The following is a 144,179-nucleotide window of genomic DNA, read 5'->3' as shown; positions in this document are numbered from 1 at the left end:
AACGCCAGGTCCCCCAAAGTAGGTAATTTAGCACCAATTTAGGAATTGAGCTTCAAATATTTAGATTTATGTGTTTCTGCATTAAGCTCTTTATCAAGCCAACTGGGACCCATTTGATGTAACAAACATTGAGTATCATGGAATGATTTTTCTTTGCAATTTGGCTCAGCAGATCTACTTCAGGGTGAAAAATGGAGAACCAGCTGTTTTAACACTTTTTTGAAAGTCCTTTAATTTTTCTGATTTTGTTTTTGCAGAGTTTACAGTACTCTGGAGCACTGCCTGGATTCACTTCTTTGCCTGCTGACTGGAGTGTCAAAACATGGGTTCTGTTCATGTCCCCTCATCCTTTTACTTGGACAGGTCAGCTAAAAGCATCAGAAGAAGCCAAAGGATTAATTCAACACTGTCGTTCCTCAGTGGTCGATTTCCCTTTGCACATAGAGGTATTTGATTAGTTTAAACTATATCTTACATTTTTATAGTGACATTGGAACATTTATTAAATATGATGATAAAATTTGGCATTCAGTTTGAAGCGAATCATGTTTCTTCTCCTTGATGTAGAGGGTGGGAAGAACAACCTAGTCAGATTTTACGATTGAGAGATGAAATTGATTATTGTGATAATTTGTGTAACGTCATGACAATTTGCCAACATTCTTTGTAGGCAATAATCACCATATAAAATGTAATGGGGCAAATGTTGACCTGAACTTTACACATTTTTTAAAAATGGATTAAAGGATTAGAGTGGGGAATCCATGGAATAACATATCAATGCACTGGGCTAATTTAAAAAGAAACATTTGAATGACAGGGTTTTCATAGATTCTTAAAGTTAAGATGTTGAGCATGATCTAATTCCTCAATGTCAATACAAAACTTTTATTTTACGTAGGATCCAAAATCGTGTACAGATTTACGCTGTGCCTTCCAGCAGAATCTTGTATATTGGCTTCATCCTTCGCTACCATGGCTATCACTTTTCCCTCGTATAGGTGCTGAACGGAAAATGGCTGGCAAAAGTAATCCATGGGCACATGATGAAGAGCTCCAACAAGTGCTCATGGGTGAATGGTATATTGCTTGCTTTTTGTTTTCACCTTTTTACAAAAAACTTAGTTGACCAAATGTAAATGATAGATATTTTCCCATCGATTTGGTAAAATATGAATTGCTTTTATTGCATTTCACATGCTAGAAAAGACTCATTATTTGGGCTGAAAGATTAACATTGCCCAGTTTTCCACTTTTAAAAGGCACAATCTCTTAGAAACTACATTTCAAAGCCGGATGGATATTATCTTCAGTACTGAAGAGGTACACTATTTTTGTGAGCTTTAAAACATGATTGTGTCTGCGTGTTTGTGGAAACCATGACTGAAGATAAAAATTCTATCTTGGTCAGCATCATTCTTTCCACATAAACAAAAGATCAAGATAACATTTTCTTTTGTTAATTTGCTACCTGTAAGATTTGTCCAAATTAACAGCACTTTTGTGGTAATGCCATTGTAAGCTTGTGCTTGATTGTCTTTTGAAGTAATGAAATATAAATCCAACTCCTAGAAAATTTGAACTCTACTTTAGTGTTTTCAGCAAGCGCAAAGATGTTCACGCAATGTAACAATGCAGCTCGCTTCAAGTGATTTTTTTTGTTGATTCTTTTCCAGGTCACTCAGTTTTAGTTCACTGTATAATTTATTGCGAGCCAAACTTTGCCCTTATTTCTACTTCTCCACGTATCAATTCACTGTGCTGTTCCGGGCAGCTGGAATAGCAGGAAGTGATGTCCCTACAGCTGTTATTTCCCCAACTACAAGGGGTTTTCGAGAAGCCATGAAAGATGAAGGTAAAATATTTCATACATTTTTAAACTTAATATTGCCATCATGTGGAAGCAGGGAATTTGGTAATACAGATTTGACCTACCACTTGCAAAAAGAGAATCAAAAATCCTTTGCATCTGGATATATCAGGTGATTTTTTTTTTAACGGGCCCAATATTACTTTGTAATGTTGCTTCTGTCTGCCAGCCCTCGTACAACTTGATCCTAAATCTATTTTCTTATTGATGTGGTTATCCTATCATAATGCAGAATGTGATAGCCTGTCTGAATAAAAATGGTGGCATCGTTATTAGATTCCTGTTTTTGGTGGTATCTTTTTTGATGATTTTTATCTTTGCACAGGGATTACATTTTCCATGCCCTTACTGGAAGATGGTGGAAATGGAAAGGCAAAAAAAAGCGAGACTACAGATTTGGGTGCACACATTCCAAGCGTAGAAGCACAGGAGAAAAACTCAGATATTCAGAAGTAGGTCTGCTTTATGGGAAGAATACTATGTGGATATTTTGGGGGAAATGGGTTTTGTGAAACCAGGAGAACTTAATGCTTCCTTTCAAATAAAGCCCTGGGTTTTTTTTTAATTACTAGAGCAGCCGTGGCATGGGTGCTCCTGACATTAACATTGAATCAAAATGGCATTAATTAGGTGCAAAAGCAAAAGAAGAGGGCATTTTTGAGGCAAAAATTCTGAACTGTTATTACTCAATCCCTTCGTTTATTTTTGTATGCAAATTATTAGAACTTTAATATGCCTTTATAATTACTTCAGTCGGTACATTGACTTTAACCTAACAAAACGACTAGAACTGTGAAAATGGATCTGCATAGGCTCAAATAAAATGGAGCAATTGCAAACGGAGACCAGCCATATGAATGCAGATGATTAAAAATCTTCTTACCAATATTTGTATTTGTTTATTTTAATCGTAAATGAAAACTAAAAAAGTTTAATTCTACGAAAATAAACTTATTTATAATTCCATATATTTTACCATCATGAATGGTTAACAGAAAACAAACTTTTTTAACATAGAGAACATGCCGGCAATAGTGAAGAGGATGACAATGATGATGATGGGGCCTCCTGGCTGAAATATATGGGTGTACAGGACAACGTTCGAAAACTTAACTCGATGTCCATTAAACTGTATCCTTAAACGCAATTTCATGGTGAATGAAGAAGTAACAGATTCAGGTTAAGCGATTGAATGATGGCACAGCAGTTTAATTTTCATTTTCTTTGGTTCCTTCTGAATTGTTAGCTAAATGTCCATCGTGTTATTGTAGCAATGACATCGTCTTTCCTAAATGTACACTTTGGTTTCTAAAGAGGTAGCAGAGAATGGTTTGTGTTAATTTTCCATGTAATATATTTATAGGGGAAAAGAGCATTGCTGCTTTAGATAAATGCTTCCACCCACTTTAACTGCATTGCTATTTTCACATCATTGATTTTTATTAGGCAGTTTTGGCTAGTGACCTTCTGAGTGTATAAATGAGATCTATTCTAGAGGAGAAAAAAGGTTAACTTTGTGTTAGCAGATACATCAAAGACTCTACTGAAAAGGCTGAGTGTTTATTTCAGACATAGTAATTTATTTCAGTGCAGATTAGTTTCTGCACTAGTCATGGCCTGCAGAATTTCATTTATATAAATATACAAATAGTTGGATCCCTGATAAATACATAAACAGCAATGTTGCAAGGGAATGTTGAGTTGTGATATCTAAGAGTTGGGTACATAACATTTAAGGTGGGATTGTCATGCAGTATGTTATAGTATTGGAGCACAAAAATTCACTTAATTTCCAGTGTTTTGAATAGACAACAAATGGCTGTAGAAGAGTGGCATAAGTAAATAATTGGAAATGGACCATCCTCTTCCATCTCATATAACCTCAAAGTAGTTGAGGCAGGGACTATCCGAACAGTTAGAAACAGACAGGTACATGGATAGAACAGGTTTGGAGGGATATGGACCAAACATGGGCAGGTGAGACTAGTGTACTGGGACATGTTGGCCGGTGTGAGCAAGTTGGGCCGAAGGGCCTGTTTCCATACTGTATCACTCTGACTTCTAACAAATGCAATGGAGAAGGGTTAACGCCCAAAGGAAGGATGGAAAACTGATTTATATCTGTAGGGTGAAAACTGAAGAGACTGTCGGGGATGACTAGATCAAAGAAGAATTGAGGAAGTGGACCAGAGAAGGGAAAGGTGGCAGGGGTAGAGGGATAGGATAGTGATAGTCCTTCTGTATAAAGTTGCATTGTGCCAATGTACTCTGTCTTTACTGTATGAATATCTCAATATTGAAAGGAATGTTAATGTAACACAGATTGGACGTTTGCCAATAAAAAAAATGCATAATGTACAGTATCAAATGAAATACAATATGGAAAGGTTTAAAGTGCTAAAAAATATTAGTTATAAATTTAATTGTAACTATTTGTAGATTTGTCGAGAGATACTACACAGATAATTTGAAATGGGTTTTCCTTCATGCTAAAATCCAGGCGTAAGGAGCACAACCTTGTGCAAATGGACCACAAGCCTGAATCAGCTGTGCTAGTGAAAGGCCTGCACACATTTACTTTGCTGAACTTCCTTATAAACAATAAGAGCATAGTAGCTGTAGCTGGACCCCAAGCAGGACTCCCACCTACACTTTTGGCACCTGTTGCATTCCGAGGAGCCACGATGCAGACGTTAAAGGTGAGGTTTAATATACTAAAATGTATTTTTCTAAAAGCACAGGAAACATGTATGTTGTGAAGTAAGTTGTAAAGCTTGCTTTCTATTTGGCCAATTTAGATTTGCTATTTATCTTGTGTATTTATCACTATAATCGGTTTGCCTGGAGTTGTCCAAGAAAACATTTTTTGTTTATCTTCAGAACTTTATCTGTCTTGAATCAAATTATTAATCAAAATGGACTCTTTTGGCATTCTTAAATCTGCTACCTGTCTTCGCTTCGAGTGTAAAATAAATTGACCCATTACAGACCTCCCAACCCTTCTGAATTTGGTGGAAAGTTGCCGCTTTATTTCATTTTCGCCATTCCGATTTTGCCTCATATTTTTCCGCAAAACACATACCCCGCCCTTGCCGCGTAGCATGAGGCCGGTTGATGTTAAGAGGGGATGGGGTGGGTGAATGTAGGGGGGGTGGGAGGAGTGGTGGGGGGGACATGGGCTGTTGTAATTTGCTGTTGAAGACCACTGAAACAAGTATGTCTTCAATGAAATTAGGTATGTGCAGTTTTAAATGAAACTTTCTTCATAACTTAGTCATACATTTTATGACCATTGTTTTATTCAATATCAAGAGAATTGGGATGTGTAAGGAAAAAGCAAAATAGAAAAAACAAAACAATTTTTTCTTTTCTTTGTGTTGTAAAAAGTATTTCTGTGCAATAACCTTTATATAAATAGCAGAATATACTCATGATAGGCCTGACATTGTACATATCCAAGAGCTAGACTGTTTGAAATAATAGTCGTTTTTCACACATGAATGTGGCGCAACACATATGTGCATTTGGCGTGCATACGTTTTTGCTGAAAAGTTGCATTACACGCCATATTATGAATTTTGATGTAAAATTCTGAATTTTGTACATCAAAATGAGGAATTTGTAAAATCAAATGTTGGGAGGTCTGCCATTATCATTCTTTTGGCCTCTATTTGTGTGGGGCCTACATGTAAAAATGACTGAAATGTGGTATTTTATTATGATTTCTTTAATTTCAATTAAATTAACCTTGCAGGACCTGCTAGTTGAATGATATTTTGCTTAATCTAGTTTGTCTTAATAGAAGCCTTGTGAAAATGTAATAACTAGGCTACGAAACAGGTAATTTAGTGAAAACAAATATAAGCAATGATGAGAATAGTTTTTATAACAATGTTAAAATAAAAAGACTAGCAAATGTGCAGAGTCTATATTGCCAGTTGCAGGAGAAATGATTATAGAAAATGTTATTTCAAAGAAAGATAACTTGTTAAACCATGTAGCGTTTCCATTTAATGACTTTTCTGAAGGGTCAGCAATGTGAAATATTAAGTTTTTCTCTCCAGTTACTGCTGGACCTACCAAGCATGTACAGTTTTTCTTTCATCAGATTACCAGTAAATGTAGTATTTTGTCTTCATGGAGTTTTTGCACAAGTAATCATTTGCATCATTTATACAGGCAAGAAGTATTAACATAAGGGCACAGCATCCCTCTGGGATGAAGGAATCTCACAGCCTTGAGATCACTGGTCCTATCATGCCTCACACCATTCACAGTCTGACATTGATGCTGAAATCGGCTCAGAGAGGAAACTTCACCGCAAACTTTCGCACGCATGAACCAACATCAGTGTTTAACGTACCCCTCAAACTGGAACATCAGGAAGATAAGGTAAAGTAGGACAAATTTATACCATCAAAATTAAAGTTTTTTTTTGGATGGGTTTCTGATATCTGAATGCAAACAATATTTGGGGGAAAGATGTACGTTTGTAATATTGCACAGGATATGAGAGAGAACAGTTAATGAGCAAAGCTGCTGCTATTCTGGCTTGTCATTAAATTCCAGGTTGAAGTCCCACCCCGTGACTTGAAACAAAATCTATGAATATCTATGATAAAATACAATCTATGAAATTTATCACTGGAATAATTGAAATATTATTATCTTGGAGATCCCAATTCTTTAAACGAGATGCTAAGCTAATATTTTTTTCACTCAGCTGCAGATGAAAGATCCAACATTTGGTAGCACACAATAGTTCTCGGCAGTGCGAGGCTCAATGTGTGTGTTTTATTTCAATACATTTCAACTCAAACAATATAATTGAAACAGTTTTTTTGGGGGATGGGGGTGGGTCATGAAATCTTCCCTATACTACAATGGTCAAAAGTTCCAAATGTATTGGAAAGCATGATGTCCTGAAGTCAAGAGTATAATTAATTTATCCAATACTTTTGTAAGAAGAGAAAATGGAATATTGAGGAAAGCTAAGGGAGGAACTCCATTGCCAGAGTGAAGCCATGTGCAAACTAGTGGAACAGTGGAGAGGATGTTTCCACTAGTGGGAGAGTCTAGGACTAGAGGTCATAGCCTCAGAATTAAAGGACGTTCTTTTGGGAAGGAGATGAGGAATTTCTTTAGTTCTGTTTGGATAGATTACAACCTAGTGGTATGAACATCGAATTCTCTAATTTTTGGTAACTAACCTAGGGGTGGTAGGGTGTAGGCTGCAGATACCTACAGAATGAACCAGCACATCAGGAGCAGCATCGATTAACAAGCCTCGCATCTATCCTTCTCTCGCACCCGTTGTCTTTGGCCTTTGTCCAATCATCTGTCCATCAAAACCTCCCCTCACCTGCATTGACATCACCAGGCTTAGTCCTCCCCTCTCTTCCAGCTTTTCTTGCCCCCCCACCCCATCATCACAATCAGTCTGAAGAAAGGTCCTGACCCAAAACATCATATGTCCATATTCTCTAGAGCCTGACCTGCTGAGCAACATTGGCTGCTCGCCAATCTTCAAGGACCTCGTCTGCAGAGCATCCTGTGGCGGCTCCCGAGGGTCGGGCCATACCACTCACGACCCCTCTGCACGGGAATGGGTCGATCCAAGGAGGCGGACTTCGGCCGGGAGTATAAAGGTCAAGGACCGCATGACTCTCATCCCCTTTGGAGTTCCGGCTAGATACAGTAAACACACTTTCGTTAACCCTGACTACTTGTCGTTATTTCGGCCTACTTGGCACACTACATTGGTGACCCCGACGTGATTTGAACACGCAGCCTTCTGATTTTTGAGGACTGATTAATCTCCCCTCTTGCGCTTCTATAATCTGGGATAGACCCTGTGGGGTCCTATGGATTTATTTCCCTTCAAGAGACCCAACACCACTACCACTTGATTCAAAATGCCCTATGTTGGTATACCCCAGATTGCACTATCTTCCATGTATTTGTGACTACCCATGCAAAGGACTAGTTTAGTGCCTCACCTGCATTTGACTCCAAGCATGGATTTCCACCTTTATCTTTGAATAGTCCCGCCTATCCCTAGTTACCCTCGTTTTTAATTTGTGTATAAAAAGCATTAGAAATGTATTTAATCCAATTAGCCAGTGACCTGTTATGACCCTCCTAATTCCCTGCTTGAGTTCTTTCCTGCTTACTTTGTTTCCAATGGCCCTGTCTGGCTTCATCTTGGTGATAGTAATGCTGTTGAATGTCAGGGTAGGTGTTTACTCTTATTGAACAAGGTCATTGGCTGGCACAAATGTTCCTTGCCACAAATAAGCCCATGCCTAAATGTTATCTTTCTTACTGCGTGGGCTACTCTTTGGAAAGCTGAGGAAATGTGAATGAAATTGAACAGGGTACAATCATCAACCTACTGTGTATATCCCAGGATACAAGAGGGATAGAGCATCAACAGTTTGCATTTATAAAACATCCTTGTATAACGTTGCCATAGGCATTTCACAGAACTTGTGGGAGTTTTGTAGTTATAATTAACAGAACCACGTACAGTGTCCCAGCTGTAAAATGTTCCCTCGACTGAAAGGACAATCGGGTACTATGGCATGGAGAAACAAACCTAACTAAGCAGGTGGAGGAAGAGACTACATCTAATGTTTTCATTTTGTTGTTATTTACATGCTGAACATTCAAATTCCTTTTTGTTTAAAACAGGATCACTCTTCAGGCGAGCTGTCTAATTATGGTCTACACCCAGAAACACTGACTCAACTAGTGCAACAGCCAACCATTGGAAAATCCTCCATAAAGCATATAGAAATGAACAACTATAAATATACATGGAAATTGTGAATGCTGAAATTCCAGTAGAGGCTGTGATTTACTTTTAAAAAGTTTTAATTATTCACATTTTGTAGATGTTGAATGACGTGCAACTGAATTCTAGAGAAAACTAGATCGTTTTTTTAACAATGAACATTAACTGAAGCAATTAGAGGCCAAAAAACATTGGACGTCAAATGACTAAATACTCATGTTTTTCAGTTAATATTCGACATTAGTATTACCTATGTTATTTGAAATTGGGTTTATTTTAAATGCATATGATAAATGCATTTTATATCTTAATCGTGTGAAGCTGACTCGGTAGGAGCTACTTGAAAAATCCATTTATTTTGCCTAAAGGACTTTTTACCCATTATTAGTCAGATTCTACTATAGTAAACATGCAATTCTATTTTATCTCAAAATGAGGTGCTATTAATAGGTACATCCACGACAATGAATCTGGTGGATGGGGTCTTATTGACTTAATTAGGGTCAAACTATTACCAGTAGTGCATAATGTATCCAGATTGTTTCCTGTACAGATTGTCTATTGTAGAATGAACCTATTTAGTTGAGTGAAGACCAGCAATACAGTTTACACATTACCTTTGTTCATCAATGAGATTGTAAACAGCTGGAAGTGAAATGGGTGTTAAATGTTCAATCCATTTATTTGAGTTGGATATAATAAACTATAATTTAGTTCTGTACCCACATCTAACTGCCTACTGTGCATTCTGCCATATATTTGCATGGGGTCCTTCAGAGGGCTGTCATGCTAGTCAAAAAAAATAACTTCTTACTATTAGATGTGTAGAAACCAGCGTTATCATATAATGAAACTGATGCAATACAATTTCTAGGTAGACACAAAATGATGGAGTAACTCAGCAGGTCAGGCAGCATCTAGGGAGAGCAGGAATGGGTGACATTTCAGGTTGAGACCCTTCTTCAGACTGATGTCAGGGGAGGGACAACGATAGGATGTAGTAGGAGACAGGAAGACTAGTGGGAGAACTGGGAAGGGAGGGACAGAGGAACTATCTGAAGTTGGAGAAGTCAATGTTCATACCACTGGGGTGTAAACTGCCCAAGTGAAATATGAGATGCTGTTCCTCCAATTTGCGCTGGGCCTCACTATGACAATGGAGGAGGCCAATGACAGAAAGGTCAGACTGGGAATGGGAGGGGGAGTTGAAGTACTGAGCCACTGGTGAAAATGAAAATAAACTGTCGAGCAACAGTTAAGGTGGTTTTAGGTTTGTGTTAATCTTATTGGAACATTAATTTTAGCTGTGATAAATATGACGTCCCAGAGACGAATGAGAATGAACTAGATGCGACCTGTAAACTGATAAAGCATAAGACATGGGCACGTTTTAGTTTGTAGTTATCTGCTTTTTGGTTTAACCATAAAACCATTTATTTACAGAAGAAAAAATGTAAAGCCATTCTAAATCTCAAAGTAGTAAAAAATGGATTTTATCAGATTTTATTTTGCCAGTCTACATTCAACATTGGGCAGATATGTTGTTCAGAAGCTCTAAGATTTATAGGCAAAGTATTAGCTTCAGAATTGATAATTTTGTTATTGCACTTTCTGTATGCACTGCCATTTCAGTGGCATTTTAATGTGTCTATTTATTAAAAATACCAATTGAGCCTTGTTCGAGACTTTTCTTCAACTTGCACATGTTTAGGCAATTTCTCACCTTGTTTCTACTTATCATCCATATGTACATATCTATTGTATCCGCTGCTCGAGATGTCAACTTCTTTACATCGGCGAAACCAAACGCAGGCTTGGCAATCGTTTCGCTCAACACCTTCGCTCACTCCGCCTTAACCAACCTGATCTCATGGTGGCTGAGCACTTCAATTCCCCCTCCCAGTCTGACCTTTCTGTCGTGGGTCTCCTCCAGTGCCATAGTGAGGCCCACCGGAAATTGGAGGAACAGCACCTCATATTTCGCTTGGGCAGCTTGCAGCCCAGCGGAATGAACATTGACTTCTCTAACTTTAGATAGTTCCTCTGTCCCTCTCTTCCCTTCCCCCTCTATCTTCCTGTCTCCACCTATATCCTTCCTTTGTCCCGCCCCCCCTGACATCAGTCTGAAGAAGGGTCTCGACCCGAAACGTCACCCATTCCTTCTCTCCTGAGATGCTACCTGACCCGCTGAGTTGCTCCAGCATTTTGTGAAATCCATATGTACAAACTACTTATTTCCATTTTAATTGAACAAATACTTTGAATTTCATTTTTCTCATTACTTTCATTGGCAAAGTGCCAAATGTGCACTGTTGTGAGCTGAAGTGGATGGTTTGAGGTTTCCTTATGGCCACAGCTGAGAGATAACAATGAGTTGACAGTAGCAGTAAGAATCTGTGAGATTTAAGAATGCCACCCTTAAATGTCAAGCCATATCCTGTATCTTACTGAATGCACACCTGTTTACCATTCACAGGAAAAGATGGAATGCCAGCCTAGCTTTCAACAATTCGGTTTCTGATTTTTTTTTTTCATTTATATATAACCATATAACTACAGCACGGAAACAGGCCTGTTCGGCCCTTCCAGTCCACGCCGACCACTCTCCCTGACCTAGTCTCATCTACCTGCACTCAGACCATAACCCTCTAATCCCCTCTTATCCATATACCTATCCAATTTACTCTTAAATAATAAAATCGAGCCAGCCTCCACCACTTCCACCGGAAGCCCATTCCATACAGCCACCACCCTCTGAGTAAAGAAGTTACCCCTCATGTTACCCCTAAACTTTTGTCCCTCAATTCTGAAGCTATGTCCCCTTGTTGGAATCTTCCCCACTCTCAAAGGGAAAAGCCTACCCACGTCAACTCTGTCCGTCCCTCTCAAAATTTTTAAAACCTCTATCAAGTCCCCCCTCGACCTTCTACGCTCCAAAGAATAAAGACCCAACCTGTTCAACCTCTCTGTAGCTTAAGTGCTGAAACCCAGGCAACATTCTAGTAAATCTCCTGTAACCTCTCCATTTTGTCGACATCTTTCCTATAATTTGGCGAACAGAACTGCACACCATACTCCACATTCGGCCTCACCAATGCCCTGTACAATTTTAACATTACATCCCAACTTCTATACTCGATGCTCTGATTTATAAAGGCAAGCATACCAAACGCCTTCTTCACTACCCTATCCACATGAGATTCCACCTTCAGGGAACAATGCACAGTTATTCCCAGATCCCTCTGTTCCACTGCATTCCTCAATTCCCTACCATTTACCCTGTACGTCCTATTTTGATTTGTCCTACCAAAATGCAGCACCTCACACTTATCAGCATTAAACTCCATCTGCCATCTTTCAGCCCACCCTTCCAAAAGGCCCAAGTCTCTGTAGACTTTGAAACTCTACTTCATTACTAACTACACCACCTATCTTAGTATCATCTGCATATTTACTAATCCAATTTGCCACACCATCATCCAGATCATTAATGTAAATGACAAACAACAGTGGACCCAACACAGATCCCTGGGGCACTCCACTAGACACTGGCCTCCAACCTGACATACAATTGTCAACCATTACCCTCTGGTATCTCCCATTCAGCCATTGTTGAATCCATCTTGCAACCTCACTATTAATACCCAACGATTTAACCTTCTTAATCAACCTTCCATGTGGAACCTTGTCAAATGCCTTACTGAAGTCCATATAGACAACATCCACAGCCTTGCCCTTATCAATTTCCCTGGTAACCTCTTCAAAAAATTCAAGAAGATTAGTCAACCATGACCTTCCAGGCACAAATCTATGTTGACTATTTCTAATCAGGCCTTGTTTGTCCAAATAATTATATATATTGTCCCTAAGTATCTTTTCCATTAATTTTCCCACCACAGACGTCAAACTAATAGGTCTATAATTGCTAGGTTTACTTTTAGAACCTTTTTTAAACAAAGGCACAACATGCGCAATGCGCCAATCTTCCGGCACCATCCCCGTTTCTAATGACGTTTGAAATATTTCCGTCATAGCCCCTGCTATTTCTGCACTAACTTCCCTCAATGTCCTAGGGAATATCCTATCAGGACCTGGAGACTTATCCACTTTTATATTTTTCAAAAGTGTCCGTACCTCCTCTTCTTTAATCCTCATAATTTCCATCACTACTCTACTTGTTTCGCTTACCTCACATAATTCAATATCCTTCTCCTCGGTGAATACCGAAGAAAATTAATTGTTTAATATCTCCCCCATTTCTTCCGGCTCAGCACATAGCTGTCCACTCTGACTCTCTAATGGACCAATTTTATCCCTCACTATCCTTTTGCTATAGACATATCTGTAGAACCCCTTGGGGTTTACTTTTACATTACTTGCCAAAGCAGCCTCATATCTTTTTTTCGCTTTTCTAATTTCCTTCTTAAGATTCCTTTTACATTCTTTATATTCCTCAGGAACCTTATTTACTCCCTGCCGCTTATATTTATTGTATATCTCCCTCTTTTTCCGAACCAAGTGTCCAATTTCCCTGGAAAACCACGGCTCTTTCAAATTATTATTCTTTCCTTTCCACCGAACAGGGACATAAAGACTCTGTACTCTCAAAATTTCACCTTTAAATATCCTCCATTTCTCTATTATATCCTTTTCATAAAACAAAAAGTTCCATTTCACTCCTTTTAAATCCTTTCTCATCTCCTCAAAATTAGCCTTTCTCCAATCCAAAATCTCAACCCTTGGTCCAGATTTGACCTTCTCCATAATGATATTGAAACTAATGGCATTGTGATCACTAGACCCAAAGTGCTCCTCAACACATACCTCCGTCACCTGACCCGTCTCATTTCCCAACAGGAGGTCCAACACTGCCCCTTCTCTGGTAGGCACCTCTACGTATTGCTGCAAAAAACTATCCTGCACACATTTTACAAACTCCAAACCATCCAGCCCTTTAACAGAATGTGATTCCCAGTTTATATACGGAAAATTGAAATCACCCACAATCACTACTCTGTGCTTACTACTAATATCTGCTATCTCCTTACATATTTGTTCTTCCAATTCTCATTCCCTATTTGGCGGTCTATAATACACCCCTATAAGTGTTGCTAAACCTTTCTCATTTCTGAGTTCCACCCAAACAGCCTCCCTAATCGAGCCTTCCAGTCTGTCCTGCCAAAGCACCGCTGTGACATCCTCCCTGACAAGCAATGCCACACCCCCACCTCTTGCCCCTCCGATTCTATCACATCTGAAACAATGAAATCCTGGAATATTTAATTGCCAATCGCAACCCTCCTGCAACCATGTTTCACTGATCGCCACAACATCATACTTCCAGATGTCAATCCAGGCTCTAAGCTCATCCACCTTTCTTACAATGCTCCTAGCATTAAAATATACACATTTAAGGGACCCATCATTTCTTATTCTCAGTTTATTTCTTTTCCCTTCTTTCTCTCCTACATATTGGGTCTGAGTGTTTCCCTTTTCTGCCTCCTGCTTCACACACTGCCTATTAGCTATCTGTGTTTGAGTCCCTCCCCCCAACCGTACTAGTTTAAAGTCTCCGCAATTACCTTAGCAAATCTCCCCGCCAGGATATTGGTTCCCCTCAGGTTCAGATGCAACCCGTCCTTTTTGTACAGGTCATACTTCCCCCAGAAGAGGTCCCAATGATCCAGAAACTTGAATCCCTGCTCCTTGCACCAGTTCCTCAGCCACGTATTTATCCTCCACCTCACTCCATTCCTATTCTCACTATCGCGTGGCACAGGCAGTAAGCCTGAGATTATTGCTTTGGAAGTCCTTTTTTTTTAACTCTCTTCCTAGCCCCCTAAATTCTCCTTTCAGGACCTCTTCCCTTATCCTACCTATATTGTTGGTACCTATATGTACCACGACCTCTGGCTCATCTCCCTCCCCTTTCAGGATATCCTGGACACGCTCAGACACATCCCGGACACCGGCACCAGGGAGGCAAACCACCATCCGGGTCTCCCGACTGCGTCCACAGAATCGCCTATCTGACCCCCTCACTATAGAGTCCCCTATTACTATCGCTCTCCTCTTCCTTTCCCTACCCTTCTGAGCAACAGGGCCGGACTCCTTGCCAGAGGCCCGGGCACCGTCGCTGCCCCCAGGTAGGCTGTTCCCCCCAACAGTACTTAAACAGGAGTACTTATTTCCAAGGGGTACAGCCACCGGGGTACTCCCTAGTCCCTGCTCCTTGCCCCCCCTAACCGTGACCCACTTGTCTACCTCCCGTGGTCTTGGAGTGACCACATCTCTGTAACTCCTATCTATAACCTCCTCACTCTCCCTGACCAAACGGAGGTCATCAATCTGCCGCTCCAGGTTCCTAATACGGTCCCTTAGGAGCCCCATCTCGTCGCACCTGGCGCAGATGTGGATGTCTGGAAGACTATCAGACTCCCAGATTCCCCACATCCGACACCCAGAACAATAAACTGCCCTGGCACTCATACTCCCCAAAGCCCCGTGCTCGGTTACTAAACCTACCGCCCGGCCGCTGCTCCAACCGCTCCAACCGCCCACCCAAAAGAACTGAGTGATCTCCTGGGAGAGGCGAAAAACCGGATTAAAAACCCAGGCCAATTTGGGAAAAAAAATCCGGGAAATTCCTCTCCGACCCCAAGCTAGGCGATCGAAACTTGTCCGGGAGATCACACAGGTCTTACTCCTTACTATCCCCACACAATACTTCCCAAGCAACACAGCTTAGTGCTGCTGCTGCTGCTACTGCTGATTGCTGCTGGCTGCTGCTGCTGCTACTTGCTATATTCAATGAATGGAGGTCATGTGCAATGAATCCTGTCATTTTTTCACTGCCACTGCATAAATAGATGGGTGTAATATTTCTCATAACAGCCTCGGCTGCTGATACAGCAAATACCATCCCTTCTAGCCATTTGTTTGAGAAAACATTTTCTATGTACACCTTAATATCTGAGACTGTCTTGGATTTTGGTGCCTGTGACTAGACAATCAACTACGCTAAAACTTCTCTTTAGTGGAGTGAACAAAACCAGAGAGTAAGTGTGCAGAAAAGAACTGCAGAAGCTGGTTTATATCGAAGGTAGACACAAAATGCTGGAGTAACTCAGCAGGACAGGCAGCATCTCTGGAAAGAAGGAGTGGGTGACATTTCAGGTTGAGACCTGAATCAGCCCGAAACGTCACCCATTCCTTCTCTCCAGAAATGCTGCCTGTCAATAATTCAGGGATCATCTTCAAAAGAATTTGCAAGGAAATGCTAATATAATACATCTTTATTTACAGAATCACGAAACAATTTTACAGTAGTGGGAGGTCATTTATGTGGTGGCATCGGAGGCATTCTGAAAATTTGTGGTTGAAATAACAGTATCCTTTGGAACAAGTCCCAGGGCCTGCAGAGCAGTAGTAGCTGCTGAGGCCTTAGCATGCTTCTTGTTGGGGCTGGCGAGGTTAGGCTTGTACTCTGTACCATTGATCAGCACCTGTCACAGAAATGTATATCTAAGTGAGATGGTCAGAACTTTTAACATTTTTCAATTTACTTTAATGTAATATTTGAGTATTAAACATCACTATACAAAATTACTAAACCTGTCAATGCGTAACACTTGCACATTTGTCTGCAACAATCAAGTTGTTGACACTTGTTAAAAATTAAATACCATTATGAACTTGAACGAAGCAAGGTAGTATTCATTCTACAAGTGAGAAGCCACTGTCGTTGTAGGCAGCTGATCTATAATTAAGGAAGACATCAACGTGTTTTTGTCTATAAAATTGTTGATGGAATTGTCTATTTTTTCCAGGAGGCTAGTTTTGAATTCCAATTTCACTGTACCTGGATTTTTTAAATATAAATTTCTAGAAAGTGAGTCCAGCCAATTGTGTCCAGTTTGATGTTGCTTCATTCTTGCTAACTACCCATCTCTATAGTCAATAGCTATTTGGGGTAAAATGCCAAATGTTAATTCCATTATGTGCACATCATGAAATTAAGGAGCTCATTACTTTTCATTTACAAAGTCACCTTTTAATTTGCTGGGCTGGAATTTATTTCTATATATATTAAAGGAAAACACAATTTACGGAGAAAATTACAGATGTACATTAAGGCATTTAATTACCTTTGCTAATCCGAACTTTTGCCACTTACATATTTAAGTTACCATGTTTAATTGTGTTTATTCATTCCTGAACATAGCTGCGTAAAGTTTTTGACTTTATAATTTCCATTTAATTTTGGCTGAACTTAAACATGCTCCTATAGTACACAAGGATCAAACCAGTTTAAAGGCATCCTAATTCCAAAATTCTCCCATTTGGTAATTGGTTTAATTGCTGGCAATCTATTGTTCTCTAGACATGTATTTGTATCTCGCACTAATTTGATTGTATAAACAAGAAATATTAACAGACTTAAGAAAATATTGCTAACCATGACGTTGAGTTAAATAATGACTGCATTAATATTCTCACCTTAAATAGAAAATGTTTACAATGATCTGGGCCACTGTCACGAATCATCAAAAAATCAGGTGGGGCCCATTTTCTCTTGTTACAAATTTCCATTAAAGCAGAGACTGGGTGTTTTCCTAAGGATTACACAAACAGAAAAGAATAGCATTTAATCATCAAATCATTATGTAATGATTTGTAATTAAAGTATTACCTCCTTTAAAATCCAGAACAAGGGGCCACAGTTTAAGAATAAGGGGTAGGCCATTTAGAATGGAGATGAGGAAGAACTTTTTCAGTCAGAGAGTGGTGAAGGTGTGGAATTCTCTGCCTCAGAAGGCAGTGGAGGCCAGTTCGTTGGATGCTTTCAAGAGAGAGCTGGATAGAGCTCTTAAGGATAGCGGAGTGAGGGGGTATGGGGAGAAGGCAGGAACGAGGTACTGATTGAGAGTGATCAGCCATGATTGCATTGAATGGCGGTGCTGGCTCGAAGGGCTGAATGGCCTACTCCTGCACCTATTGTCTATTGTCCTTTAGATTCAAAAGATTGTTTATAACCATGCTATGTATGGGGTGGGCGTAAAATTCAGAATGTCAATACTTGCAATATGTGATTTTTATAAAATGCATTGACTTCTAAGGAAATTGCATTTGTATTTTGCAGTATTCCTGTTTGAGTAACTACTACTTAAATTCAGCAGCAGAATATAAAGATGAGTGTATTTATACCTGATAAATCCTTCAGTGCGGGGAAATTTCCAGATTTCTTCTGTGCTTTCTCTCCTTCTGCTACCAGACCTAAATGGCAATAATGTTTGCTGTAAATTTGTGAAAGGAATAAACAACTTACTTTAATATAAACCAGAAGATACCATTACTTTTTTTTCTGAACATGCCCGAGTATTTGTGATGTTAAAATGGAGACACAAGGAACTGCAGGTGTTGTAATATTAAGTATAGGAGCAAAGAGGTCCTTCTGCAGTTGTACAGGGCCCTAGTGAGACCGCACCTGGAGTACTGTGTGCAGTTTTGGTCTCCAAATTTGAGGAAGGATATTCTTGCGATTGAGGGCGTGCAGCGTAGGTTTACTAGGTTAATTCCCGGAATGGCGGGACTATCATATGTTGAAAGACTGGAGCGACTAGGCTTGTATACACTGGAATTTAGAAGGATGAGAGGAGATCTTATCGAAACGTATAAGATTATTAAGATTATTAAGGGGTTGGACACGTTAGAGGCAGGAAACATGTTCCCAATGTTGGGGGAGTCCAGAACAAGGGGCCAGTCAGAGAGTTGTGAATCTGGAAGTCTCTGCCTCAGAAGGCAGTGGAGGCCAATTCTCTGAATGCATTCAAGAGAGAGCTAGATAGAGCTCGTAAGGATAGCGGAGTCAGGGGGTATGGGGAGAAGGCAGGAACGGGGTACTGATTGAGAATGATCAGCCATGACCACATTGAATGGCGGTGCTGGCTCGAAGGGCCGAATGGCCTCCTCCTGCACCTATTGTCTATTAAGATGAGTTCTAATAAGCTTCAACTAGATGATGGGGAACACATTAAAACAGCAACACCGTGGTCACGCTAATGGTAATGTGGAGATCTGTCCTTTTTCTTTGCTTCAGCCACTGGACTCCGAATGGGCTTTGCTCCTTGTCCCCTCACATGGTCCTCGGTGAAAAGTCACATCTGTATAGCCAGGTGGAGGGGGGCGATCAGCGGTAGGGTATATGGCTGCGGGATAGGGGGTGCACTGGGGCTCTGAGCCAGGTCCTGAGTTCCTGATTGGAAGCCTCTACTCAGGCTGGGATCGGGAAGCCCGCCACCGGTTGGGTGTCTCAAAACCGGAGGGGGTGTTTGGCTACTAAGGGTGAGATACAATAGACCCTCGTCCCATATGGGGTCGTCACCCCCACCCCAAACCTATGCCAGCCATTGAATTGCGCAATTCTTTTGATTGTACATCTTTAGTTGGTAGCCCTAAGTGCAGCCCGAAGTGAATAAGGAGATCTATCTCTGAGTAATAGAATTTAAGAAAGGTTGCAGCATACAAGAATAAAACAACCAGTCACAGTCTACCATCTTCTGAGTTTAGAATTTTCTTCTCACCCAAGTCTCTTGCCCTGCAATCCAAAACCAAGATTTCTCATTCTAAACAGCAGTCACATCCAGTCTGCCTAGACCAAGATTTCTCATTCTAAACAGCATACACATCCAGTCTGCCTAGACATTCTACTTGGCACTGATGAATACAAACTTAGTTAAATTAATCTCTCACATTGGTGAGGCCAAGCGTAGATCAGGCATCCATTTTGCTGAACACTTGCGTTTGGTCCACCAAGGCCTGCTGGATCCTATGGTTACTAACCACTTTCACTCCTATTCCCATACTGACCTTTCTGTCCTGTGTCTCCTCCATTGCCAGAGTGAGACCACGTGCAATCTGGGGGAACAGCACCTCGTATTCCACTTGGGCAGCTTACAACCTAACAGCATGAACATTGAATTCTCCAATTTCAGGTAACTAACCTACAAACGCATCCTACCTTCCTTCCCTGTGCCCCATTAGGATTTTACATCCATTTCTCTCTTCCCTTGTCACCTTCTGCCTATACAGATAGACAATAGACAATAGGTGCAGGAGTAGGCCATTCAGCCCTTCGAGCCAGCACCGCCATTCAATGCGATCATGGCTGATCACTCTCAATCAGTACCCCGTTCCTGCCTTCTCCCCATACCCCCTCACTCCGCTATCCTTAAGAGCTCTATCCAGCTCTCTCTTGAAAGCATCCAACGAACTGGCCTCCACTGCCTTCTGAGGCAGAGAATTCCACACCTTCACCACCCTCTGACTGAAAAAGTTCTTCCTCATCTCCGTTCTAAATGGCCTACCCCTTATTCTTAAACTGTGGCCCCTTGTTCTGGACTCCCCCAACATTGGGAACATGTTATTTGCCTCTAATGTGTCCAATCCCCTAATTATCTTATATGTTTCAATAAGATCCCCCCTCATCCTTCTAAATTCCAGTGTATACAAGCCCAATCGCTCCAGCCTTTCAACATACGACAGTCCCGCCATTCCGGGAATTAACCTAGTGAACCTACGCTGCACGCCCTCCATAGCAAGAATATCCTTCCCAAATTTGGAGACCAAAACTGCACACAGTACTCCAGGTGCGGTCTCACCAGGGCCCGGTACAACTGTAGAAGGACCTCTTTGCTCCTATACTCAACTCCTCTTGTTACGAAGGCCAACATTCCATTGGCTCCTCGACTTGCGATATTTTGACTTTAAGTCAAAAGCGATACACATTCAGTAAAAACCATACTTCGAATTTTGAATTGTGATCTTTTCCCGGGCTAGTGATATGCGGTACGATACTGATGTTCGGTAGTTTAGGTGGCTATGATGTTTGGTAGGTTAGGTGTATTAAATGCATTAAATGCAGATGGGTTTATCGGAACGTAACCCCATTGTAAGTCGAGGAACATCTGTATTTACAACTCTTCTATCCTTATTTCACTTTTTTTGTCTTGTCATCTCTGGGCCTTCTCCAGCCATCCTCCAATCAACCCCCCTCACCTATATCCACTTATTACTTGCCTGGCTTTGTCCTACCCCCACCTCTCTTCCAACGTTATCCCCATAGAACTGGATTAGCCTGAGGAAGGGGCTTGACCCGAAATGTCACCCATCCATGTACTCTAGAGATACAGTGTGACCTGCTGAGTTACTCCAGCACTTTGTGTCTTTTTTTTCAACCCGGGTGAATCTTTGTTGTACTCCTTTGCAAGTCTATCCTTTCCAAGTAAAGAGATCAAAATTGCACATAATTCTCCAAGCATGGCCTCACCAAGGCCCTGTTTAATTGTAGCAGGACATTTTGCTCCTGTACGCTAACCCTCTTACTAAGAATTGCCTTAATTGTTTTCTGGGCCTTTATATTTGTTTTCAGTAACTGATATGCAACTATATCCAAGTCCCTTTGTAAATCAACACATCTAAATCTACCATTGTTTAATTAAAACACAGCTTTTCTGTTTTTCCTACTGAAGTGGATAACTTCACATTATACTGCATCTGCCATGCTTTTTCCCACTCATTCAATCTAAATCACCCTGAAACCTCATTCCATCCTCCTCACAATTCATAATCCTACCCAGTTTAGTGTCATCTGCCGACTTTAGACAATAGGTGCAGGAGTAGGCCATTCGCCCCTTCGAGCCAGCACCGCCATTCACTGTGATCATGGCTGATCATCCACAATCAGTACCCCCCCTTATCCCTTGACTCCACTATCTTTAAGTGTCCTATGTAATTCTCTCTTGAAAGCATTCAGAATCAGCCTCCACTGCCTTCTAAGGCAGAGAATTCCACAGATTCACAACTCTCCGGGTGAAAAAGTTTTTCCTCATCTCCGTTCTAAATGGCCTACCCCTTATTCTTAAACTGGCCCCTGGTTCTGGACTCCCCAAATATCGGGAACATGTTTCCTGCCTCTAGTGTGTCCAATCCCTTAATAATCATGTTTCAATAAGATCCCCCCTCATCCTTCTAAGAAAAAAGAAGGATGAGAGGGGATCTTATTGAAACATATTCCCATTGCAACGCTCTTTCTGTAGCAGGCGCACACATTGGAGAACAAATTATATATAAACTGACCACACATTTCTACCTATTTTTCGTGATAGGTGAAAAATTGTGGACAACTGATTTATTTATCAATCTTTTGGCTTCAATCTTCATGATTAAAATAGAAAACTAACATTAACTTTCTCAGAGAGATTATCACTTTTTAAATTTTGCTGTGAAACATATTCTACTCCCTGCTGTATTAATGAGCAAAAGCCAAAAGGTAATGAGCATCTTCACCTTTACGGTCAGTCTTGAAGTCAACAGTTATAGGCTCTACTGTTCCATTTTTGTTTTTTCCCAGTCCTTCTCCTTCTCTCCATCCCATTTTTTGCATCAATTGTGCTCCCATTCCTCCAGTTAAAGGGGCAGCTTTCAGGAACTGATCCTGTTCGTAAGTAGACAGGTTTAATGAAAACAAATCTTCCAAGATGACAATGTCATCTTTACAACTATACAAATCAAAGCAAATTGGAATTTTCAGGAATGCATCATTACACAACACATTGTAAATATGAGTCAAATAATCCAAATTAAAAATGTAAATAATTGTTTCAAGAGCTTTCAGGAAACATGCTTCGAAAAGACTGTGTAGTTGTGATCATAAATGGAATTGAGCAGAAGGGCCTTGAGCAAGATGAGAATTTAGTCATAGTGGGAATAAGTAGTAGATAAGTTGGTTTGAAAATTACATTAACTTAATATTTAGTATTTAACTTGAAATATGATTAAAGTAAAAGATAATGCAAACTGGGCAACAATTAACCAAATGGCCTGGCAGAATAGTTGCAACTAAAGGTCAACATGGTGGCTGAAAAGGAACAAATTAAAATAAGTAGGAAGCTAGATTAATACTTGTAACTTGGATGCATATAAAGAGTGTAAAAGCAAACAGTTTCTGCTGACAGACTGGTCATAGAGTGCATCGTAAAGGGTGAAAGTTGAACATTTGGTGAGATTGTGAATCAAATGCAATTTGAAAGCTGCAGAAAGTGAAGCTGGCATAAGTAATCTAAGCTTAGGTCATCCGGTGATTTAGTGTTTAATCCATGTTCTGTAACAAAATATAGAAATAATATTATCTAAGATATGCAAAGTAGGCTGTGTCGATTGCAGTAGGTAGGACTTTGTGGACAAAGAAACTATTTGGTGTAGATATTTATGTTTCAAATCTCCCTGCCTCAGCATCATTCTCAAATACAAGTTTGTGATATTCCAACACAGGAGGATTGGAGAGTAGTATCTGGACTGTTTGCTCCAGACTTCATTCTCACCTTGTACCGAGATGCACAATCATAACAGGCTTGGTATAGAGTATGGGAAGACATTACTTACCACCTGTGACAGTTTGAATTGTATTCTACAAATAACAATTGACCTTCGGTCAAATGTTAATTATAAATATGAGGGAAAGGCCGATTTATGGAGTTTGATTACATATCAAACGGTAGAAGAGGGCTCGCGTACAAATTGCTGTGCCTGCTGTTTAGATGTTTGGAGTGCAGATAAAAGCTATGCATTTGAAAACCAAGGAAAAAGTGCACACAGCTAGACCTCCATTGGGACTGCACATGGCAGCAAGGCAGCTAAAAGGATTTAACTGGTGTACAGAGAAGGGGAAGTTTTCAGCTCAGTTATGAACCATCACTTCCCTTTGTCCTTCCTCACTTTCTCTCCCAGCTCAACACCAGCCATTGTTGAATACCATAACTCAAAAAAATGTCAAACTTTGTAGAGATAAGTGACTTTTAATACCTTATGGGAAACCCAATCCAGCAGTCAAATGCTAATAGTTACACGATTTCCATGGTCAATTTAATGGTTAATGGTTATTACAGTGTGATAATGAGGCAAACCTTGTAATATTACAGGCAATATAAGTTTCATTATATTGCATTAACTTAAAAAAAATAAAGGGGATGTAATTGTACCATTGACCTGTATATCGAGGTGCTACTCTGGATTATTATTAAAAAGTATTATGCTCAAGAAGATATTAAATATCTGTCGTTAGTTATCCACCCAGAATTAAATAAATCATAATAGCTAAAGTGGCAAAAAAAGCTATTTTAACTTTTAATCAGCAGCCATGTTCATTTATAAAGAAGCCCCCAAAGTTTTGAGGTTACCCACTAACAAAATGTGTTTTACCAAAGTAAACACATTTACTGTTAGGCATTATTTCAGGAAAAAGTAAAACTATAAAATCTAATTAAAACGTTGAACCATGCAAATACGCTATTTTAGTACAGTCATTGTTTTTAAATTTAAAATAACTCATGCAAGAGTGCCAAATGTACGTTGAATCGTGATTATAAAGCATCAGATTCATAAAGGCCTGCGATTAAGAAAATTGTAGATAAAATATAGAATTCAATTAGTTTAGTAGATTATTTAATTAAGCCTTTAACCGTTTTCATGCTGCTGTCTTCAATTATTGTTTTAAGCAAACCATAGAATTCAAAGTTCATTACAACTAATCAGAAACATCTTTGAAACTTAAACGTTTTCTTTCTTTAATGACATACTGGAACACATGCAGAAACTGTCTAAACAGCTTATAGAGTAACGCTTCAAATAAACCAATGATGTGGAATACCAGGAGACTCATCCCAAAAACCTGGATGGTTTTTACTTACTTCCGTTTCCTTCTTGCCCTGTTTTTCGAGGAACCTCAGAAAAGAAAGAGGCAACCATGCAGAGAATGATACAAACCCCAGCCAATGTCGCCCAGGGTTCCGTCCTGCTTTTGCACCTGCTTTGCAATGATAGAATTTTTTTATCATCAACATCTGTTTCAGTATCTCCAATATGTATTCAGTTCACAAATCCAATTTCACTATGTTATTAATTGCACACAATTTACATAGAAAAGAGACATAAAACAAATAATTTATTACAAAGTATTTTCTTTCCATATGTTCTACTATAAAGGTCTGGAATGCATTAACTCAGAATATAATTACTAATATACTAAGTGACACAAAATCTTGTTCATGCTTCTTTCTCAATCAAATTTGGGTATTGAAAACAAGAAGGTTTTGTAGTAAAATGAAAGACCCTGTTCAAAACTAATGTCTTTGGGGAAAGAACACTTAACAATAATATCCTCTGAGAAAGTCGTACTTAGTCTTAACTTGCGATTTAAAAAATATATACAAATAATATTCATCATATTGCATTCTGGAGATTTAGGCAGACACAAAAGGCCATTAATTTAAAATTTAAAAATCAAAGAACAAGGGGAGCTGGGCAATTGTAATTTATGCTTTAAAATTTATGTTTGATAGATCAAGAAAGGCATACGAGAAATTTCTGAGGATAGCAGATATGCTTGTTGAGTTTGCTTTATCAGCTTGGTTTGTGGAGCTAGATAGGGCAAAAAGTATCCCAGTTCATTCTACTGGGCTAGAGCGAAAGGAGAATGCGCTTTTAAAGAAGAACCCTAAATTTCAAGGAGACTGTCTGATTATTTGAATCAGTAAAGTAAGTCTTACCATTTTACCAAACCCTTACCACTGCTGTTGATAGAACTTGGAAAGAATGCAAAATCTAGATTTTAAAAGAACAGGAAAATGACGCTTGGGATAAGTAGAGCAGCAGGCAAGACACAAATTGCCACATTATTGTAGGAGTTATGCCATGATGAAATAGGACTGTAGTTGTAGAATACTACCTCAGCAATAGAACAAGATGAACCACTTATTGCACTAGTATGGACTTGTTTTCTAATAGCAATTTGCACTAATCTGTTTTATGCATACTTGATGTCTTTTTACTGTCTTGCAGAATTATGCACAATTTATCTTGTGTGTTGGCTGTGATGCTGCTGCAAGCAGGATTTTCATTACATCTGTATCTCACCATACTTGTGCATATGACAATAAACTCGACTTGAAATTCAGAGCAGAGTTTGTTAAGAGCAGAAGGGAAATAAAATACTTAATTTCCAATGAACATCAAATGTATGAAAGATTTATGTCAAATTGTATGACTTTGAAAGACAAAAGCTTTTGATGGCATACATAATATAAAAGATATATGAAACAATTGTTTTTGTACTAATTTTAATTTGGGCTCCAGTTAAATTCTCTTTGCAAAACTGCATCTTTTATTTGTGAACTGGATACACCACTGAACATGAACTGAAACAGACATTAGTTTTTTTTTGTTCCTCAAATAGATTGACTATAGAAATGAAGCACCAACCATGTAACATTCAACAGTTTGTAAAAAGAAATATAAAAACACAAAGCATTACTTTCCCTTTTATTATTTCTTTCTTGTTTAAACTGAAAGCAGCTTGCATTGCCAGTTGAAAATATTGTAACAACTGCTACATTTTATGTAAATATATAGCACGTGGTTAGGCTAAAGAGCTTTAAAATGACAATTTTATGATAATATAACATTAAATATGATTTTAAAAAGTTTTTCCAATGTCCATGCACAGTTACTCTGAATATCTATATGGTTCTTATTAATATCAGTTTGAAGCACCGAGTGATATAAAAAATAAGGAATATGCTGTTTCATACTTTTCCCTTCTGAGGATTCTTATGCAAACCCTTGGAGGCCTTGACTATTGAAATGAAACATTTTGTCCAGGATTCATTTATTATGCATGCTTTCCATTTTTTTTTTACCCATTTCTGTCCAATCTTGAATCAAAGCATGTGACTTACATTATATCCTAGAATATATGTAAGAATTAAATGCAGTGGCACCAAGTGCTCTAGCCCAGTCCAAGAGCTCTTACATTGATTAGACTATGAGTATAGATAGATGCTTTCCACTCCTAGCAGCATTCTAGAAATCATCTATTTTCTCTTCTACCCTTACCGTAACTTTATGTAAGAACAAATGAAATCAATAAACACGCCTGCAGAGAGTATCACCAGCTCTGTCTGATGGTCACACTCAATGTAGGATGTACATATATGATGGCACGACATAATGCAGAAAGTCAATCAACATAAAACAAGCAGGAAAATCTCTTCTTTTTCAAGTACTTAAGATTTGATTGAGATTATCAGTCAATTAGAAAAGAACAATCAAGTCAGAGAAATATGCTTGTTTTTGCAGAGAAAGATGAAACGGACTTTGTTGATAAGACATCCTTGTGGACTTCATCCTTACTGACCCATAACACATTCTTAACTTGTCTCATGCTTTTAAAGATGGTAACAGAAATTAGTCCACAAATATGTCCATTACCTTCCTGATCCAGGCTTGAGGACCACTATGTGTTAATTCCTCATAGGTCAAGACGTGAGCTCCAGTACTACCTGTGAACTGACCGGGCAGAGAGTTTGCCTGAGCCCACACATCAATCTGATGGAAAGAGAATATATTGGAATCATATTAGCTGTTATCAGGCAACTGAACCATCCAACCAACAACTAGAGAGCAGTCCTGAGCTACTATCTACCTCATTGGAGACCCTCAGACTGTCTTTAATCAGACTTTACTGAACCTTATCTTGCACTAAACATTATTCACTTTATTCTCTATTCTTTAAAGATCTACCAGTCATCAAATAATAAGCAGAGGTTCCACTATAGAAGCAATCAATTTGATTGGACATGTCTATGCTGCATTTCTCTTCCACCTCTCCTAAATCTCTTAAGTGGTTTTTTTCTCTCCCCCCCCCCCCCCCCCCCCCCCCAACAGAGGTGCGAAGGGACTTGGGAGTGCTGGTGCAGGACTCTCAAAAGGTCAATTTGCAATTTGCATCGGTAGAAAGGAAGGCAAATGCAATGTTAGCATTTATTTCGAGGACGTAAAAACAGATATGTAATGCTGAGGCTTTATAAGGCACTGGTCAGATCATATTTGGAGTATTGTGAGCAGTTTTGGGCCCCATATCTGAGGAAGGTATGTGCTGGCTTTGGAGAGGGTCCAGAGGAGGTTTACGAGAATGATCCCGGGGATGACTGGGTTAACATATGATGAATGTTTGACGGCACAGGGCCTGTACTTGCTAGAGTTCAGCAGGATGAGGGGGAATCTTATTGAAATTTACCAAATAGTGAAAGGCCTGAGTAGAGTGGATGTGGAGATGCTTCCATTAGTAGGAAAATGTAGAATCAGAGGGCATAGCCTCAGAATAAAAGGATGTACCTTTAGAAAGGAGATAAGGAGGAATTTCTTTAGTCAGAGGGTGGTAAATCTGTGAAATTCATTGCCACAGATGGCTGTGGAGGCCATGTCATTAGGTATTTTTAAGGTAGAGATGGAGTGATACTCGATTGGTAATGTTGTCAAGGGTTATGGGGAGAAGGCAGGAGAATGGGGTTGTGAGGGAAAGATAAATCAGCTATGAATGAATAGCAGAGTAGACTTGATGGGCCATGGGCCAATGGCCTACTTCTGCTCCTATGACTCATGAACTTATGAACCCCCTACTCCTTCTGATCCTCCCAGCGTGCTCCCATTTTTTATTCCCTTTTCAAATGCCCACCGACTGCACTCCATTGCCCACTTTTGCCCCCTCCTCTTTCTGTCTCCATCCACCGACTTCACATACATTTCAGAGGTTCTCCCCCTCAATCTGGTTCTAACTCCAGTTCCATCGGCCACTCACCTCTTCCCAAATGACTCCCATTTTCAGCTTCCTAACTTAGATTCCAGCATTGGCAGTCTTGATGTTCCTGCTTATTACCTTTCAACAGCTGTCCCCACCTGCACACACCACTCGCCCTACCTGGCTCCATCTGCTTATTTTCTTCAATTTTTCCTTATTTCTTCCATTTTTCTCCTGTATGCCTCCATCCATCATTTTCCTGCCTCTACTTCCCAGTTCAACCCATCCCCCTCTCTTACTTGGCTCCATATGTCCATCATCCTTTATCTCCTTCATCCTCCATCAATCACCTCTTGTTTCTGTCCCAAGACCGCCCCTACCCCCCACCTCCTCGTTATACTGCCTATCTCCCCTCTCCGCCTTGATGCAGGGTCTTGACCCAAAACATCAACCATTCATTTCCATCCATAGATGCCGTACGACCCGCTGAGATCCTCCAACAGATTGTTCGCTGCTCCACATTCCAGCATCTGCATTCTTTTATGTCATATCATATCATATCATATATATACAGCCGGAAACAGGCCTTTTCGGCCCTCCAAGTCCGTGCCGCCCAGTGATCCCCGTACATTAACACTATCCTACACCCACTAGGGACAATTTTTACATTTACCCAGCCAATTAACCTGCATACCTGTACGTCTTTGGAGTGTGGGAGGAAACCGAAGATCTCGGAGAAAACCCACGCAGGTCACGGGGAGAACGTACAAACTCCTTACAGTGCAGCACCCGTAGTCAGGATCGAACCTGAGTCTCCGGCGCTGCATTCGCTGTAAAGCAGCAACTCTACCGCTGCGCTACCGTGCCGCCCCCTATTTAATAACGAATAACTAAATAGTTTAAAGGTTAAATAAATCCTAAAATGCAAAAATGATAAATTCCATGTAAAAAGGTTCTTGTTAATAATTAATTTCCATCTCTTTGATGGGGCATCTTGGTCGGCATGAACGAGCTGGGCCAAATGGCCTGTTTTCGTGCTAATAGCTCTATGATACTGTGGTGATACAATCATCCATTTTAACACATGACTATTTATTTGTGCCCTTATTACTTTCTGATGTGTACATAAAGTTGTGCTGCAATCTCACCTATACTGATTGATGAAAGCTACCTTACAATTACCAGATATTGCACAATGAATCAAGTCAGGAGATCATAAGAAATAGTAGAATTAGGCCATTTGGACCATCAAGTCCACTCTGCCATTCAATCATGGCTGATCTATCTCTCCCTCCTAACCCCATTCTCCTGCCTTCTCCCCATAACCTCTGATACCTGTACTAATCAAGAATCTATATCTGCCTTAAAAATATCCACTGACTTGACCTCCGCAGCCTTCTGTGGCAAAGAATTCTTCAGATTCACCACCCTCTGATTAAAGAAATTCCGCACCTCCATCCTTAATTCTGAGGTTATGACCTCTAGTCCTAGACTCTCCCACTAGTGGAAACATCCTCTCCACATCTACTCTACCCAAGCCTTTCACTATTCTGTATGTTTCAATTAGGTCCCCCTCAATCTTCTAAACTCCAGCGAGGACAGGCCCAGTGCCGACAAATGCTCATCATAGGTTAACCTACTCATTCCTGATGAGAGTATCCTCTAGTTCACAAAAAAATACAAATGCAACTGATGCCCATTTCGATGGTCGTTCTGTCCCAGCGAAGCTGCACTGGAATATATTGCACAGACTTGGGATGAACCCCCAGCCTCCTGGACATTCCCAATCTTTCATTTCTGAAAGAGGACAGTCATGAATCTATTTTTCCATTGACCCAGCCCTGGCCAATGACCATATCCCACATACCTGTTCCTGTGTCCTGAGTATAATTGACATTGCCTCCACATCGTACGGATTCTTAACGAGGCGTTTCTGAGCTGTTGCTCTCTCAGTCATCGTTGCAGAGATATCCACGGCCTAAAACACAAGATGCTAACATTGCCATATGGAGAGATGCAACTGCAGACTTTTTTCTTCTCACTGCAATTTTAGGCTGGGTTTCCTGAACCCTTGGCTCCTATTGACAACTCACGTTCTATGATTTGATGATGGCACTGCAGTGTATGTTACAAGAATGGTAATCTAGAGAAATGGACTAATAATCCAGAGTTGGACACAAAGTGCTGGATGGTATAACTCAGCGGGTCAAGCAGTATCGCTGGAGAAAAAGGATGGATGGCTTTACGGGTCAGGACCCTTCTTTAGTGTGTTCAGAATGTACCATGTGTGGGGGACTTGAACTTCTATCACTCAGAGTGGCTTGGTAGCATTGCCGTGGACTGAGCTAGCTGCGTTCTGAAGAACATGGCTGCCTGACTGGGTCTGCAGCATGTAATAAATAAACCACCAGGTGGGATAAACCTACTTGACTTCACCCTCACCCAATCCATCTGTGGCAGCTGCATCTGTCTATAACAGCATTATCATGATGGCCATCTCACGAGCTCTTTTGATGACAAATGCTCGTCTTCATATGGTGGACGCCCTACACAGTGTTCAGTGGTCCTACTAAGCACTAATTGGGACTCAGGACCTATGACAGTTGAAAAAGTATATTAGTGAGGCTCTCTGGCCTATTAATAGCAGCAGAAATACATATCAACATAATCTTTAGCTTGTGTAGGAAAGAACTGCAGATGTTGGTTTAAATCGTAGACAATACCTCTGTATGGCTGGTGGTGGACGAGTAAACAGGAGGAGCAGACGCCAAGAACATCCCCATCCTCAACGACGGCGGGGCCCAGCACGTGAAAGCTAAATAAAAGGTTGAAGCATTCACCACTAGGTTCAGCCTGAAGTGCCAAACAGATGACCTACTCTGTCTCCCTCCTGAGATTCCCACCATCACAGAAGCCAGTCTCCAGCCAATTTGATTTCATCTTCGTGACAGCAAGAAAACGGTTAACATCACTGCACACAGAAAAGGCTATGTTCAGTCAAAATCCCAGCGGTAGTAATCTGCAGTAATCTCTTTAAATAAAATAAATTTTCTACTGGCTCATTGGGCTGAGTCTGTTGGATAACATTTTACAGTGACTTGAGAACTATAAAAAACAAATGAAGAATGCAAACTGGGCAATGCACTGTAAATATTCAATGGCACAATTCTCACCTGAGTACAGACATCTGGAAAGACATCATCAGTGGTTTCTTCACTACTTTTTTCCACAGGAACCCATTGTCCATAAACATTCAGCACCTCCTTCTTCCTGTGCTGTGAACCAGAGGAAACTGGAAACTCCTTAGTCAAAGCCACCTGGGTTTTTGCAGCTGGTTTCACTGTGGCATTCTGGTAATAAAGGGACAGTCAGCACTCACTTAAACATTACTGCTAACAATCTTCTTCTAAGCAGAGGTACTTTGTTGTGGATCGTGACGGTAACTCCATTTTAGCAGGATTGAACAGCTAAATTTAACCCTATCTTGCAGGATAACTATCAGGGAATTAAATTGTGATGCCAAATTGTGATATTCTCAGATTACTATCCTCCAAGGGTTAAGAAATACTGCAGTGGATATATAGATGTTAATGCGAAAGTGTGTTATAGTTTTTAGTTTAATGTGTTTAGTTTATTATGTATATCGTTTATTGTGTTTAGTTTAATATAAAACAAAACAATTTTTAAAATATTTAGATCAGGCACCACCTGCTGAGAGACAGATATATTTTAGAGAGATAGAGAGGAATAGGAGACAGAGATACAGTCAGAGCGACTTAATATTTTACCTTCTACCATAAATGGAAAATAATAATTTGTTTTCTCCCTATCTAACAATTAACAGTATGTTCTGCTTCCATTTCAGTTTTCAGCATCTGCAGTATTTTTCTTTAATTTAGTATAATTTTAGAGTATTGCAGGTGCTTAATAGTTTCTTTCAGTAGAATAACCAAGAGTTAACTTTCAAATACAGATCAAAGCCTAACTTATCAAATTCTGTTTATGTAACCACAAAAATAGATGCGCCCTTTTGCTAAAATTGATTAATATTAAAGTAATGGAGTCACTGAGTTGTACAGCACAGAAACAGACCCTTCAGCCCACTGTATTTATGCCGATCACCATGCCTATCCATACCGATCCCACTTGCCTGCATTAATCCCATTTCCATCTACGCCCTGCTCTTTCAGGTAACTGTCCAGATGCCTCTTAAATGTTATTCATCCTGTTTGTCCAGCAGCTCATTACAGATACCAACGACTCTTTGTGTGGCATATTTATCCCTCAGAACCCCTTTAAAACTCCTCCCTCTCACCTTAAACATATGCCCACTAGTTTCCCTACCGTGGAAAATAAATTCTGGCCAGCTATCCTCTATACCCTATTTATATTTTACAGCTTAGCAATAAAAAATGTCAGTGAATAAATCCTCATCTGTTCGTCAGAATTAGAAAAAATAGTTGTCATACTAAGCATAAAATATTAGCTTTTTAGAATTATCTAGTTTACAATTTGGAACTTAATTCCAGTATGCATAGAGCAGGGACATATAAACCTCTGGCCTTAGTTGCAAAAAAATCAGATTTTCACCTATCATAGATAAAAAAATTATAAAGGACCAAATGCAAAAAGATAAAACTTCATTTAGCCAAGCTAAATGAGATCTATTCTGTGACCAAAACACATCAGAGCTCTTTCCTTCTCAGCCAAAGACAAACTATTGAGAAATTTTGCATCTGCTTTGCTTCACAGATGCCAGGTTCCTTTTCAAATGCAGCGAGTGGCATGAAGTTTCTCTTCTTGCATTGTAATTACAGGCTAAACTCATGGCCAGAAGCTGTCAAGAAATTTCAAGTCCTTTTAATGGCATGCTATTTTAATTACTGTCTGTCAATCCTAGTAAACTAGCAGTGAACCATAATTACAAATTTTAATACAATTTTCTTTTAAATTTTAAGGTTTGTAGTAGTAATTTTTATAACATATTTTTCTTACTGTTGTTTGCTCACTCTTAATCCAGTCTATTGGTCCCTTATTTTTGTTTGCTTTCTGTACATGCTTTGAAATTGAATCAACTAAACTATCTTGCTTTTTCTTTCTTCAGGCTCTTGTCGTTCATTAGCATTTCTTCTCTTTTCTTGGTAGTGGAGACTCCACAGCATAGAGTGCCAGTAAAAGAACATGGCTTTGGAATTGCATAGAAATGCAGCCTGATGTCGGTGGGGATAAATGAATGGGGGGGATGCGAAAGAGATAGGGAAAGAAGGTGGAAATGTTTAGGTCGGGTAGTAAGTAAGCAATCAGAATTTGAGGCCTGGGTAGATTGTTTGGAATGGGACTACGTCTAATTGGTGGGAGGAGGTGGTACCATAGGGAGATGGGGGAAATCAAAGATAAAACGTAGATACAGGGCATAGTTGGAGCTGCACAGTGAAAACAACATTAACATGAAATACATGCCCCATGAAGGACATTCCAGGGAAAAAGTGGACATATTTTTCCCACAGCAGGCTAAAAGGGGTATCGCATAGCAATATATGAACATAACATTCAATGTTAATCTGATGCTGAAATTGTATCTAATTTGCAGGCACCACTCATTGCTCAATCAAATTGCAGTGCAAAAAGGGATCTTCTCATATTTACTCTGGGGTATGAACATTTTCACTTTGATAGCGTTTAAATAAATGGAGCCACATTCACATTTCTAGGGTGTTAGCACCTGACCCCCTCTGCAGTTCTTGGTTGGCCTGTAGAGGAAGCTGCATAGCGTCCATCTTCTACTAACTATAATCTGCTGTACATTAACTCATGGAAATAAAGCAGCCAAGGACGTGTCCAACAGAGGGCATCTGCAATCAATGCTGGTCCATTGTTAAAACACTTTTGATGAAGATTTCATAGAAGCAGGAGGAGAAGGCAGGAGAATGGGGTTAGGAGGGAGAGATAGTTCAGCCATGATTGAATGGCGGAGTAGATTTGATGGGCCAAATGGCCTAATTCTACTCCTATCACTTATGACCTTAAATAAGAATTGAGGATGTATGCGAAGTTGCCTCTCAAGCTTTTCCACTGTTCAATAAGATTATGACTAATCTTTTACGTTACAATCCCAAATTAAATGTAATCAATTTTTGCTAGGTCCATTGTGTAGTTTCCTAATTTGTATGGATAATGAGATTGCTGATCAATTGCTGATAACATACCGTTCCATCCCCATTCCTCTCCCTACATTCTTTTTAAGAGTGACCATTAAGATTTACAATGGCACCATGGAATATTGTCATAAAAACACCCTCAATGCCCTTTAAACCATGTTAACCAATGATTGGGGACAAATATTCAGAACCAGAGGGCGGTTGATTACAGGGTTTATTCTTTGCCTTCAAATAGACAACTGATCAATACTGCAGATTAAAAATCGTATTTGTTCTCAATTCCCAACTGTTCCCGGTACTATCACGTCACTATCTTTTGAAAAAGAGAAACTTCTCTTTCTATAGACTATTCAATGTGGCAGAGTGTCTCAAGGCATTTCATATGAGTGTTAGGAGATAATGCACCAAAGGCTAAGTCAAAAGTGGGAGATAAACACAAAACACTACAGTAACTCAGTAGGTCAGGCAGCACCCCTGGAGAACATGGATGGGCGAAGTTTCGGGTTGGAACCCTTCTAAAGACTTGAGTGACTTGCATTTTGTGTCTACAAACCAGCATCTGCAGTTCCTTGTTATCTCCAAAGTGTGAAGTATTGAGAAGAAAGCAAGTTAGTTGACTAAGAATTAGGGAGCAAATTCCAGAAGTAGGGACCTTCTCAGCTAAAGGTAGTCTTAAAAAAAACTGACCAATTTCAAGGATGAAAAAGTTAGAATATTTGGTGTGCAAATGTACAGGGCAGTTGTAGATCTGGAGATTACAGAGATAGGGAGGACTCAGAACACAGAGGGATTTGAAAGAACTTTTGATAGACTTAAAATCAAGCCATGGCTTAATCATGAGACAATGTGAGTTTTACCAGGTTGGGTGAGCAGGATGTGCAAAATGAAGAAAATAATTTTGGATGAAATGCATGGTGGGTAGAATAAGGGAGACCAAGCAGAAATGCAGTTGTCCAAAGGTAACAATGTGTTTCAGCAGCAGATAAACAAAGGTATTGAACATGGAACTAGGACATGCCTTAGTAATGCTGCAGATTGTGCTCTGAAGTCCATTCAGAGGTCAAATATGGCAAGTGGCTATAGTTTGGTCCAGTTACACTGTTGCCAAGGAGGTTGACTGAGCTAGGAGTTAATTAATTGTGTAGGTGGCAGGATCCAAAGCAATTTTTTTAAAGGTATGGAATAAATTGGGAGAGAACGGAGAAAGGGAAAAAGCAAGGAGACTAAAACCATGAAACACAAACACCCATGGCTAAACATCAAATATATAGATTATGAATTTCATTATTTTTTATTAGTTGTAATTTAATTTTGAGATAAGAAGTTTGTGAATATTAGAATTTTTTTATAAGGCAACAGCATCCTATTTTTCCCAAATGGAAAACAAAAAAAATTCCTGTGTACTGAACCACATATTTCAAGTCCTGGTCATATGCCAGAGCTCAGATTAAAACAGAAACATTGCAGATTCAGAGGAAATTACAGAAATAGCAATGGGCAAGATATCTGATAACGATATGGATGTCATGGATGAGTTAAGGCAAGGAAGGAATTAAATAATGATATTGAATTAAAAGGAAGCACTCTTTGAGATGCAGTTAATTGAGATTAACAAAGAGAGAACTTGCATTTAAACAGTGCCTTTAATGATCATTTTACATCTCATAAATTTTCATATTGAAGTGTAATGACTGGTAGCTTACGTAAATCAAGCAGCTAATTACTACATGTGTTTAACAGCATCGAACGAACAGCAAATTACAAAAATGAACTGGTTAATCTCTTTGATTGCGATGGATGAAGGATGAATTTTAACCAGGAACCAGGGGATATTCCCCACTTTTCTTCATTGTACCATGAAATAATTTTCCTCCATCAGAACACATTGACTCATTGTTTCATATTTTATTCAAAAGATTCACCTCCAATAACACAGCAAACTCAGCTGTGCTGCAATACCACCTTAGATTACTGGCACAAATTCAGGAACAAGGCTTGAATCCAAAGTTTTCTAAGAAATTCACATCACCATAAATGGATATATAGGATAGTGGAATCAGTGCAGACATGACAGGGTGGATTTGAGGATGAAAACTAAAATGATATTGCAGACAATGACCCGGTGTGGACAAAGTAGTAAATTTAATCTGTATCCGAGAGATTCTGATTGCATCATGTTCTGATGCCATTTTGCTGGGTTTCAACTTGTTATAATAATCAAGGTGTGGCTGACTTGTTAACTGCAGTTTAAACACCACCTCCATTAATTCCTATTCTACGATTGTACCAATGCAAGTAAACCTTGTATTGATTGCTGAAGCTGAGCAATCATGGTATTCATTGCTGACACAAGTTGGAAAATATGCTGAATCTACTCCAGCTCCTTTATCCTTTTTATATTAAACAATTAGTCCATAACCATTCCAATAATTTGAATCTCTAAACTATTCATAGATACATTTATACCCATTTACAATAACATCTGTCCTTTCACTTTTTTTAAAAGCCATTTCAGTCTGTACTGATTCCTTCCATCATCTCTCCCTGTTAGCTAACATTTGCAAAATTGCTGATTTTTGAATCAAATTCATTGATACAAATTAGAAAAAGTATCCATACATCTTTCCTCCAAACCCAAAGAAAAGATCTAATTTTCACCTGCCCACCAATTTTACTTGCTTACTGTTAATACGGATAACATAAATAATTCCAGTTAGTTCTTTGTAGCCAGAAGACAGTTGTTGTATATATCTCGGACAATATAATTAACAAGAGATTAGTGGAAACAGAAAAAGTTAGGAAATGCTATTTAACCTGCCCGATACAAGAGCAGGGAGAAAAAAAAGTTAATGTTTCAGCTCTTATGGAAGGTAACTTGAAACCAGTTTGCTTTTCTTTGCATGGGCTATTTCACCTGCCGAACATTTGCAGTAATTTGTTTATACTTCAGATTTCCGCATTATTCAACATGTATATTAAGTAACCGATTTGCTAATGTGTTTGATTTTATTGCAATATCCATTACATGAAGTGAATTTATTTTGCAGATAATTATCAATATTGAAATATACCAAAAATAATACAAAAAAATATATTTTCAATGAAAGACTAGATCAAACGTGAAATACAATAAATTGGCACATTTATAATAACTGAAAATTTGTGCAGGGTCTATGTAACATTTAGGCAAATGTGCAATCAACTAATTTTTTCAATATACTGTTAAATTATTGTTTAAAAGTATATTTGATAGGTTAGTGCATTAAATATATTTGTAGTACTTTTAAACCTTTTAATTCAGGTCATGCTTCATTCATAGTTTGCAATAACTCACTAGACATCAACAAGACCAAGGAACTATTTATGACTTCAAAACGGGGAAGTTGGGAGACCATGCTCCAGTTTTCATCAGCGGGTTGCTGGTAGAGTTAGCTGCTTCAGATGCCTGGGTGTTAATATCTCCAAAGACATGTCCTGGGCCCAGCACATGTATGATCATGAAGGAGATGCACCAGCGCTTCTACTTTCTTAGAAGTTTAAAGAGATTTGGTGTGTCTCCAAATGCTCTAACAAACCTCCGCAGATGCACTGGAGAAATATCCTGACAAGTTGCATCATGGCTTCAAATGGCAATGTCAATGCACAGAAACTCCAAAGGCTGCAGAGACTGGTATACTGAGCCTGGCACAACCCTCCCCTCCATCAAAAGCACCTCAAGATAGCATCTATCATCAAGGACTCAACATCTGGGCCATGTTCTCTTCACAGTGATACCAACAGGCAAAAAATCCCAAAGTTGTACACCAGGTTCAGGAACAGCTACTTTCCTGCAGCTATCGGATTGTTGAATCAACTCGCACAACCCCACAACAACCTCAACAACAGAATATCTCATGCACTACAATGGACTTGGTTTTTTTCTGATTGTGTTGTGCACTCTTCCCCCCCCCCCCCCCACCCTGTTTTGCTTGTGTTTGCCAATGTGCCTTTGATGATGCTGCAAGCATGCTTTTCAATGTACCTACCTCACCGTACTTATGCATATGACAATAAACTCTACTTGGCCTGAATTGTATTGAAATTATCTCAGACATGCAAGAAGGGAAAGGCCATATATAATTTTATTCTTTCCAAACCAGAATTTTATAAAAAACAAAAAAGGATCTGAGTAGGAAAATAAAAAATACAGATGCCAGAAATCTGAGATAAACACAAAGTTCAGTCAGCATCTGTGGAAAAAGAAAATGCATTAATGATTCAAGTCAATAATCATTTATCAGAATTTCATCAGTTTTGATGAAAAATCATCAATCTGAAACTTTAAATTTATTTCCTTATGGATGATGAAGGAATTGCACAGAAGCATTTTATTCAGTTCCCTGCTCGGTCAAATTTGTTGAAAAGGACAGTCAAAAACACTGTGGGAATAGAATCAAACTTGCCATACATGTGTTTCATGCTCAAATGGACTGTTGCATTTAGCATTCAGACATGGAATGCCACAAAATTCAGGCAAAATAGTCTGGTCTCAGACACATTTGAATGAAAGAGCAACAACATGCTGGAACTGCTCTGGTCAGGCAACATCTATGCACAGGGCACAGTATACATCTCACGTTGAAGGCAATTCATAGATCTGAAACATTAACTTGTTTTGCTCTCCACAGATGCCACATAACCCATTGTGAATTGCCAGCATTTTCTTTTTATAATTCTAGATTGCCAGCATTTTGTTTTTCAAACATGTTTAAGTGCGTTGGTACATTTAGAATAAGTTTTTATACGTATCAGGTAGATGGACATCAACGTCACCAAAAATTGTAATTCTTTCAAAGTGAATTAATACTTTGATAACCACTCGTCACATTTATCTCTTCTCTACCCCAAACAGAATGATGCCAACTGAAGTTGATGTTCCACGAACATATTGATAAGATGACCCAAATTAGAAAACGTTTACTGATTTATAAAGCTTAAAATTGTAAGCCCAAGAAAACCTGAATCATTCACACAAGACAAGATGTAAAGGACTTCTCAGGTGGGAAATTGATTGACACAAAGAATGGAATGAGTAGGGAAGAGTTTAATATATGCTTGGATTTCAAGCACATAATCATACCTAAATGACCAGATGAGATTTTTCTAGCAATTGGTTGTTAAATATTGGGGGGGGAAAAGGTTCATCAGTTTGAAATTGTGGCAGATATTCTGTGACTGATGTGGAATACAAAATATGACCACATTCTTCAACTTGTGAAATTGAATCAGTCCAAGCTCTGGCGATTTATTTATGAAGAACATTTGTTGATATGGCATTCAGCAGGATGTTGATGTGGTACACAGCAGGATGTTCTGCAAACACACCCTAGATTTTAGTTAATCTCACAATAAAATGACAAAAATGGCATAACAATTGGCAATTTCCTCAGCAAAGCCGTGGTCCACTACTGACTATTGTCCATGCACTTGCTTTAAATCATGCTGTGTGTGAAGCATTGGACTTACAAGCAGAGGCAGCAATACGGTGAAGATCATGCCTAGGTTTAGAATGTGGAGCTATGGCACAACTCCATTTTAAAAACAAAAGCCTTACTCCTGTTAAGGGGAATTTTGTAATGGGACAAAGAGTGTTATTTTATTGAATAAAATACTTTATAGAATTATTAATTGCTTTATGAAGATTTCTACTGTGTAAAGCAAAAATACTTCAAAGGAACTCAATCATACTCCTTGAAGGTGCACAATGAAAGCATGATACTACTAAAGCCACTTTTCAAAAAGATCAAAGGAAATATAAATGTTTGCGAAGCGCAGCAGTTTAAAAATAATATCTTAAAAAAGGAATACAGTCTACAATTTAAAATTCTTTATTACTAAATAACTTGTCGTATTTATCTGAAACAGGTTGAAGTGGGTAACATTGTTTAAATACAACTTCAGACTCTCTCATGGTTGAGTAAATGATATGGTGTATTTTATTGAAGGCAGATTAACTGCAAAAGTGGCTGGGTCAAAAAAGGGAATCTCAACAAAATGTTGATGTTTTAGTCTTAACAAAATAAAAAGTGGGCAAGCATGGACATTGGTCAAACAAACAAGAAACCCCTCTGTAGATTTGATCTTCATGTGTGTTCTGCACTGAATTGACAAATGTTAGCAGGAACAAAAGAGGGTCTAGCATTTCTAGACTCCTCACAGATAATTCTAGACTCTATACAGATTGGGATTGGGCTGTGGAACAACAATGGCCTTTTCTAGTTTCAAACATATATACACCCATGACTGCTGACTTGTGGACCATATACCAACCTGGAATAGCACTTTTGAGGAGGTGGGGTAGGAGTGATGAGAAAATTAAAACTATATTCACAAGATATTAGTGTAATAATTTTATTACAGAGATGACAGCAAATGATGTTCTGGAATGAAAGACACACAAAACTAAAAACTAGCAGTATCAAACAATTGCTAAAATGTATTACATATTGAAGAATATGCAAAAATTAATTTTTTCCTCCAGCAGCAGGAATAAAGCACAAACACACACCTGGAAACTATAGATCATATCATGTAATGTTTCTAGCTGAAGCAGTATGTCTTTATCAGAAACATGAAATTAATTCTTCTGAAGCTGAAGTGCAATGCCACGTTTTCTGCATCAACATTGGTGAGCAATACAGTGTCTTACAAACAGGGAGGAATCTACACCAATCCTTCCTGGGAAACGGGGCAACTTCAACTGTTGTGCTTGGAATAAGCTACTTCTACTTATTCCATTCTAAATGGGAAGTAATGAATAAACATCTGAAGAAGGGTTCAGTTTTGGACGAGTTTTCCGACCTTGAGGGAAACAAGCCTGAAGTAGTCGATCCATTGCTCCGTCATATTAGAAGGAGTACTTTCAGAAATGTAAATAACGAGTATCAGGTGCTTCAGGTGGACTTCTCTGAAACTACACACCCCAGTATCAAAATGAATTTCAATGTGCTCACTGGAACCAAGCTTGGACCACAATCTTCATTGCTGCAGACATAGCACCTGCAAAAGGTTTCTACTGTGGGTAGCTGGACAATGGTTTAAATACTGGAGTCTGGGGGATGGCAGAAAAACATATTAAGAAACAATTTTGATTCAAGATTACAAGTTTTATTCCTCCCACCAATATTATCCCAGAGCTAACATAATTTTCAGTCCTAGTATTTTCATCTAAATGACAAATCTGTACAGGTATCCAGGAGGAATCTCGTTGATAACCTGCCTCAAAACAACATTCACACTTTCCAGTTGTCCCAGGCTAGTAAAGTGTGATGAACAGGTTTCCTTCCTTATCCCAGAAATTATGAGCTGTTACATATATTACACTGCTATTCAAACTCAAAACAGCTAATTTACCAGGGACTGGAGATCAGCCATGATCTTCCTGGTCCATATGGATCTTTAACCAATAACTGATTATAAACCCTAACAAACACATTGTTAAAATCTTCAGTTACTGTTTAACTCCTCCCTCCCCTCGAACCTCACTGGAAACCAGTCCATGAGAAAATAGAAATGCAGCACAAGTGTTTGTGTGAATTGATAGACTGCATGTAATTCAGTTTATCTGAGCAGCTGTAATTCAGGAGAATCAGAGCTTGCTCAACAGGATTTGGACCAGCTCAAGAACATATAGATGGGAATCAACACTAAGAAAGCAAAGGAAAAGTCTTGATAACTAACTGGTAATTATTAGTGTTGACGCACATCCAGCTCACAAGCCTTCGCAGCCGTGAGATTGTGCTAGGTAGACTCGAGTTGAAATCCCAATCCTGCAAGCTCGTGGAATGGAGCGCTGAAGAAAATGGATCGGAGAGCAAAGGTGCAGAATGGGAGAAGGTCATTAAAGAGGAATCATCTTAACAACACATCACAATATTTCCGACTTTAAATCTGTTATCAGCTATTTAATTACTGAATACTAATTAAAACCTGGGGAGAAAAGTAGCATTTGAACTAAAGGTTGGGAAGAACCCTCCCACCAATGACAACATTAAGCAGGCTGATCTAATTTAAAATATGACTGTAGGGTTTTGTAATGGAAGTGACAAGTGTGACAAAACCATAACAGGATGTCAAGAGTATCTCAAGAAGTGAATGCAGACATAAAATTTACAGATAACCAATCTTAAAGACTTGTTCTGTTTTCCTTGGAAAGGATTCAACACCAACGGATCTATGTTTTTTTTTTAAATTTGGGAAATTTCTTGCATAGCTAAATGAACTTTACATATTGAATCCTATTTGTGTACCATCTGCCACAACCCTAATAATTGTCACAGTTCAGTGTGCATTGGCCTCCAACAGCAGTTGTGGAATAGGTAGAATGCACAATGCAGAAAATGTACACGTTGCAAAAGCAGGGTGCTCAGAGGGTGAAGAGGGGTCAGGAGAAGAAAAAAATAGGTCAAATTTCCTAGACTGGAATAAGGACGCTCGTTCATGTTTGTAAAAGGAAATTTCTTCTGCTTATTTACTGAGTTTCTGAAGCAATAACCCAAATCAACCTTCAGACGAGCCATATCATAAATACACCCTCATACTACTCCTTTACACTTATCTTTGTTAGCCAAGTAGCTTCTAATGCCCTGGAGCCATTATTGCCACAGCAAAGTGCAATGAGGTGCAATAAGCAGCAACAAGGTTTAAGGTTGTGGAATGTCCTGATAATCTTTGATAGCTTATGCTGTCACGTCTTTCCCATCTCTAAATATCTTTGACGAACAGGGACGTTCAGAAAACAGTTGAAATACATTTAATTGAAAAATTAAGTCCACATTTAATTAAAATCAATATTAATTAAAACAACAGAACATAAACAAACCACTTTGCCTCACTTACCATTTTAATGCAAATCTATGTTTCTAGTTAAATAAACACCCGTTTTGTAAAAATTAGGGGCCAGATAGAAAGTGCATCTCGTTCCTTAGCTCAGTTTAATTAAAACTACTCCTGGACACAGTCCAGGGAAGGAGCACAAATTTGGATATGAGCATATCTGACTTCCAGCACATGCCATACATACTTCAGTGATGCAGTGTGCAAGAGCAGGTCAGAATTTGTTGACTGTGTGCAATAGGTCCCTATAGAACTGTCAGTCACTATCAGTGCAGTCTAGCCCATTATTCTTAGAACTAACAAGGAAATAGGACACATTGTCATATTCAGTAATGAGCCACGGTTAGTTTGCAGTATATTGCTAACATTTCCCCAATTCCAATCTTAATACAAGCAGAGTCTGAATGGAAACACACAGCAACAGCTAAGATTTTAGAATTGGTTGAGGCCGACAATGTGATGAGACAAAGATTATGGCAATCTGGAGGAATTTGTGCAAGGATTAAAGCCACAGCAGAGCAGTTGGGGGTATTAAAAAAATAACATAATACACAACCAGCTTATACCCTAAAAAGGAAGTGTTCTATTTCCAAATGAAGCAATCGACAAAGAGGAGCAAAAGACAAATAAATTAAAATTAAAGAATTAAAAAGACAGTAACTAGCACAGATTTAAGATAGGGATTTGCATATTGAACACCAAAGGTTGACAAAGCAGATAATAAGAACTACCAAAAATGTATTAAAAGAAACAGGCAAGGTAAATCAACTACAAATGTAGATGGTTAAGAGGCGATTCGATTAACATTTTCAAGGTATTAAGGTGGGAACTGATAGAATGGATAGTGAAAAGTTTTGCTCGTTGGGAAATAAAGGAAAATACTTGACAGCTAGGTCCAAGCCTTTCAGAAGTGAAAAGTAATCTCTAAGTAGAGAGGAGTAACAGAAATTTGGAACTCTTTCATAAAAGCAAATTAATACTCAATCAAATGTTAACCTTAAGATTGAGAGATGTTTGATAAATATGAAGGGAATTGGGGAAAATAAAGGTACATTGTTAGGCCGCAGTTCAGTCGTAACCAACCAAACAGCAAGGAGGCTTAAGGGGATATATGGCACCTCCCTTAATTCAATGTCATCAAGGTCACCATCAGGATAAAATGTCAAATTGGAATATTTATGTATCGTATGCAAAGATTCTCATAAATACGCAATTTAGGCAAAAGTCTACACCAAGAGTTCAAAAACTGGGAACCTTACACTTGCGGGTTGCATCATTCTATTCCTGGACCTACTCAATTCGTACTTATAGCCACCCCAAGTTTTCTAAACTTACTGGAGTTATCAAAGCTTTACTTTGCTTTTGAAAATCAATTTGCTAGGGCTGACTTAAAGTACCATTAATGAAACTCTTCATTTCATTCAAGTCCATGAAAACAGCAGCAGACCAGTTAACCATGGATGGCAGTAGACCTAGGCCAAGGGCAATTTTCTTACTTATCATTCTGCATCCACTTTTCAATGGAAACATAAAACAATGATTAGGATCAAGACCATTTTTTTGATTATAATACCACAGGTATCTTGAAACCACTCTTTAAAATTCCAATTGTTATTTTGCCTGAGAATACCCTTTAACATTGAATCAGAATTGATCCCAAGATGCAATTGTGCACGGATTTGTGCTAATCTGATGTTACATTTAAGTTATTGGGCATCCATTTAAACTTAATACACCCGGTAAATAATAAAGAAAACAAATTAAATCACCCATGACTGGGTCCTATTAATGTATTTAATGTACTTACATTCAAGCTGAAAGAAATGGGTTTCAGTTCATTAACTTTAATTGGTTGATTACTGAATGGTTCGTCCTTTCCAGGGGCACGAGGTTTGCTACCCAATTCATTATCATCGTTGCTTTCCACTATTTTCTTGCATTTCTGAGAAGGAAGTAGCCAAATGATTTATAAAAAGCCAAATAGACACATTGAATGAAAACACAATGTAGATGCTACCATTCAATCAATGCTACCAGTATAAACTTCAAGATGAGTAAAGGTATTTGAAGTTTATCCTGCAAACAAATCTTCTAATTGTTTAATTGCTACATTTCTTATTTTTGTCTCAGGTCTTCACCAAACAAGACTCCAGGTCTTGCCAGCTTCTCTTCCTGGATTGATAAGGAATCGATGGAAATAGCCAATGTTCCTTCTAATAGCTGTCTAGTATTTACGTAGTCATATTAAATGCAAATCAGAATAAGGGAAACATAGGCCCAGAAGTCGATGTGCAGCTTAACTTACTTTAAATAGTATTCAAAAAGGAATGTGTCTGGATGAAAGCCTCCTGCACTGTGTTGTTCCTCCAGTTTGTATGAGGCCTCACCCTGGCAACAGAGACGACCCAGGACAGAAAGGTCGGTATGGGTATGGGAATCTTCACCAAACAAATTTGGACATGGCTCCATGCTGAAGCATCAAATATAAAATTACCCACATGGTTTTCTGGACTTGGAATTTATTACTAAACCTTCTTTCCCCTCTCCCATTTCCATGTATTGTAATGCAGACAGTGGCTGCCTTCCTGTACCCTGGTCACACCACACACTTAAATCTAGGTGATGAGAGTAGAGTTCCAAATCTCAAATGGCTATGTAGAATAAAGGTCAAACTTCGAATGGTACTGTCTTAAATATTCTATCGAGCTCAAACAAAAGGAAACCCTGACTAAAATCTAGCCAATCTCTTATATCTTACAACCTCTGGTCTTTAAAAATTAGAAACCCTGTACCAAAATAAGACACCACTAAACATTACACGGAAATCAATATATTATTTACCTCTGTGAATTCTTGTATTGATGAACAACCCATTTTTTTGGTGATCACTTTTTTAATAAGAGGCACGACAGGTTTCAAGTTTGCTGGCAAAGGCATTCCAGCTTTGGCACACATGGCTGCAGCATTAGCTTTTGCTATTTCTAGCAACTGTGCTTTATCTGTAAAAATCAAACCATAAATCTTCAGTGAATTATTTTGATTCTGCAGTGGGACAACGGACAATTATTTTTTACTCTGTTCCCTCTAGAAACGACCTTCTGCTATGGAAGTGGCCCTTTAGCAAAAAGGGAGACCATAGCACAAAATGGTTCTTTAGCAAAATGGGAGACAATATTGATTCAATTTTCAGATATCAAATCATCACTATTATCAGCACATCTTTTCTCAATAATTGCAGGTGTCGTTATACGTCCCTTTTTCTACACCTGGCTTATCTGATGAATCCAGATATGAAGGGAATGTCCCTTTTTACTGAAGTGATTCTGGACAACATCAATTAAATTACCTTTAAACTATAGTTAATCAAATCAAATGTCCTCAAAAAAGGATATAAAAACCCCAAAATCACATATTTGCAGAAAGGGAAGTAGCTTAAGCATCTGTCCACAATGAAGAATTATAGACAAATGAAGCGAGAAAGGGAATTAAACAGTTAATTGACTTCTTCTATCCGTCCCAGCGTTTTTCTCTTTGATCAAGGTCTATCATGTTTACTGATTTTTCATAAATTCATAAGTTATAGGAGGAGAATTAGGCCATTCATCCCATTAAGTCAACTCCGCCATTCAATCATGGCAGATCTATCTTTCACTCTCAACCGCATTCTCCTGCCTTTTCCCCATAACCTCGGACATCCGTACTAATCGAGAATCTATCAATCTACGCCTTAAAAATATCCATTGACTTGGCCTACACAGCCTTCTGTGCCAATGAATTCCAGAGATTCATTACCCTCTGACTAAAGAACTTCCTCATCTCATAAGACCATGTGATAGTAGAACTAGGCCATTCAGTCCATCAAGTATACTCTGCCATTCAATCATGGCTGATCTATCTCTCCCTCCTAACCCCATTCTCCTGCCTTCTCCCCACAATCTCCGACACCTGTACTAATCAAGAATCTATCTCCGTCTTAAATATAGCCACTGATATTGCCTCCACATCCTTCTGTGAGAAAGAATTCCACAGATTCACCACCTTCTGACTAAACAGATTCCTCCTCATCTCCTTCATAAAAGAACCTCCTCAGCATTACATTCCTGATTTTGTATATAAGCCCTCTCAAAATAAATGCTTGCATTGCGTTTGCTTTCTATACCACCTTTGTAAACATATGCCCTTTTATTCTGAGGCTACGGCCTCGTGTCCTAGAATCTCCCACTAGTCCGCTACAACAATCTTAAGTGATTTTGACTGTAGATTGGCCAAACAACTACTGGGAATGAATCTGGATTCTTAGATTTTCCTCACAACATAAAAAAGTGGCATTTTAGCCTATGCCAGTTCTTAGCGCATTCCCATTCCCCACAACCACAGACAATACAGCACCCCGGATCAGGGTTGAATCCAGAAGTTCCCTGAAGTTATGTGGCAGTACCACTATCTGAACTTAAAACTGATTCTGCAGCCGATAATCTTGGATAATAAAAAAGGCAGCTTTGATGAAATCCACTAAACATGCTGAAAATAAAGCTGTCTCTTACCCAAATCTGTGAGACGTTCAGGCGTTCTGCTGTTACTTTTTCTCCTCAAAGGAGATCTGGACCTCCTTCGCCAATCAGGTGACCTCCGAGTCCTCACAAGTCTACTAAGGTATCCTCTCGCAGCTGCTGGACGACCTACCCGCTCAATGGACCTTGACCTGGGTCTTGGCGAACGTGATCGTTTTACTCCAGATTTTGATGGCCGGGGAGAACCTGATCTAGTCCTACTCCTGCGTTTTGAACGTGAACAAGATCTAGAATAGCGTCGTGATTTTGACTGGCCTTTGGACCTTGCTATAGAGTTTGATCTTGATTTATGGCGTATCCGTAAAGGTGAACGAGATTTCGATTTTGACCGTTGTTCTTTTTTTGCTATAGAACGAGATCTAGATGATTTCCTTTTGGACTTTGGGGATGATTCTGTGTGTTTTTTCCTTTCCCTTGAAGTTGATTTTGATCTGTGCCGAGTTGGCGATGGCCTTTTCCTGGAAGATGAACTCTGTGATGTATGTCGTCTAGTAATAGAGCTGGCACATGATTTCTTTACAGGAGAATGTTGAGATTGGGAATGCGACTGGGATTTGTAATGTTTTATTGATTTTGAAGGAGATCTTGACCGACTTCGTTTCGCTCTCTTTCCTTCAGATTGTTCATGTTTATTTTTTTCTTCAATCGTCTGAGATTTTAACTGTACATTGTCTGAACTTCCATCAGGGATCAATCTATTTGCCTCGTCCTGATCGCAAGCTGATACTGCAGCCAATAATTCAGGAACATTTCCAATAGTAGCACATTCAATACCATTATTTGTGTCATCAGCAATGTTCTCTTTTGCATTTTCATCTATGTTACCTTTGTCCTGTGGCAATGGCTTAATTTCAGCCACTGAGCACTCTTTCTCAACTCCTATTGGTTCAACCGTATTCACATCAATTGTTTCTAATATATTTTTATTTGATTCAGTGCCTCCCGATTCCATTAAAAGGGAGCAATTTTTACTCTCTTCGTTACCACATTCAGTGCGCAACGGCGATTTGGAGTGGGATTTTGATTGCGATTGAGATTCTAATTTTAAGTCAGGCTCTGACTTCAGACTTATCTGAGATTTTGACCGAGATCTTTCGCGGTCTCTTTTCTTGTCATCTTTTTTCTTCTTCTTTTTCTTTTTCTTCTTACTCTTGTGCTTGTGGTGATGTTTATGTTTTTTGCTTTTTTGTGATGGAGTTGAACTATCTTCTTTGTTATCCAACGCTGGACAATTAACTGGTTCTGTTGTTATGCTGTCTACAGTCATATTCTCTTTATTATCTGAATAAAAAGAATAATGATAGGCAACTGCCAAGGTACACTCAAATCATAACAAATCAATTCTCTTTTGAATCAAAAATTAATGTGAATGTCATTTTCAATAATAATCAAAAAAATTCATAGATGGAAAACCAGAGAAATAAAACTATTAAAAACCAAATGCATTGAACGTCCTGAATTGTCCTTGTACCAGCTGACATGATGACAAATAACATTATTAGTTTTACTTTAGATAGTTACAATTCTTCTCTTAGAGATAAGTAGTATTTTCCTTTATATCCATATAATCTCAATCAGAAAGTTAAAAAGTGTCAGATGTTACAGCAAATCGATGGCATCACAAGGATCTAATACAGAAAGATGTAGTTTGTTGTGATGCAATGGGCTTAGTGCACTTGGGAAGAGGGAAAGGTGGAGGATAATGGCTAACCTCCAAGATTTACTTAATAAATTGTTCCAGAACATTCAACTAATGCAATTGAAAATGCAAGAATTTTCTGATCAGTTTTCATTTCAATGCCACCAGTCAATTCCATTAAACTTCAGAATTCAGTCTGTTTAATGCGCAGACATAAATAAATTATGTTTATCTGTGCAAAAGTTAAAAACATTGTCATTTATGAGATATTTGCATGCATATCTATTAGGGAATTCGAAAGGACATACTTACTACATTAAAGCACTACATAAATCGAAACTGCTGTCATGTCCACAGGCAGCATTAGCCCATTAGGAATACATTTGAGAATTGTGTTCTTGTCTAGGCACAACACTGGAAAAACAGTGAAAGCCTTAGATAGCATGGAACAGATTTATTGAGGAATGATAAACTTTAGTTATACAGATTCACTGCAAAATCTGGAGTTGTTCTCTGTGGGATAGAGGAAATTCAAAGGCAAAGCAGAATTCTATTGGTTCCTGAACCGGAAGACAGGGAATAAAGGCAATGGCAAAGGAATTAAAAACTGTTCTTTCTAACATCACTTTTAGGCAAGTGGCTAGGATCTGCAATGCACTACCAAAGAAGATAGTGTCAGGGATTGGGATTAGTTGGATTACCCTTCCATGGCCTCGTTCCATGCTGTCACAGCAATTCAATTAAGACTCAGAAAATCATGAATATTGATAATGTTTGATATATCCAATTCAAACTTTAAATAATGTTATTTTACAATCGAGAATAGGAAAGACCAACAATACTCACCAGGATTATCACTTTGCTTTTCATCCAAGCTAGATAACGCATTGTCATTATTGTTTACAATCTGTTCTTCCTGTGTGTCCTGAGTGGTAGCAACCACAACTTCAGACTCCTTCGACTCCACCTCCGTTTTAATTTCACCATTTGCTTCATTGCTCACCTTTCCACTGTAAAAGTAAAGAAAACGTAATGTACAACTTAAATCTATAAACATTCCCATAGTTGAAATCTTACATCACAATTGGGACCAAATGTTATCAATTAATTTATTGAAACGTTTTAACCTTTTTACATACATAATGTAACATATATTGTGAATACTAAAGTGAGATCGGCTGAACTCTACTGTCCACAAAAGTGGCAAGATCCATTACTCATTTACAAGCCTTAGATGCGATTGCTAGCAAATAATAAACTACAGGGAACAATTCTGTCCTCACTTGAACCTATATATTCTCATATTTCAGATAATGCTACTAAAGTATAGAATAGCATAGTTATTCAATCAATTGGAAGAACTCAAAATAATGCAGTTACTTCCAAATGTTACAGAAATTTCAAATCCTTCCAGGACGGTGATATTAAATGTCTTTACTCATGAAAGATTGCTCTGAACAGCATTCACCGTCTTGCCATATGGTCCAATAGTAAGCACAATTGTATGCAACTGTTCCATTACGATAAAGACACCAAAAAGGAAATACGTTAGCAATATGGCAAGATCATGAAAAGCACTGTATGGATTCCCAATGCAAAAAACCTTGGTCAACAAATAGTGAAAGTACCACCAACATGCAATTGGCAAGTGAAATGGAAATGCAAGGTCATGAGCAGCAGGTACCCTCATGTATGTTGACCCAGTGTACACTGATGAATAAATTGTGCTGATGCAACTACCAGTTTCATGCAAACTGGAATAAAAAACAAAGTGCTGGAAATACTCAGCAGCTCAGTCAGTAGAGAGAAAAATGGAGTCGACATTCTAAATAGTAAGTTTGTTTTTATTTCTGATTTCCAACATCTGCAGTTATTATATTCAATTAATGTAAACTGGCCCTGATTTAATGCCATACTCGAAAATAATCCATAAAATAATCCATGAGCCTGAGATTTTTAAAATATTTTTTATAATGATTTTGGATTAAATCATAATTAACAACCAACCACCTGTTCTCTAATTCAGGAGCTCCTGGAAATCAGTACCAAGGATTGGTGCATTTTAATCTCAGTGTTACTCTCAGAAAAAAAAAACCAAGTGAAGAAATTGTAATTTCAGCAAAAATATAAAGTACAGATATTCCTCCACCAGCAAACATTTGATTCACTATTTTGCGCTGCACCATCGTTTCTTGAGTGCACACTTCCCCAATTTACAAATCCATTTTCCACTCTACAAATAATGCATTGCAATCCACCAATGCAAGTCATCCAAATATTTCAATTCACAACATTTTGCTTAACGAAACATTTTCTGGGGATAAAACAACCCCTTTGTAAATCAAAGAATACTCACGTACATTTATTTAAAAAATGGGGTTTGGAATTGATTAACTATTTGGATTATCATGGAAATGCTGGATTAAACCCGACATATCTTTCCAAGGATCAGAACGGGGACTACAGGATGAACTTTTCTTGGCAATGTAAAGTTACATTGATTTTATGTAAAGATTACCAATAAATTTAACCGCAGCCTACATCGGCTTGAATTAACAGATTTTGGGAGCTGTCTAAAACCCTCTCCATCCAGTCTGCCACCCCTAATCCACCTACAAATATCTCTCTATTGCCTTCTGATTTGATTTAATATGGAACAGTTTAAAACCAAGTCAACTATAATTATTATACACAATCAAATAAAACTGGATGTCCCTTTTGCCGGCCATTGTAACTAGAAATAAACAATGATTTCTCTAATTTCAGATAACCCCACCTGGCCCTTTTCTCTTTCCTCCCACTTTGTACTCCACTTACCACCTCCCAGCCTCTGTTGCTATCTCCCCCACCTGGTTGTTTTCTGCCAATCAACCGTTTATCTGTATCCACCTGTCGCTTGCTAGCTCTTGCCCTCTCTCTCTCTCCCCTCTCTCTTCCCCCCCCCCCCTTTTTATACTGACTACATCCCCTCTATTTTTTCCAATCTAGATAAAACGGCCTCGACCCAAAACACTGACTGTCCATTTCCCTCTACAGGTACTGCCTGGCTCAATGAGTTTCTCCAGCTACTCTCCTTTTTTAGCTGCAGATTCTGGAACCTGCAATCTCTTCCACTTCAGCTATTGTTGGATAAACACTGGCAAGACTGAACATGCTTGCATGTTATTTTGAAACATTATACTACTTCTTTCATAAAGCTATCCTGTTATAGTTGAAATTGTAATTTCAGTATCCCTCCTTTCCTTTAAGTCTTTCCTGAAACCTACCTCACTGATCAAGCATTTAGTCACATCCCAATAGGTCCTCCATTTGCTCACTGCCAACATTTGTCTGATTATGTTCCGGTGAAGAGCCTTGGAAGGTTTTCCTATGTTGAAGGCACAACATGAATGTCGCTAATTATATGACTGATGTGTAACACCAAAAATGCATTCTTTCAACAAGAAGTGAAAGAACAGCTTTGCTGGATAAAATACATGACAATTAATTCCACCGCCAAAAATAAATGCTTACTAGGATCAGGTACTGTGAACCAAAAACCTATTACTTTACTGCATGCTATCATGAAAAAAGAACAGATTGCTTCATTAAATGTCCTTACACTATGGGATGATACTTACACTATTAAATGAGCAACTCAAACATGATCAGCAAGTAAACCTCAAGTACTCATTACATTTTCATGAAATCGCATGAACTAAATGTGCTGTCCTAATATTTCACGTCCTCTACTGAACTCGTGACAACACTGCATCATCCTGTCACCCAATGTATCAAGTTGCTACAATCATGATCTGTAAGCTATCTATTAATTCAGCTAGCTGTAACTTACAACGCGTATTACAATCACATTCATGTTGAAATTCTAGGCAAATTCCAACAATGACGAAAGCTTTAATTATAGGCAAAGGTTTTCTCAAATTATTTTCCATTTGTATTCTCTTCACAATGTACACTTTGTCCAACACGTTGAGTTGCTTCCAATTTATTGGTATAGAAGAGCAAAAATATTAAAACAACTTTAACTACTGGGGACTATTAATAGTTTGGGATCATCCAAAACAGTTCAAAGTGTCATTGCCAACAGCAGCAAACTTGGAATCACCCACATCAAGTGTAATATAACTTGAATTAAATTAGCCTGGATTTTATGCTAAAACTAACAATTAAACTTTTAGTATTTACTGTATTATGGATTACTAGTTTGCAGTAATTTGTTTTTATTTCTTGGAAAGTCTGTCTTAAAAAAAATTGGTGTAATTTGTATTTTGTGTTTGAGTTATGTGTTTGTGTATATGACCTGGCGTTCAACAACTTTTGTTACAAGAAACACTTCATTACTTGATACAGCTTCAAAATGTATGACAGGTGTATTCATATCAAATGACTTTGCAAACACTACCTAGAATTCTTTCATTTCATTCTGTACTTCCTAACACAACCCATATTCCTTAAACTAATGGAATATATGCTGTATCCATATTAATGAATACTACAAAACATTTAATCAATATTTTTATTAAAACTTATGGAAGAATAAATAGGTAAAGTTGATATTCCATAAATCAGGTCTTCAGTCCCCATGGAGCACCTGTACTGAAAAAAACCTATAAATGTATATAGCCTAATTTCCTCACTTTTATTTTTAATCATTTAATTTAAAACATTAACATTACTCTTAATCCCATCTTTCCTGCCTTTTAATTTTTATAGATAAGATTTTACATTGACTTAATAACTTGCACTTTAATGTTTGCATGCCCCTCAGTGAAGACTTTTCAATTTGACTCACTGAAGAGACACATTTTCCTCAACATATACCATGCAGATTCACAGCAGGAAACATTATGAAAATAACCTAGAAATACAGTTTTGCAATTTGCCACCAAAAAGCTTCTATAGAGTCTGTGGGAACTGTAAGCATTGGAACGGCAAGAGCAGTTTCTTGGCAACTCAGCATAAAATGTCAGCAAAATATTTCATTCATTCCCAAGCACAAATGCAAATAGATCAGATCAAATTTAAATACCCAGCAGTATGTTATATACAGTAGAAGTTAAACTAAATGTACAATGTTCAGGTTATATTACCACAAAATCTACCAAGCAACAGCAGACTAATATCTTACAAGCAACTGCTTTTTTCCATATCCCTTGATTCCATTACCCTTAAGAGCTAAATCTAACTCTCTCTTGAAAACATCCAGTGAATTGGCCTTCGTTGCCTTCTGTGGCAGAGAATTCCACAGATTCACAACTCTCTGGGTGAAAAGTTTTTCCTCATCTCAGTCCTAAATGGCCTGCCCCTTATTCTTATACTGTACTGTGACCCCTAGTTCTGGACTCTCCCAACATCGGGAACATTTTTCCTGCATCTAGCCTGTCCAATCCCTTAAGAATTTTATATGTTTCTATAAAATCCCCCTCTCATCCTTCTAAATTCCAGTCAACCCATTCTTTCATCATAGGTCAGTCCCGCCATCCTGGGAATTAACCCGGTGAACCTACGCTTAATTAGAAGAGACATGAATAAAGTTACAGGGAGAAATATTAACATCAAACTATATATTTTTTCATACAGTTCTTTCCTGAACCAAACTATATACAGTGAAATCCTCTATAGGGATTACCCAAACCCATATGATTCAAATGATCTAGTGGTTGTTATCTGCAGATATTGACAAGACAAATATAGCTTCAACACCACTCGTGCTAAATAATTATTCACAACACTTTAGCGGCATACTAGTTGTATTGATACCATACATCTTCCATAAAAACGAACCTAACTAAAAACTTTCTTGTTGCAGCATTGAATCTCAACAATTTTCAATTCTTATCATGCGAGGCAATATACTGCTACAGTCCCAATTCTAGTGCTAAAAAACAAGGATAATGGTACCAATAAATGTTAAGATCATAAGTGATTGGAGCAGAATTAGGCCATTCGGCCCATCATGTCTACGCTGCCATTCAATCATGGCTGATCTATGTCTCCCTCCTAACCCCATTCTCCTGCCTCCCCCCCATAACCTGACACCCTTAACAACCTGTTAAAGCCAGATGTTGAGGGATTGGAAAGCTAGTTTTCAAAAATTTGGAGAAATAAAGATCTTCACATGGTAAATGTCAGATAACATTAAACCTGCAGTGTCGGCTGACTTTATCCCCCTTTCTCCACTTTTCCCCCCACCCCCCTCCCCCACACCCCCTCCCCCACTTTCCCCCACTCTCCCTTTTCCCCCTCCCCCTCTTTTCCCCCCAAACCCTCCCCCTCTTTTCCCCCACCCCTCCTCCCCTTTCCCCCCCACCCCTCCCCCCTTCCCCCTTTCCTCCCCACCCATCCCCCCCTTTCCTCCCCCCCACCCCTCCGTTTCCCCACCCAGTTTCCCCTCCACCCTTTTTCCCCCTCACGTCCCCTTTCTCCCCACCCCCCCTTTTCTCCCTCCACCCCCCTCTCCCTACTTCCCTCTCCCCCTCCTCCTCCTCCACTTGTTTTTTCCCGCCCTCCCCCCCTTGCCCCCCACCGGGCTCCACCCCTGTCCCCTCCAGCTCCACGCTCATGGACCACCCGTCGGGCTGGACGACCGGACGTCAATAACAATCTCCGTCAATTTTTCTGCCGCCATGAGACAGACAGCACGGGGTGCGGGTCAATCCCTAGGCTGTGAGCGAGGCGCGGGCTTGTATCTGGGCCCACGGCCGCGGGAGGGACGGGGCTGAGGCTGAGGTCGGGCCGCTGGGGCTGAGGTCGGGCCGCTGAGGCTGGGGCTGAGGTCGGGCCGCTGGGGCTGGGGCGGAGGTCGGGCCGCTGGGGCTGAGGTCGGGCCGCTGGGGCTGGGGCTGGGGCTGAGGTCGGGCCGCTGGGGCTGAGGTCGGGCCGCTGGGGCTGGGGCGGAGGTCGGGCCGCTGGGGCTGGGGCTGAGGTCGGGCCGCTGAGGTCGCTGGGGCTGAGGTGGGGCCGCTGGGGCTGAGGTCGGGCCGCTGGGGCTGAGGTCGGGCCGCTGGGGCTGGGGCTGAGGTCGGGCCGCTGGGGCTGGGGCTGAGGTCGGGCCGCTGGGGCTGGGGCTGAGGTCGGGCCGCTGGGGCTGGGGCTGAGGTCGGGCCGCTGGGGCTGGGGCGGAGGTCGGGCCGCTGGGGCTGAGGTCGGGCCGCTGGGGCTGAGGTCGGGCCGCTGAGGCTGGGGCTGAGGTCGGGCCGCTGGGGCTGGGGCTGAGGTCGGGCCGCTGGGGCTGGGGCTGAGGTCGGGCCGCTGGGGCTGGGGCTGAGGTCGGGCCGCTGGGGCTGGGGCGGAGGTCGGGCCGCTGGGGCTGAGGTCGGGCCGCTGAGGCTGGGGCTGAGGTCGGGCCGCTGGGGCTGGGGCGGAGGTCGGGCCGCTGGGGCCGATCCAGCCGAGGCCGCGCCGATGCGCCTCAAGCGACGGGAATCCGCGCCATCGCCGCCGTCCTTGCTCGCCCCCGCCTCCGGGTCTGTCGCTCACTCGCTCCGTCGACCTGTCGTGCCGTTACCTCTGGTGCTTCTCGTCCTCGATCTCCTTGATCTTCTTCACCACGAACGAGCGGAAGATCTCCTCGATGTTGGTCGCCATGGTAGTTGTCGGGCCTGCGGCCTAGGGCTTCCCACAATGCAGCTGATCCCGCTGCTGTCGTCGCCGTCGCCGCCACCGCCGCCACCAGGGGGAGCAGCGAGGCCCCAGCGCGGCGCAGTCAGGCGGCAGAGTATAGGCCAGGTACCTGGGATATACAGGATGTAGGCGTAGGGCAAGGCTGCACAACACAGGCCAGCTACCTGGGATATATGTAGGCAAAGGGCAAGGCTGCACAACACAGGCCAGGTACCTGGGATATACAGGATGTAGGCAAAGGGCAAGGCTGCACAACAGGCCAAGTACCTGGGATATACAGGATGTAGGCGTAGGGCAAGGCTGCACAACACAGGCCAGCTACAAACACAGGCCAGCTACCTGGGGTATATGTAGGCAAAGAGCAAGGCTGCACAACACAGGCCAGCTACCTGGGGTATATGTAGGCAAAGGGCAAGGCTGCACAACACAGGCCAGCTACCTGGGATATACAGGATGTAGGCAAAGGGCAAGGCTGCACAACACAGGCCAGCTACCTGGGATATATGTCGGCGTAGGGCAAGGCTGCACAACACAGGCCAGCTACCTGGGGTATATGTAGGCAAAGGGCAAGGCTGCACAACACAGGCCAGCTACCTGGGATATACAGTATGTAAGCATAGGACAAGGCTGCACAACACAGGCCAGCTACCTGGGATATACAGGATGTAGGCAAGGGCAAGGCGACACAACACGATACCATACGATAGAACTTTATGGATCCCAATAGGGAGATTGGTCTGCCAACAGTCATAAAACACAACAAGATACATGAAACAATGAAATTAAAGTGACCAGTGGAAAGTCCAGGATTTGGGGTGTGCAAAGATTGGGGAGGGGAGTTGGACTATCCCACGACAGAAGGGGGAGGAGTTGTACAGTTTGATAGCCTTAGGGAAAAAGGGATCTCCTGTGGCGTTCTGTGCTGCATCTTGGTGGAACCAGTTTGTTGCTGAAGGTGCTCTTCAGGTTGACCAGTATGTTGTGGAGGGTGTGTGTTGTATTGTCCAAGATGCTCTGCAGTTTGAGGAGCATCCTCCCCTCCAAGACCATCTCCAGTGAATCCAACTCCATCCCAGGACAGTGCCAGCCAGATCAGTAGGCATGGGATACTGCTGCACAGCGCTGGTACATGGGATATATCGAGGCATGGGGCGCGCTCGCTCGTGTGTCAGACGACGTTCTGCCATCGCTTTGCTACAGCCAGTGCCACATCTGTGCCTCTGCGGAGATCGTCCGCTGTGCATGCCACTCCGCCGCAAGTCAGTAGGTGGGCCATTGTCTGTACCTCTCCACAGTTGCATTTGTCAGAGTCCGAGAAGCCCCACTTCTTCAGGTTGAATTCGCAACGTCCCACTCCAGTGCGGAGGAGGTTTAGGGCTTTCCAGGTAGTATAGGGCAGGCGGTGTCCTGGTGCCATCTGTTGTTTGGTTTTGGTACCTGGCACGGTTGGCTCTAGTTCCATGAAGCTGTTCCAATGCTTCAAGCGTTTCTTGGCATGTTGGTGATTGTGCAAGGGGTGATGGGGGTCTGTGTCCGCATTGAAGCGTTCTACTGCAGCTGCCCGATTGCGTTTTCGAGATGGTTCGTCAATGCCAGCCAGCTCGTACAGATGTTCAACCTTTGTCGGCTTCAGGCATCGTGTGATTTTCCTGCAGGCTGTGTTCAATGCAGAATCCACCTTGTGTGCATGTTTAGAGCGGGTCCAGACAGGCTTGCATATTCTGCCACTGAGAAACAGAGCTCCAGGGCTGCCGTTCGGATCGTTGTTGGGTCACTTCCAAATGAGCTGTTTGCCAGTTTTTCGATGACATTGTTCTGGTTGTTGACCTTTGCCTTGGTTTCCTCCTGTTGAAGCATGGGGCAAGACTGCACAACACTGGCCAGGTACCTGGGCTGTATGTAGGCATGGAGTACTGAACTTTATTTTTCTCGTTTATTATATTGTTTACAGTGTATTATGTTTACATATTCTGTTGTGCTGCTGCAAGTAAGAATTTCATTGTTCTATCTGCGACATATGACAACGTTTAAGAAACAGTTAGACAGGTACATAGATAGGACAGGTTTGGAGGGATATGGGACAAACATGGGCAGGTGGGACTAGTGTAGTTGGGACATGTTGGCCGGTGTTGGAAAGTTGGGCCGAAAGGCCTGTTTCCACGCTGTGACAGTAGACAATAGGTGCAGGAGTAGGCCATTCGGGCCTTCGCGCCAGCATCGCCATTCACTGTGATCATGGCTGATCATCCACAATCAGTACCCCATTCCTGCCTTCTCCCCATATCCTTTGACTCTGCTATCTTTAAGAGCTCTATCTAACTCTCTCTTGAAAGCATCCAGAGAATTGGCCTCCACTGCCTTCTGAGGCAGAGAATTCAAGGATTCACAACTCTCTGGGTAAGTTGTACCTGTAGGAGCCATTTTGCCTTTATTAGTTATTTTTGCATATTATTATTACCTTGTATCCTGCTGTAGTTTGGACAATATAGAGTTAATGCGATGCTTACGTATGGGCTGGGTGGGGCTAGAGTTACGGTAGTTTTGGACGTGTGGGCAGTAGGGGTCGAGAAGGTGCTGACAGAGGTTCAGCCAAAGGTTCTGCCAAAAGATTCATTAGCCAAGATGTAATCGGTTGTCGATCTTATTGACAAGAAGATTAATACAGATTTCCGCGGAAGATAATCTGGCAGTTCGTATCAATCGCATAGACTGTGATAAGATATGGGATTTTACCTAGTGAATCAATAACCAGTCAATGACAAGAGATATGCCAATATGTTATATTGCGACTTCAAATAAAAAACGTCTAACTAACTCAAATGTCGAGAAGGTCTCTGTTATTGCTTGAGTCAAAAGCTTATCGTTTCACCCGATCTATGCAAGTGGCAGCTTGGGAGCTAATTGATAAGACGAGAAGCTGGCCGCTACAGTACCAACTCTCTGAAATCGCTGTGTGACTCTATGACTCTAATAAAGCACTCATGTCTCTCTTAACTCTTGCTGCACAGCACAGGACAGGTATCTGGGATATTTGTAGGCATGGGACACTGAACTTTTTCTCGTTTATTATATTGTTATTATATTGTTTACATATTCTGTTGTGTTGCTGCAAGTAAGAAGGTAATTGTTCTATCTTGGACATATGACAATAAAACACTTTGCTCTTGCTGCTCATCATTGACCAGGTATCTGGGATATGTGTAGGCTTGGGACAAGGCTGCACAGTCTGGGCATGTTGCACATAAATATGTGCATGCAATACAAAAATAAAGTACTGAATACGCTTTAGAGTGTTTTATTGTCACATGTCCCGATTTTTTGTTTAAAGTCGCATTGGGCTAGTCTCCCTGTTCTTACATAAAGCATGTGCAATTAACATGCATGAAATGAAATGCCACCCTTGCTCTGCAAAGTAATTCTTTTGGTTGAATCACGTCATTTTTAAGTAATCGGTTGGAAATAATTTAATTAAATCAAATGTGAAACAGCCACTGTACATTTGAGATTGATAGACTCGGACATCCCTTCAAGCTTAAGGTTAGTGGAGCACGTCATGATAAATTGGAAACCCTTTCCCTAATTGCCAATGCAGGGGCATTGAGAAGAAAATGTTGTTCAGATTTGTAAGACAAGTAAAAAGTATAGTTATGAGGAAAAAATATTGGGAATGAAATATATACCTATCAGTCACTTCCTACACTATTGAGCATGTCTAAGCAACTGCTTTGATCTTCTCATTCTGCACCTTGTCACAGTATCGCCCCCAAACTACCATTAACGATCAGGCCCATTTTTAATCTAACTTTTTTGTTATTCAGCGTTAGAGGCAAAGCATGGGGAGCTGGCATCACACCCTGTGTCAAATTGCTATATCCAATTAAAAAAATTCAAGATTCAATGCAGGTTTTGAAAAAAACATTACTGAATTATTCATCATTGCTAACTGCAGAATGGATAAAATGAATTGGATAAAGCAGAATTTATAATTAGATTATTTTGGTTTTTGAAGACATTGAGGTCACCTGATTGTTTGTAAAGTTAATGAAAGATTTTTATTAATTAATAAAATAGTTACTCCAGCATTTTGTGAATAAAATAGTTGCTCCAGCATTTTGTGAATAAAATAGTTACTCCAGCATTTTGTGAATAAAATAGTTACTCCAGCATTTTGTGAATAAAATAAGATGCAACACCTGTCCCTTTACCTCCCTCCTCAATTCCATCCAAGGACCCAAACAGTCTTTCCAGGTGAGACAGAGGTTCACCTGCACCTCCTCCAACCTCATCTATTGCATCCGCTGCTCTAGATGTCAACTTCTTTACATCGGCGAAACCAAACGCAGGCTCGGCGATCGTTTCGCTCAACACCTTCGCTCAGTCCGCCTTAACCAACCTGATCTCCTGGTGGCTGAGCACTTCAACTCCCCCACCCACTCCCAGTCTGACCTTTCTGTCATGGGCCTCCTCCAGTGCCATAGTGAGGGCCACCAGAAATTGTAGGAACAGCACCTCATATTTCGCTTGGGCAGCTTGCAGCCCAGCGGTATGAACATTGACTTCTCCAACTTTAGATAGTTCCTCTGTCCCTCTCTTCCCCTCCCCCTTCCCAGTTCTCTATCTTCCTATATCCACCTATATCCTTCCTTTGTCCCACCCCCCTGATATCAGTCTGAAGAAGGGTCTCGACCCGAAACGTCACCCATTCCTTCTCTCCTGAGATGCTGCCTGACCTGCTGAGTTACTCCAGCATTTTGTGAATAAATACCATCGATTTGTACCAGCATCTGCAGTTATTTTATTAATTTGTATTTTGGGGATCTAAGCATCTCCGACATAAGTCCATAAGTTCTAGGAACAGAAATAGGGGCTCAGCGGTAGAGTTGCTGCCTTGCAGCGCCGGAGACCCAGGTTCGATCCCGACTACAGGTGCTGTCTGTACGGACTTTGTACGTTCTCCCCATGACCGTGTGGGTTTTCACCAAAATCTTTGGTTTCCTCCCACACTCCAGACATTCAGGTATGTAGGTAAAATTGGCTTGGTAAATGTAAAAATTGTCTCTAGTGTGCGTAGTGTTAATATGCGGAGATCGCTGGTCAGCGCAGACCCGGCGGGCCGAAGGGCCTGTTTCTGCGCTGTATCTCCAAACTAAACTAAAACTATATAAGGCCATTTGGCCCATTAAGCCTGCTCCACGATTCAATAATGGCCGATCTATCTTTCCCTCTCAACCCCATTCTCCTGCCTTTGCCCCATAACCCCTGATACCCTTACTAATCAGAAATATGTCAATCTCCACCTTAAAAATATCCATTGACAGCCTCCACAGCTGTCAGTGGCAATGAATTCCACAGATTCACCACCCCCAGATGAAAGAAATTCCTTCTCATCTCCTTTCTAAAGGTACGTCCTTTTATTCTGATGCTCTGGCCTCTGGTCTGAGACTCTCCCACTAGTGGAAACATCCTCTCCACATTCACTCTCTCCAGTGCTCCATTGACCTATTGCAAGTTCTCACAGCTGCTGCCATTTTGTCTTGGAAACTGACTAAGAGGAATTCTCCCAATTACAAGCAATAGTCTTCTAGCTACTGGGTAGCATCACTACTTAATCGGGATGCATCACAGCATTGTTTGGGAACTGCTCAAACCAAGACCGCAAGAAATTGCAGAGAATTGTGGACACAGCCCAGACCATTACACAAACCAACCTCTTGTTGAGTCTCATTGTCTGTAACTCGTTCTCACCTAACACACAGCTAACAATGGCCTGTTTCCTTTATCGTTGTTACCTTTTTGCATATCTTTCATTCATTTATTCTATATCTCTCTACATCACTGTCTATATCTCTCATTTCCCTTTCCCCTGACTCAGTCTGAATTAGGGTCTCGACCTGAAACGTCAGCTATTCCTTTTCCCCGGAGATGCTGTTTGACCCGCTGAGTTACTCCAGCTTTTTGTGACTATCTACCTTCCATCGACTCCATTTACACCTCACGCTGCCTCTGCAAGGCCACCAGCATAATCAAGGACAAGTCGCACCCAGCCATTTCCTTCTTCTCCCCTCTCCCATCAGGCAAAAGGTACAGAAGTGGGAAAACGCACACCTCCAGATTCAGGGACAGTTGTTTCCCAGCTGTTATCAGGCAACTGAACCATCCTATCAACAACCATCGAGCAGTCCTGAGCTACTATCTACCTCTTTGGAAACCCTCGGGCTATCTCTGATAGGACTTTTATCTTGCACTAAATGTTATTCATGTTATTCCCTTTATCATATATCTGTACGCTGTGGATGGCTCGATTATAATCATGCATTGTTTTTTTGCTGACTGGTTAGCACGCGATAGAAGCTTTTCACTGTACCTTGGTACACGTGACACTAAACTAAACTAAATAGATGCTATGATGGGAGATGGAGAGAGCCAAACAGGTGAGTGAAGATCTGATAAGTGCAAGGAGCATGTTCTTTGTGCATGGTGCTGTATGTAACCCTCCCCTCCAGGATTATAACTTGATCCCCATGATAGAAAGCTGCCAGGGACGTCTTAGCAACACACTGAATCAGTGCAGCCTGTGAATAGCTGCATTCTGCGTAATCTAATCCAGGCAAATCCCTATGCGCACTGCCAGCTCCTGTGACAGGAATATACTTGCAAATCCATGTCTAATTAGTCTTAATTCACCAGTGCACTTCAGAAATGAGTAGGTCACCAGGAACAGCCTCAAATGATACTGAGATAACCAACTACAACCTAATGTCCATAGGCAAAACAGCTCACAAGCATGTACCGGTTTGTTTAATGGTGCAGAGAATAGTACTTGCTGAAGATTGCAGTTCGAGTATTGGCACCAAATTGCATGGTTTCAGGGAAAATAGTTACGAAGAAAGAGGAAAGCAAAACCATAATTTTTCTAACCAAATTGACTATCGTGCTGGAGGTGAAGTTAGGGCATCGCACTTCTAACATTTGGACAGAGAGAAAGAGCACCAAAAAATCTCACTGGGAAATTAGTGGTAAGATTTCCTGATGGATGTTAAAATACCCAGAAATGTGCACAATATTGTTTTATTCCAGGTAAAGTGGAATTTGGCCAGTTCCACTCCGTTCTTGTGGGGGAAGGGAGATTGGGCAAATGAAACTCAAGTCAGTCAAAGGTTGGAACAGAAAATTTTGGAATTGCCCATTTACTAAAGGTTTTCTTCTTCACGAACGCTGCTTGACAACTTAAGTATTTTGTTTTAGTTATAGCTATACAGCATGGAAAACGGGTCCTTCGGCCCACCGAGTCCACACTGACCAACAATCACCTGTACATTAGTTCTATCCTACACCCTAGGGACAATTTACAGAAGCCAATTAACGTACAAACCTGCATGTCTTTGGAATATGGGAAGAAACCAGAAAACCCAGTTGTTTTTGATACACCATGGGGGGAAAAGATTCTTTCTACCCTCACTAAGCCCCTCATGGGGAAAACAAATCCAACCTCACAGTGGCACAGCGGTAGAGTTGCTGCCTTACAGCGCTTGTGGCGCCTGAGACCCAGGTTCGATCCAGACTACGGGTGCTGTCTATACGGAGTTTGTAGGTTCTCCCCGTGACCACGTGGGTTTTCTCCAAGATCTTCAGTTTCCTCCCACTCCAAAGACCTACAGTTAATTGGCTTGGTACAAGTGAAAATTGTCCCTAGTGTGTGTGAGGTAGCGTTAGTGTGCAGGGATCGCTGGTCGGCATGGACTCAGTGGGCCGAAGGGCCTGTTTCCGTGCTGTATCTCTAAACTTACCACTCATTCAATCCAGGCCACAGCCTGATGAATCTTCTCTGCCCTCTCTCCGTCTCAATGACATCCTTTCCCAGGTGTGGTGACCAGAACTTTATTGATTTAGAAGGATACGAGTCAAATGGGACGAGCTTAGAAGGGCATCCTTGGTGTCGTTAACGAGTTAGGTCTAAGGGCACATTTCCATGCAGTGCGAGTATTTAAGAACATAATAAACCTGAAATAATCCAGCATTTTCATGAATTTTGTGCCAGATTTGTACAGATTTCCTAGATTATTGGACGCTGCTTCTATTAATACCCCAATAGACTTTTAAGTCACATTGTGTTTGGATGCTACATAAAGTATAAGCTTTTCACTGAACCTAGTAACATTAAAGAGAATAAGGAAATCGGGGCCCTGTTGAGTGTAATGGGAGAATAGGATTCTAGTCCTAATGAGTACAAAAGGAGATATGGAAACAGAACCCAAGTGAGCCAAGACATCAAACCATTTTCCCACAATTCGACAGCAGATCATACAAGTTGTACTGTGGATTTGTTTCAGGCTTGCACGCAGTTCATGGCCATAAATAACCTCTCAATGTCCTGGTGCCAGGAAAATAACCTCTCAATGTCAGCAAAACTAAAGAGATGATCGTGGACTACAGGAGACAGCGGGGGAGTGAACACCTCCCCATCCACATCGGTGATGCTGAGGTTGAAAGGGTCAACAACTTGAAGTTCCCCGGTGTGCACATCACTGAGGACCTTTCTTGGACACTGCACACGGACACAATAACAAAGATGAGCCAGCGGCTCTTTTTCCTGACAAGACTGAGGAAGTTTGGCATGAACGCCAGCATCCGGGCGGCACGGTAGCGCAGCGGTAGAGTTGCTGCTTTACAGCGAATGCAGCGCCGGAGACTCAGGTTCGATCCTGACTACGGGTGCTGCACTGTAAGGAGTTTGTACGTTCTCCCCGTGACCTGCGTGGGTTTTCTCCGAGATCTTCGGTTTCCTCCCAGACGTACAGGTATGTAGGTTAATTGGCTGGGTAAATGTAAAAATTGTCCCTAGTGTGTATAGGATAGTGTTAATGTACGGGGATCGCTGGGCGGCACGGACCTGGAGGGCCGAAAAGGCCTGTTTCCGGCTGTATATATATGATATGATATATGATATGATCCCCACAAACTTCTACAGATGCACCATCGAGAGCCTGCTGACGGGCTGCATTCAGTCTGGTATGGGAATTGTTCTGCCCACAACTACAAATCACTACAGAGTGTGGTGAAGACGGCACAGCACATCACTGGCAACTGTCTCCTGGCCATTCAGGACATTCAGGACATTTTCTACCGGCGGTGCCTGCGGAAGGCACGCAGCATTATCAAGGACCACAGCCACCCAGCACGCAGGCTGTTCTCCTTGTTACCGTCAGGCAGACGATACAGGAGTATGGCTGCGCGAACCACCAGACTTAAGAACAGTTTCTACCATCAGGCCATCAGGCTTCTGAACTTATAAACACATTTCACATCATATATGTTGATTATTTTAATATTGTCTTTTTACCTTACTAATGTCATTTTTATCTTATTTATCCTTGGAATATTACTGCTGAGGTGACCCGTTGCCTTGTCAAATACATTTCATTGTATCGTTGACCCTGTGCCAACCTACATATGGCAAATAAAATTATTATTATTATTACCTGGTATGCAATTATCAAGAAATACCACACACAGCTGCTCACATTTCTTTAAGGCTTGGATTGTAAACTTCCCCCTTTCCTGAACTTTTAAGTCTCTTACAAAATTACAAACCAAAGCAGAATTAATCTTTCCAAAAGTTTTATTATCACAAAAAAATGTACAAATTTTGTTTCATTTTCTTCTCTGCAGTTTTGTGGTGATCCATGGAAGTTCTGTTGAAATGGCATGTCACTCTTTTAATGATAACCTACTTAAGTTATAATATCAAGATGAGTAATAGTTAATACAAAGGGGAGTTAATGGGATTCACAGCTGGTGTGGGATGCACGACAAGAGAGACTGAAAGCAAACTAAATGTGGACTTATGTTATGTGCTGTTTGTAAAACATCCATGCCTTTTGAAACAAATCCCAATGAGCCCCTGGTGCCTGGCTTCAGGAGTTGTGTACTTTCCAGCCAATCTTCCCATCTTCTCCCAACGATAGTGCTCCGCTGGCCACCAGATGAATAGCAGCCGGATATGCCACATGCTCTGCTTCTTTCACTCTTTCCGATAGTGTTTCTTCCGTATCCCCCACCTTCACTGGCACCACTTTCTGTACAATGATTGCACCAGCATCAACTTCTTCCTGAAATGGCCAATTAAATAATAGTCACCATTAGAAACAAAAGTTGGCTGACATTAGCTAGCTCAGCTTGAAATCAGAATCAGGTCCAAAATTTTACAAAAACATGTGGGAATTGGTATCAAACGGTGTCACTTTTATACGTGCATTGGTGAGGAGCATCACACTTATTCTTGCTAATATTTTGATGGTATATTCTGCCCACAATTTATTTTTCATATGTCACTAAAGTTTCCAATTCCTGAGGTAATTCATGGTTTACATTTTCACCAAGATGCCAGACTGTATTGAAATGGCACAACCACATCCCTACCAAAAATGTGGCCAAGACTATGAAGGTGCCAATCCAAATGGGTAAATACCAAAGCATGCTTGGAAACAGGGAGGGATATCAAGTGAGAATAGAGTCCACACAGATAGACACAGGATCATTAATTAGATGCAATGTTTCTGGAATGACTTGACAGGTACATGTTAAAGAACCAAACGCCATCAACAAGAACAAGTTCCAAGAGGCAATTGGACTGTGGAAGTAGCACAGCTTCCAAATGTAACACATGGAAATATGGTACCAAACCAAATGTTCATGCTTCAAGCTGTACAGAACAGTGAACTAGTGAAACCAAATCTTCGGAACAATTTTAGTTTCATCTCAAATTTTCAACAATTTAAATATTGCACCGTTTGTACATCAAGCTCAAATAACATACGAATAATTGATAGACACAAAATGCTGGAGTAACACAGCGGGTCAAAGCAGCATTTTTGGAGAAAATGGATAGATGAGGGTCCCAACCCAAAACATCACCTGTCCATTTTCTCCAGAGATGCTGCCTGACCCGCTGTTACTTCTGCATTGTGTCTATCTTTGGTATAAACCAGGATCTGCACGTCCTTTTTATTACATGAATAATTGTGTTAATTGACAAGTGCAAAATCGCCAGTGTTGGTTACAGGCTTGAGGATCAGAGGAGTCGACAAGCAGGCGAGGGAGGGTAGGTTCCCATATCGTAAGAAATGTGATTGCCTCTGGATGTTCTGAGTTCCAGCCCACAGAGAAAGCAGACACATAGTTGTAGATCTTTCATAAAGGCTTTATATTGTACAGCAATCCTTCAGAACCATGTTCTACTGCATGCTAGATTTTTTTGGGGAATAGGATTGAACAGCAGCTTCAAAACAGCTAATAAACAGTATGTGGGGGCTTCATTGAAACTTACTAAATAGTGAAAGGCTTGGATAGAGTGGATGTTTCCACTAGTGGGAGAGTCTAGGACGAGAGGTCATAGCCTCAGAATTAAAGGACGTTCCTTTAAGGAGACGAGGAGGAATTTCCTTAGTCAGAGGGTGGTGAATCTGTGGAATTCTTTGCCACAAAAGACTGTGGAGGCCAGGTTAATAGATATTTTTAAGGCAGATAGATAGATTCTTGATCATTACGGGTGTCGGGGGTTATGGGGAGAAGGCAGGAGAATAGGGTAAGGAGGGAGAGATAGATCAACCATGATTGAATGGCGGAGCAGACCTAATGGGCCGAATGGCCTAATTCTGCTCCTATCACTTATGACCTTATGAATGGACAAAGATGTAGAAACAAAGAACTGCAGATGCTGGTTTATATCAAAGATAGACTGAAGAAAGGTCCCGACCCAAAACGGCATCTATCCTTTTTCTCCAAAGATGCTGCCTGGCCCGCTAAGTTACTCCAGCACTTTGTGTCTAATAAATGAATCAAGGCTGCCACAACATAATGGGATAAAGAAAACTGTAGAAAAAAAATGGAAATCAATAAAGTGGAACCTGGTGGAATACTTACAGCCACAAAATGCACAGTGCAGCCAGTCACCTGTACTCCAGCCTGTAGCACCTGTTTATGAGCATTAACTCCTTTGAAGGATGGCAGCAGTGATGGATGGACATTTAACAGTTTCCCTAAAAGACAGCTTACAATTACAAATTGTCTCATTGCCCTTGGAGGAAAAATAAAAGGTTAGTTACTACTACTAGCTGGAGTGAAAGTAAACCAGCCACAGAAGAATAATTCTCTGCCCCTGGGGAGTACTCAAATATATATATTTAACACAAAAGGTCAATGGGGAAATCATAGGCATAATCATTGGATGTGGAGAGGATGTTTGCACTAGATGGAGAGTCTAGGACTAGAGGTCATAGCTTCAGAATTAAAGGATGTTCTTTTTGGAAGTAAATGAGGAGAAATTTATTTCGTCAGAGGGTGGTGAATGTGTGGAATTCTTTGCCACAGAAAACTGTGGAGGCCAAGTCAGTAGATATTTTTGAGGCAGAGATAGATAGATTCTTGATTAGTACAGGTGTCAGAGGTTATGGGGAGAAGGCAGGGGTTTGGAAGTAGAAGAATGGTGTTTGGAGAGATAGATCAGCCATGAATGAATGGCAGAGTAGACTTGATAGGCCGAACGGCCTAATTCTACTTCTATCCTTTATGACCTTATTGGATGAAGTTGAGAGAGATATAGATACAGTTATAATATAACTGAATAGATGAACTGACTCAGGCCCAACTCCTGATTCTATATTTTTAAGGATTAAAATTATTTGATTTTTAAGTTACAACATTTTGTTGTAAATCTGCCACCTTGCATGTATGTCCAAGTCTTCTGTGAACACCTGTTATTGAAGTTACAAATCTTTAATGGGGACCAATAATTCCATGTAATTCTGCAGCCTTGAAATCCCTTCTCACCACATTATTCATGCTCCTAGAAATATTTTTTCTTTCTCACTTGTACTTAAGCAGGTAATGATAGCTGCAGTCAATTTAGTTCGGAAGAGGTAGCAACTTAAGATAGAGAATAATTATTATATCTTTTCAAGATTTTTATGCAACGATCGTTTCAAAATGTAGGTTTCTTCATGTGCAGATTTGAGATCCCAAAAGACCATCTTCTTCTACTGTAGAATTATTTGCAGACTGCTCAGATCACATGTGACAAATAAAGAAAAAAAAATCAAGTATTTACCATTCCACTTTTTGACAAAGGGACCAGAGAGGATTCTCATAAATCCGGCAAGGCAAACCAGTTCAACAGAGAATTCCTGAAGCACCTGATCGACAGTGTTGTCAAATTCAGAACGACTTCCAAATAATTTGTGGTCAATAACCTAAAGGTTTTGCAATGTTAACAAAAAATCAAATCGGATACATTATAAAAAATGTTTGAAATAATATAGGAACACTGCAGCTCATATTTAACTGATTTTGTTTATCTTCTGTACTGTTCCTCAGTCAGTACAGTACAGCCAGCTAATAACATAGTGCTGTTTGCTATTGCATGCTTTCAGAAAACCCAGACAATCTTAATGTCCACCATCATGGACTAATGCTTTCAGATCGACTAAAGTTTAATCGTTATTAGTGTACCCGAGTAAGAATTTCCTGCTACTCACATCCAAACAGTGAATAACTCAAGGGACTCTATCCCAGTCCCCTTCTGAAGAAGGGTCTCGTCCTAAAACGTCACCTATTCCTTCAATCCAGAGACACTGCCTGTCCCGCTGAGCTATTCCAGCATTTTGTGTATATCTTCGGTGTAAACCAGCATCTGCAGTTCCTTCCGACACCCCTTCCAAATGACTTCCACTTTGTCTATTTAACCCAGAATCCTTCCAAGATTCAGATTCCAGAACCAAATCACATCTTCCTGGAGACACCGCCACGTACTCTTATTTTAGCTTAGTTTAGAGATACAGCGCAGAAACAAGCCCTTCGGCATACCGAGTCTGCGCCGGCCAGAGATGCCCGTACACAAACTTTTTCATTGTACATCATTAAAATATTGTACACTAGGGACAATTTACAATTTTTACAATGCCAATTAACCTACAAACCTGTACGTCTTTGAAAGTGGAATGAAACCGGAGAAAACACACATGGTTACGAGGAAAACGTACAAACGCCATACAGACAGTACCCATAGTCAGGATCAAACCCAGGCCTCTGGTGCTGTAAGGCAGCAACCTTACCACTGTACCACCCCTATTCTTAACTCTAACTCATTTAGTTATTCTTTTGTAGATTTTTAGTATTTTATTTGCAATACTTCAGATTGCATTACAACCTTTGCATCCTTTACTGTTTTGGAGTTGAATATATTGTTGAAGTAGTCATAACCATCATTGTATCTATCAAAACTCTGAGCCTTCAAGCAAGCAAGAAATTTCATTACACCCTGGTGCGCATGACAATAAACTGATCTAACCCACACATCACCATTTTAACATTACAAGTCTGGTCATTTACTTTTGCCCTAGCGTGCAACAACTACTGACTACATCTTTTACACATGCCCATACAACCAAAATGCAGAAGTCTTCTCACCCTTGTAGGAATGCCAGCTCGGGTTGATTTCTTCAGTCCCTCTACGCCAGTTTTGTTGGAAATAACAATGACTATTTCTGCAAGACTGGCAGGATCCTTTGTGTGTTCTATGATGGCCTGAAGGTTTGTCCCTTAAAAGGCAAAAAGCGTGAAGGACTTGTCAAAAAAAAGTTGCGCAATTTCAAGTGAAAGGAAATCAGTCCTTTTCCCAGATACACATTGCTGTCAAGTTCCAGTACTACAGCACCCACCCAATGCTGGAATCAGAGTTGCACATGTGGCAGAACAAAGGATATTTAAACGCAAGACAATATGATACAATATGATAGAACTTTATTTATCCCAGGTGGGAAATTGATCTGCCAACAACGATAAAAACCACAAAATACATGAAAGACAAAATTAAAGTGACGAGTGGAAAGACTTGGGAGATGTGCAAAGATTGGGGGAGGGGGGGGGGTGAGGGGAGCCAATCTCATTATACCCCATGACAGAAGGGGGAGGAGTTGTAAAGTTTGATAGCCACAAGGAAGAAGGATCTCCTGTGGCATTCTGTCCTGCATCTTGTTGGAACCAGTCTGTTACTGAAGGTACTCCAGCAATTTTTGCTGAAGACCATCACCTGGCAACAAATAATAAACAGGGTTATGATCACACAAAGACCTATGTTTTTTCTAGTGTCCACCACTCATAGTGTTGAAACGCAAAGCAAGAGAACTGGCTTTTTCCTTTTCTTCACGACATAAGAAATCATGAAAAGTGCAGGAGGGGAAACGATTTAACAGGAATCTGAGGGGTAACCTTTTCACACAAAGGATGGTAGATGTATGGAACAAGCTGCCAGAGGAGGTAGTTGAGGCAGGGACTATTCAAACATCTAAGAAACAGACAGGTACATGGATAGGACAGGTTTGGAGGGATATGGACCAAATGCAGGCAGGTGGGACTAACGTAGCTAGGACATGTTGGCCGGTGTGGGCAAGTTGGGCCGAAGGGCCTATTTCCACACTATATCACTCTATGACTCAACAAGCAGCCATGGTATACATCAACCTGAGCAAGGTTCAGGATTGATTAAAGTGTCAAACAATTAAAAAACAATCACTTTCATTTTATTCAGGGTGTAAGTGAATAAATAGCATGTTCTCTTCTCCGTATGTATTTTTATTTGACATTGGAACAACTCACCTGTTCCAGAGATAAGAACACCCAATCTCATTTTCCGAGTCTGCCCATGACAGCGTGACACGTCACCACCTCCAGCACTTTCATCCACCTGCTGGCTTAGATGAAGTGTCTTCATGAGATTTTTAATAGCTACCCTTTCACAGCCTATTGAAAGGAGAATGAAGTAACTTTAAAAAACCTTTTAAAGAAAACGCTCCAGCAAAATTGGATATTAGACAAACTGGCATCGACTGATAATATTTTCTACTACACTTCACATTTTAATGAGAGTTACAAATGGCTGCTTTTCGTACAAAATGGAAAAATAATTTGAACATTTCCATGAGAATGGCACAGGCACAGGGAGCACTGCCTCAATATTCTCTTCCTCAACAGATTTTAAACAGCAAACGCCACACAGTGAAAAGGGTAAAACACTACGAGTAAAGTAAATGTGGTAGGAAGGAACTGCAGATGCTGGTTTAAACCATAGACACAAAAAGAGAAGGGTCTCGACCCAAAACGTCACCCATTCCTTCTCTCCAGAGATGCTGCCTATCCCACTGAGTTACTCCAGCTTTTTGTGTATAAAAGTAAATGTAGGTTGTCCTTTACATTAATCGTTTGCCATCTCTCCTGTAGCAATTAGGAATGGAAATTGATTAGTAAGGGCGTCAAAAGTTATGGGGGGGGGGGGGGGGGGAAGAAGGCAGGAGAATGGGGTTGAGTGGAAAAAAATAATCAGCCATGATCAAAGGGCAGAGCAGCCTAGATGGGACAAATTCTGCTCCTGTGGCTTATGGTCTTTAAGATCTTGATGGGATACAATCATGTAGTGGTCTGGTGGGAAAACCCAACCTGCAACAATCTTGCACACAGATGTGATCCCAACCTGTTCTCACTTGACAGTCAAAGTTATTCTTAAAATTGGATTCGATAAAAGTTATGCCCAAATAATAGATCAAAGTGTTGGGCTCCAATTCTGTTGGATATTCCTGTGTACAACTGGCTTGGATACTTCCTGTTGTGATACACCCTCAAGTAATTTTCCTTTCATATTTTATGAATGTGATATACTTAATATGTGCAGCCATTTCCAACCTATCACCCAAAATTAATCAAATGTTGAGTCCTAAAGCCTTTGTCAATCGCTGATGCAAAACAAGTACATCATGCTGAAACTTCAGGAATCTTACTCGAATTAGAGAGTCTCAACCAAGACAATGTTTTATCTTTACTTTTTTCTCACTGATTCGCTTGTGCTGCCGCACTGTCCTCCATCACCGATCTGTGCACTGGTTGCTGCAATCTGATGCTTGAGGAGGCCTATGACATGGCCTGATTACAGTTGCAGGGCATCGGGGGGGGAAGTGAGGAGATACAGGATATGGAGGGGATGGGTGTTAAGGGGCACCAAACACCTCTGGACACCTGTGGAAGCTCGGTGTGTTCATTCAAAGCAGAGATCAATAAATTAGATCAATTAATTACCGGACATTAAAGACAATAGAGGAACATGGAGTGCTGGAAAAAGGCATTGCAGGTAAACGTTCAGCGTCTTGATTAATGGTACAGGATGCTTAAAGGGCTAGATTACTGTACTCCTGCTACTACTATGTTCTTAACCAACACAGGGTTGTTTAACTCTTCCAATATCCCATTGTCCACAACTAGATATCTTCCAACAGCAGTTACAAGAAGGAATCAAGAACTTTGTTGGTCTCCTTAATTCCAAACATGAAGATCAACACTAGCAACCTTCTTACATGTTTCCTCATGAGAATGGGTACATTTAAACAGGCAAAGGAAAAAGAAAATCCTGGTCACTTTCAACACCACATTAACGATTTGGAGTGGCTTGGTGGTGCAGCTGTAGAGTTGCTCCCTTACAGCACTAGAGACCTGGGTTTGATCCTGACTATGACTACTGTCTGTATGGAGCTTGTCCGTTCGTATGGGTTTTGTATGACTGTATGGGTTTTCTCTGGGTGTTCCGGTTTCCTCCCACACTCCAAAGACATACAGATTTGTAGGTTAATTGGCTTCTGTAAATTGTCCCTAGTGTGCAGGAAGGATAGCATTGGTGTATGCGTGATCATTGGTCAGCTCGGACTCGGTGGGCCGAAGGACTCGTTTCTACGCTGTATCTCCAAAGTCTAAAGATTTCCAACATAAAAGGTAGCAAATAACTGGTTTAGATTGGCACGGAAGGGTTTAAAAAATATATATAAACCCTACTCAGTTATTGCAAATAGACAGGAATTCCAATAACCAACATTGTCTGCACCTCTCCTAGTGTCCACAAATTTAACAGATAGTAAGAAACCTGTTTTGTGCGGCACAACAGTTCCAATGGTCCACGCCTCACAGCGGCTTTGTACATTTCCCAGGACGTCTCCAGCATTCTCCTTGTCCACTATTAGCACAGCTCCAACTCCACAATTAAAGGTGAGAGCCATTTCCTCTTCAGAAAGGGCACCAGTTCTTTGCAGCCACGAAAATATTTCAGGAATCTTCCAAAGCGATGCATCTTTTAAATATCAACAGAAGTAACACAGTAAGTTTTTTTAAATGTAAATCTTTAGCACATTGGACAGTGTCTCGCGTTGTTTATATGGCCTTCCCTGAATATTTCGGCGAGAGATGTGTGTCATATCACTGTAAAAGATTATTCAATATTTAAGAGCTTAGGTTGTATAATATCAGGGATTAACTGTGTCAGAAGTTAATCTCCAACACTGACTGTATTGAAACACATATCCACCCCCAGAATTAGAATCCATGCCTATTGTAGGGTTCGTGAAGTTGGTTCAGTGAATCAAGTCCAATTTCATGTGAATCAACAAGCCTTTCAGTCTCCTGGTCTTGAATACAAGTAAGCCATGATTAGCACCATCCAAAGGGAATTTTATCATCAAACTTGTTAGACACCCTAAGTGATGGACAATTTAATAAATCCAGTAAGATTGGGATTTAAATCACAATCCCAGAGTTCCATTCTCCTGGAGCAGTTATTACTAACATAAATAATGTAAATGCCTCATTTCCTATTCTACAAAATGAGCTTTACATCAAGCCGAGTAATTTCTCTTGCCATGGAAATGACATTGAACAAGATACAAAAAATGATGGGCCAAATGGACTAGTTCTATTATGCACCACACTGTAGTATATCTTACCTAATGTAACACCAAGTTTTTCAGGAAGGACTCTGGGAATATTTTCCAGCAGTCCACCTCCAGTAATGTGAGCGTAGGCTTTCACATGCCCCTGACGCAGAATAGGCAGCAAGGTCTTGGCATAAATTCTAGTTGGCGTGAGCAGCACATCTCCTACAAATAAAGTGAACGAAAAAAAAAAATTACAAATGGATATTCTATTGTTAAGTGCTATAAATGATTTAAAACCCAACTTTAAAACTGTTGACCAATAATTCAAAGGAAAAATGCTTCAGTCACAGTAGTATGGAAACAGGCCCTTCAGCCCAACTCATGTAGGCTGACCAAGATGCCCCATCTAGGCTAGTCCCTCCCTCCACCACCACCACCCCCAAATGAAACCCATATCCCTCTAAATCATTCCTATCTGTGTGCAGATGATGTTATACATCTGAAATAAAACAGAAAAGTTGGAAATACTTTATCTTATTTCAAAAGGTCAATAACCAAAATCTACACTCTCCATAGATGCTACCCATCCTAATATTTCCATCACTTGTAGCTTTAGTTTGAGTGTTGAATTCCAGTTGATATCAATTTCTAATTGACTTCGAAAAGCTCAGGAAATTAGAAAAGGGCAGTTTTTCAATGTAAAATTAATTAGACATATCAGAAACTAAAGAATAAGCATATTTCACATGAAATCACCAAATTTGAAGTCAGAGAATTCAAAAGTATTTTAAATTTAAAAACACTAACATGCCTTATTCAACAGATGTACAAATGTTACCCTGCTGCTGACATTTCTGTTGTTCAACTGGAAGTCAGAGCAAAAATTGTTTAATATTCTGGCATTCTACCCCTAGAGTGCTTCTCAGAATATTTTCCATATTTTCTTACAACACTGAAAGAGGCCATTTGGCCCAGCAAGTCTGTGCCAGCTCTCAGACCACTCCAATCAGTCTGATGTAATGACAACCTTTTGGATGAAGGTTGCATTTAGTGGTGCCTTGCTTGCAGGCTGCCTTGATACACCAGTCTAAGGCGCCGTCATGAATATATTCAAATCAGAACAGCAATATTAGTTCACCCCTTCATCTAACAGGGCAAGGGGCTTAGATGAAGTTATATCCCAAGAACCAACTCTGATCTGCTGTCTCAATGAGTTTCCCCGATGTAAAAGGATTCATAAAAACTGAAGACATTGACACAGGGTAGACAATAGGTGCAGGAGTAGGCCATTCGGCCCTTCGAGCCAGCACCGCCATTCAATGCGATCATGGCTGATCATTTTCAATCAGTACCCCGTTCCTGCTTTCTCCCCATACCCCCTGACCCCGCTATCCTTAAAAGCTCTATCTAGCTCTCTCTTGAATGTATTCAGAGAATTGGCCTCCACTGCCCTCTGAGGCAGAGAATTCCACAAATTCACAACTCTCTGACTAAAAAAGTTTTTCCTCATCTCTGTTCTAAATGGCCTACCCCTTATTCTTAAACTGTGGCCCCTGGTTCTGGACTCCCCCAACATTGGGAACATGTTTCCTGCCTCTAACATGTCCAACCCCTTAATAATCTTATACGTTTCGATAAGATCCCCCCTCATCCTTCTAAATTCCAGTGTATACAAACCTAGTCGCTCCAGTCTTTCAACATATGACAGTCCCGCCATTCCGGGAATTAACCTAGTAAACCTACGCTGCACGCCCTCAATAGCAAGAATATCCTTCCTCAAATTTGGAGACCAAAACTGCACACAGTACTTCAGGTGCGGCCTCACTAGGGCCCTGTACAACTGCAGAAGGACCTCTTTGCTCCTATACGCAACTCCTCTTGTTATGAAGGCCAACATTCCATTGGCTTTCTTCACTGCCTGCTGTACCTGCATGCTTCCTTTCAGTGACTGATGCACTAAGACACCCAGATCACGTTGTACGTCCCCTTTTCCATTCAAATAATAATCTGCCTTCCTATTCTTACCACCAAAGTGGATAACCTCACACTTATCCACATTAAACTGCATCTGCCATGCATCCGCCCACTCATGGTAGCGCAGCGGTACAGTTGCTGCGTCACAGTGCCAGAGACCAGGGTTCGAACCTGACTAAGGGTGCCATTTGTAAGGAGTTTGTACGTTCTCCCCGTGGGTTTTCCCCATGTGCTTCGGTTTCCTCCCACACTCCAAAGATGTACCGGTTTGTAGGTTAATTGGCTTTGGTAAAGATTGTAAATTGTCCCTAGTGTGTAGGATAGTGCTAGTGTATGGGGATCGCTGGTCAACACAGACTCGGTGGGCCGAAGGGCCTGTTTCCCTGCTGTATTTTTAAACTGAACCAAACCAAATCTAACAGAAAGTCTTCACACCACCATATTTTCACATCAAATCTTACCTAGTGTCTGGGATCCATAGCTGGGCGGTGCTGGGGAGGAACAATGTGAAGACGACTTCTCCAGGATTGCTCGAACAAGGCTAAACCCATTACTGTGGAGACCAGATGAAGCAACGCCAATGAGAACATCACCAGCACAGATACGCTCCAACTTTGGAAGCATCTGTCCACGTTCTACTGCTCCCACTGCAAAGCCTGCCAGATCGTACTGCCCCGAGGAATACATTCCCGGCATCTCTGCGGTTTCTCCCCCTGCAGAACAGGCAGATATACGAGAATAAAACCCTGCTGCTAACAATGCAAACAGAACTGGTAGCGACACACAGGGGAGAAAAAGAAAACTTGCCAAAGACATTTTCCATTAAAATCAATAAAGCTTTTTATTGTATCTCTGTACACGTGGCAATAATAAATAATCTCCCTTAGTACTGTTCTGGAGTGCCAGACAAGTTTACATTCCCAAATTTTGAATGGTTTGTAAAACTACAATTATCTCAGTTTGGCATTAAATTTATTCAGTTCATAATTATCAATATATCTACTGGTGTCTAACGCTCCCCTGCCATTAGGCTATGTACTCACTCCAAGTTCACTAACGCAAAGCAGATCCAATACAAGCTTCATTCACTGGGCTTGTGTTGTCCGACATAGACAACAGTCCCAGAATTATGGCTGCCTTGACCGGTATTCATTTGACAGTACAGACACCCCAACAAGCAATTACGTAAACGCGCTTACGTAAACAGTTCTCAGTCCGTGGTGCAATCCAGGCAGTTTGCAATTTCCACACCGACGATCACTCAAGTTCACATCGGAAACAAGCCGGCAATGGTGCTTACCGAGAAGGCTATGTGCTGCAGAAAGTGCCCCAACGGCTAGATGGAACTCAAGCTGGCAATGCTTACTCAAAGAAGGGGATGGGGATGGCGATTCCGACTAACATAAAATCTGACTTATGCAAGGGTTCAGGGACTGACTATAGAGCCTTACCTACTAGTGCACATCCTGCCGTTTTACAGGCCTCTGCAATGCCAGCAATCACAGTCTGTGCCACGTTTACATCCAGTTTACCACAGGAGAAGTAATCGAGGAAGAAAAGTGGCTCCGCTCCTTGTGCCAGGATATCGTTCACGCACATCGCCACCAAGTCCTGGCCCAACGTGTCGTGTCTGTTGCACATCTGCGCAATCTGCTCGTAGAAAAAGTGGAGCGAGATAGAATGAGAATATAAACATGAACAACACTGTGACTGGGGCAAAGTAGAATTCTATTTCAGTTATAGTTAGAAAAGATGCAACTGACACCTTAAGTTTGGTTCCAACTCCATCAGTTCCAGAGACTAGGATTGGATCAGAGTATCCAGCTGCCTTTAAGTCAAAGCTGCCAGCAAATCCTCCAAGCTCAGCATTACAGCCTAGGAAGAAAGAAAGAAAAAAACTTCTCAGTATTGGAAATTTCAATTTCCACTTTGGCCCACTCCACATCAATGCCTAAACAGAGCATTAAAACGTGCCTTCATTACTTTGCCTTTTCATAAGTAGCTTAGTTACAAAAGCTGACTGGAATATGCATTGCATTGCTTCAACAGGATTTCTTCTAACTTCTTCCTTTATTTTTTTTGTACACAGATCCAAGTTAATACTTATTTGTGGAAATAAAAAGGCCAATCTGGGTGACACAGCGGTAGAGTTGCTGCCTTACAGCGCCAGATGCCCGGGTTCGATCCTGACTGCGGGTGCTGTCTGTATGAAGTTTTTACTTTCTCCCCGTGGGTTTTCTTCGGGTGCTCTAGTTTCCTCCCACACTCCAAAGATGTACAGGTTGGTAGGTAAATTTGGCTTCAGTAAAAGTTGTAAATTGTCCCAAATGTGTAGGTTAGTGCTAGCTTACAGGGATGCTGGTCGGCACAGACTCTTTTTTAAAATATGTGCATTAATAAACTTTAAAAAATTGGTTTGAAAAATTTAAACAAAAATATAAAATAGTTTTCTAGCGGTATATCAATTTATTTTGGAAAAAAAAGTCAATCGCAAACATCCGAACTTGGAGACAGGGCTTCAAGAGCTGCAAAGTAATTCTCTGCAAGGGTAGAGACGTTTGTGTTGGGAGATGCCTATACTTGCCAAGATGCCAAGAAGAACACCAGTCACTGAAAGTAAGCATGCAGGTACAGCAGGCAGTGAAGAAAGCTAATGGCATGTTGGCCTTCTTTGCAAGAGGATTTGAGTTTAGGAACAAGGAGGTCCTACTGCCATTTTACAGGGCCCTGGTAAGACCACACCTGGAGCATTATGTGCAGTTTTAGTCTCCTAATTTGAGGAAGGACATTCTTGCTATTGAGGGAGTGGAGCGTAGGTTCATGAGGTTAATTCACAGGATGGGGGGACTGACATATGAGGAAAGAATGGGTCAACTGGGCTTGTATTCCCTGGAATGTAGGATGAGAGGGGATCTTATAGAAGACATAACATTCTTAAGGGATTGGACAGGACAGATGCAGGAAAAATGTTCCCCATGTTGGGAGAGTCCATAACCAGAGGTCACAGCTTGAGAATAAGGGGTAGGCCATTTAGGACTGAGATGAGGAAAAAAAAATTCACCCAGAGAGTGGTGAATTTGTGGAATTCTCTGCCACAGAAGGCAGTGGAAGCCAATTAACTGGATGTTTTCAAGAGAGTTAGATTTAGCTCTTACATAGAAACATAGAAAATAGGTGCAGGAGTAGGCCATTCGGCCCTTCGAGCCTACACCGCCATTCAATATGATCATGGTTGATCATCCAGCTCAGTAGCCTGTACCTGCCTTCTCTCCATACCCCCTGATCCCTTTAGCAAAAAGGGCCACATCTAACTCCCTCTTAAATATAGCCAATGAACTGGCCTCAACTACCTTCTGTGGCAGAGAATTCCACAGACTCACCACTCTCTGTGTGAAGAAATGTTTTCTCATCTCGGTCCTAAAAGACTTCCCCCTTATCCTTAAGCTGTGACCCCTGGTTCTGGACTCCCCCAACATCGGGAACAATCTTCCCGCATCTAGCCTCTCCAACCCCTTAAGAATTTTGGGCTTTTTGGGGCTTTTTCCGTTTTGGGGCTAACGGAATCAAGGGATATGGGGAAAAAGCAGGAGTGGGGTTCTGATTTTGGATGATCGCCAGTCATATTGAATGGCGCTGCTGGCTTGAAGGCCCGAATGGCCTACTCTGCACCTATTTTCTATTACCTTCCCGCAGAAGATTTGTCACCCAGGGGTAGGCCATCAGTCATCCCAGGGGTCACATGAAATCTGCCCCTATATTCAACACCATGGAATTCATTATTTGATCTCCCCTATGAAACATGGGCACATGTTTACTCAAATAGCAAAGCGACTCTTATTCCTCATCAATATAAATTAGCATGATTCCCTCCAATCTCTCCTCAACAATATATATAGTCAAAAACTATTGTTTTCCACTGCTGGCCTGCAGTGTCACAGCCTTACAGCGGCAAAGAACCGGGTTCAATCCTGACCCCAGGTGCTGTCTGTGTGGAGTTTGCATGTTCTCTCTGGAACTGCGTGGGTTTCCTCCGGGTGCTCTGGTTTCCTCCCACATCTCAAAGATGTGCGGGTTTGTAGGTTAATTGGCCTCTGTAAATTACCCCTAGTCTGGAGGGATTGGATGCGAAAGTAGGATAACATAGAACTTGTGTGAATGGGTGGTCGATGGTCAGCATGGACTTGGTGGGCCAAAGAGCCTGTTTGCACGCTGCATCTCTAAACTAAACTCTGCCATTTTCAGAGCTTTATTAGCCTGACCTCAGAAAGTGACTTTATTTCATTCTGGTCCTGTTATTTTTCAAAGAAAAAACAATCAAATCATATAAACATACTGATTTCCCCCATTGATGCCATCCTTTTCTCAGCATTTGTACTTGAATGTAATCTTGAAATTGTTCCATACAGTGGTTTAAATTTAAAATATTATTCAAATACTGGGGCAGCACGGTGGCGCAGAGGTAGAGTTGCTGCCTTAAGGGCTTGCAGCGCCGTAGACCCGGGTTCGATCCCGACTATGGGTGCTGTCTGTAAGGAGTTTGTACGTTCCCCCTGTGACCTGCATGGGTTTTCTCCAAGATCTTTGGTTTCCTCCCACACTCCAAAGATGTACAGGTATGTAGGTAAATTGGCTTGGTAAATGTATAAATTGTCCTTAGTGTGTATAGGATAGTGTTAATGTGCGGGGATCACCGGTCGGCGCGGACCTGATGGGCTGTATCACTAAACTAAACAAAATACATTTGTCACTCACACAGAGGTTTATGGTGTGTAAGAAGGAACTGCAGATGCTGGTTTAAATAAAAGATAGACACAAAAAGCTGGAGTAACTCAGCGGGACAGACAGCACCTCTGGAGAGAAGGAATGGGTGATGTTTCGGGTCGAGACCTTTCTTCGGTCTCAACCCAAAACATCACCCATTCCTTCTCTCCAGAGAGGCTGCCTGTCCCACTGAGTTACTCCAGCTTTTTGTGTCTATCTCTAAAGTTTATGGTGATGTTCGATTCATGTCGAGACGCAAGCATACCTGGTCTTGAGGTCGCTGCTGCAAGTGGTTTAATTAAATGGACTAATGCATTTCCAGCCACAATATCAACTCCACTATCTTTGTACGTCAATCCTCTGTAAAGAGAAGTTGGTACATTTAATGGGCAAGTATAGCAGGTTATACAGAGAAGTATAAACCATTTCAAAATTCAACCTTTATTAACATGAAGTCACCCAAAATCAAACAACTTTTATACCAGAGATATCTGGAGCGTTTAATCCATAAAGTTCTATACTGCCACTTCACGTATCCCATCCACCAGAAAAGATTATAGGCAAGAAACAACAATTTTCTCCTGTTTGTTCAGGAATTCTGCAGTCAAATGTAGCAGCTTCACAATTGGTCTGACCAGATTCAGCTAACTCAAAAGGTTGGAGAAATTCTCAGGTTAGTTAAGTCAGTAGAGCTCAAAAGCACAAAACATGCCCAAATTATATATAATTTATAAAAGACCTACTGTTAAAAAAAAAATCACCTTTTGCATTAGTCTTTAGTTTTGCATTCCATCCATTTCCAAAAAACCTTAGAAACACAGAAAAGTAGGTGCAGGAGTAGGCCATTTGGCCCTTCGAGCCAGCACCGCCATTCAATATGATCATGGCTGATCATCTAAAATCAGTACCCCGTTCCTGCTTTTTCCCCTTATCCCTCGATTCCTTTAGCCCTGAGCTAAATTTAACTCTCTAACAATCTAACCTTGCATTGACATACATTTCTAAGCACCACAGCGAGTTGTGTTGAATTGAAAAGAATGTTTGCGTAATTAACAGAGCAAACTTCTCTTTAATCCAACATGAAGCAGATATTCTACAGAGAAAGTATTTATTTATATTTAGTCACAAACCTGGATTGTTTTATGAAAGTAATGGCTCGATGTGCAATATCCTTTCTGTAAACAGCATCCTGGAACTGAATAGTTTCTACCCCTTTATTGGCTTCTTCTACTGCCCCGATCAGGTCCTTTTTGATCGCAGTTACAGCAAGAACTCGACCACCACTGGTGACAACTTTCCCATCCTTTTGTGCAGTACCTGCATGGAACACTTGCAGGCCCAGATCCTTTGCAAGTGATAAACCTTAAAAATAAATAAATACAGTCTTAGGTCAAAGTAGAACATTGCTGTCCATTACACAAACTGAAAGAGTTTTAGAACTGAAAGGGTCAAGGGTGTATGTACAGAGGAATGACTTGGTCAAGAAATATGTGGAAACAAAATAAAATGTTGTGATTAGCTGAAATTGCGATGTTGTGCATGACAAAAGAAACAGATCCAAGGTGTTGTGACTAAAAAGATAAGATGCCCGATTGTTAAGTAAAACCACACAGAAAGACAAGTCTGATCGAGACAAGACAAGAAAAGGTGCCAGAAAAGATAAGAACTGGTAGAGGAATGTGCGTGATTAACTACTCGTGAATACTCAGGTATAAATGTACTGTCTGTGCACAATTCAGTTGAGTGGGACCACAAGGGACAGCGAGTACGTAGCCATACTTGGGGTTGCTCTCCCACCCCCGCATGCGTGATTAAAAAGGTATTGTTTCATTCTTAAGGTGACTAATTGGGTTTGTTGTCTGAAAGCGCAGATCAATCTTTAACAAAACTATATATGTGCCACTCTCTTCGTATTCCCTTTGTGTCAAGGCCAAGACTCCTCCTTCTCCAGGAAACTAAACTTCTCCCTACCATCAGTCTTGCCTTTCCCTACTTGCAAGTATTTTTTTAAATCTTCCTTCCACTTGCAGCCATAGAGCTACAAAGCATGGAAACAGTACCTCCTGCCCAACTTATCTATGCCAACCAAGTTGTCTAACCAAGTCAGTCCCATTTGCCTGCGCCTGGTCAATATCCATCCAAACCTTGCCTATCCATGTACGTGTCCACGTATCTTTTAAGTGTCTAAATAGTACTCACCTCTCGTCCAATATACACATCACCCTCCAGATGAAAAAGTTGCCCCTCAGATCTTTTTAACCTTTCCCCTCTCACAAACCTACGCCCACTAGTTTTAGACTCCCCTACCCTGGGGCAAGATTGGGATTATTCACCTTATCTACACTCCTTATGATTTTCTATACGTATAAAAAATCATCTCTTAACCCCTTACATCCAAGGGAAAAAAGACCTAGCCTATGCAGTCTCCTCTTATAACTGAAATTTTCCAGTCCCAGTAACATCCTTATTTCTTTTGCACACCTTCCAGCTTAGAGATATTATCCTATTCCTGGGTGATCAGAACTGTACACCAAATGTGGCCTTATTAACATCTTGTTTAGCTGTAGCATGATGTCCCCACTGCTGTATTCAATACCCTGGCCAATGAAAGCAAGCATTCCAAATACCTTCTTCACCAGTCTATCTACCTGCAACCCAACTTAAGGAATTATGTACCTGTTACAAAAGGTATCTCTGTCCTACAACAATCCCCAGGTCCCTACCATTTACTTTGCATGTCCTGCCGTGGTTCGCCTTACCAAAATGCAAAACCTTATATTTATCCAAATTGAAGTCCATCTGTCATTAAATAGTACATAGCACACTTCAAATCAAACCATAGGGTAGAAGTCAAGAATAGTTCATTCTGCTCTTCTTCATCCAGGAAAAAAAAGTGGTAAGAGACGGTATTTCGTGCCTGTCTTCAGTAAGAGGTGATAACCAAGATCAGCAGATTATACTTAGTGATCAAGCCCGATTGATTCATAGCTTGTGTGACACAATTCATCATGCTTTCTCTACAGCATGATAATCAGATTGCTGTTGCAGAAAGGCATATAGTTAATGACCTTTAAGAGAAAGGGGTTGACAGTCCCTCCATTTTCCACCATTATCTCTCCCTTGGATTGCTCATTTATCCAGTAAATAGCTGAGTCATTAGGACTGATCTTCCAATAAAGATGATATGAGCAAAATCCAAAAGGTTATCTATGGAGCTTTACAGACACCAGTCCTTAAAGACTAATTGAAATGACAACTGAAACTCAAAGAACTTTTTTGCTTCACCAGAAGTCCATCTTATTTTATGTTCCAATTTTTTTCTTTTCATCCTTACATTAAATGAAAATGACTCATTAATTGAAAATATAATGTAGATAAAGCAGGCTAATTTAGAGATAAACAGAAAGCTTTTTGATACGTGAACCTTTTATAATGACTTCAAATATATATTTGACACACAAGTAAAAAGCTTTGTAACATAACCAGTCTTTATTGTCCCATATTGTACACAGATTCATTCCCTCCAGTTCATTCCCCAAACAAAGAGCTACGATATCATGGTTCAAAAGAGGAGAGGGGAGAGGGTGCAACATTTTTTTTACTGGTCATAACGTGGACCTTTTGGTGATTTTACCTGTGATCTCATGGCCCTTTGAGTAGCTGCCTGGATATCCACCACTGGCCATAACCACGGTCACGGCTGTACTGGTTCCCAACCAAGAAGGCATGGCTTTAGAGAGCTTGCCATCTAAAGTCGCTTGTATCAATTCATATAAATCACTGTTTAATAAAGGAAGAATGACCTAAAACACAAAGATCAAATAGGACATTTTCAGACAAGAACAATCATTCTATATTGAAACAACATTCCACATCCGTCAAAGAATGATCTTCACAAAGAGACAAGATAATAGCAACATTACCTGACATTCTGGATCACCAAAGCGACAATTGAATTCCAGCACTTTAGGCCCTTCTTGTGTCAACATCAACCCTGCATACAGTATCCCTGTAAACAAAGGTGGAGAAGAAGTGGTTTGCTTTAGAAGATCTTTTAGTTAAATTTAATTGTCATTCCAGCAGGCCTGATCACCTCAGAACATCACTGAAATAATTATGAAGTGCCAATAATGCTTGGAGGAAGCTTTAGATGGAGTCGTGCTTGTTACCATTTGCAGTTAAAACATTTTGGAATATAAAAGGCCAAGTAAACTGCAACCACATTAACTATATAGATTGATTCTCCATAGTCATGAGCCAGCTTTGTTGCAAAATTGTAAGAGCTTTACCACAATAACATCTGTAAGGGAAACCGGTCCAAACTAACTTTGAACGTTAGTCCAAAAGAAGCAAAGGGTGTAAATTAGGATTGTCGTAACAAGGGTCTGAAGAAGGGACCCGACCAGAAATGTCACCTGTCCATATTTTCCAGGGATGTTACCTGACCTGCGGAGTTATACCAGCACTTCTGTTTTAAAATCATGACAAGAGTTCAGTGCCACATACCAAATGCAAAAGAAGTCATTTGGTTCTGGTTCACACAGTTCAATGTTATTGACAATGACAACTGAAACTGAAAAAGAATTTTGGCTTCACCAGAGGTTCAGCTTATTTTATGTTCCAATTTATTCCTTTCATTCATACATTAAATGAAAATGACTCATTAATTGAAAATATAATGTTAATAAAGCAGGCTAATTTAGAGATAAACAGAAAGATTTTTGAAATGTGAATCTATTGCATTGGGTTCTGTTTGTTGCCTGAACAGGGGCAGAAGTTCCATTGGTTGCAGCTATGGGTGTAATGGCCGATTTTCCTTGCTCTAGCTCATGAAAAAGCCAGTACCTGAAGCACCATGTAATGCTAGATCAGCTAAATCAGCACAAATGCACGATAATATTCAGATCCTTTTAGTTCATTCATAGAAATGGGAAGTGGCTTTACTTGCTGTGAACTTCAATGCACACCAGTGAACAAAATAAAGTAACGCTCACCAGTGTAAGGAATTCCTTCTCGTCTCATGCCATCAATTGTTTTCTGAAGAATATTTTCCCTGATGTTCTGAAGAGTATTTTTGGGAACCTAAAAAGCCACACCAAATAAAGAACATTCTTTAAAATTTAAAAATATAAGAAGGAATAAGAAGACAGTCAGCTACCAATTAATAATCCAGGTGTAAGCTCTCAAAGCCCACAGCTAGAAATTCAAGATACCCCTTTGAACCCAATAAATAAGTGTATAGTCAATAGTGTGCAGGAATAAACCAGTTTATGTCATAACATTCAGAAACTGATCATCTCAATTCCTCCCTACACTAGATAATCAAATAACTAGCCAGTATCACCGCATCCTCATGGAAGACAGGTGAACGAACGGTGCAGAAGGATTCACAGAAGGATCTAGCAGAAGGATTCATTTTGGGGAAAGTTATTTCAACTTAAAACACAACTGTGGTTGGCAACATCTTTCTTTCATTGATAACATATGAAGTAAATAAATTAAGTATATCACTTATGGCGGGGAAAAAGTGTGCAAAAATCAGTTGAGGGAAATCAAGTGAATGATGTCGATTCAAGGGTTGGATTTTAATAGACATGCACTTACTGGAGGGAATTTCTGGAGAGAATGACAGTAAATATTTTGCACAAGTAACTAAGGACCAATTTATGTGTTAGGTGCAAAGGAAAATAAACTAAAGCCTACAAACTGATGTCTGTTATAAAAAAAGTGCACAAATGATTTTGTAGTTGGCACCAAAGACCATTTTGGTTGTAAGTCTACCATTTGGGAATTTAGGAACACCCAGGGCCCATAAGATTGGACTCAACCGATTGCTAATTGAATATTTTCCAATATGGCAAGTGCAGAACTGGGGCAGATTCTATGGGATTATAGTGAGCAAGAAGGGTTGGCCTCTGATTAGAGCCTGGAGATTGAGATGGGAGGTCAACTGCGATCCATTTCAGAAGCAAGCAATCATCAGAGGCAAGGCACACAAAAACAGAGCATCATATCTAACTTAAGATCCAAGGAAAGAATACATTAGAACAGAAACCAATGTAATTGACCTAAACCAGGCAGTAATCACTAATGAGCAGAAGGATTTCTGATGACATTCAAAGTAGGTGATGGTGATAAACAGTTGGAAGGTCATCACTATAGAGGAAAGGTTGAGGGAAAAAATCCTTAGTTCTCCCCATGATCTCGACTGGCAGGGCAGGGAAGTACACCATCTTAAATACACAAGCCTGCTGTTAGAAATGTCATAATTCAGCACTCCCTGTTTAATGTACTTTGCAGTCATTGTTTACCTATGATCAAAGCGCCAGATTAAGATTGCAAGCCACGATAGATCAATGTTAATGTACACTGGACATTTTAAACTGGGATTCATTGTCCAAATCATTTAAATTAACCTTCTCCAAGGAGAAGTTTTCTATGAAAACTGGTAATGCATTTCACAGAACACTCTTTCAGAAGAACAATCAAATAGTCAAAACTATTGTAAAGTACTAAAGCACAATTAACAAAAACTATGGTAAAATTACCTGAGGAACTGGACAATAAGCTCCCATTCCACCAGTGTTAGGCCCCTGGTCTCCATTCAATAAGCGCTTGTGATCTTGACTTGGTGGCATGCAGGCGATTGTAACACCATCACTAAAACACAGGCACTGCAAAACATCATCAGAATTGCATTTAAAGTACTGGAGAACAAGATTCCAACTATCTGGAAAAACAAGCTGCTACACAAAATCCTAGTCAACTGACAGTGTTGTCAAAGAAAGCAGTCATTAGTAATGCAAAGAGAAATTTTAAAAGAAAAATTACTGTTGCTTTAATCTATTTTTCAACTTTGTGGAGCAGAGGGAGCAAGGGTTAATCATGAAAATGTTTTTTATCTATTTTCAAACATATCTGTTGCATTCAAAAACTGAACATTTGATGAACTCAATGAATCAAGCAGCATCTGCGGAGGCATAAAATACAAGTCAATGCTTTGGGTCAAAGCTCTGTACGAGGACTGACAGGCAACAGGAAAGAATGCCAGTATATGGCAGTACATAGTGGAGTGTGCTAGAGGCTGGTGTGTGATAAATGGAACAGGATGGGGAAGATTGAACAATATGAGAAGAAAACTTGGTGGCCAGGTGAGTGCATGTAGGAGGAGAGCACATGGAGCATAGGTTACCCAAAGGTTCACTATTCTTACCATTGGGGTTCTAGGTTATACAAGCAGAATAAGAGATGTTCTTCCAATTTGTGTTTGCTTTCTCTGCAGCAATAGGGAAGGCCAGGGATAGACAGGTTGGTGAGAGGGTGAGAAGGAGAGTAAAGGGCCATGCAACTGAAAGCTCGGGGTGACCACAGGTGTTCCGCAAAACAGTGTCCTAGTCTAGACTTGATTTCACCAAAGTAGAGGCCATACAACGATCAGCCAAAACATTATGACCACCTGCCTAATATGCTGTTGATCATCCGTGTGCAGCCCCATATGCAGCAGGGTGTGATGCAGTGTATTGTGACACATTCCGCCCGTGAAAACCATTAAAATTTTCTGTGACTTGTGCCACCTTCTGTCGGTTCGGACCAGACGGGATAGAAACATAGAAAATAGGTGCAGGAGTAGGCCATTCGGCCCTTCGAGCCTGCACCGCCATTCAATATGATCATGGCTGATCATTCAGCTCAGTAGCCTGTACCTGCCTTCTCTCCATACCCCCTGATCCCTTTAGCAAAAAGGGCCACATCTAACTCCCTCTTAAATATAGCCAATGAACTGGCCTCAACTACCTTCTGTGGCAGAGAATTCCACAGACTCACCACTCTCTGTGTGAAGAAATGTTTTCTCATCTCGGTCCTAAAAGACTTCCCCCTTATCCTTAAGCTGTGACCCCTGGTTCTGGACTCCCCCAACATCGGGAACAATCTTCCCGCATCTAGCCTCTCCAACCCCTTAAGAATTTTATATGTTTCTATAAGATCCCCCCTCAGTCTTCTAAATTCCAGCGAGTACAAGCCCAGTCTATCTAGTCTTTCCTCATATGTAAGTCCCGCCATCCCAGGGATCAATCTGGTGAACCTTCTCTGTACTCCCGCTAAGGCAAGAACGTCTTTCCTCAGGTTAAGAGACCAAAACTGCACACAATACTCCAGGTGCGGTCTCACCAAGGCCCTGTACAACTGCAGCAGAACCTCCCTGCTCCTAAACTCAAATCCTCTTGCTATGAATGCCAACATACCATTCGCTTTCTTCACTGCCTGCTGCACCTGCATGCTTGCTTTCAATGACTGGTGCACCATGACACCCAGGTCTCGTTGCATCTCCCCTTCTCCCAATCGGTCACCATTCAGGTAATACTCTGCTTTCCTGTTCTTGTCGCCAAAGTGGATAACCTCACATTTATCCACATTATATTGCATCTGCCATGCATTTGCCCACTCGCCTAATCTATCCAAGTCACTCTGCAGCCTCCTAGCATCCTCCTCGCAGCTAACACTGCCACCCAGCTTCGTGTCATCCGCAAACTTAGAGATGTTGCATTCAATTCCCTCGTCCAAATCATTAATATACACTGTAAATAACTGGGGTCCCAGCACTGAGCCTTGCGGTACCCCACTAGTCACTGCCTGCCATTCCGAAAAGGACCCGTTTATTCCTACTCTTTGCTTCCTGTCCGCCAACCAATTTTCTATCCACCTCAACACTGAACCCTCAATACCGTGTGCTTTAAGTTTGTACACCAATCTCCTATGTGGGACCTTGTCGAAGGCCTTCTGAAAGTCCAGATATAACACATCGACTGGTTCTCCCTTATCCACTCTACTAGTTACATCCTCGAAAAATTCTATAAGATTCGTCAGACATGATTTGCCTTTGGTAAATCCATGCTGACTTTGTCCGATGATTTCACCACTTTCCAAATGTAATGCTATCACATCTTTAATAACTGACTCTAGCATTTTCCCCACTACCGATGTTAGGCTAACTGGTCTATAATTCCCTGTTTTCTCTCTCCCTCCCTTTTTAAAAAGTGGGATTACATTAGCAACCCTCCAGTCCTCAGGAACTACTCCAGAATCTAAAGAGTGAAGACAGAACCAAAGTATTTGTTCAATTGGTCTGCCATCTCCTTGTTCCCTATGATCAATTCACCTGTTTCCGACTGCAAGGGACCTACATTTGCCTTAACTAATCTTTTCTCTTGACATATCTATAAAAGCTTTTGCAGTCTGTTTTTATGTTCCTTGCCAGTTTTCCCTCATAATCTATTTTCCCTTTCCTAATTAAGCCCTTTGTCCTCCTCTGCTGGACTCTGAATTTCTCCCAGTCCTCTGGTATGCTACTTTTTCTGGCTAATCTGTATGCTTCATCTTTTGTTTTAATACTATCCTTGATTTCCCTTGTTAGCCACGGATGCACTACCTTTCCTGGTTTGTTCTTTTGCCAAACTGGGATGAACACTTGTTGTAGTTCATCCATGCGACCTTTAAATGCCTTCCATTGTATGTCCACCGTCAACCCTTTCAGCATCAATCGCCAGTCTATCTTGGACAATTCACACCTCATACCCTCAAAGTTACCTTTCTTTAGGTTCAGAACACTTGTTTCTGTATCGACTTTGTCACTCTCCATCCTAATGAAGAACTCTACCATATTATGATCACTCTTGCCCAAGGGGCCTCGCACAACAAGACTGCTAACTAACCCTTCCTCATTACTCAATACCCAGTCTAGAATGGCCTGTTCTCTCGTTGGTTCCTCGACATGTTGGTTTAGAAAACCATCTCTCAAACATTCCAAGAAATCCTCTTCCTCAGCACCCCTGCCAGTTTGGTTCACCCAATCTATATGTAGATTGAAGTCACCCATTATAACTGCTGCGCCTTTAGTGCATGCATTTCTAATTTCCTGCTTGATGCCATCCCCAACCTCCCTACTGCTGTTAGGTGGCCTGTACACAACTCCCACTAGCGTTTTCTGCCCCTTAGTGTTTCGTAGCTCTACCCATATCGATTCCACTTCCTCCAAGCTAATGTCCTTCCTTTCCACTGCTTTAATCTCCTCTCTAATCAGTAACGCTACCCCACCTCCTTTTCCTTTCTGTCTATCCCGCCTGAATATAGAATATCCCTGGATGTTGAGCTCCCAGCCTTGGTCACCCTGGAGCCATGTCTCCGTAATCCCAACTATATCATAATCATTAATAACTATCTCCACATTTAATTCATCCACCTTATTACGTATACTCCTTGCATTGAGACACAAAGCCTTCAGGCTTGATTTTACAACTCTCTTACCCCTTGTACGATTATGTTGAAAAGTGGCCCTTTTTGATTTTTGCCCTGGATTTGTCTGCCTGCCACTTTTACTTTTCACCTTGCTACCTGTTGCTTCTACCCTCATTTACACCCCTCTGTCTCTCTGCTCCAGCTCCCATCCCCCTGCCACATTAGTTTAAATCCTCCCCGACAGCACTAGCAAACACTCCCCCTAGGACATTGGTTCCATTCCAGCTCAGGTGCAGACCGTCCTGTTGCCCTCGCGCATCGATGAGCCTTGGGCGCCCAACACCCTCCTCGGACCACTGTCGGTAGGTACTCACCACTGCTGACCAGGAGCACCCCACAAGACTTGGCGTTTCAGAGATGCTCTGACCCAGTCTTCTGGCCATAAGAATTTGGCCCTTGTCAAAGTCGCTCAGGTCTTTATTCCTGCCCATTTCTCCTGCATCCAACACATCAACTTCAAGACCCTTGCTGCCTAATACAGTATATCCCACCCCTTGACAGGTGCCATTGTAACAAGATAATCAATGTTATTCACTTCGCCTGTCAGTGGTCTTAATGTTTTGGCTGATCGGTGTATCATGAGCATCAAATGCAGCAAGGTAGATACCCCACCATATGTATGGCTACATTCTGGACACCCCCAAACCTGCTGCTGTATACTGACAATTTATACTGTTCCCACAATCCTCATACAGGTTCTCAACCTGAAACTTCGACCAACAACCTCTGCCTTCACAAGTGCTGCATAACCTACTGAGTTCTTCCAGCATTCCACTTCTATTCTACAGTTCAGCATCTGCTGTTTCTTTTGCCTTCTTAAATTATAATCACTCTTAAATAACAGAGAAAATATCTAAATGGAATACAGAGTTAAAAGGAAACTTTTAACCCTCATGGATGGATTTTCTAGAGGTTTTTTTCTGCTCATTCAATATCCATATTATTTTTTGTATAGCCAAACAGTATTAAGTAGAGAAGTGTGTCTTTAGGACATATAGCACCAACCTCCTCATGCAAAGTGGCCTCAATGTAAAGCAACAAGCCTCTGGTTTGTACCTCTCCACACTGATCTCATAGAAATCAGCAATTTATCGTCTAAAGCATCTCTGGCACGGTTATTCTGTCTAGCACCACAGATGTATTGGACCATTTCTCATTCTGACATATGTTTGGGTTGGGCTTTCCAAATGTACATTGGCCAATGATACAAAGAACTTTAACAGTGTGTCTTCCAACCCAATGTTAAACATAGGAGCACAACAGTATAATGAACTCATCAAAATTGCTGAAAGTAAATGTTCTTTAATTTACTCATGATGACTTGGATAGATCTAATAGGCAAACATATTCAATGATAAGATCAAATGGAGCTTTGTATATTATGCAATATTATTTGCAAAGTCAGATTCAGAAGTGGAAGCTACATCTTGAAAGAGAGCCAAAGATATCCAGGATAGCTCAAAAAAATCCCACTTATTGGTAGCAAACTTAAATAATTTCACAGTAATCCCTGTCAAATAAATGTAATTTCAGATTCTTAAGTGAGTGATCTTCAACTAGTAGATTAATACAGATCAACGGGAAGCAGGCAGTGAAAGGATACAACGTAGGGGGACCGCTGAGAGCATTGGGTGCCTCCGAGAAACAAGAGGGGTGCCGAGAACAAAGGGGGACTCAGTGGGGGCTGCCTATGACCAGCTGCATTGTCAGGCCTGGTTCGCCCCTGCGAGAAGATAAGACTACAACGAGAACTTCTGAAATTTGGTCGGTGCCAGAAACATAGCGACTCTTTACCCAATGCCTAGGTGAAGTCTGCTGTATGATTTTACTGGATTCTTTGTATACCGAAGAATTTCACTGTACCTTGCTTGGTACATGTGACAATGAAGCATCATTGAATTTGGACGGACAACTGGATTAAACTTGGTAGTGAGAAAATAAAAAGGATTTTAAACAACTGGCTGGTGACAAAAGATGCAAGCTTTACTCACTGACACTTCTTCTCCCTCGAGCAGCTCTTCCACAACTACAGTTTCACCCGCAGAACCAAATGCCTTTTCCTTTTGGAGAGAAAAACTTCAGTTACAATTAGTAAGGCTGAAAAATTAACATACAGATAAATGCCCAAGAGAAGATCACAAAAGGAATATTTAGTCAGGGTTGTTATTTTCAGTCACTGAAAGACAGCTACGTAGAAGGATAAAACCCTGTACAAACGTCAATAGTTACGTACCTGCATAATATCCTTGACTGCTTTGCAAGCCCCTTCTTTGTTAACTGCGACAATAACACCTTTCCCAGCTGCCAGCCCACTAGCTTTCACTACCAGAGCAGGGAATTTGGCGCTAAAAGAAAAGTAACAATCATTCCTTTGCAAGACATGGGGTGAAGATTCTCTTTTCTCTGCTCAGTTCACAATTTTCCCTGTGTAAGTAGTGATAGGAAAGTATTATATTACACATTAATATAGAAAAATGAGAGCTAAAGTGCATCATCCATTGATCACTGAGACGTTTGACGAGGCTGCTTTTATTGCAATGTATTGGTATAGTACTTTAATTGTCACATGTACTGAGGTACAGTGAAATTATTTTTTGTATACAGTTTAGTACAAGTATCACTATACATAGGCACTTAGATACATATTAGATAACTATCCCAGCTAGAGCACAAGTGTATAGCAGTAGAACGCTGAGAATATTGGAACTTCAAACAATTCCCTTCAATGTGTTTATCAATTAACACTTGCTTCTAAATACTGGACAAAAAGCTGGAGGCAAGCATTCAGATCAATATACGCACTGTTATTTGAAACACTAAGCTTGCCCTGGTACAGAATCAACTAAATGGTAGAGGGTCAGTCACATGCCATATTAACAGCAAAATCTTATTCATGCTCCCACCACTTGAAAAGGACACTCTTACCACTGGATGAAGCTACATGCTTCCCTAGAGTCAGTAAATGCTTTCCATCTCGCAGTAGGAATATCATGTCGATCCAAGAAGTCTTTAGCAAAATGCTTGCTGGCTTCCAATTGTGTTGCCTTTGCCGAGGGGCCAAAACATCTCACACCAGCAGCCGTCAAGTCATCAACGATTCCTGACGAACAAAAGGGATCAGGAAAGAGATTGTGTAAGAAAATAACTGCAGATGCTGGTACAAATTGAAGGTATTTATTCACAAAACGCTGGAGTAACTCAGCCGGTCAGGCAGCATCTTAGGAGAGAAGGAATGGGCGACGTTTCAGGTCGAGACCCTTCCTCAGTCTGAGGAAGGGTCTCGACCCGAAACGTTACCCATTCCTTCTCTCCTGAGATGCTGCCTGACCTGCTGAGTTACTCCAGCATTTTGTGAATAAATACCTTCGGAAGGAAAGAGATGGTGAGCACTGCAATCTGAAAGATATCCAAACAAGAGTTTAAATATTATTCTTCAATGTTTTTGTTCTCCAGATAGACCAACTTTCTCGACCCAAAACGTCACCCATTCCTTCTCTCCAGAGATGCTGCCTGTCCCGCTGAGTAAATCCAGCTTTTTGTGTCAATCTTCAGACCAACGTTCTTATGTGGGATATGGGGTGGAGTGGGTGAAGGGACATCCAACGCCTATACTTCCCTGTGTAGGAAGGAACTGCAGATGGTGGTTTACACTGAAGATAGACACAAAATGTTAGAGTAGCTCAACGGGACAGGCAGCATCTCTGGATAGAAGGAATGGGTGATGTTTCAGGTCGAGACCCTTCTTCAGACCTATACTTCGCTTCCTATTCACTTTGATGCATTATGAACATCAGTGGCTCGGCCAGCTTTAATGCCCATCATTAATTTCCATTGTTCAGTCATGCTTTAGAGCAGATGAGCGTGTTAACTTTGCATCCTTAAAAATATACATTTCTTATCCAGACCTTCTTCACAAATAAGAGTCTTTTAAACTCCAGTTTTAGTTACTAACTTAAATTTAAATTCCCTAGCTGAGTTATGTCTTTAAATCAACAATCCAAGCCTCTGGATTAGTCCCATGAATAATAGTCAGTCTTACTGCGTTGAAACAGGCCCTTCGGCCCAACTTTCTCACACCAGCCAACATGTCCCATCTACACTAGTCCCACCTGCCTGCATTTGCCCCATACTCTTCTAAACCTGTCCTATCCATGTACCTGTCTAAACTTTTCTTAAACGAGATGAACCCACACACACTTTATTATTTTTATAACAGAAGTGCAATGCACAACACCTGCCGCCCAGGAGCCAATCTGTGCAACTTTTAAGATTGCAATCTCGAGTTCTACTCTCACTTTGAGTAGAGAGACGCATTGAGCAAAAACACAGTGGGAAAGACAGTATAAAAATTGCAAACAGTGAAATGCTTTGAAAAAACATTCACCACTCTGAGATTTAGTCTTCAAGTTCACAGATCAGTGAAAACAAGGGTTATTTTAACCGGTTAAATAATACATATAAAAAAACCTCAAACCTGATCCTGACTTGCCCCTAATCCACATATGTCTGCTTTCAGTGGAAGTGAAGGAGAAGTGGATGGGATTAGAGTCTGCTATCCAACTAGTGAACCCGTATGCCTCAGATTTAACCTGGGATCCAAGTTGAACCCTGAGTGAGCTTCCTAGAAAATCATTGAAAGGCGGCGAGTACATCTTTGCATAGAGATCTAGTGCCAATGCAGCAAGTATTTGGGGGCAGGAAGAATTGAAGTATTACCCTACTACTAAAGCCCCACCCATCCCTTATCCCACCCGCAGCCCAGATTAAATTTTACCTTCGAACGGATTGTCCCAAAACAAAATATGGTGACCATCCATTGCTCCGTTCCACCCCACAACTTGAACATATACAAGGCAAAAAAAGTATCAGCTTTGAAGAATAAACCAAACTGCGCTAGTTTTGCAGCACAGACATTCAAAAGCTCTAACACCGATGTTTTACCTCATGGGAACTGTGCCTTCAACAAATATATTCCAGGTGGGAAAATGCTAAAATGGGAGACTATATATTTTTCTAAATTACACATGGTGAATATTTAATTTATTCCCAAATCAATTCCTACAATTTATTTCCAGTACTTCTCCCTATAGTGCCTTTGAATAACTCAAGGCCCTTTTTTATGTATTGCATTGACTGTCCTTGTAAGGTTAAATTGGTTCACCTGATTGATATCACCCTTATTTTATTAACTTCAACAGATGCACCAAAGGTTGTGTGATTATGTAAGCATAGGAAAAACTGTGAAGATAAAAAAAGTCTGATTTTTTGTAAAACCTAGTAATCAGATTGCCTAAAAACAGGGCTGGGAGATAATCAATACCAAAAAAAATTGGTATGTTGGTAAATAAAAAATCAGCAGTAATTACTCATCATGCAGGATATTATTTGTATTCTACTATTCCATAATATTTTTAGTACAAATTTATTAAAACTTCAACCTAAATTCAGAATAGAGCAATGATATTCAGCAGATCTAACAGAGATTATTTTAACACTAATTGGCAATTGAAGTGTCGCAAGCTATGTGGTAGATAGCAAAACCATATCACAATGACCTATTGCTCTTGCTCAAGTGACCAGCTTTTCTTGAAGGTGATACCGCTCACAATCAATTGTGTACTTTCACATCAACTAGGCACAAGAGCACACATGCTATGAAACTGTAGGGCAGCCAGACATTGTTTCAACTCTTACAAGTTGCCATTGTGGCTTTTGAGAGCTGTAAAGTGGCCCTGGCCTCCTATCTACCTCACTGGAGACATTTGAACTTTCTTTAATCGGACGTTATCTGACTTTAATGTTATATCTTGCACTAAATGCTTCGCCCTTTATCCGTGCACCGTGGACGGCTTGATTGTATTCATGTATGGTCTTTTCTTTGACTGAATAGCACGCAAACAAAAGCCTTTCACTGTACACGTGACAATAATAAACTAAACTACGCTACTGAATGAGCCACATCACGACCTACAAATGAGACAATTGTCGTCATTTCCGAACTCGTGTTCAGTAATTTTCAGCAAACAAAGACTTGAAGTTGTATTGAAGAGTAAGATAAGACTAATATTCTGTTTTCACCTGGAAACATTTGCAGGCTGTTCCAGTGGAGGATCCACTATCATCTGATAGAATCGCCCCACGTATTATCTGATCTGATTGCATGCAAAAAGCTTTTCACTGTACCTCGATACACATGATAATAAATCTAAACCTAACTGGTCTTTAATTCATATATATATATATACATATATATACATACACACACATGTGCAAACAAAAACATCCCACTGAACTAACCATCAAATAGATTCCAGCTAGATTATTGCATGTTTTGAAGATACACTGATTTTATTCATAGCAGGTTGAGACCCTCAATTAATGCCATGAGTGAACAGCACTATTAGGTTACTGGCCCACTAAAATAGAGGGACTTCAGTCAAATGCTACTGTCCTGCAGCTCAATCCCAGAGAGATGATGCTTACCTGCTGCAAGGGGAGCTTCCGGCCCAACCACCACCAGGCCAATGTTGTGGTCTTTGCAGTATTGGGCAAGAATCGCATGATTGCTCACAGAAACAGCTGCAATGATAAAATAAACTGTTTGCACAATGCATGTGGAAATTTAACCTTTTGAATAAACCTTTTGCAAGGTTGATCCTTAGAGTGTACAACTTACTGAAGTAAAACAGTGCATCATTCTAATCCCTTCATGTATAAGTCCCAATCTTTGATTTCAAACAAATTGATATGAAAAGATACCAAAGGTCACATGGATAAGCTGCAAACCGTTTATGATTGCCTCTTTTAACATTGATTGATTATTCAAACCTCATTGTGCAAAGCCATTTCTAATGCAATTTGTTACATTTTAATATTGAAAATGGTATTATGGTAACATTGGTTCAGTTTGTCACATCGAATCGTATACTGTAGTCATTCAGCATAATTTGCGACATTACCATAGATTTATGAAATGAACTTTGCCTTAAAACAAGTGGCTGGCAAGCTTAAATCAACTGGGTCATTTGCTCTCTTGTGCGAACTTAGATCATCAAATCAGAAAGGTTATCTCCGGTCAACAGATAACCACAACTTCTATAAAAAGTAATGCATTGATTGAAAGGAGGTCTGACGAACAAAGGTATTAAATTCACAGTGTTTTGCAAATGTCACATGAATCCATAGATTAAACTATACTCTCCAAATATAATTAACAGGATATATAAATTAAAATAAAATACCAGAACTCAAAAAATTAAGTTCACTATTCAGCATCGTTCATCCCTACGGGGTTTTAAAATTTTTCCTTTGTTTAATTTTAGTTTAGTGTAGAGATCAAAAGCAGAAACAGGCCCTTTGGCCCGTCAAGTCCGTGCCGATCAGTAATCCCCGCACTCTAACACTATCCTAAACACACTAGGGATAATTTGCAATTTTACCAGCCAATTAACCTACAAACCTGTACATCTTTGGTGTGTGGGAGGAAACCAAGGCACCCAGTGGATACCCATGCAGGTTGCGGGGAGACGCACAAACTCCGTATAGACAGTACCCGCAGTCAGGATCGAACCCGGGTCCCTGGTGTTGTAAGGCAGCAACTCTACCACCGCGCATTTATACTTTTTTTTGGAAGATTGAAATCATTCTAAATTGTTCAAGGATAGATTCCCAACTCAGTGTATTTAAACTGTTTACTTTTGTACAAAGCACTCAAGATTAAGATTCCAACATGTCTTTGGCTATCATTATTCATCTTAAATACACCCCACACATCAATTAGCTCTAGATCAGGGATGATAATATCTTCACTAAATACTGGCTCACTTAACCCTACCACCATTTGTACTCCCATACAAAAAGAATGTATAGCAAAGTATGTTTGACATCAGTAATGCAAGTAGTAGTTTCATCTGACTGTACAATACATTTTGCACAAAACAAAGTGCTGGAGGAACTCAGCAGATCAGGCAGCATCTGTGGAAGGAATGGACGGTGACGTTTTGGGTTGGGACCCTTCTTCAGACTGATTGTAGTTGGGTTCTCAGAAAATTCCAAAGAATAAACCCACTGCCATTCCTTACGCCATCAAAATTTTCCTTTTAGCAAAACTAGTGGTGTTCACTCATGCCCCTTTCCCCATGCCAAAGCGGCACATTGGAGCACCTGGTAGAACTGTTGCCTCACAATGCCAGAGATCCGGGTTCAATCCTGACTTTGGGTGCTGTCATTGTGGAGTTTGCACCTCCTCCCTGCGACCGCACGAGTTTCCTCTGGGATGTTCCAGTTTCCTCCCATATCCCAAAGATGTTTGGGTTTGTAGGTTAATTGGCTACTGTAAAATTTCCCCTCGTGTGTAGGACGTAGATAAAAAAAGTGGGATAACGTAGAATTTGTGTGAACTGGTGATGAACGGTTGCCCAAGCGACCCATTACTGTGCTGCATCTCTAAATTAAACCATTACGAATTCCTTGTGCATCACCCCAACTTTGATATTTTGCTTATATTACTAACTAGAGACAAAATAGCGCAGGATAATACTGTAGTACCAAAATCACCTACTTACATTTCCATTAACACAAAGGAAAAGAATAACAGTGTAATTTCAAACAACTAAACAAAAACAGAATCCAGCAGCCCCTCACCTGAATTAGAGATCTTCCCACTCTCCGCTGTTCCAGCATTCCCTGGAGCAACCAAAACCTGCAGGACAAGTGGTGACTGGGCCAGTTTCCATGCCAGGGCATGCTCACGACCTCCACTGCCGATGATAAGCACCCGCTCTGCCATTGTCCTAAACATTAACACAGTTCTGCCAGTTACAATAAGTCAATACTCCTTGATCTCATACCACATTCCCAGCCACTGATCACTCCGCTTGAAAGAGGTATATTAGCAGTCCAAAACTAAATGACAAGAGATAAACATCAGTTTTTCTGCATAACTTGCGTCTTTTCTAACCTATTTTAGTAATCAACAGGCAAATGGACAACGCATTAAAATTTTAGTCTCCTCCCACCTATGGGAAAAAAAGCAAACGATAAAATAAGGTCATAATTCAACACAGCAGCCGATAAAAATCAAGAGATATTGGGTCCCGATGTAACAGCAAAGAGACATGTTAATTAAAAATGGATCTCACTAATGTTACTCTCCAATCTGACCTTTTAAACTCTTGAAATAAAGCAGTGTATTGAAAGGCCGGGAGAGTGAATGTGGAGAGGATGTTTCCACTGGTGAGAGAGTCTAGGACGAGAGGCCATAGCCTCAGGATAAAAGGACGTACGATTTTCTTTAGTCAGAGGGTGGTGAATCTGTGGAATTCATTGCCACAGACGGCTGTGGAGGCCAAGTCAATGGATATTTTTAAGGCGGAGTTTGTCAGATTCTTGATTAGTGAAGGTGTCAGGGGCTATGGGGAGAAGGGAGGTGAATGGGGTTGTGAGGGAAAGATAGATCAGCCATGATTGAATGGCAGAGTAGACTTGATGGGCTGAATAGCCTAATGCTGCTCCTAGAACATGAAAATATTGCATAATAGCCAAGTGAAAGGAAATGCACTTAATTTCGGTCAAAACTTTGAAAATAAACCGTTTCAATCAAAACCTTTAAAATATATTTCAAAATTTACAAATTGAAAAGAATTCAAAAGAATTGAAAAATTGTTCTATGAGCAGATATAAATAAAGGTTAATGATACTAAATGGACTCAGATAATGTAATGTAATATGTTCCACGAGGGCTGCATGCAGTCTGACCTCATGATCTGCTCGTGCTTTCCAGTCACACATTAATAAGCTTTCATTAACAAAATAGCTCAGCCTCACATTGTACATATGGCACAAGAGTGAAGAAAAATTACAAATGTATAACTCACACTACAACTGTGGATGGGAAGACCATTCAGACCTCCTTAGTTCTTTGCAACAAGAACATAATAGTATCTTCAAAAGGTTTCCAGGGCACTCACCTTACTTCTAGTTGGCAATTCAGATACATCAGATCGCGGGAGAAAGAGTGCACGTGAATAATTCATTAGGAAATGCTCCTTTTAAACCTAGCCTTGGAAAGAGTGTCGCATGCACCCGATTCGGAAGTGGCATGGACAGGGGGAATGGCCTTTTCATAGCATCTTCGTGCACAGTACCTTTGTTATTGATATGATAACCAACCGCCTTTATCTTTTTAATAAGGAGGGAAAAATCAGTTGCTTAACGTCATGGAATGATCAGCCATGATCACATTGAATGGTGGTGCTGGCTCCAAGGGCCGAATGGCCTACTCCTGCACCTATTGTCTATAAACTGAAATTTCAACTGCTGGCAAGTGCAAAACTATTATTTCCAGTTACTACCTCTTTGCAATGGATACTTTGGTTGTGGGTTTGCTAAAGGTGGGCCTCACAAGTGGATGTGAAAATCTGAAGGCAACCCAGACCCATCAGAGAAACTTGGAGGAGGAGGTGTAACCTCTAGAGGCCATGTACCAAGGGTCCATGTTTCTATCTCCGGCTCTAATGGAGCAAAGTCCTCTTGAGCTAAAGTTGTTCAAGACGTTGCTAGCGTGGTTCAGTGTGATCGCACGCAAGTCAACAATGCAATTTTAGGATCCAAGGAACTGCAGATGCTGGTCTACAAAAAAAAGACACTGCTGGAGTAACTGTGCGGGTCAGGTAGCATTGGGTGGCACCACCTGCAGTGGCTGCCTCGCCAACTGTCTGTCTGTCCTTTTTTCTTTTTGGTATTGTTAGTACAGGTGCTCCCCAGCTTACGATGCTTCGACTTACGATACGGCAGCGACCCGTAGCGAGCCGCAGCTCGCTTCCGGCCACATGATCTGCTGTATTAAATGCATTTTGAAGGTACAATATTTTCGGTTTATGACGGAATGGAACCCCATCGTAAGCTGAGGAGCACCTGTATGTGTTAAAAGTATGTTTCATTGTTCCTTGGTTTGTTTTATGTGGGGGGTGGGGAAAACTTTTTTTCAATCTCTTACTTCGACGGAGATGCAATTTTTTTCCGTATTGTATCTCCGTCCGCGCTGCGGCCTAACATGGTGGAGTTGGCAGCCTTTCCTGGAGACCAACCGGCACTCCAAGCCACCGACTGCGGGACTTTAACATCACGGAGCTTGCGATCCCTTTGCTGGGGATCGTAGCTCCAACCACGGGGCCAGTGGACTTTAACATCGTGAACCCCGCGGTCTCTGGTAAGAGACTAACTCGCGAGCTCCATGCCGTGGAGAGAGTTTCATCCGCCCCGACGCGGGAGTTTCGATCACCCCAACGTGGGGGCTTCGATCGTCGGCTGAGTGGGTTTCGATTGCCCCGACTGCAGATGGTTTTACTCCCCGACCATAGGACAACAAAGAGGAAGCAGATTGAACTTTATTGCCTTCTATCACAGTGAGGAACGTGGAATCCACTGTTATTGATGTTTATGTTAACCTTTATGTGGTTGTGTGTCTTGTTGCTTTTCACTTAGTATGGCAACTCAAATTTCACTGTACCTTATTAGTACTTGTGACAATAAACTGACCATGAAACCTGGACAATACACAAAAATATACCAAGATATTCAGAACGTTAATGATATGATAGAACTTTATTTATCGCAGGAGGGAAATTGATCTGCCAACAGTTATAAAACACAAAAAAGTACAATAAACCAATACTGTCATTACTGTGCCCCCCCCCCCTTAATCTGTCCTCCAATTAATCAATTACACTATCAAAAATATCTGTGGATGTGAGTTTCAACTGCCACATATATTTTCAAAATAATTTTAGTTCTTGCAATCTGCCATGGAAAGATTATGAAAATACACACCAAGTATAGAATATTAAACTAATACATTTATAGAAGTAAACACAAGGAACTACAGATGCTAGAATCTAGACCAAAATCAAAGCGCCGACCAGAAACGTCACCTATCTTTGTTCTCCAGAGATGCTGCCTGACCCTCTGAGTTACTTCAGAGCTTTATGTTTTTTGCATGAATATAGCAAAATGTAATGTAGTAAAATATTCAAAATCACTTTACAGTAACATCAGAAAAAGTACAAGACTAATCCATAAAAAGGAATATTGACAAGGAAGGTAGATTTTAAAGGTCTGAAGGCAATTTTTATGGGGGAAATCTTGCAGCTTGGAACCTAGGCAATTGAGCAGTTACCATTGTCGGGGTAAGGAAACCAGCACTGCTTGAGACATAAATGGAGGAATGGAATGGCTAGATGTGTTTACAGAGTTAGGAATGGGAGGTTAAGAAATGACAGCCACTGGATCACATGCAATTTATATTCAGTTGAAGTTGCGTATATGCAAAATGCAAATCAAGAGTCAAAAGTGTATATTTACCAGTGAATTATGAATGTTTTAGACAAATATCATATGTCTTGGTTAAAATAAGGTGAATACATTTTGATCATGTCAGTGTAAATAAATGACACTCATCTTTTTAATGAAGCAGCAGTTGTTGCAAACAAGCTTGAGCAGGGCAGGATTTTTTTTACAGTTCAATTTTACTTCAAGAAAGCAAGCAGCATCAATAATCTTTACAAATGCTAAGTTAAAGAAAAAAAAGGTAATGAGAGATAAACTCTACTCTTGGTCTTACTCAGGGTTAAACAATAGGTGGGCTTGGTTAAAATAAAAGCAGAAAAATCTGAAAACACATAACAGCCAGGTACTAGAAAGAGTTAACATTTCAATTCGAAACATTATCTCCTTTTATATCCAAAGATACTACTGGCCTGTGGGGTGCTTTCACCAATTTCTTGGTTTATTCCAGATCTTTAGCATCAACATTTTTGATTTTCAATCACCTGCTGCCCAAGTGGAAAACAAAACTACAGCTTCTGTTTCAAAACCAACTTGTGGTCTCTTTCCTCAGTCTCACCTTTTCGCTGCCGAGTTATTTGTGCGACCACCTTGAACACTTCTACTTGCATCATTAATAAGCAGAAACAATTTCATTCCACATATTAAATACAATCACGCTATATAATCGGGTTAACTCTTAACCATATCAGCTGTGATTACAAAAAAAACACATTTTAAGTCATCTTAAGTTCATCAATAATTGCAACCTTTTTACAATGCTTTTAAAGCTTTCCTAAGACGGAGAATCTGCTGGTCAAGGCTGTTATATTACTGCATGAAAAGGTTAGGTGAAATAATCATCCGTTCCCTGAAGGCAGCATTTTTTTGTTGCAAACCAGCATCTGCAGTTCCTTGGCTTGCATCTCCAACAAGATTTCCTTACAGCCTCTGTCACTGCTGACAATGCAATTTAAAGAATGAGGAGAGTAAAGTAATGGCAAGCTCACCAACGGATCTTTGAAACACAGATGCTAACACGTGCTGCTCCAGGAGCCAAACTGAATACGCGTCTTTAACTTCCACAAATGGCGCTGCAATGCGTTGCTTGAAAGGGCGGTGAAGTTACTGAGACTTGTGCAGCAGCCAATCAGTAAAAAGACTGAACGCGAAGATTTCTTTTTTGGGGGGTTGAGCATTGTTACTTGAACTAACTAAACTATGCAAACTAGGACGGGGTTACTACTATTATTTTACTAATATCAATTTGGATATTTTTTTTAAAATTGTGAATGAAAGGAATTGTGGGGTTTGTAGTTCCGTCTTTCTTTGTTATTGAATTGAATACATTTTACCAGCCAAGTATGTATACATATAAGGAATTTGCCTTGGTGTTTTGCTCGCAAGTAACAACACGATATACAGTAGACAATTAAAAATAAAACATTATAATTTAAACATGTGAAGAATGAAATAAAATGCCAGAGTAAAAGGAGGCTACAGACTTTTGGCTATTGAGTAGAGCTACTGCTCATGGAAAAAAAGCTGTGGCGGTCCAGAGTCACCTTCCAGAGTGAAGTGCTTCAGAGATTGTGTCCTGAGTGAGAGGGGTCAGAGATGATCATACCCGGTCGCTTCCTGGCCCTTGCAGTGTACAGTTCGTTGATGGGGGGAAGGTTGCAGCCTACAACCTTCTCGGCTGATCGAACGATGCGCTGCAGCCTCCGGATGTCATGCTTGGTGGCTGAGCCAAACTAGACCATGATGGAGAACGTGAGGGCAGACTCTATGATGCAAGTATAAAATTGGACCATCATTGCCTGTGGCAGATTGTGTTTTCTCAGCTGGCGCTGGTAGTACATCCTCTTGAGCCTTTTTGGCTGCGGAGTCGATGGTGGCCTCCCATTTAAGGTCCCTGAAGATGATGGTTCCAAGGAACTTAAATAACTCCACAGATGTTACTATGGTGTTATTGATGATGAGTGGGGGGAGGGGAGTGGGAGCTCTCCTAAAGACTACAATCAATTCCACTGTTTTAAGAGCATTGAGCTCCAGGTTGTTGCAATAGACAATAGACAATAGGTGCAGGAGTAGGCCATTCAGCCCTTCGAGCCAGCACCACCATTCAATGCGATCATGGCTGATCACTCTCAATCAGTACCCCGTTCCTGCCTTCTCCCCATACCCCCTCACTCCGCTATCCTTAAGAGCTCTATCCAGCTCTCTCTTGAAAGCATCCAACGAACTGGCCTCCACTGCCTTCTGAGGCAGAGAATTCCACACCTTCACCACTCTCTGACTGAAAAAGTTCTTCCTCATCTCCGTTCTAAATGGCCTACCCCTTATTCTTAAACTGTGGCCCCTTGTCTGGACTCCCCCAACATTGGGAACATGTTTCCTGCCTCTAATGTGTCCAATCCCCTAATTATCTTATATGTTTCAATAAGATCCCCCCTCATCCTTCTAAATTCCAGTGTATACAAGCCTAATTGCTCCAGCCTTTCAACATACGACAGTCCCGCCATTCCGGGAATTACCCTAGTGAACCTACGCTGCACGCCCTCAATAGCAAGAATATCCTTCCTCAAATTTGGAGACCAAAACTGCACACAGTACTCCAGGTGCGGTCTCACCAGGGCCCGGTACAACTGTAGAAGGACCTCTTTGCTCCTATACTCAACTCCTCTTGTTATGAAGGCCAACATTCCATTGGCTTTCTTCACTGCCTGCTGTACCTGCATGCTTCCTTTCAGTGACTGATGCACTAGGACACCCAGATCTCGTTGAACATCCCCTCTTCCTAACTTGACACCATTCAGATAATAATCTGCCTTTCTATTCTTACTTCCAAAGTGAATAACCTCACACTTATCTACATTAAACTGCATCTGCCATGTATCCGCCCACTCACACAACCTGTCCAAGTCACCCTGCAGCCTTATTGCATCTTCCTCACAATTCACACTACCCCCCAGCTTAGTATCATCTGCAAATTTGCTAATGGTACTTTTAATCCCTTCATCTAAGTCATTAATGTATATCGTAAATAGCTGGGGTCCCAGCACCGAACCTTGCGGTACCCCACTGGTCACTGCCTGCCATTCTGAAAGGGACCCATTTATCCCCACTCTTTGCTTTCTGTCTGTCAACCAATTTTTTATCCATGTCAGTACCCTACCCCCAATACCATGTGCTCTAATTTTGCCCACTAATCTCCTATGTGGGACCTTGTCGAAGGCTTTCTGAAAGTCCAGGTACACCCCATCCACTGACTCTCCCCTGTCAATTTTCCTAGTTACATCCTCAAAAATTCCAGTAGATTTGTCAAGCATGATTTCCCCTTCGTAAATCCATGCTGACTCGGAATGATCCTGTTACCGCTATCCAAATGCTCAGCAATTTCGTCTTTTATAATTGACTCCAGCATCTTCCCCACCACTGATGTCAGACTAACTGGTCTATAATTACCCGTTTTCTCTCTCCCTCCTTTCTTAAAAATTGGGATAACATTTGCTATCCTCCAATCCACAGGAACTGATCCTGAATCTATAGAACATTGAAAAATGATCTCCAATGCTTCCATTATTTCTAGAGCCACCTCCTTAAGTACCCTGGGATGCAGACCATCAGGCCCTGGGGATTTATCAGCCTTCAGTCCCATCAGTCTACCCAAAACCATTTCCTGCCTAATGTGGATTTCCTTCAGTTCCTCCATCACCCTAGGTTCTCCGGCCCCTAGAACATTTGGGAGATTGTGTGTATCTTCCTCAGTGAAGACAGATCCAAAGTAACGGTTTAACTCGTCTGCCATTTCTTTGTTCCCCATAATAAATTCCTCTGCTTCTGTCAAGGGACCCACATTTGCCTTGACAATTTTTTTCCTCTTCACGTACCTAAAAAAACTTTTGCTATCCTCCTTTATATTATTGGCTGGTTTACCCTCGTACCTCATCTTTTCTCCCTGTATTGCCTTTTTAGTTAACTTTTGTTGCTCTTTAAAAGAGTCCCAATCCTCTGTCTTCCCACACTTCTTTGCTATGTTATACTTCCTCTCCTTCATTTTTATGCTGTCCTTGACTTCCCTTGTCAGCCACAGGTGTCTCTTACTCCCCTTAGAGTCTTTCCGCCTCTTTGGGATAAATTGATCCTGCAACCTCTGCATTATTCCCAGGAATACCTGCCATTGCTGTTCTACCGTCTTCCCTGCTAGGGCCTCCTTCCAGTCAATTTTGGCCAGCCCCTCATGCCTCTGTAATCCCCTTTGCTATACTGTAATACTGACACTTCCGATTTTCCCTTCTGCCTTTCCATTTGCAGAGTAAAACTTATCATGTTGTGATCACTGCCTCCTAATGGCTCTTTTACCTCTAATCCCCTTATCAGATCAGGATCATTACACAACACTAAATCCAGAATTGCCGTCTCCCTGGTAGGCTCCAGTACAAGCTGTTCTAAGAATCCATCTCGAAGGCACTCTACAAACTCTTTATCCTGGGGTCCATTTCCAACCTGATTTTCCCAGTTTACCTGCATGTTGAAATCTCCCATAACCACCGTAGCATTACATTTGTGACACGCCAATTTTATCTCCTGATTCAACTTGCACCCTATGTCGAGGCTACTGTTTGGGGGCCTATAGATAACTCCCATTAGGGTCTTTTTACCCTTACAATTCCTCATTTCTATCCATACTGATTCAACATCTCCTGATTCTATGTCACCCCTTGCAAGGGAATTCCTTACCAGCAGAGCAACCCCACCCCCTCTGCCCACCTGTCTGTCTTTTCTATACGTTGTGTACCCCTAAGTATTCAGTTCCCAGCCCTGGTCCTCTTGTAGCCATGTCTCAGTGATCCCTACAACATCATACTTGCCCATGACTAACTGAGCCTCAAGCTCATCCACTTTATTTTTTATACTACGCGCATTTAAGTACAACACTTTAACTTCTGTATTTACCTCCCCTCTCACATCGGTCACAAATGGCGATGGCACCAGGACGCCATCTGTGTCACTTCCTATCTGTAGGCAGATTCTTCCCCATCCTGGCTCAGTCCAATAAGACTAGAAGACAGAGGTCAGGTGCAGCTGTAATCACAGATTTGTTGCAGAGGCATTATTAATGCGTTATGGCCAAAGGTGTTAGTCCTAGAATGAAGGACCTTGAATTTTGAGTTTGCACTCCGGATGAAAAGACACCTGAGGAATCTATTGAGCTTGACAATCATCCTTGTGTTCAAATTCTTCCATAGCGATGTCATTCCTGTCAGGAATTGCCCTAGATTCCTTCCTTTCTCTGTAATTGCCCCCATGTTCTCATGTCATTATGATTTCTTGAACATCAATGAATTTAACTGATCCTCTGGACTTAAGTAGCCATGGTTCTAGAATTCTCTCTCTAAAGATTTTTGTCTCTCTCCCTTTCTCATCGCTCCATGATGTTGCTTAAAATTTACCTTTTCAACCTGGAACAATGAAAGGCCTAGATGGTGTAGATGTGGAGAGGATGTTTCCAGTAGTGGGAGAGTCTAGAACCAGAGGGCACAGCCTCGGAATAAAAGGATGTACCTTTAGAATGGAGGTGAGGAGGAATTTATTTAGCTGCAGGTGGTGAAACTGTGGAATTTCAATGATGGCAGTGGTGGATAGGTCATTGGGTAATTTTAAAACGGAGATTGATAGGTTCTTGATTAGTAAAAGCGTCAAAGGTTACAGGGATAAGACTGGAGAATGGGGTTGTGAAGGAAAAATAGATCATCCATGATCGAATGGCGGAGCAAACTCAATGGGCCAAATGGCCTAATTCTGCTCCTATGTCTCGTGGTTTCATGGCCTTTTAGTTATCTCCCATTTTTTTGTTAATTCTGCTGAGAAGGGCAAAGTTTGCTTTAATCTAAATGTGTCTGTACATGATATTGTTGGATAAGAAGTTTAGAGGTGTTGCTCAGGAAAGTGTTACAACCAATTATTTTCAATCTCTTCATTAATGACCTTCCTTCCATCCAAATTCCAGAAATGAGGAAGGTCAGTAATATTTTCACAGTGTTCAATTCCATTTTCAATTCTGCAGTAAAGAGAGAAGCCCATGCCTGCATATACATAATTACAATCAAGCTGTGTACAGATACAGGATAAAGGGCATTTGTGGAAAGCGGGATCATGAGACAGATTAGGAAGCTGTTTCCGAGTTAGCATAAACATGATGAATCAAGTCCATCTCCTCCGAGCCATAAGATTGCCACATTTGATGTAAAGAGTGTTTGTTTTATATTATCTTGCTTTTTTAAAGTCGGAAGCTTCTTTAAACTCCAAATTTCCACAGTCTGACCTCTCCCGTTCCAGAGCATACTCTTTTTTTAAAACCAGATTGCACTGTAATTCGTTTGGAATAATTGTTTGGTATTGTGAGTTCAGTCCATTTTAAGATTATTTTAATACAATTCGAAATGTTTCTTGGTTACTTGTTTATTGTATGAGTGTTTATTGTATATGTATTTGTGTCATTGCGTTAATTTGACTGTGAAGCTGTATCAAGTAAGAATTTCATTGTTCCTTTCTTGGTGCATACAATTAAATATTAGTTGACTCTTGAATCTTATGTGTGCAAAATACAAATATATATGTTTTGTTTTAATCTATGGCAAACACCAATTTCTGCGTAGGAAAGAACTGCAGATGCTGGACACAAAATGCTGGAGTAGCGACAGGCATGAAGAAGGGTCTCGACCCGAAATGTCACCCATTCCTTCTCTCCAGAGATGCAGCCTGTCCCGCTGAGTTACTCCAGCATTTTGTGTCCACCACCAATTTCTGTACATTCCTTTCGTCCAAGTCTAAACGAATATTTGCAGCCAAACGTTTGACAAAGGGATTTAAAATTTTAAATCATGGGTTCTGGAATGCAACAAAGTTTGAAACGGTTGTCTTGAGTGAGCCGCGTTGTTATTCCGTCCACACGAGTGCGCTCTGCCGTGGAGCTTTGAGCAAAGTTTGAATAGACTACAGCTCCCAGGAGCCAATCTACACAAACAGCTCTGTCAGAGCTGATCTCTCGGCCTGTTGGTGGTTTCTGGATACAATTTTGCTCTAATACTTTCTTTTAAGTGGAGGGGGCAAGAAGAATTCAACAGATTAAAAAGCAATGCACGGAAAAGCCAGCTGATTTATTCCCTTTGCAAAAATGTAACGCGATTGATTCCGTGTGGTAAAACAGAGAAGGGGGGATTTCGTTTACTTTTTAGTACCAAAGGTTTTATGTCGCATTAGAGATAACATCGGGATCCGTTCAAGTAGTTTTCGCCGTGATTGCATTGTCCATTCTAGAGAGAACATGTTAGCTGCAAAGAAAAGCTGGGTTGTGACTTGCCTTCGCGGTGCCAGGATGTTCTCGGGTCACGGACCAATGCGCAAAAGCCTCCAGGACTGTTACAACTTGCTTAATGTGCAGGAAAATTGCAACCACGATGAAGCAAAGGAAGCTTATGTCAAACTTGTCAAGTTGTATCATCCGGATAGTGGCTCTGATGGCGGAGATCCTCTAAAATTCATGCAAGTGGAAGAAGCCTACAAGGCTGTTGTTAAGCATTTAGCAGAGAAAAGAACGTCAGAGTCTGATCAAGGATTGAATGATGAAGAAGAGGAGGAAGAATCCAAATACCTGGCACCTCAACACAGACAGTACCTGAGCTTTGAGGGTGTTGGCATTGGAACACCTAGTCAAAGGGAGAAACAATACAGAAACTTCAGAGTCAATCGTGCAACACATCAGGTGTTGGATTATAGAAAACAGAAACTAGAGGCTCAGGATCTGCAAAATACAATGATGGTGATGGATATACAGCAGAGCAAAAAGGTAAAAATAACCCAAGCAGTGGAACGGTTGGTGGAAGACCTCATACAACAGTCGATGGCCAGAGGCGATTTTGATAACCTTAGTGGTAAAGGAAAACCACTGCAAAAGTTTTTACAATATCCATACATTGATCCCATGACACATAATCTGAACAGGATACTCATAGAAAATGGATATCAACCAGAATGGATTGTCCTGCAAAAAGAAATAAATCAAACAATTGAGAAGCTAAGAAATAACATACTGAGTTACAGGAAAAAGCTTGGTCAACCCCTGACTCACAACACTCTGAAACATTGGAACCTAAACTGTGAGCAATTCAAAAATGATATCAAAGAACTTAATAAAACTGTAGATAAGTTCAATTTAATCGTGCCTCTGTTGAACAGGCAGATGCTACACTTTGACCAAGATAAGGAGCTTGCTGTCATATTGAAAAAATATGATGTGTCAATGGAAGCAAACAAAGCCATTTTAGATTCGGATATTATTGGACAACCAACTAAGGAAAGTAGTACACAAAATAGCCTGTTTAATTGGATTAAACATTTCCTGAAATATAATCAGACGGTGAAATGAAAGTCAGTAACCTTCATTATCAGAATATTAATTTAATGATTTAATTATTTTTTGAATTGCACTATGGATGACCACATTACTTACTGCAGGAGCTGGCCATTCACGAAGATTATGGTAGATTTTTCGTTTAATGCCTGTTCATCTGCAGTTTCTCCATATCACAGGCCCTTGCCCAGCTAAAATCAAACAATTTTAGTGTGATATCCATAATGATCTTTTTTAGGAGTAAGGGGGTCATAGAAATCTGAGATGGAAATGTGTTTCAGCATTTCCTTTTATTACATATCGTTTTCTTTCATCTGCCACACCAAAGAATAAGTACTGTATTGGGCAAGTAGGTTAGTAACTGTACATACCAGTCAGTGCTCTTTGTAACGGTGTTTAACATGCAATAATTGTGAGCTGGAATAATACTGTCTGCAAGAATAAAAACAGAATGCTGTTGATTAATTTACAGAACAGCACTTTTTTGTTTATTGAGTGGGTGAAATATTCAAGGAAACATTAAATGGAGTTGAGACTAACTTTTGTTAAGATAATGGCTTAATTGGCCCTTATTTTTGTGGCATAAAATATTATGTACTTCATTAAAAAATGAAATGGTTAGAAATCATTGCTATTGCACAAATAGTACTCTGTATAAACACAGAATTTCCAATAACTTGTTCACTTTAATCCTTCCTGCTTTATTTAATTTGTCAACAAATAAAATCTGAATGTCTGTGATATTTCTTTCCCTATTGTTCAGCATGGTTTTGTAGAGGGAGATCACATTGATCAATTTAACTAAATTCTTTGAAAGAGTGATCAGCCATGATCGCATTGAATGGCGGTGCTGGCTCGAAGGGCTGAATGGCCTACTCCTGCACCTATTGTCTATTGTCTATTGACGAGGGCAATACAGATCATGCAACCATTGTGGACTTCAGTAAAATTCGTGACAAATTTCTACACGGTGCCTGACCCACTACTTTACTACAGCATCTTGTATGTTTTCTTTGTAAACCACTATCTGCAGTTCCTTGTGTCTGCACCAGGATAGTGCCTGGATTGGAGTGTTTGTTATTGAAAGATTCTAGGTGGACTGGGTTTGTTTTCCTTGGAGTGGGAGGACATTAAGGGGGACCTGCTAAAGGTATACAAAATCAAGAGGGCCATGGATAATAGTAGGAAGCTTTTCTCCAGATCAGAAATGAAACTTATAGGACAGAGGTTTAGGATAAGGAGTTTGGAGAGCTCTGAGGAAGACCTTTTTTACCCAGAGGGTGAATCTGGAAACCATTGCCAGAGTAACAGGTGGAGACAGAAAGCTTTCATACTATTTACTATGTATCTAGAAAATAATGTGAATCATTGAGATGGATCTTCCAACATCTGTAGAGGGAAATAGACAGACATGATTTCCATTCAAGACCCTTCATCAGTCTGAAGAATGGTCCCAATCCGAAATGTCATCTGTCTATTTCCTTCCACAGATGCTGCTTGACACACTGAGTTCTTCCAACAGTTTGTTCTTTGCTCGATATTCCAGCATCTGCAGTCTCTTGTGTCTCGATGAATTACTGCTGTTAGACACCACATTTCCATGTAAATGGCCCAGTGACAATAATGTTCCCTCACTCGTTACCTTTTAAAGAATTTCTGTTTGGGATTTCTTTCTGTACGAAAGATGACCCAATTCACAATTTAATTTCTTTATGCTTATCAGGAAGTTAAAACAAAAAGAAGTAATTTTGTTACTTTAAAACATCAAGTGGCACAATACTGTATTTTTTCTGCAAATATTGTATTTTCTTTTGCATCATCTTTTTCTCACACTGGTCTTCAGTATTTTTTGCAAATTAGGATAGACTTTTCTTTTAAATCAATGAGAATGCAGTGATGGTTGCATGTTCATGGTTGGCCGAAGGACCAGCACAACTTTACGATACAACTCTATAACTATTTTTGTAACAATGATGATGCTAGCTGCCTTTTTGAGGCGGTGCCTCCTGTAGATCCCTTCGACGGTGGGGAGGTCCACCTTGCTTATTCATCCCTCTGTGCCATTTGGCCTTCTTATTTTTTGCCTCAAACCGCAGTGCCTGCAAATTAGCAGCTACCTCCCAAGGACTGCACATTAAACTGTAATTACTTTTTTTATGCACCCTCATTTAATCATGAGAAGAATAGATCGGGTAGATGCACCGAGTCTCTTGCTCAGAGAAGAGGAATCGAGGACCAGAGAACATAGGTTTAAGGTGAAGGGGAAAAGATTTAATAGGAATCTGAGGGGTAACTTTTGTCACACAAAGGGTGGAGGGTGTATGGAATGAGCTGCCAGATGAGATAGTTGAGGCAGGGACTATCCCAACATTTAAGAAGCAATTGGACAAATACATGGATGGGACAAGTTTGGAGGGATATGGGCGAAAACATGGGCGGGTGGGACCAGTGTAGCTGGGACATGTTGGCAAGTGTGGGCATGTTGGGCCGAAGGGCCTGTTTCCACGCTGTATGACTCAAGTTTTTGTTGGGTTTTTTTTTAATGCACAGACCCCAGTGCTTGCAATTTAGCAGCTGGACTCGCATGTAATGCGCATTTTAAACTGCAAACAATTAATAAAACCTCACTCACTCACTCTCCCGCTTGCGCCGCATCGCCTGACAGGCAAATGGAGACGCTGCCAGGCGACGCGCGGCGCAGCCAATCACAGCGCCTGTTCCATCCAGCGTCGCCCTGGCTGACCAACGTGTCTGAGAGGCGGCAGCCGATTGGCTGCGGACGCGAAGGCCGCTCTCCCTATTGGTGGAGGGTGCCGGCAGTCACCGCGAGAGGGGGGGGGGCTTGATGCAGAGGCGGGACTCGGTGCCGAGGAGCTGGTTCGATGCGGGCTTCGCCTTCGGGAGGCCGAGCGAGGTCAGGTCCGTACAATTACCTTAACACTATCACAAATATTACATTTGAGTGGCTGCAACGTATTTCTAAATGGTGGTTGCTCAAGATCTGAGGGGAAGAGATGCCGAGTGTTGCCTTGCGGTTGGTGATGGTCAGGGAAGCCGCAGTCACTGCCTGCAGTAACCTTGCGTGGGAAGGAACTGCAGGTGCTGCTTTACACCGAGGATAGACGTAGCCTAAATGCTGGAGTAACTCCGCGGGACAGGCTGCATCTCCGGAGAGAAGGAATGGGGAACGTTTCGGGCCGAGCCCCTTCTTCAGACTGAGAGTCAGAGGGGGAGGGAGACTATAGACAAGGTGTGAAAACAACAGATCAAAGCAGACGGTGAACAAGGAAATGTAGAATGACAACCTTGTTGCCAGAAGCACCCCTCTGTGTAAAGTTATTGGTGTGACCTTTTTTTATTTTCTCATTTATTATATTGTTTACAGTGTACTATGTTTACATATTCTGTTGTGCTGCTGCAAGTAAGAATTTCACTGTTCTATCAGGGACATATGACAATATAACACTCTTCACTCTTGCCACCTTCACTAGATGGGAAGGAGGGATGGCTGCTGAGTAAAGAACAAACTATTGGAGGAATTCAGGAGGGTCAGGCAGCATCTGTGGTGCGAAATAAGATGACGTTTCCAGTCGAGAAGGAAGATCCAGACCTGAAATGTTATCTTCCATCCACAGATGCTGCCTGGCCTACTGATGGGTCTCGACCCGAAACGTCACCCATTCCTTCTCTCCCGAGATGCTGCCTGACCTGCTGAGTTACTCCAGCATTTTGTGAATAAATCGAGTTCTTCCAACAGTTTGTTCTTTGCTCATAATTCCAGATTCTGCAGTCTCTTGTGCCTCGATGAATGACTGCTGTTGGATGTCACATTTCTATGTAACTGGCCCAATGACAATAATGCTTCCTCAATTGCTACTTTTTTTGTTAGAATTTGTGGTTGGGATTTCTTTCTGTATGAAAGATGATCTGATTGGCAATTTAATTTCTTTATGCTTATCAGGAAGTCAAAACAAAAAGAAGGAAGTAATGTTACTTTAAAACATCAATCTTCTGCAAATGCTTTACTTTCCTTTTGAGCCTTTTTTTCACACTAGTTTGCAGCATTTATGAGCAAATTAGAATAGACTTATCTTTTACATGAATGAGGATGACTAACTAATAAGAGAAGTGCTTATTCACAAAATGCTGGAGTAACTCAGCAGGTCAGGCAGCATCTCAGGAGAGAAAGAATAAAAGAAGTGCAGTAATAGCAAGTGTCTGACTTGCTACTGTTATTGCATGGAGCACAAATACTTTAGTGTATGATTAAGGGAGTGTGGGGTCCTCAGGGATGAAAACATTTTGGATGAAAAATTAGCCCATTGTCGAATAGTTTTCGTATAGTATCAACAGTATGCAGACAAAATGTTTATACACAACGTTGAAGGAGCTGCTCCAAATCACAGTTGACTTGTTCACTGAAGGGTATGAGGTGGTGGGACTTGTTTTCAATAACCACAAGACAAAGGCCTTCTGCCAACCTGTCCCAATGTACAATTCCCTGTGATAATAAAGATACCTTTTGTCCCATCTGTGGAACAGTTTATGATTCTCTCCATTACCTGGAGCCCATGAAACTGACCTGCATTCCATTTCAGTTCTAATGCTGAGTCACTGCCTTAGAAGAAATAAGATGAAGATATAGTACAGCAGGAGGGGCTGGATGGCAGCAACTCAAAGAGTGTGGAAGAAAGTTATGAACATTTTCACTTAAGTAAAGCATTGTTTTCTAATTTTGCTCCTCGGGTAAACTGCATCCAGATATTTGAATTTGTCCCTTGGAATATAATGAGAGGGAAGAAGGGAATAAAACAAAGATAGTTCCCCAATTTGATACCATATCTTCTTGTAGGTGAGCAACATGAAAGCTTTGAATTTAATATGAAATTCCTTTTATGCTCTCAATCATTTGTCCAAGATGTAAAATTGATTATTTTTGGAAGTCTTTTTTTTAATGAAGGAAAAATTGTAGAGTAAATTACTTAAGTTTCTTTATTTTTTAAAATATAATTATATCCTGCATTTTATTTCTGAAGCTCGCTGCTGACTGAGGAACTCCTTATGAGATCTCTTTGTCTGTAGTTTATATTATTGCATCAAAAAGAGTTCAATTGCAAGCACAACATTTTGAATAGAAATCAACAAATTTAAATAGAACCCATCGGTTGTAACAATGTCATGTATGTTAGAATTTGAACCAAATTTAAATGCCATGAAAATTTGTTTGCATTTGTTAATATTTATATTAACACAATTAAACATTGCACTGAGGGGAGGTGTTTCACCTGATCTCAGTTAGGTGATTTATAAAATGTTTTGCATTTGTTAAGAGTCCCACTAATTGCTGGCTTGCCTATGAATGGATGGTCTAGGAATCTACCTGGAATTCTATGTGACCAGGCAGGTCGAGGAGTAGAGAGATGGGGTTTTTTTTTTTAGCTGGGCACCATCAATATGCATTGCAGGAGTTTCCTGTACAAACCATCCCCAGGTTAAGAATACTGACTAATGGATACCTGTACATACAAACAGCTTCCTTAATATTATTAAATTTAAATGGTTGATGTAGATGTTAATTCCTATGAAAAGCAGAACTAGTTTCCATTCTTCCTCAACTTTATCAGTTTTGAGTGCTTTTGATAATATTCATTAAAATACTGTGGAGTTATGGTTAGACTTAAGAGTTGAGATGTAGAGATACTGAAACAGGCCCTTCAGCTCACCGAGTCGGCGCTGACCAGTGATCACCCCATACACTAGTACTATCCTACACAGTAGGGACAATTTTACTGAAGTCAATTAACCTACGAACCTGCACATCTTTTGAATGTGGGAGAAAGCACCCAGAGAAAAGTCACGCGGTCACAGGGAGAACGTACAAACTCTGTACAGACAGCACCCAAGGTCAGATTCAAACCAGGTCTCTGGCGCTGAAAGACAGCAACACTACCACTGTGCCAATGTGTTGTGATTACTATATCAGGTATTTTTTGTTTATCTTCTGACATGGACAAAATTGGCTTTTGGATGTCTGCAAAAACAGAATCTGTTTGTTACCTGTCTGTACTAGAATGGTATTTAATCAAATATAATTTTAGCTTCAGCAAACCCTTTAATCCTAGCACGTGTCCCAAGTGGTTTGTTTTGAACTTGAATGAAACATGGGTGTCATGAGAATGCAATGTCTATCTATATTGGTAACTCAATATCAATGTCTTCTCCACATAGTGAGGTGTGCACGGTGGTGCAGCGGTGGATTTGTTGCCTTACAGAGCCAGAGACCCAGGTTCTATCCTGACCACGGGAACTGTTTGTACAGAGTTTGTACATTCTTCCCGTGACTTGCATGGGTATTCACCGGTTTCCTCCCACACTTCAAAGATGGTACAAGTTTGTAGGCTAATTGGCTTGGTAAAATTGTAATTGTCCCTAGTGTGTGTAGGATAGTGTTAGTGTGCAGGGATCTGGTTGGCGTGGACTTGGTGGGCCGAAGGACCTATTTCCACGCTGTAACTCCAAACTAAACTATAATAGTGATCTGCTGGATTAGGTTCTCTTGAGGTTTTTGTTTTCCATCCCATGTGCATTATACCCTGGCTACACATATCTCATTGATGAAATGAAGTAATATTAAATGACTGTAAACAGTCTGTACTCATACTATGACTTCCTCTTCCGTCACTCCACTTGGCTGCTGGATCTTTCCACTGATGTGCACAGTGGTGTTGGTTAACTCTGAATGATGGTGGCAGGATCAATGGACAGAAGGGCTCCCTGGACCGGGTCATGATGTGGAAGTGCCTGCTGTGGCCACTATTTGCATTTAATACTTGCTGACAATGTATCATAATAACCCCAACCTTGAGGGTCTCCAGATATTTAAATGTAGAGAAAAGGACACTTCACTAGTCCCACTCGCGCACAAATCATTCTGCCGAGCTCCACCTCATACAGTTAGCGTTTTGTTTATATCTTTAGCCAGAGGAAGCAGTGATAGATGACCACTGAAATTTTAAGGAATTTTCAGAAGATCTCAAGAGAAATGCATTATGACGATGCATTTAGAGATATCAACTTAGACTGCAACCATGAGTAAAAAAATCACACAGTTTAGCATAGATTAACAAGTGCCATATGCAGACAGTGTCCTTCATCCTAATTGTGTGGTTAATTAAAAACCTACATTTTAAATATTTTTTATGTAGCATGATGACAACTGGAGTTATGCTATTGGACATGTAGGGCTGAGTAAATAAGTTTATTTTCTGCAGGGGTAGGGATGCAGATACCCAATTTTCTCTTGTATTCAAGGCTGAGGTAAATTTCATAAATTTCTGAGGAAGTTGGGGGATGTGGGGATTAGTCAAAGTAGTAATTTCAGTTTTGACTCTTATTAAATTCTATGGCAGGAAAAGGGTGCTGTGTTGCCTCTTCCTTTTAGCATGTGCTTGTATGTTTTTGCTTTCCTGTTTTGCAAACAAATAAGGAAAACTGCTTCCAAATGTTGCCATGTGTATAGATTTCCTCATTAGTGTATTAGTTTTGTGATAAAACCAAGTTTTTAAGTTTTTTGTCTCTTTCATTTCTACCTGATCTGAATATATTATGTACATAAAGAATGCTTAGCAAGAATTTTTTCATGTCCAAAATTCACAGGTCTGAACAGGAGTTACATATTTGTGTGCCCGGCCTGCCCTTTGTTGTCACTTCCTCTAGTTACTCATCCTTTCCATGTGATGACTAACAACTTAAGGCATCTCCCAGAACTGGTTTAATAGTGCACCACTGACTGTCAATGGGTATTTCCTGCAAGATGTATAAAAACTATTGCAATAATGCTTTGAACATAAGCAGCTGGAATTATTACAAGGATATTTGTATTTTGCTCTGCCTCTTCCTCTTTCCTCCATTAAACTATTCACGCTTTATTTTCAATAAAAATGACCATAACGTTCTTTATTTGCGTTTTTCCACACTTTTTCAATATTTATAAAGAAGTGTAAAAGTAATGTGTTGAAGAAATGCAAGTGCTTTTAAAATTCACTTTGATTCAGACTTATAAAGCAGTTATCTCTCAAGTAAATAATACAATACAGTATTTATTAAATCTTGGGCTTAATAGAGAGAAAAAGATCCTCCATTGGAACTTTGAAGACATTACCAAAGATTACATGAGGTAGCTGCTGGTACCCTCAGTTCAGTAATAATTGAATTGAAATGCCGTAAGTATTTTGGGGCATACATACATGTGCTGATCTGCCCATCTGTAAGGTATCGGGGAGAAAGTCAAGTGTTAGCCAACCGACTTTATAACATAAAAGCAGGTTCCTTTTTCATTTGGGAACCACTGGAGCTCAAAACAGTATATTCTCAATTTTTTGTGGTACATTTTGTGAGATCATGTATTTTTAGCATAAATGTTTTTGGGAGTGTCTGAGATTTTCTGTGCAATTCATCATTTGTGTTTTGTACCTGTTTTCCTAAGAATGTATTTACAGTACACAGCTGCTATTATTGCCTACTATTCCACAATGACTGTACTTCAAAAATATTTGATGGTCAAGGTCCATTAATATATTCCAAACTGACAATAAAAAAACCTGTTGATAATTTATTTAATATAAGACTGCAAAGCAAGTATCTGTACTTGGGAATGGAATGTCACAATATTCTTCATATTGCGGTAGTGGTAGGCCAAACCGTATTTTGTGGCTACATTATTTTATATTGTTTCTGGTTAGGATAAACCCTAATTGTCTTTGTTGGAATGCAATCATCAACTGTAGGTCCTTCTACAGTTGTACCGGGCCCTGGTGAGACCGCACCTGGAGTACTGTGTGCAGTTTTGGTCTCCAAATTTGAGGAAGGATATTCTTGCTATGGAGGGCGTGCAGCGTAGGTTCACTAGGTTAATTCCCGGAATGGCGGGACTGTCGTATGTTGAAAGGCTGGAGCGATTGGGCTTGTATACACTGGAATTTAGAAGGATGAGGGGGGATCTTATTGAAACATATAAGATAATTAGGGGATTGGACACATTAGAGGCAGATAACATGTTCCCAATGTTGGGGGAGTCCAGAACAAGGGGCCACAGTTTAAGAATAAGGGGTAGGCCATTTAGAACGGAGATGAGGAAGAACTTTTTCAGTCAGAGAGTGGTGAAGGTGTGGAATTCTCTGCCTCAGAAGGCAGTGGAGGCCAGTTCGTTGGATGCTTTCAAGAGAGAGCTGGATAGAGCTCTTAAGGATAGCGGAGTGAGGGGGTATGGGGAGAAGGCAGGAACGGGGTACTGATTGAGAGTGATCAGCCATGATCGCATTGAATGGCGGTGCTGGCTCGAAGGGCTGAATGGCCTACTCCTGCACCTATTGTCTATTGTCATATTTTGATGAAACCAGTAAACTAGGTTTACTCATTCAGGCTGGATGAATTGATCTTGAACATGTTCCAGTCCACTGACTCAAGGCAGACCCTTAGTCTCCTCAGATCACTCTTTGTTGATGCCTTGCGTTTCAGTCTCTGTCTTTAAGTCAGCAGGAGCAGTACCAACAGCTGCTCAAAATGGCAGCAATTAGTGCGATGGATGGAGTGATACCGTGCAGAATGGTGGTGTAGCAGTGGTCAAGAGTGTTCGCACCCTACGTGTAACAAGCAACATGCTGATGGTGTAGAAAAGAACTGCAGCTGCTGGTTTAAAACGAAGGTAGACACAAAAAGCTGGAGTAACTCAGCGGGTCATGCAGCATCTTGGGAGAGAAGGAGTGGGTGACGTTTTGGGTCGAAACCCTCGTCAGTCTGAAGAAGAGTGTCGACCCCAAATGCCAGAAACAATGTAGAATAGGGCAGACATAAATAGATATGCCAGATAAATGGACCAGAATTGAGCTATGACCTTCAGATCAGCTATGACCTCACAAGATATTGACCAAAAAGCAGATGCCACTGTTTTTCACCTTGCCTGGGGATCCCAACAGTCCTTGCTATACCTTGTTGTATAGGGTCAGGTAAGTTGTCGGTGAGCCATTTCCAGTGGAACAAAGAAGAGAGCAGTCCCTGATCTCCTCTGAAACTACAACCTTCCTCTACTCTTCAGGCTGGAGTGGGGTGGGGGCGCAAATCCCCATAGTTTCAGCCACATCTAGAACTCCCCTCCCCTCTTGACTGCCTTGCTTCTTAGTTTTGGTTGTACTTGCAGCTGCACAGTACTCTGAATCTAAGAAAGATTGGTAGTTCAGAGAGTTCATTTGAAATAGCAATGATTGTTTTAGTAGTTGTTCTTTCAATAGCAATTATTTTAATGTGGGCTATTAAAGTGCTTTTGTGGGCATCATAATCTACCAGCTGATGTGGAGCTTATTATGGATATTTGGTTAGTTTGCAAGAAGCAGAGCGTAAAACAGGAAAGAGGTGGTCACTTTCTTTCTGCCATTGCACAGAATTGTTATTGTCGGTCTGACCATTGCTATTTTCAACAACATTATGACCTCAGAGGGACAACATGCCCATTGTCAGTAAAATATACTCCATTCACCATTTTAAACTGCTGCCAAGCCTTATTATCTCCAGCTTCAACATCTCCGTAATGGTCAGCATCAAAGTGAAGCATGCACTTAATTACTGAAAACACTCAGTTGGTCATTATATATTTGTGTGAAGAGAAACAATTAAGATTTTAAGTCAAACATGAACTCTGTTTCTCTTCCCATAGATGCTGCCTAACCTGATGAGTGTTTTCAGAATTTTCTGTTTTTATTTCAGTTTTCCAGCATCTGCAGTTTTTTGTTTTTCATTTATATGGCTGTCTACATTTATGAATGTTGAATGCAGTCCCTAAAAGAGGGGTAAGATTTAATAGGAACCTGAGGGGCAATTATTTTCTCTTGCAGGGTGGTAGGTATATAGAACAAGCTGCCAGAGGAGGTAGTTGAGGCAAGTACTATAACAGCACTTAAAAGGCACTTTTCCTCCCACACTCCAAAGACGTACAGGTAGGTTGATTGACTGGGTAAAATGTAAAACTTGTAAAAAGTGTGTGTAGGATGGTGTTAATGTGCGGGGATCGCTGGGCGGTGCGGACTCGGTGGGCCGAAGGGCCTGTTTCCGCGCTGTATCTCTAAATCTAAAAAATCTAAAAATAGCTACATGGAAAGCAAAGATATAGAGGGTTATGGGCCTAACGGGCAAATGGGACCAGTTTAGACGGGGTATCTTGGTCAGCATGCACGAGTTAGGCCGAAGGCCTGTTTCCATTCTGTATGACTATGAAATGGGGTAGGCTGTTTGGAAAAGCAATAATAATTGTTTATCTTTCTTTCAGTTAGATTCTAAAGAGGTTTTGAAAGCTGAAGACATCTTTAACATCCAGTGGAAGGTCTCAACAACAACTTCAGGATGGCAGGGTTCCTGGACAATTTTCGCTGGCCGGAATTTGAATGTATTGATTGGGGAGAGAGCAGAAATACTGTTGCATCTATAATTGCCGGAGTGTTGGTAAGCTTTGGAAATAAACTAAATTGTAACTTTTTTGATTTTTTTTTCAGTCCGACAATGGTTAGATGCTATTTATCATCTAGAAAGAGAAAATTTGAATTTTCTTGATTTTATATATGGGTGCCAGGGGTTATGGGGAGAAGGCAGGAGAATGGGGTGTGAGGGAAAGATATATCAGCCATGATTGAATGGCGGGGTAGACATGATGGGCCGAATGGACTAATTCTGCTACTTTAACATGAAATTAAAGCAGGGTAATATCTGATTCATGCGAGCAAGACATCCCAATTATTTTCACCTGTCCTATTATAAAATGTATTCTTCAAATACAGATCATGATATCCTGCTATTTATGAACCAGTGAATTGAATTTATTGTGAAAGAAATTCTTATAACGATGGTGCAATCAAGACAATATAAACCACTTGTATTTATATAGCATTTTAACACAGCAACATGTTCCAAGGCTTTTAACAGGTGTGTTAAACAAAAGTTAACATCAGGCTGGATAAAAATATTAGGACAGGTGTGCCAGTTTTGAGGAGTGTTTTAAAGGGGATGAGGAAGCTAGAAAAAACGCAAGGCAATTTATTGTAACATCCCCAAATTTGAGGCTTTGAATGAGAAGTCAAATCAGTTTTGTTCCTTGTCTTTTTTTAATACATGGACATGCTGGCAATACCAACTTTATTGCCTTTCCTTACTTGCCCCTGAGAAGATGGTCTTGAGCCTCTTTCTAGAAGTGCAGCAATACATCTGGTGAAGGTGTAAATACTGTTGGGTAGTGAGTTTGAGGCTTTAGGAAGATGGTGTACTGGATTTGGTAAATGGTAAAAGAGCATAACGAATAGAAACACAAAAGCCTATATGATAGACACAAAATGCTGGAGTAACTCAGCATCTCTGGATAAAAAGGATGGGTGATGTTTCAGGGCGAGGCCAGTCTTCACAGTGAACTATATGAGCCTGACCTACAAATGAATACGACCATAATGATCCCCCTTTTTTTTCCAGTTTACTCCCTTATCCCTATTTCCCTTGATCCCCTTATGCTCAAAACATCTAACCACTTCAGTCTTGAATGCCTTTTTCTTTTATTTAGATGGACTGGGTGGTTGTGCCCTCTTAATGAATGAATTTTGTTCTTCATGTTGCAAATGAGCCTCTTTCTTTGAGCTGTCATGGGCTGGATATTCCCACAAATCAGTGGGCATGTAACAATTAATTTTCTAGGATGCTTTGAGAACATCCTTAAATATTTTCCTTTGTCCACGGGGAAATTTCTTGCTGTGATGGAGCTCAGAATAGAGCGTTCTTTCGATTCTAACTTTGCACATGGAACTGTTATGGCCTTCCCTTCAGAGTTGACTGAATGTAATTAAGGTCTCAGTGCTGGGCATGTTAGCCTCAAAGAGCATGCTGTTCACATCCTGCCAATAGATTTGGAGGATTTTGCAGCCTTGCATGACTTGCATCGAGCTGTCTGGGGCAGAGAATTGCAAAAATATCAATTATCCAAATGAAGACATTTCTCATTAATCTAAAGGACTGGTTCTGCATCTTTTCAATATAGCCCTTGCTCCCAGAATATCAGTACTGAGGAAACTATCTCACACGGTCAGCCCTGTAAATCCCTACAGTGATCTTGTATGACTGAATTAGAATCCGTCTTCCATATTATAAACAGTTCAGAAATAAATTATTTTAGTTTGTTTAATTTATTTAATTTATCTGCAGGTAATTTGGACTTGGGGTTAAATTGAACAATAGGAAGTTATATATAGCTCTAAAAGGCCAATAGATGGAGCCAAAAGACACTTTAGTAATTTTCTTCCACGCCATGTTTTAAATGATTGTGCACTGTTTTAAGTTTCCTGTTAAGAAGTTGGTTTTCTAGGTTTGGGAGTTACATAATCTATATTCCTCACCCTTAATTTAGTCCTGTTAGTTTTTATTTAAAAAATTTAAAGTTATACTTGGCATGTAATTTTATGTATAAATCAAAAACACAACTCCTTTTATCCAGAGTTTAAATAGATTTAACATTTCCATTCTGTTGAAACATTAAGATTACCCAAAGAAAACCATGACTTTTCCTTTGCTATTACTCTCTTCTGTAAAATTTCAAATGCTGTATCATAGAGTCATTTCAGGCACCATAGTGTTTGGGACATAGCAATGTCATGTAAATGAAAGACTGGAGCGACTAGGTTTGTATACGCTGGAATTTAGAAGGATGAGAGCGGATCTTATTGAAACATATAAGATTATTAAGGGATTGGACACCTTAGAGCCAGTAAACATGTTGGGGGAGACCAGAACCAGGGGCCACAGTTTAAGAATAAGGGGAAGGCCATTTAGAACGGAGATGAGGAAAAACTTTTTCAGTCAGAGAGTTGTAAATCTGTGGAATCCTCTGCCTCAGAAGGCAGTGGATGCCAATTCTCTGGATGTTTTCAAGAGAGAGCTAGATAGAGCTCTTAAAGATAGCGGAGTCAGGGGGTATGGGGAGAAGGCAGGAACGGGGTACTGATTGTGAATGATCAGCCATGATCACATTGAATGGTGGTGCTGACTCGAAGGGCCGCATGGCCTACTCCTGCACCTATTGTCTATTAAAGGAATCTACCTTTTCCCTGCGATGCAAATGTAATGACTGTTTATTTTACCAATGATTTTGAAGTGTAGGAAAATAACTGCAGATGCTGGTTCAAATTGAAGGTAGACACAAAATGCTGGAGTAACTCAGCGGGTCAGGCAGCATCTCAGGAGAGAAGGAATGGGTGACGTTTTGTGTCGAGACCCTTCTTCAGACTGATGTCAGGGGAGGGGGCAGGACAAAGATAGGATGTAGTAGGAGACAGGAAGACAGTGGGAGAACTGGGAAGGGGGAGGGGAAAGAGAGGGACAGATGAATTATTTGCACCTGCACCTATTGTCTATTGTCTATGTTTGTAGGATCACAACATGAGAACTGTGGAATGGGAGTATTGTGATCCCAGGTTCTCAGTTAAGAAGATCAACTGAGGGTTAAATCCACTGGTTCTTCTCCATTTTTGACACAGCTAGTAAAGCTGATATAGCTCCAGCAATCCAGGTTCAATTCTCACTGATGCTGTCTCTGTAAAGTTTGTTTGTTTTCAGTTGCTCTGTTTTCTTCCCAGATCTCAAAGATGTGCAAATTTGTAGGTCAATTGGCCGGTGTAAATTTCCCACAGAATGGAGGCGAGTGGGAGCATCTGGGGAGGGAGTTGATGGGAATGTGTAGTGAACAGATTTCTGGGAAAATTTGTGAGGGAATGATTGATCACTGAGCCAGCATGCATGAGACAGGTCAAAATGGCCTCTTCCAATCTTGTCATCAAATAATTCAAACCGAACAATATATTTGTTACTTAGATTTTAGGTAAGATTTTTAAACTAGATGTAATTTTACCCCAATGTTGTAAATGTTAAAGTAAGATACCATTTAACTGACGAGGTCTAATAGGTAATTTGGGTGCTTGGATCCCTTAAATGCTATATTTCTGTTTGTAGTTTTTTACAGGTTGGTGGATTATCATAGATGCTGCAGTTATTTACCCAACAAACAAAGATATGAACCATGCTTTTCACACTTGTGGAGTCATGTCAACCATAGCTTTTTTCATGTAAGTTTCCAATGAAATACCATGTTTTGCCACTTGGCTTAGCTTTCATTATGGGGTTTATGAATTTATTTTTTACAGGTTAACAACCCAAGTCTGAACACAACTGTGTTGGCGTCAGATGTAGCATTATAGCTGCGCTTCTGCTTCAGAGTAAGAAGCTTATGGATATAAAACAAACTCCAGGGAATGAGCAGAAAATTTAGGTTGCCATTTGGTGTCATGAAGGTGTAATTTTTGAACAAGATTTCAAACTGAGGACCTGTCCACAATCCTGGATATAAAACTTCTAATATCACTATTGGAAATGAGTAGGAATACCATTCCAGTGCCCTGGCCAACCTTTATCCATCCTAAACAACACAACCAAATAGTCAGATAATTTCCTTCCATAATCGAGAGTACTGTTCGATTCACCTCCTCCCATTGAGAACATTAGACATTGTCAGTGGAACAAATATGCTACAATGCTGAGAACTATAACTGCAGTGCCTTCCATAATGTTTGGGACAAAGACCCATCATTTATTTATTTGCCTCTGTACTCCACAATTTGAGATTTGTAATAGAAAAAAATCACATGTGGTTAAAGTGCACATTGTCAGATTTTGATAAAGGCCATTTTAATGCATTTTGGTTTCACCATGTAGAAATTACAGCAGTGTTTATACATAGTCCCCCCTTTTCAGGGCACCATAATGTTTGGGACACAGAAATGTGCTGTTAATGAAAGTAGTCATGTTTAGTATTTTGTTGCATATCCTTTGCATGCAATGACTGCTTGAAGTCTGCGATTCATGGACATCACCAATTGCTGGGTATCTTCTGTGGTGATGCTCTGCCAGGCCTGTATTGCAGCCATCTTGTGCTTATTTTGGGGGCTAGTTCCCTTCAGTTTTCTCTTCAGCATATAAAAGGCATACTCAATTGGGTTCAGATCGGGTGATTGACTTGGCCACTCAAGAAATGACCATTTTTTAGCTTTGAAAAACTCCTTTGTTGCTTTAGCAGTATGCTTGTGATCATCGTCTTGCTGTAGAATGAACCGCCAGCCAACGGGTTTTGAGGCATTTGTTTAAACTTGAGCAGATAGGATGTGTCTATACACTTCAGAATTCATTATGTTACTACCATCAGCAGTTGGTAGTAAGTCAGTCTGGAGAAGGGTCTCGACCAGAAACGTCACCCATTCCTTCTCTCCTGAGATGCTGCCTGACCTGCTGAGTTAGTCCAGCATTTTGTGAATAAATACCTTTGATTTGTACCAGCATCTGCAGTTATTTTCTTATACCATCACCAGTTGTATCATCAATGAAGATAAGTCAGCCAGTACCTTCAACAGCATACATGCCCAGGCCATAACACCCCACTACCGTGTTTCACATATGAGGTGGTATGCTTTGGATCTTGGGCAGTTCCTTCTCTCCTTCATACTTTGCTCTTGCCATCACTCTGATATAAGTTAATCTTAGTCACATCTGTCCACAAGATTTTTTCTAGAACTGTGGTTGCTCTTTTAAGTACTTCTTGGCAAACTGTAACCTGGCCAACCTATTTTTGCGGCTAACCAGTGGTTTGCATCTTGCAGTGCAGCCTCTGTGTTTCTGTTCATTAAGTCTTCTGCGGACAGTTGTCATTGACAAATCCACACCTGACTCCGAAGAGTGTTTCTGATCTGTCGGACAAGTGTTTGGGGAATTTCCTTTATTATAGAGGGAATTCTTCTGTCATCAGCTGTGGAGGTCTTCCTTGGCCTGCCAGTCCCTTTGCGATTAGTAAGCTCACCAGTGCTTTCTTTCTTCTTAATTATGTTCCAAACAGTTGTTTTTGGTAAGACTGAAGCTTGGCTGATGTCTAACAGTTTTATTCTTGTTTCTCAGCCTTTAGCATCCTCATAATGGCTTCTTTGACTTTCATTGGCACAACTTTGGGCCTCATGTTGATAAACAGCAATAAAAAATTACAAAGGTGATGGAAAGACTGGAGGAAAGAGTAGGTGCTGAGAGCTCTCTTATACCTACATTCAGGAGGCAATTAAACATACCTGAGCAATTACAAACGCCTGTGAAGCCATGTGTCCCAAACATTATGGTGCCCTGAAATGGGGGGACTATGTTTAAACACAACTGTAATTTCTACATGGTGAAACCAAAATGTATAAAAATACCTTTTAATAAAATCTGACAATGTGCACTTTAACCACATGTGATTATTTTTTTAATTACAAATCTCAAATTGTGGAGTACAGAGGCAAATAAATAAATGTTGGGTCTTTGTCCCAAACATTATGGAAGGCACTGTATATGCACTCTATATTTTTCCATTTGCTCTATCTATTGTACTTGAGTTTGAACTAATTTGAATCTAAGATAGACACAAGAAGCTGCAGTAACTCAGCGGGATAGGCAACATCTCTGGAGAGAAGGAATGGGTGACGTTTCAGGTCGAGACCCTTCTTCAGACAATGTATGGTATATCTGATCTGTTGGGATAGCATGTAAAACAAAGCTTTTCACTGTGCATTGGTACATGTGACAATAATAACCTACGCCATTAACTATCATATTAGTTCTATGGGGGATAATAATATAAAAATTGGCATGTGTTTTTTTCTGACATCTATCAGTTATTTAATTTGGGGGAAAAAGGATGCTAAAGGCTTTTTGGGATATTCCTGAAGTCGAGATAGGTGCTATAAAATACAGTTTCTTCCCAAATTCCTCCTGGACAAATCTATCAGACGTGTTCAGATCCGAGGTAGTCACAAGTAAAACAGTAAACTGTTTTTGGTAAGACCTGGCGCCATGGGATGAGAAATACGGATGCCTAAAGAAAAATCCTTAGTCATGGGAAGGTATGATGAAAGATTGGAAAACCATAACCTTCAGTTTTTAAAAGGGGTCAAATAGTAGATATATGACAAATGAATTTATCGTCTTTAAAGTTAACTATTCCATCACAATTGCAGGCTGTTTGCAAAGGCTCAAAATATTTAAAAGCAAGTTCCAATCTTTTAACCTAAAAAATATCTTGCTTGGTCTTAATAGATAACCAAATGCTCTCGGTTCATTTGAAAGGTAGATGGATGCAGTAACTTTGTATATAAGAATAAGCTGTGTTTTAGATCAGCTGTGCTACACCTCCAGCTCTCTGATATGATTTTTTGCACATGGTTTTCCAGCATGAATTGCTTCACTCATCTGTTATGTACTGAAATGTATTACTAGCCAAGCCACCATTTATTGTTCATCCTTGGCCGACTAAGGCCATTCATTTAAGAGCTGACCACATTGTTTTGGGAGTGACATTGTAAAAGGATGGTCAGTTTCATTCCCAAAGAACTTTAGTGAACCAGATTTACATGTTTTTTGTATAGTTGTTCTATAAAGCTAGAAGGATGAGAGGAAATCTTATCGAAACGTATAAGATTATTAAGGGGTTGGACACGTTAGAGGCAGGAAACATGTTCCCAATGTTGGGGGAGTCCAGAACAAGGGGCCACAGTTTAAGAATAAGGGGTAGGCCATTTAGAACTGAGATGAGGAAAAAAGTTTTTCAGTCAGAGAGTTGTGAATCTGTGGAATTCTCTGCCTCAGAAGGCAGTGGAGGCCAATTCTCTGAATGCATTCAAGAGAGAGCTAGATAGAGCTCTTAAGGATAGCGGAGTCAGGGGGTATGGGGAGAAGGCAGGAACGGGGTACTGATTGAGAATGATCAGCCATGATCACATTGAATGGCGGTGCTGGCTCGAAGGTCCGAATGGCCTCCTCCTGCACCTATTGTCTATTGATATTAGCTTGTAACTTTCCCATTATCGTTGAGGGATCTGTACTTGAGTTTCTGGGTCATCAGTTCAGACCGAGATAGAAGCAAAAAGCTGGATTAACTCAGCGGGACAGGGAGCATCTCTGGAGAGAAGGAATGGGTGAAGTTTCGGACAAGACCCTTTGAAACGTCACCCATTCTTTCTCGCCAACGATGCTGCCTGCCCGCTGAGTTACTCCAGCTTTTTGTGTCTATCTTTGGTTTAAATCAGCATCTGCAGCTCCTTCTCACACACTCATGAGTTCAGACCCCTGGATTAACCACTTTGCTACCTTAACTCTCGATCTGGTAATGTGGATTGCCAAATTTCTGATAAAATAAACTGTGTTTCTGCATATTACAGCTTATCATTACACTCCACATTTGTAATTTGTTTCTAATTTAGGATAAATGCTGTCTCTAATGGGCAAGTCCGAGGAGATGGATACAGTGAAGGATGTTTGGGAAGAACAGGTATGCTGTTTGAAGCTAGTTACTTTTTTAGTGATTATTGTACTTTTGTGGCGGTCCCTGGGATCAGGCCACTCCTTGGGTCAGCCCCCTCGTCACTTGACGGACTGGCGTAAGGGGTTAAAGGTCAACCCGTTGGGAGGTGTGGTTCATCCCTAGGTGGACTACGCTGTGAGTAGGAGCTCACAGCCTATTAAAGACTGTTAACTAAACCGGCCTGGCGTCCTGCCTTTTCTCTGGCCTCCGCCAGGCCACCACACTTTGAATATTAAAAAATAAAAGTACCTAACAAAAAATAAATTATTGGTACATTGCAAATGGGTATCCTGATTTAAGCCTGAACTTGCTTGGGAATAAAAATATACCTCTAGTTAAGCATAGATTTCTGCTTCGGTAGTTTTTCCAGCTGTACCCTTAACTGGAGATCTTAAAGCGAGTAATATTTTTCCGCTCAGTTCATTGGTGAAAAAGAGTAATGAAATATTAGTATTTTTCAATGGCTAGTGAACAGGAAAAAAATGGAAATAACGTCTTGCTTTGGAGGACGAATGGAAAGAGTGCAGAGATGATAAAAAGAGGAAATTATATAAAAAGGGAGAAATGTTTGCATATTGTTTATCATTTCCCAGATAAAGAGAGAATGGAATATTGCAATTTTTGGATTGTCAAAAGAAATCTAAAGCATCTGGTTCTAAGTTTCATCGGTAAATGTCACAAAATAAGACTGTCGACCAAGAGTGCATATGTACCTTTAGAAAATAAATGTTCAACATGTCAGATCGCTAACTAGATTGCATAGTCTGATATATTCTTGATGCAGCTATGGGCTGACGAGTAGTGTCCATCTCGTGTCATATCTGTGTGCACCACTCTTGAATAGTTAAAGGCCAAAATTGGTCCTGTACAGAATTTGAAGATGCATTGAAAGTAAGTTACATTTGTTCTCACTAAGGAAACCATCGGCTTTTTTTAGCTGTTACCTTTGCTAATCTGTTTTGCAAGTTAAACACTGAAGATCAAAGTGGTAAATATGATGAGGATGAGGGTTTGCATTGAGAGGAGGTGGTGTACATATATGGAACGAGCTTCCAAAGAAACTGGTTGAGGCAAGATCAATAACAACATTTAAGGAACATTTGGACAAGTGCATGGAAAGGAAAGGTTTAGAGGGGTATGGTTCAAACTCAGGCAAATGGGACTAATGTGGATGGGTATCATGGTCAGCATAGGCAAATTGGCTCAAATGGCCTGGGTCCATGTCGTATGACTATAATAGCTTTACCTTCAGAAATATTAATCTCTTTTAAAATCTTTTCTCTTCGTCTTATTGAGGGTGATGATATGTATATCATTGTGATGTTGAATTGCAATACAAATGCAAGTAAATGTTGATGTCAATAGAAAACGTACAGCACCTAGGACTCTAGGCTCATTGTCTTCTTAATGAATGTTCAAATTTTAAAATTAATACTAGAAAACCATCAAGCAATGACTGGGAATATGCATTTTCATTTCCTTTTTTGTGCCACAGTTTAAGAATAAGGGGTAGGCCATTTAGAACGGAGATGAGGAAGAACTTTTTCAGTCAGAGAGTGGTGAAGGTGTGGAATTCTCTGCCTCAGAAGGCAGTGGAGGCCAGTTTGTTGGATGCTTTCAAGAGAGAGCTGGATAGAGCTCTTAAGGATAGCGGAGTGAGGGGGTATGGGGAGAAGGCAGGAATGGGTTACTGATTGAGAGTGATCAGCCATGATCGCATTGAATGGCGGTGCTGGCTCGAAGGGCTGAATGGCCTACTCCTGCACCTATTGTCTATTGTCTATTGTGAAGTACAGATCTATCAGCATCTGGAAAGAAGTGCTTTAATATGATAACTGGTTAACATTTTAGAATGAGACCACACTCTTCAAATTTTAGTTTAGTTTAGTTTAGAGATGTTGACCAATATGACCCGAAAGCAACTTCTCATGAGAGGAAATGTATCTACTGTTTTGTGGGAACTGTGACTCAAGCACAAGAAGTTTATATTTAAAAAGACTATTGAAGTCCATCTCACTGGTGTTCATATTGTCCTGTTGAGACAACAACCATATGTGCATTTTTTTAACCCAGAAATTGCCAAATTCAATTTTTAAATCTCTTTGCAGCTTGTTGAAATATTCATACATTGTACTATAATGTATACTGAACATTATGTAGATCTGTGTTCTAGAAATATAAAGCAATTACCACCAAATCAAGAAGGCAGGTCCCAAGATGTAGTCATTAATTAAGGAGATGGACGTGAAGAACAGTGAGGTCACCATGGAGAATACTAATATGAAAGGACAGTTTGAAATTGAGACGATGGTGTTGTGGCTCTGGAAGAGTATTAACATGAATCTCCCGGAGGACTAGCGAGTAGCCAGTATTATTCCTTTGTTTAAGAAGGGATGTAGAGGGAATCCAGGGATCTATAGGCCATTGAACCCCACATCAGTGGTAGGGAAAGTATTGGAGAGGATTTTTTAAGATAGAATTCACTCGCATTTGGAAGAGGATAGGTTAATTGGGGACAGTCGGCATGGCTTTGTACGCAGCAGGTCTGTCAATAGAGTTTTTTGAGGAGGTAACAAAAGCGATCAATGTGGGGAGGGTGGTGGATGTTATTTACATGGATTTTAGTAAAGTATTTGATAATGTCCCCTATAGTGGGCTGATCCAGTCGATTAAGATGCACAGGATTCACAGTGGATTGGACATATGAATTCAGAAATGGCATATAGGTTTGTGGTGGAAATGCATTGTTCAGTTGGAAGTCTGTGACCAGTGTTGTTTTGCAGGGATCTGTGTGACTTGATAAATGACTTAGCCTTATGTTTGGCACATGATGCCAAGTGTTGGCTGAAGGGCCTATTCTTGTCCTGTTTTACATTATGTTCTAAAAGGGTGCTAGACCAATACAGGAGAGGCTTTGGGTCCACGGCTCGCTCTGGCTGCAGCGCTGGCGCCACGGGGCCGAGACGAGTGGCACCCTCTCCCCTTCCCTGTCCCCCCTCTACGAGGAATGGGACCAACGGGTCTACTTGGTTTAGTTATGTTCTAAAAGTTTCCTCGATAGTTACATGTACACAACTTCCATTCAATGAAAGTCTCCATCTGTATAAAAGCTAGTTCTTGCTATTGATGTTGCAACCAGTAATAAATTGTTTTGACGATTGCTATTTGTTTAAACAATGTGCAGTGACTCAATGAGATGAATACTATCATTTGAAGTGTAAACCCCTGTGTGCTTGCGTCACTGTTACCACAAACAAAGCACCACGCGTTATCCAAGTGGACACTTGCGGAAGCCATTTCTTATCATGAAAGTTGACATGAAATTTATACAGATTAGTTAGCATTTCATATTTAAGGAGGTAGTTGGGGCATTCTTACAGGATTTAAAAGACACTTGGATAGGTACATGGATAGGAAATGTTTAGAGGGATACGGGCCAAGGGTGGGCAAATGGGACTAGCTTAGATGGGGCATTTTTGTCAGTGTAGATGATTTGGGCTGTACAATACGATACAATAGAAATTTATTTATCCCAGGAGGGAAATTTATCTGCCAACAGTCATAAAAATCACAAAATATATGAAACATGAAATTAAAATGATGAGTGGAAAGGATTGGGGATGTGCAAAGATTGGGGGGGGGGGGGGGGGTGGTTGGAGGGGAGTCAGTCTCAGTCTACCCCATGACAGAAGGGGGAGGAGTTCTACAGTTTGATAACCACAGGGAAGAAAGATCTCCTGTGGCGTTCTGTCCTGCATCTTGGTGGAACCAGTCTGTTGCTGAAGGTACTCCTCAGGTTGACCAGTGTGTCATGGAGGGGGTGAGCTGTATTGTCCAGGATGCTCTGCAGTTTGAGGAGCATCCTCCCCTCCAAGCCCATCTCCTATGAATCCAACTCCGCCCCTAGGATGGAGCCAGCCTGCCTGATGTGTTTGTTGATCCTATTGGTGTCCGCAGTCTTCGCCCTGCTGCCCCAGCACACGGCAGCGAAGAAGATGGCACTGGCTACCACTGATTGGTAGAACATCTGCAGCATCTTGCTGCAGACGTTAAAGGAACGGAGCCTTCTCATAAAGTACAGCTGGCTCTCTCCCTTCTTATACAAGTTTATTGTCCAGGTACATTCCAAGATATTTGTACCAGTCCAGTTTGGACCTGTGCCAGTCCAGTTTATTATTCAGGTACATTCCAAGATATTTGCACTCCCTGGTACATCCCTTGCACTTACATCCACGCCATTGATGGAGACAGGGGACAGAGTGTTCCACTCCTCCTAAAGTCCACCATTAACTGGGCGGAGTCTGCTCAGCTCCTGTAGGGCTGGTTTCTGTGCTGTACGACTCTATGATAAAGAAACATCATCTACCCATTCCCTCCACAGATGTTGCGTGACCCGCTGAGTTCTTCCAGCACTTTGTCTTTTACACAAGATTCCAGCTGATGCAATTCCTTGTGTATCCATATCCCTTTTGTTGGACACTCAACCACCACCTTAACCTGTCCTTTGTGTCGGCTGCTACACAGTCACAACTAATTGTTGTCCCTCCCAATCTACTTTGAGATGTCCTCCATCTACCCACTGAATCAATTCATTCTAATATTTTTCTACCCTGATGTGCTTTTCATCATTCAGCCATTCCTGCTTATCACAATGCCTTTCAACAAACTTTGTCCAAACTTAGGGAAACTTGTGTGCAATTTGTTAAAACTGAACAGTTTAAGTGCTGCCTTGGAAAAAGATTTTCAAACCCAAGAAGAGCTCCCTGCATCCATACATTTTTATATGTTCTTTCACAGGTGCAAGGATTTGGCTTTTCATTGGCTTCATGCTGATGTTTGGATCTCTTATAGCTTCCATGTGGATCCTATTTGGGGCGTATGTTGTACCAAGTAAGTTCTTTTTTTTTTTTCTTGACCCATGAATGATTACTATTTTAAGTATTTCTGCCGTTATGAAATGCAACTTTCTGTCAATTTATGAAAGGCTGGACATAGTGTGTGCAGTTTTATTTTGGTTTGCTTTAAATCGCCATGTCAACAGATTTATTGCATGTCAAAAGCATTGAGGAGCATGATATCGATAATTTGGTAGCTTTAATGAGCCCCATTCCCTCGAGTATTAGGATAAGGAGTTTATCCTCTATAATGCCATGGTCTTCAGTGGATGGATGAACTAGAGCAATTGTTCGTTGCTTTTTGGCACAAGGACAAAATGGGAAGGTTGGTTCAACTGTGTCAAATGTGAATAAGAGACTGAAGCTAGCGGATGTTAAAGACCTTAATTCATCATGACAAGTGGGAATTCTCATGGAGACACTCAGTAGAATCTCCCTGAACTCAAAGTACATTGAGATTTTATACCTTTAAGAGCACAGCTAACAGCAGGTGATTCAGTACAGTTTCAATAGCATCGTTCACTTTAATATTTTGCGTCGGGGCCCTTCTTCAGACTCGCACACACAATGTTTCTGGTTGGGACGGTCTTAAGGAAGGTCCCAATCCAAAATATCACTTGTCCGTTCCTTCCACTGATGCTCCCTGACCAGCATTGTTCCTCCAGCACTTTGAGTTTCACCCATAGTTAATGTTGACTCTCATAGTACATAAATATCCCACCTAGTAGATACTTTAAAATACATTTGGGCAGGTACATGAATAGGAAAGGTCTAGAGGGATATGGACCAAATGCAGGCAGGTGGGACTAGCATATATGAGGCATATTGGTCAAGTTGGGTGGATGGGCCTGTTTCCGTGCTGTCTGACTATGATTCTATGTAAACAACAACTAGTAATCAGTTTTGAAATTAAAAAGATAGCTTTGTAAACAAACAATACTGTCTACAGAGTACAGGCAACTGGCTCACAGCAGAAGGTCGCTCATATTATATGGTTGGTAAACTGATATGACTTTGAGATGTTTTTGAATATATTGGCCAAACTCTAGGCACTGAGGGTTTATGAATTGACTGACATCAAACTAGGTATCAGAAAGCTTCATGCAGAAGAAGGGTTCTGATCCAAAACATCATCTGTCCATGTTCTCCAGGTATGCCTGACCAGCTGAGTTACTCCAGCATTTTGTGTCTTTCATCAGAAATCTTCAGTTATTCATATTTTGCAAAATTGGGCTGGAAATCAAGGTAGATTCCAGGCTAGATTTGTTTTGTCACTTAGCACATTAGGCAGAGTCATACAGCATAGTAACAGATCCTTCGGCCAAACTTGCCCATGCCGACCAAAATCTATATCTAAGCAGGGCCCATTTCCCTGCGTCCTATATCCCTCTGAACCTGACAGACACAGTCAAGGAATTATTTTAATCCCACCGTCTGAAATGTATTTACTGATTCATCTTCCTTAATACTGCAATGTGTTGCATTTCCTTTGAACTTTAAACATTGTATTTATTGGGAAACGAGTTCTCATTCGTATTAATCTATATCCACTTATTGCAATTCCTGTGTCTAACAATGCCTAATATCCTCCTTCCCACCTGTCAGCCCCTGGACAGAAATCTATCTGAGGGATGCCATGGTCTGACAGGGGTTTATCATTAAAAAGGAACGCAAAAGGCCTTTCACAAATGATCTTCTAGCCAAATCACTTGGCTGCAATGTCCCTATATGAATGCACATCTGTGTTATCACTTGGCTGCAATGTCCCTATATGAATGCACAACTGTGTTATTTATTGATCCTAACCTGCTATCTGCAGGAATCTAGCAGTGATGGCAAGAGAATGCTATTCCAAGCATTTGATCACATTCTCTCTTGGCTACAAATTATTCTCCCAATGATTTCAGTAAGTTGTTTAAAGAAGGTTGCATTGGAACTTCATGGCACTTTGTTACCTCTTCCCCTGCTGGCCCATTGTGGCATGTTACATTCTTATCTTTGCTCATTTGCTCTCAGTATAACTTTGGGACTATCAACTGTGGTTGTCAGTAGTTACTAGGTTGGCAAGGAGCACCATCCGGGTAATTTAATTTGTGTCCGGTAAGGATCATGGGCAACAGTTCATGTTCCATGCCATGTCAGAAGATGCGTCTAAAGATCTCATGTTGTATTATTTAGACCCATCGTGATGGTTAGGGGTGATTTATAATCTGAATAGCTGTAAGGGGGTCGCTTCAATGGCATCCACTCCTGGTTTGTCCTTTCACAAATTAAACACATCACTAGGAGGGGCCAAAATATGGCACACCGCCCATTTGCATCCTAGGACTCGTGGTGGGGAGGAGGAGAGAGTGAGGGTGGGTGGGGGGAGAAGAACTGAATCCTGGCTGACCTGTTGCATTTTACAATACAAATGCATTACTCTAAAATCTATCCAAAATTCTAGAAGTCAAAAAAACTAAAACCAACCATTGTTAAAATGCAATACATTTTTAGCTTTTTGGGAAAAACATTCTTAAGGTCAGTGTGGGCCTTCTATATTCATGATTTTAGTCTAAAAAAGTTCATTCACATTTAACAAGAGAAAATATTGTCATTACTGCATCAAGCAATTTAAAAATGTTGGCCGCAGTAATAAAAAGCCACACAAAGATGTAGGTTAGATCTCCAGCACCAGCTTGATGATTCCTGTTTTATACAGTGATTAGCTAGTGTCTTAGTTTCACAAAACTGTGTTGCACATACAAAACTTAAGGGAGATGTTACAAACCATATAAGCATTAGTCATAGAGTGATACAGCGTAGAAACAGGCCCTTCGGTCCAACGTGCCCACACCGGCCAACATGCCCAGCTACACTAGTCCCACCTGCCTACATTTGGTCCATATCCCTCCATACCTGTCAAACGTTGGGATAGTCCCAGCCTCAATTACCTCCACTGGCAGCTTGTTCCATACACCCACCACCCTTTGTGTGAAAAAGTTACCCCTCAGATTCCTGTTAAATCTTTTATTCTTCACCTTAAACCTATGTCCTCTGGTCCTTGATTCACCTACTCTGGGTAAGTGACTCTGTGCATCTTCCTGATCTATTCCTCTCATGATTTTATATACCTCTATAAGAATGCCCCTCATCCTCCTGCGCTCCAGGGAATGGATTCCCAACCTACTCAACCTCTCCCTATAGCTCAGACCCTCTAGTGCTGGCAACATCCTCGTAAATCTTCTCTGTACCCTTTCCAGCTTGACAACATCTTTCCTATGACATGGTGCCTAGCTGAACACAATACTCTAAATGCGGTCTCACCAACGTCTTGTACAACTGCAACATGGCCTCCCAACTTCTATACTCAATACTCTGACTGATGAAGGCCAAAAAACTTTATTCACCACAATTTAATGGTGCTTTCTGTAAACTCGTATATAATTTGAGTTTAAATGGAATGTTCTTTTGTTAATTTTCTGTTCATTTTTTACAGAGACTGATGTGTATCCAGGCCTGGCTGTGTTCTTTCAAAATGCACTGATATTTTTTAGGTAAGCAAATTCATTTGGAAAATGCAGCTACTGCATGGCTTTTCAGAACGTTAAGCTGAGTTCCTATTATTGATTAAAGGCCAAAATAACAAATTGCATGAGCAAGAGGTTGAGGGCTGAACTTAGAGATAGATAAAATCATGAGGGTAAATCATGAATAGCCAGCCTTTTTGCAATGGTGGGGGTCTAACACTAGAGGGCATAGGTTTGAAGTGAGTTGGGACAGATTTAATGGGGACCTGAGGGACAGCTTTTTCATACAGAGGGTGATGGGTAAATGGAACAATCTGCCAGAAGAAATAGTTAAACCAGGTGCAATTACACCATATAAAAGATATTTGGATGGATGTATGGATAGGAAAGGTTTAAAGAGATATGGGCCAAATGCAGGCAAATTGGACTGACTGCAACAAGCATCTTGATCAACATGGATGAGCTGGGCTGAAGGTCCTGTTTCCCTGCTACAAAACTAATTCTATGATCATTCCCCTTGTCTTTTATATCATTTTCTCTTTCAAATGAACAAATTAGCATTTTTGTAGGTGGCATTTTCATTCCTTCCGGATAAATCAAAGCACTTAATAGAAAATTAAGTACTTTTGAGAAGTAGGTGGATTTTTCACAAATGGAAATGTGCCATCTGGTTCACCTGGACCAGCAAATCGAGACTTTACCTGACATCTCAAAGGAAGCATGCTTGAAAGTGTAACATTTGAATAATCCTCCCAAAACTGATGATTATTGCAAGGATTGCCAGTTCTGGCAAAGCACTAGCAGCTTGTCCCATAGCTAGTGTTCATGTTTGATCTTCAACATTGTGTTAATAATGATTGGATTATAGATGAGGTTACAGAAACCACTATTAACTTATCACTGTCCAGTTTGTACCATCTTCCTTAAGTTTTATATGTGCTAGACAGTTTTGTGAAACAATGAGACTAGCCCATCAAAAATGTAAATTATCCTGCTAATGCTGGAGATGTACCCCACATCTTTTTGTGACATTATTATTGTGGCCAACATTTTAAATTGGTTGATGCAGTTATATTTTGTCTTGTTAAACATGAAAAAAATCATGATTTTAGAAATCTATTAAACATTGTGTCTTGTTTTGTTTTGCAGCAGCCTGATCTTTAAATTTGGGAGAACAGAGGAACTTTGGGCATAAAAGCTGTTCTGTATCAACACTGAGATGACTCAGGATATTCTGCACTTAAAAGCTACAGATACACATTGCTTTGTACTTTGGCCAAATAGTAATTTAAGTGATTTTAGTGATACGATCCATATTCAAAATAATTCTTAAACTCATCTTTTTATTTTATTAACATGTCTGCTTAGAAATTCATCCCTTGATGTTGGGGAGAAAGCATCATGTATTGTACAGCCAGCATATTAGTTTTCCCTCAAAATTCATTCCATTGAAATCAATAGAATGAATTGTACAATGCAGCACATTTAGTGCTATTTTCGGGGGATGAATTTCTGGGCGTTAATTTTGTAATCTGTTAACTGTGCTCTTAATAATTGTCATGAGTCATATTAACAGAGAATGATGCACTGATTGGGCTGAGAACTGTAATATGACTTCTAATTGAGTTCATTGAAGAAAACCTGGTTTATATGTCTGATGTGTTATTATTGTTACCGTGTATTTTAAAGAAAAATATATCTGCATCCTGAAGCATTGTAAATTTTAAATTTATGCACAATATTTGAAGAAATTAATGCCTGTTGTATCATTTTAAATTTTAACTGTGCTAAAAGCATTATTGACCCAGAGTGTTTGCTCCAACCTTTTTAGATGTCTTAAGAAAGAATGCCACTATTAAGTAACAGCTTGACTAAATTTTTTCCGATGAGAATATTTATGAAATAAACCCTGTTATATTTTCTTGTGGCGAAGTTCTCTGAAGAAATTTATTTTATAAAACTGGAGAAGATTGTCTAGCATTCATTGCCTGGTGTGAAGATGATTTTAGATATTGATTGTTTTGTGTGAAAACAGTGTGTCATATTTCAGACAAATGAATAGCTTAGCTTTAATGCTGGTGGAGAAAAGGTTTTTCATTATCTATCAAATTCTTGATATCATAATTAAGTCAACCTTATTTTCACCTTAATTCTACTTTCCTTGAAATGTAACTAAACTGATGAATCTGCATAGTAGCCCATCAAAGCCTAATATATTTCTTCATTCCTGTGCCTACACAGGAACCTAATATCCAGGTCCTGATTTGTTCTGGCCTTTACTCATCTCCAATTCCTGCACCTCCCAAACTCTTATCTTTCAGTCTGAAGAAAGGTTCCGACCCAAAATGTCACCTATTCCTTTTCTCCAGAGATGCTGCCTGACCCGTGAAGTTACTCCAACATTTTGTGTCTACTACATAAAAAATATCCAAATTGGGTCTCACCAATGCTCTCTAGAACTATTCAGCTGTGTTTGAATTCCAGTCCTCTTTACTTAGAATGATAGCGTAGTACAGCTCATCAGCCCAACTCGTTCAGACTGACCAAGTTGCCACTTGCCTGTATCTGAGCCATATCTCTCAAACATTTCTTACCACATACCTGTCAAGGTGTATTTTTAAATATAATTACACCTGCCTCTACCATTTCCTCTGACAAG

At 40.6% G+C, this 144,179-nt stretch overlaps 5 protein-coding genes across 14 annotated transcripts in view; 3 read left to right on the top strand and 2 right to left on the bottom strand.

The window, feature by feature from the left end:
- The window catches only part of donson (DNA replication fork stabilization factor DONSON), a 12,830-nt gene extending 3,727 nt beyond the window's left edge, over nucleotides 1–9,103 (top strand). The window contains exons 3-10 of the mRNA XM_078408773.1: nucleotides 258–446; nucleotides 902–1,080; nucleotides 1,677–1,855; nucleotides 2,196–2,322; nucleotides 2,888–3,001; nucleotides 4,371–4,569; nucleotides 6,050–6,262; nucleotides 8,564–9,103. Of these exons, the coding sequence (XP_078264899.1) occupies nucleotides 258–446; nucleotides 902–1,080; nucleotides 1,677–1,855; nucleotides 2,196–2,322; nucleotides 2,888–3,001; nucleotides 4,371–4,569; nucleotides 6,050–6,262; nucleotides 8,564–8,701 (1,338 nt within the window). The 3' untranslated portion in view covers nucleotides 8,702–9,103. The remainder of the gene's footprint in view (nucleotides 1–257; nucleotides 447–901; nucleotides 1,081–1,676; nucleotides 1,856–2,195; nucleotides 2,323–2,887; nucleotides 3,002–4,370; nucleotides 4,570–6,049; nucleotides 6,263–8,563) is intronic.
- A 6,863-nt stretch (nucleotides 9,104–15,966) lies between these two features.
- Nucleotides 15,967–57,184, bottom strand: sonb (SON DNA and RNA binding protein b). 5 transcript variants are annotated; one of them, XM_078409632.1, is made up of 12 exons: nucleotides 57,049–57,184; nucleotides 50,388–50,551; nucleotides 47,876–49,183; nucleotides 46,173–46,330; nucleotides 45,139–45,273; nucleotides 31,473–31,649; nucleotides 30,167–30,277; nucleotides 26,991–27,107; nucleotides 22,014–22,161; nucleotides 17,874–17,942; nucleotides 17,166–17,281; nucleotides 15,967–16,171 (listed from the first exon to the last, which is right to left on the bottom strand). In XM_078409632.1, the coding sequence occupies exons 1-12, from the start codon at nucleotides 57,126–57,128 to the stop codon at nucleotides 16,007–16,009; spliced, it is 2,748 nt and encodes a 915-aa protein (XP_078265758.1). In that variant the 5' UTR covers nucleotides 57,129–57,184; the 3' UTR covers nucleotides 15,967–16,006. The 5 variants fall into 5 exon arrangements, with proteins under 5 accessions (XP_078265758.1, XP_078265761.1, XP_078265760.1 ...); XM_078409635.1 differs by having other exon boundaries at nucleotides 57,021–57,133; XM_078409634.1 differs by lacking the exon at nucleotides 17,874–17,942.
- A 9,591-nt stretch (nucleotides 57,185–66,775) lies between these two features.
- On the bottom strand, nucleotides 66,776–106,354 carry gart (phosphoribosylglycinamide formyltransferase). Of its 2 annotated transcripts, XM_078409631.1 has the most exons (22): nucleotides 106,264–106,354; nucleotides 101,576–101,724; nucleotides 99,416–99,511; nucleotides 95,858–96,032; nucleotides 95,166–95,277; nucleotides 94,924–94,992; nucleotides 89,188–89,313; nucleotides 87,634–87,721; nucleotides 86,563–86,648; nucleotides 86,274–86,442; nucleotides 83,770–84,001; nucleotides 82,905–82,999; nucleotides 79,644–79,753; nucleotides 79,330–79,528; nucleotides 78,340–78,591; nucleotides 75,974–76,126; nucleotides 75,121–75,324; nucleotides 72,816–72,959; nucleotides 71,628–71,758; nucleotides 70,270–70,411; nucleotides 69,087–69,202; nucleotides 66,776–67,273 (listed from the first exon to the last, which is right to left on the bottom strand). In XM_078409631.1, the coding sequence occupies exons 2-22, from the start codon at nucleotides 101,718–101,720 to the stop codon at nucleotides 67,079–67,081; spliced, it is 3,039 nt and encodes a 1,012-aa protein (XP_078265757.1). In that variant the 5' UTR covers nucleotides 101,721–101,724; nucleotides 106,264–106,354; the 3' UTR covers nucleotides 66,776–67,078. The 2 variants fall into 2 exon arrangements, 1 of the variants encoding a protein (XP_078265757.1); XR_013547936.1 differs by lacking the exon at nucleotides 70,270–70,411 and having other exon boundaries at nucleotides 67,138–67,273.
- A 6,016-nt stretch (nucleotides 106,355–112,370) lies between these two features.
- dnajc28 (DnaJ (Hsp40) homolog, subfamily C, member 28) lies at nucleotides 112,371–114,342 on the top strand. The gene has a single exon (XM_078408772.1). It carries the CDS (start codon nucleotides 112,584–112,586, stop codon nucleotides 113,682–113,684), a length of 1,101 nt encoding a protein of 366 aa, XP_078264898.1. The 5' UTR covers nucleotides 112,371–112,583; the 3' UTR covers nucleotides 113,685–114,342.
- A 2,162-nt stretch (nucleotides 114,343–116,504) lies between these two features.
- Nucleotides 116,505–143,447, top strand: LOC144598583 (transmembrane protein 50B). 5 transcript variants are annotated; one of them, XM_078408766.1, is made up of 7 exons: nucleotides 116,505–116,588; nucleotides 124,987–125,159; nucleotides 128,697–128,809; nucleotides 133,016–133,083; nucleotides 137,914–138,006; nucleotides 141,490–141,547; nucleotides 142,670–143,447. In XM_078408766.1, exons 2-7 carry the CDS (start codon nucleotides 125,061–125,063, stop codon nucleotides 142,713–142,715), a joined length of 477 nt encoding a protein of 158 aa, XP_078264892.1. In that variant the 5' UTR covers nucleotides 116,505–116,588; nucleotides 124,987–125,060; the 3' UTR covers nucleotides 142,716–143,447. The 5 variants fall into 5 exon arrangements, with proteins under 5 accessions (XP_078264892.1, XP_078264893.1, XP_078264897.1 ...); XM_078408767.1 differs by having other exon boundaries at nucleotides 116,516–116,588; nucleotides 124,991–125,159; XM_078408771.1 differs by having other exon boundaries at nucleotides 116,560–116,583; nucleotides 124,991–125,159.
- Nucleotides 143,448–144,179: the final 732 nt, after the last annotated feature.

Source organism: Rhinoraja longicauda, chromosome 12 (assembly GCF_053455715.1).
Source record: "Rhinoraja longicauda isolate Sanriku21f chromosome 12, sRhiLon1.1, whole genome shotgun sequence".
Classification (NCBI taxonomy): Eukaryota; Metazoa; Chordata; class Chondrichthyes; order Rajiformes; family Arhynchobatidae; genus Rhinoraja; species Rhinoraja longicauda.
The sequence above is the reverse complement of the archived record's forward strand: the minus strand, read 5'-3'. Positions and strand labels throughout refer to the sequence as shown.

Bases quoted from the DNA above. Each gene is read 5' to 3' on its own strand.
- sonb (XM_078409632.1), bottom strand. From the start codon at position 57,128: ATGGCGACCAACATCGAGGAGATCTTCCGCTCGTTCGTGGTGAAGAAG. The intron at 50,552-57,048 runs GTAACGGCACGA...TTACTTTTACAG, and splicing joins GAGGACGAGAAGCACCAGAG to TGGAAAGGTGAGCAATGAAG. The intron at 22,162-26,990 runs GTAATGGACATA...ACTTACGAACAG, and splicing joins CTCAAGCCTGGATCAGGAAG to GATCAGTTCCTGAAAGCTGC.
- LOC144598583 (XM_078408766.1), top strand. From the start codon at position 125,061: ATGGCAGGGTTCCTGGACAATTTTCGCTGGCCGGAATTTGAATGTATT. The intron at 128,810-133,015 runs GTAAGTTTCCAA...TTTCTAATTTAG, and splicing joins TCAACCATAGCTTTTTTCAT to GATAAATGCTGTCTCTAATG. The intron at 133,084-137,913 runs GTATGCTGTTTG...GTTCTTTCACAG, and splicing joins AGGATGTTTGGGAAGAACAG to GTGCAAGGATTTGGCTTTTC.
- gart (XM_078409631.1), bottom strand. From the start codon at position 101,720: ATGGCAGAGCGGGTGCTTATCATCGGCAGTGGAGGTCGTGAGCATGCC. The intron at 94,993-95,165 runs GTACGTAACTAT...TCTCTCCAAAAG, and splicing joins CAGTCAAGGATATTATGCAG to GAAAAGGCATTTGGTTCTGC. The intron at 79,754-82,904 runs GTATGCTTGCGT...CTTTCTTCCTAG, and splicing joins AGCAGCGACCTCAAGACCAG to GCTGTAATGCTGAGCTTGGA.
- dnajc28 (XM_078408772.1), top strand. From the start codon at position 112,584: ATGTTAGCTGCAAAGAAAAGCTGGGTTGTGACTTGCCTTCGCGGTGCC.